The sequence below is a fragment of the Anopheles funestus genome, chromosome 2RL (genome assembly GCF_943734845.2).
Source record: "Anopheles funestus chromosome 2RL, idAnoFuneDA-416_04, whole genome shotgun sequence".
Classification (NCBI taxonomy): domain Eukaryota; kingdom Metazoa; phylum Arthropoda; class Insecta; order Diptera; family Culicidae; genus Anopheles; species Anopheles funestus.
The window spans coordinates 31,713,514-31,822,408 of NC_064598.1; the positions used below are offsets into that span (position 1 = coordinate 31,713,514).

General features: G+C 41.8%; 1 protein-coding gene across 4 annotated transcripts; it reads right to left on the minus strand.

Annotated features, from left to right (window-relative positions):
- Positions 1–13,888: 13,888 nt before the first annotated feature.
- LOC125764288 (dendritic arbor reduction protein 1) lies at positions 13,889–95,021 on the minus strand. Of its 4 annotated transcripts, none has more exons than XM_049428386.1 (6): positions 93,654–95,021; positions 86,844–87,873; positions 86,367–86,750; positions 77,674–77,790; positions 26,311–27,042; positions 13,889–22,473 (listed from the first exon to the last, which is right to left on the minus strand). In XM_049428386.1, the coding sequence occupies exons 2-6, from the start codon at positions 87,322–87,324 to the stop codon at positions 20,768–20,770; spliced, it is 3,420 nt and encodes a 1,139-aa protein (XP_049284343.1). In that variant the 5' UTR covers positions 87,325–87,873; positions 93,654–95,021; the 3' UTR covers positions 13,889–20,767. The 4 variants fall into 4 exon arrangements, with proteins under 4 accessions (XP_049284343.1, XP_049284344.1, XP_049284342.1 ...); XM_049428387.1 differs by lacking the exon at positions 93,654–95,021 and adding an exon at positions 90,803–91,380; XM_049428385.1 differs by lacking the exon at positions 93,654–95,021 and adding an exon at positions 88,006–88,926.
- Between the last annotated feature and the right edge of the window lie 13,874 nt (positions 95,022–108,895).

The window sequence follows — 108,895 nt, forward strand, 5'->3', positions numbered from 1 at the left end:
GGCAACAACCCCTCCAGAAAAAAAACGTCAAGTGGTAGCCGCCGTGAAGGCATGAAGCTACCACCAAGAAACGGAGCAATAGGAAAATAAATAAAGCACCGAACACGTGCACCGATGTTCGTGGAGCTCTCTTGCAATGCGGCCAGGATCCGATTATTGTTGTTTTTTTTCCACCCTTCGATACACAATGAACTTCTTTCACGTTTTGGATGAATAAATCGGCGTTGTGTTGTTGGGTTGTTTTTCAAATGAAGCAGCAGCAAAAAAAATAATAAGCAACAACAGAAGCTGCGATGGTGTTGCGAGATGTGAGGATCTCGTCGTTGTTGGGTGTTCCGCCTGTCAGTTTGTGCGATCGGTCGAAACCACACACGATCATATTGGAAACGATTCCACCGCTTCCACGGCGTGAGAGTGTTTAGAAGAAGCCTTTTTTTTGGAGTGGTGCGGATCTCCCGCATGTTATAAAGCGTGTGCCGATCGATACCCTCCTGAGTACGATCGGTATCGATCGATCGATCGGTATCGATTGCTGCTGCTGTTGCTGCTTCCGAAATAACAGACGTACACATTAATCGCGATCCGATCCGATTTCGATCGGATTTCGATGAAGATCTGCTGATAATGCTAACGACGAATGCTTAACGTAGCAGAAACACCGTGGTGAATCAATCCTTCCGAACGAAGCGAGAGAGAGAGAGAATTGATAGCATCCGGCAAAGTTTTCCAACAATTTCGGGATGACAAATGCATTGGTTTGTTTGTTTCGACCGCTAACCAGCTTTAGGTGATCGAGCTTATCAAGTTTTTACGATCAAGGGTCGGGGATGTTTCATGCAAAATCACGAGCGAGAGAATTGGTTAAACGTCGATGTAAATAGCCGCAGATATGTATCGGTTGATTAAGCAGAGTTCAAATGTGCCGCCGAACCGGGATGGGAAGGATGCTGGAAGGATTAGCAAATCTTGAGTAATTTTTAATTGTTGTTAGAATGTATGGATTTTATGAAATGGATCTGGTTATTTTTAATTCGTGGTTTGAACAAAGATTGTGTCAGCTTGCGATGGAGTTGACATCTTCAACATTTTTCTCTTGGTTCATTAAAATAATGGATACCATAAATGGATACCATAAAACAAGGATACCATAAATGTATAAGAAACAATGCACAGTACAAGAATTAATACAGAGTTTTGCGATCGAAGTGGAATTCTTATTTCGCGAATCCGTATCAAAAATCTGTCACAATTTGTTCTTTCCACTCGTTTCGTTTTTTTCATTGGCCGTCATTTCAAACCTCAAAACCGTAAAACTCCCGCAGCGTTGGACCGGTAATAATCAATTAAAGAAATGCTTGAAAATGAAACGAAAGGTGTAAAAGATAAAGCGTTGCTCATTTTTTGTCGTCCGTTCGCACTTCTCCAATCCTTCCCTGTTTGATTCCAACTTCGTGTTTTCTTCTTCCCTTCCCTTTGATTAATATTAAAGATAACTTGCCTGATGTCTTCTGTATCACGCATAGTACGAGAGCTAGAGGTTTCTGAGAGTAGGCGAAACCCTTTCTAAGGTTTTCGAATTGAGTTTGCCGAGCTGTATGTCCTTGAGGGAGGTAAATGGTTTTGTTTCATTTCTTTCGATTCTTCATTTACACTTTGCTGGGCAGCAAAGTCGTCAGTATCGAAGAGCATAACGATGGGAGAGGCCTTCTGAAGGCTGATCCATTTGTGTAAGGTTCGGTAGCCAGCATTGTCCAATGTGGAAATGGAACCGAAAGCTACCCAACACCACAGATAGCTGATAACTTTACCCAACGAGGTGCTTTCCATGGAAGTTTTTGTTGTTGTTGAGGTTTAATTTTTCCTGCAACTCTGTGTCTTCGATCACTCTTTCTTTACCACCATTCTTGATCTTCGTTTGCCGACTGGTTCATTCATTAATTCGCTCATTGATGGTTGTGTTTTATAATTTATTCAAGTGAACGCTTTCGCGCCCTCCCTTTCCGTCCGTTGGATAATCTTCTACGGGGACGGGGTTTGGATCTTTGGATCTGATCATGCCAAAAAGGAAGTGTCTACGGTCGACGAGATGAGGGATCGTGATCGTGACAGCCTCGCGGTTGCTTGCCTGTTGCCCAGCAATATCAACCCGAAATCAACCTTCTTAGGATAGTTCTTCTTTCAACGCTCGCGAAACAAAATCGGGGGTGTGTGTGTGTGTGCGCATGTTGGAAGCGAAGGAGAAGTGGCTTAAAATGTGACATTTCCTGTCGTAGAAGTGATGGCAATTAATTATAACCACGTTCCCTATGTAACAGCGAGTGTAGCGTTCGATGATATGAAGTCCGTGATGTTTTAAAGAACGGTTCATATTAAATATGTATATTCTTCAAAACTTACTTTCCCTCCGAAGGAGTTCGTTCTTTTGAATTTGAATTTGAGCATAAGAATTAATTGTGCCTGTTATGCTTTGTTTGATTACACCATAAGGGCAAAAAATTCCCAAAATATTACAATTACTTGCAAAGTCAATGTCAATGTCAATAGTCAATGTTCCATGATTTAATTACTCATTTAGTTGTCTGGAGTAACATACAGAAATTATTTAAACTGTTCACTGTTAAATGCTGTCGTTTGCCAATCTATCGACTATTTTGGAAGATGTGATGTGATAAACGGCGCCGGTTTTACCCGACAGGGCCGGGTATCAAATCCCATCCAGAGCGTTCACCGTTACAAGGACTGACTATCAAGCTACGTCTAACTAGCCAGAAATGGCCGACAAGACCTCGTTAAAGTTGTTAAGCCAAGAATAGAGCATCACTGTAATGACACAAGAAGACCAAAGGAGCCAGGCGAATTTAACTCTCGCATTAGTGAAACAACAGTAAAGCTCATAATGATCATCATTGTAGTAGCTTTTCTATGGCCATTGTAGACATACGGGATGAAACATACTTCCACAGCAATGTCTTTTGCTCAAAATAAGTAAATCGTTGAATGACTTAAAAGTTAAATTACTAAGGAAGTATTATTCCTGTATTAATTAAAATATGTTATCAATAATGTGAATATTACCATTGTATACCTGGATCTAGATTAATATAAATGCTTGAAGAGAATTTTCACGAGATCTCATCTTCATAGTGCAAATCCTTGATAGCAGTTGAGGGTCCTAAAAGTATGCTATCCACCATTACCTGTTGAATTTATTTACTTTAGACATGTTATCTTGTACTGAAGAGATGATGCTTCTGTGCAATCCTCTTCATAGTCTTCTCTCTGTGACATTTACCAACAAAAGTAAAACTAATTTCTTCTACACACTCGTCACTTTATTAAAACACTGAACATTAGATACTTTATTAAAATGAATTAAATGAAAAAAAAAACTTTTATATATAAGGCCATTAAAGCAATTTTTCTGAGGTGTTTTTTTTGTCAGTAATTAAAACAAATAATTCAAAAAGTAGAAAACTAACCATTTTTTTTATTTTATTTACAGTAACATCCTAGCATAATTCTGTTCGACAAAGATTGGTTAAGCTAATCATTTGTCATTGAGAAGACAGTTTGTCGCTATGATGATTTTTTCCCTCGGTTTTGTCAAAAGCACTAATTATCCTTCAAACACGTTGGTGAATCACTAATAGATCGCTACCAAGCTAACGAAACATTATGAACGAAAAAAAAGCCAAACATGTAAATCACTACATCTTCGATCACAAATTGGGATAGTTATAGCTAAAGTTCCCTCCGCTAGCCGGTCTTATCATCGCCGCCCCACGCTGGCTAATGATCGAACGAAATAGCAAATTGGGACCATTTTTCTCGCAACAGCCGCTGACTTCTGTTCGCCATGCGGATAGCCACGTATCATTCCAGTTCGGCTTCCAGTTCCACCACCACTTAATTATGCTTTCGGTTTTCGATTGTTTTTTTTTGGATTTTTTGTGTTTCGGTGTTTTTTTTTAATTTTATACACAAATATTGAAAGCCAACGAGAGGAAAGCCAAACCCACCATAGAGTGTGTCGATCGTTTAAATTTCCCTCTAAAAATCGCACGAATGTCAAAGCAATATTAAAATGAGCAGCCAAGGAGAACGACACAACACTTACAAAGCAAAACAAAAAACTAAAACACAATAAATGCGCGTTACGGCGCAGGATAAACTGGATTTTAATTTGTGAAATATTTTCCAAATGAACAAAAACAGCAAAGAACAAAATGAACAAAGCGAGAGACTGTTAACGTGCAGCAGTTGAAAAAAGAAAAACCGGCCGTCCTTTCTGCTTCGTCCCGTCTCGGTTTGCTAATGACACAATTTTAATCGGATGTCACACGCTAATGATCGAAATCAATCCGGGCTAGGTTCGGTGTAGGGCGCTGAAATTGGGGAAGTTGGAAATGGTTTAGGAAGGAAAGGAATGTTATGCATTTATGCGAACTGCATCGTCAATTTCTGGATTCGGTTTTATCGCCTCAATCCAGAAACGATCCCGATCCTCGACAGCAATGAATAGTGTATCGAATGTTTTGTTGAGTTTTACAATGAATAAATATGTGATCAATGCATAGTGTTTTTATCACCCAGGATGTGAATAAACTAACTACTAGTTGGCCAGTTTTTGACGAAAAATAAAACTTCCCTCGGATTCTATCTTTAATGTTCGAATCCTCAGCAAAATGCATAACAGAAGCTACGGGTCACGGCACGTATTCCTTACTATCATCGTTAATTAATTGCTCGTGTCTTATGGAGCTGGACATTTGTTTCTGTTGTGCTTGAATGTATTTAAGAAGGTTTTATTTTATTCTGTTCAACGGGTCATACTGCGCGAAGCTACATTTCGGAAGCTACATTTTTGGCGCCTTCATGTGCTATTGGCTGAGGTTCGTTATCCACACTGCTTGCCGATCGTACAATCGGTTTTGGGTGATTTGCATTTTACACCATTTAAGTTTAATGAAAGATGAAATTAACAAGATGCTTTAACGATTGGAATGAAGTGGGAATACAACAACCAATAAATGGTAGTATGTTGATTGCTGACAACAAAAGCGAAGAAAGCTTATGTCCGGTAATTTTGTTGTACCTGAACACGATCACAGGCGCCACAGATGAACAAGTGGTTCTAGAATGTAACGTGCGCTGTGATTTCCCGATGTACGAAGTGGATCGAGATTAAGCGTGAAAGTTGGTCGATTCTACCGAATAGCCTTCAAAGCTCAAAATGCTTCTTCGCTTCTTCGCCATCGGGACACGGGAAGCAGATAACGAAACATTGTATTGCCTTTTGCCACTACTGCCACCAATCGAAATCGTCGTCCCATTGCTGTTGCAGTTGTCTTTTGAGATTCGTTTTTTTTTTCGTTCTTGTTGTCCGTACACACCGGTGTGCCCCTCAATGTGAAGATTAATCGGTGGCGATATCTCATCAGGGATAATTAATTTTCCTTCCAACCCGATCTTCCACCCTTCTGTCCGGTTTCTACTACTACTACTGTGCACCACGGAAGGATGGCCCACCGTAGCATCTTGGGCCCTGCAAAAACGGATGCATCACTCACCGAAGGAGATGCACATTCTGCACCGCATGTCATTTGTGGATGCGGTGAAGTTTTGTTAAAGGGTTTCTGTTCTGGCTACCGGTGCCAGCTACAGCTGAACTCCACAGAGTTCCACAGTGGGGGGTCGCACACTGGTAAGGGAAGGCAGCTTAGCTGAAGGTTAAGGTTAGCCACATTGCTCCGTGTGCAAGGGGGTATGTTCTGCAATGTTTTTTGTTGGTGTGGATGGTTTTGATCCAGCGTAAATAGGTGTTAGCTCAGGATCGGCGGAGTGAACGCAACCCCTTTTAATACTCGTCTGGATGGTAGGTAAAGCCCTTTGGTGCGGTGATGAAAATGAAAAGAAGTGCTTGAAAATTATGGCAAGATAGGTACGGCTACTCGTATGCAAATGAACACATTGAAATCTATTTTTCTTATGTATTTTAGTCATTTATATCACCTGTTTACGGTAGCCTGATAAGTAACAACAATATTTTGTTGTTATGTTGTTAGAAAATGCATATTTGCAGTGTAAGAAGAATTTTCATGAAAAGAAAATTAGTTTTTTGAAACACCAGCAATAGATATTAAACCTCACTGACAATACATTGTTACATGAGATGAACAATTTTTATGACGGGATAAGTATGACCAACTTTACATAATACGTCGAACAACTTGGTTCTAACTCTTATCTTCCTACAAAGTATCGGTTTTAGACTACATAAATCGCACGGTAGTAGTAATTATTTCTGGTAGCCTTGTGTGTTAGACATATTTACCTTAACTCAAGACTATTAAAAAGATTATTTTTACGAAGCCATTTGATAAGGTATAGAACTGTTTATTAATTGAGTATTACAACTTTGGGAAAAAAATTCTTTATAAATAACCCTGATATTGCAATTTTAATTATGATAATCTAAACTTGTTCTAATGTTCTGTTGTCAGTGTATGTAGCCATACCGCACTGATATGGGTATGGATCCGAAGCCTCTCGAAGGATAATATAAGCACTCCATACCCTACTCCGACTCAATACGTCCCCGTCGTACAGAATGGTAACATATCTCTCCAAATATCTGAGCTTGGGTATACGGGGAAACCCAACCCCTTGGGAAGATGGGGTATATGGCTAAATTGAGCGGAGGGGGACAGCCAGCGTCTGTTCTCCATGTTAGGGGCGGCTGGATGTCCCTTCTGTCCTGGCACCCTACGGGACTTTAAACAGCTAGGATGCGTAGGCCCTCCGACGAGACAGGGGGTTGGGGGAGAGGCCTTGCAAGCCACCCCCAATACAAATGCAACGAAAGGAAACCAAGAATTTTCGAATCGGATTAACGGATACCGACCCACGCAACTGAACAAGGACTACGATTGGAAACTCGGGACATGGAACTGCAGATCCCTCACAGCACCCGGAAGTACCCGCATTCTTTCGGACGAGGTGAGGGCCCGCGGCTTCGGCATAGTAGCACTTCAGGAGGTGCGCTGGAAAGGAGTTATGGAGCGCCCCTACCGCAGTGATTGCATGATCTACCAGAGCGGTGGTGAAAAGCATGAACTCGGTACAGCGTTCCTGGTCATAGGTGCGATGCGAAAGAGGATAATCGGTTGGTGGCCGATCAACGAACGGATGTGCAGGTTGAGGGTTCGTGGAAGGTTCTTCAACCTGAGCATTATTAACGTGCATAGTCCGCACCTTGGAAGCACCGATGACGATAAGGAGTTATTTTATACGTAGCTGGAGAGGGAGTACGACCGTTGCCCACAACACGACGTCAAGATCGTCATCGGAGACTTTAACGCTCAGGTCGGACGGGAGGAGGCATACAAACCCATGATAGGTAGTTTCAGCGCCCACCAGCTGATAAACGACAATGGGCTTCGCCTAATAAACTTCGCCTCCTCCAAGCACATGACCATTCGCAGCACCTTCTTCCAGCACGCACCACGCTTCAGCTACACCTGGAGATCACCACAGCAGACATATTCCCAGATTGACCACGTTCTCATCGATGGAAGGCACTTCTCGGATATTATCGACGTACGTACGTACAGGGGAGCAAACGTCGACTCAGACCATTTCCTGGTTATGGTTAAGTTACGCCAGAAACTGTGCGCAGCCAATAAGCTCCGCTATCAGCCCACCCCAAGGCTCGACATAGATCGGTTGCGGCAAGCTGATGTGGCGAGGGACTTCGCGACCACGCTAGGGGAAGCGTTGCCGGAGCACACCACTTTCGAAGCGATGTCCCTCAATGACCATTGGCGTATGATGGAACAAGCCATCAGCAGCACGGCCGATCGAACTATTGGCCGCGTAACACGTAACCGGAGGAAGGAATGGTTTGATGATGAGTGCAGGCGAGCACTATCCGAGAAGAACGCAGCGCGTACTCGCATGCTCCAGCGCGAGACCAGGCAGAACGTGGAAGACTACAGACGACTGAGAAGGCAGCAGACCCGACTCTTCCAGGACAAGAAGCGCAGCTTCGAAGAGTCGGATGAGCAACTTATGCAGCAGCTATCCCAGTCGGGGGAAACTCGTAAGTTCTACAGGATGCTGAATGCGGCACGAGGCGGTTTTACTCCCATAACCGCTATGTGCCGCAACGAGGAGGGAGATATCCTGTCGGACGAGCGAGAGGTGATCGACAGGTGGAAGTGCTACTTCGACAGGCACCTGAACGGAGCAGATGCAGGGGAGACCTCTGCAGGAAGCAGAGGAGAGCAGTATTGCGACAGCCAGCAGGATGACGAAGTGCCCCCGCCATCCTTGGACGAAGTCATCAGTGCCATCAAACAGCTGAAACGTAACAAGTCAGCTGGCAGCGATGGGCTGGTGGCAGAGTTGTTCAAGATGGGCCCGGAGAGGCTTGCCGCACTTATGCATCGGCTGATCGTAAGGATTTGGGACCAGGAAGAACTACCGGACGAGTGGAAGCTGGGTGTCATACACCCAGTGTACAAAAAGGGCGACAGACTGGACTGTGCTAACTTCCGAGCCATCACAGTCCTGAATGCTGCCTACAAGATCCTGTCCCGAATACTCTTCTGCAGACTTGCGCCCCTTGCCACAGATTTCGTCGGAAGCTACCAAGCTGGATTTGTTGGAGGCAAATCGACCACCGACCAAATCTTTACTCTACGGCAGATCCTCCAGAAATGCCGAGAGCATCAGATCCCCACGCACCACCTGTTCATTGACTTTAAGGCGGCCTACGATACCATAGATCGGACCGAACTATGGAACACCATGCAGCAGTACGGATTCCCTGGGAAGCTGGTACGGCTGTTGAAGGCCACGATGGATGGGGTGCAGTGCAAGGTGAGAGTATCGAACATGCTGTCGGAATCGTTCGAATCTCACCGGGGTTTGAGGCAAGGGGACGGACTCTCCTGTTTGCTGTTTAACATCGCTCTGGAAGGTGTCATGCGAAGCGCGGGCTTCGACATCGGGGCACGATTTTCACCCGTTCTCTCCAATTTCTCGGCTTCGCGGATGACATCGACATCATTGGACGGACATCTGCGGCGGTGTGCGACGCGTACACCCGACTGAAACGCGAGGCCGACAGAATTGGATTGAGGATCAATGCGACGAAGACAAAGTACCTGCTTGCCGGAGGCTCTGACCGTGATAGAGTCCGACTCGGAAGCAGAGTATCAGTTGACGGCGACGATCTCGAGGTGGTAGAGGAGTTCTGCTACCTTGGTACGATCGTAACTTCGGACAACAACATGAGCAGCGAAATCCGAAGGCGCATTGTTCAGGGAAATCGTGCCTACTACGGGCTCCACAAACTCCTGCGATCCAGAAGGCTCCAGCAACACACGAAATGCACGATATATCGCACACTGATACGTCCGGTAGTCCTCTGCGGGTACGAGTCCTGGACCCTGCTAACGGAGGATGCCAATGCACTCGCTATTTTCGAACGGCGGGTGCTAAGGACTATCTTTGGCGGTGTGTGCGAGCAGGGCGTGTGGAGAAGGAGAATGAACCACGAGCTAGCTGAGCTGTTTGGCGGTGCAGATATCCTGACGGTGGTCAAAGCCGGAAGGATACGATGGCTGGGGCACGTGATGAGGATGCCGGACTCATGCCCCACCAGGAAGGTGCTCGTCAGCGATCCGTTCGGCACGAGGCGGAGAGGAGCACAGCGAGCTCGTTGGCTGGATCAGGTGGAGTCAAACCTGTCGGAGAACGGATGCAGCCGGGGGTGGAGGACTGCAGCACTGGACCGAGTTTCCTGGAAACGGATTGGCGACCAGGCCATGTCTACGCGACGTGCTCGACCATGAGCAGGCCAGAAAAGAAGAAGAAGAATCTAAACTTATTCTATCCTATAAATATAACTAACAAAGTACACTAAATCTATCTTTTGCAACTAAAGCATTACCCTTAAGGACACAATTAAGGACAAGAAACGAAAGTTTGTTTTGGGGAACAAATGAAAAACAAAATAATAATAGTTCAAGTATTATTCGCAGTTTCGCCTTGGAGAGTTATTAATACTTCTTAAATTATACATAAATTTGTTGCTTGCAGATAAATTCAACAATGCTTGGTAAATTATAAACTCTATGAATATCTGCTGTACTATGCCACGTGGGTAAGTTGAGAATTCGTTTAATACATTTGTTTTACAATATTTGCATATTTACATGCTATCTTTATGTGTGAAAACGCACAGTTTCCCCATGTCTAAACATACTACTAGCTATTGCAGCTAATAATTACATGAGCAGCTAATTGCAAAATTGTCCGCAAAAGCAAAACCTTTCACAGATTTTATTTTAGGAATATCTGTAGTAAATATATTCAACAGTAATGGAGATAAAACACTACCTTGCGGTAGGCCTGCTGAGGGTTCAAGAGGGCCAGAAAGCAAAAATTTGACCTGGACTTTGCAATTGCCACAGTGCGACAGAGTATCGCACGCTTTTTCGTTCGGTCAAGGAGCACTAATCCAGTTGATTTTGTAAGGCAACGTTACTTAATGGTGATTAAGTAATCCGTAGTTGACAAGTCTTTTTGGAATCAAAATCAATATATTGTTGCTGCTACACAGACTGTGGTAAAATCTGCATTTGAGAGAAAATATACTTGAAAATATGAAATTAATTGTTAGCAGGCAATACAATGGTGGACAGGAAAGTTTGCAACAGAAAAGTTCCCGACATTGACATTTGAAGGTATCAGTAGCACACGGGGTAACAGAAAACATAAAAATTATATGCCATAGCATAAATCAATCCACGTAATGGTAATGTTTTTGTGCATTCCCTAAACTGTGTAGTTTGTACGCTGTTTGTAGTGAAGGTAAGTTTCGTATTACCAATGTGTGAAGGCTGCGGATTAGTTACGGATGTTAATGTTAATTTAAAATTATCAACTAACAAGCCATCCGTTTGGCATTCAAAATGTTCGTCCATCAAAGTTTTTAGACGAGCTTAAGAAATGAAGTTTGCAGATAAATGTTTTACTAAGCGAACGAAATAGATTGATTTAGCAAACTTAAAAATAAATAAAATAATGATAATACTAACTTAATAATATATTGAATAATCAAATATTCTTTTTAAAATATTATCAATGCAAGCAGTCGACTAAGTCATTCAATGATTATCCACTTCGTTCTCAGCTGTGTTCTTAAAAATAAACCTCAAATTTCAAACAAATGCAAAAACCAAGCAAGATTATATTTAGAATCAGATAGCTTAACCGGCAAATTTTAAGAACGCACAACCCATCACGGGTTCCCACCAAGCAAACCAGGCCGGATTAACTTGTCCATCAGTGATCGCGAACGATGGAACCGTGCGTAAAATTTAAACTCTCCAAAATAAAGCACTCCGACCATTTCGGCGATAACCCGCTCGTAGATGTCCCCCAGGAACCCTTTCGAACCGGTGTATCCCTGCATGTTCGTGTGCTTCAGCGTGCAAAAGGTGTTCACAAGCAAAGTTCGTGTCGATATCGCCGTGCGTTAAGTGCTTTCGTGGCCACCGGCCGAGTGTGATGAGCATGAGTAAGTTGTCGAGCACTTTTATGCTGGCGCCGTATGATTGTGTTGTCGCTTGCGCTTATCAGATGGTGATTTGGCTGTTGCGATCTTTGGGGTTTTATTTTTTTTTGGGATTGTGCGGATGCGATTCGCATCATTACGTGGATACCGCTTAAAGGCGTTATGTTTACCGGTAGCCACGGCGGTTGGTAATTCAATCCGGATTAACACAACCTCTGGTCTGGTCACGTTTCTGACCGGTAGGTGACCTGCATCTGATCAGTGAAGATAGGATTTGGTGAGGAAGTGTTTCGTTTTTCTTTGCTTACGCCAAACACAGTGAACTTCTTAGAAATGGTAGAAAATGAGCGTTTGCTGCACTCGTACTCGTATTCGTACAGGGTACGACGACAAAAAGCAAGAACAGGAAACAAGCTCAATTTTGTTGTGAGCTTTTCAGCAAATATGGCGCATGAATATCGCCGTAATGCGCAGATAACGAACATGACAGAATGTAATGAATAATACGAAATATTGACGCATTATTCTTCACACGCGAACGTTCACGCATGTAACGTTCGCGATCGTTACGTGCCAAAAGGTACACCGTCCAGGTCGGTTTCAATTATGAGCGCATAAATTATCATTACCAACAATCGAACGTTATCGAACTGAGTGCCGGTCGGCACCGGGAATGCGCGATCGCACTGCAGCTCTGGGCGGTTTTTGAAGAGAAAATTGTACCATCTTTTAGGTTGCCGCCCTAGCTAGCTGATCGTAACGTAACCAATTGTGATTTTTACTTCATCGAGTAAGAAAGAGTTTATCCACCGTTTATGGCTTATAAGACCGTTCAGCGTTCAGGCAAACTATATCCTTTCTGAAGCAACTCCAATTAGATGTCGTTAAAATCAACATTATCATCCACTGTTTGCAACCGGATTTAAATAGTAATATTAAATAGTCGATATAATTTGCAATTTATTTTATATCATTTAGATGCGTAAATTAACATTCTTTTTATTGGGTGTGCTAGAAAGTTTCAACTATTTCACAAAAGTAGACGTTTCCGGTACATTACGTGCAGGTATGGAAGATCTCGTTTGTCATATTTTGACGTATGTTGGGCATATGTTCATAATAATACAGCATTATATCGGTGTTAAAAATCACAGTACATGCCAAGCTCAAACGACACCTAAATCATGTTCATGAATATGGTGGGATCAGAAGGAAGTCATATATTATAAACTGTTTGCCAATAGTACCGAAGCAATTCTTGGCTCTACCAGAAGTATTTTTCATAATAAAATCCGGAAAAAATGGGAGTAAAAATGTTGAAAACTTATTAAGACTCCCAATATCAAATACCGGGGAATATGTGCCTATGTTAGTATTTCATTTGAATTAACATGACAATTTTAAAACATTTACACTTTGTTTTTTTTTTTGCTCGGTTAGAACGGCCTGGCCGTATCAAGACTTATTTTATCACGTAGCAGGATAGTCAGTCCATGCTACGGGGAGACGGTCCGGATGGGATTTGAACCCGGTCCTGCCGTGTGGACGGGCGCCGTTTTTCACATGCACCACCGGTGCCGCCCAATTTATACTTTTTATTCACAAAACATTCACAAAACATTATATGCTTCATATGCCACATTCAACGTGCTAATAAAGCAAAAATAATTAATTGTTTCGAAGAAGCTTAGAGTTGGATTGCTTATCGCTTAAGCAGTGGATATATTGCAAAGTATCCATAGTTTAACCTTTCCAAATGACATTGGTTGTGCAATATAACTGGTTGTATGCTGTCCAACAGGAATATATTTTAGCTTAGCAAAAAAAAAACACCCTTCCTTGTAATGCCTTTAGCGAGGTTTGGAAACCCTTCATTTGACCTCTCTGTTAACCTTTTGTTTTTGTTTTAGCAAGTTTACGACGGAATGACGTGTTTAGGGCTGTTCTATTCCAAAAACACCCCCTCGGGGATGTGGGGGTTTGTTGCCCCATTTGTTTTATGGTGTGAACTGCAGCGAAGAAGCTCGTAAAAGCGAATGCACCGCTTGGCATGGTGCATGTTTGGTACGCCACAAGTATGGCGGCGTATCAACACAAATGCCGATTTCCGCGTTGCTATGTTGTGCAAAGGTGTCAATTGACCCTTTTTCTTACCAAATTGTTTTTGGTTGTGATATTAGTTGTTGAACATAATTCACATAGCAGAAGCTGTAAATAATTAAATCAACTTACGACGTGATCAAACTTTCGGATATGTTTACAGCTGATCAGAGTGTCTGCCACAAAACAATCAAGGGGAAATATTTTCTCTTGGAGTGATTTATTATTAATACAGTTTCATTTTAAGAGCAAGAGCTTACAACCACGATACAATGAACTTTGTTCCATTCACCGATAATTTCTCACTGTCTATCAACGTTAGTTCCGTTTAAGAACTGTTCTGAATCGTATTCGTCGATCAGCTTGGATCGGCGTTAGATGTCATCAGTAGAATATAGTTTAGATTGATTCCTTACCCTAATCCTGCACATTAGTGTGGGGCGAAAGAGCGCATGCCGATAAAATTTAAGAAAAATAAGAGTGTTTTTTTTCTGTTGTCCTATCTCTATTGAATGTAGATTATAGTAAAGACACGGATTCCACTGCTTGGCCGCGATACGGTTAGCAAACTTGAGAAGGAATTTCTTTGCAACCTATTTGCCATTTGCTTTGGTTGCTAGTCCGTATTTAAATGTTTTTGTTTTTTCGTTAACACTTCCGAAAATAACATCGATTTATGATTTTTTTTTAAACGTACAGAGTTCCTTAACTGGTAATCGTTTTGCTCTGCATTAGTGGTTGATACAATGATGTGCGTGTATATTGATAATTTTTAATGATCGTTCAACAATGTTGATGTAGTAAATAAGTATTACGCTAAAGAAATGATTTTTGTTTTGCGTTTTTTGATGCTCACTTGTTTGTACTGTTTTCAAATGTTTTTTCTTTTGTTTTGTTTGCTACCAGTCTGACGTTTACATGTGTTTCTGTGTTTTTTTTTTTCTTTTTTGTTCTTTCATACATCAAAATGCATTTTTTGTTTTCATTCATTTACGACACTAAACCCCAGTACCCAGCTGCTGTAGCAGAGCAGAGAAAAAATTCGAAAACTTTCTCACACACTTTTGTTTAGCGTTTGTTTGCCTTATTGTTGTCTGTATTTTGTTTGTTTTTTGAAACCATCCAATGTATGCTCGATTTTTTTTTATTTTGAAATTTTGTTTCATCTTCGAACTGCTTCTTTTGCTGCACTAGCTACCAGCAGCGGTCTGGGGTAACTCACCGCTTTCAGCATTACTTAGATTGACTCACAAAAAAACGAGCAAGTAATGGTGATGAAATGTTTTGTCAACTATGTTTGAACTTGTTTTTGCAGTCCCGTCCCGTGTAAGTTCTATCTAAAAAGGGGAAAAATATGCTTTAGCCTAAAGGCAATCCTTCGTTTTCTTCTCTTTGCGAACTACAAATTGTCCACCCCTTCCGTCCATTTACCTCCTTACCTCCGTTGAAGAGTTTGCGCTACCTAAATTTTTTGGTGGTTAATAAAAATTGTCCAACAGTATCGCATCGCTTTCCCGTTAATATGCTACGTTCCGAATGCCGGCACGATATTTACTGATCTCGTGACAGGTGACTCCGGTTTGATCGATCTATCTAGAATAATTTGTTGATCTCACAAATAACACTTACACTTACAATGGTAAAGAGGCTTTGCTTAGAAAAAGAGGCGAACATCTGTGTGTGTGGGTTTCTAATGGAAAACTTAGCGCTTAGTTACTTTTATGCTCTAGTATGTAGCTCTTTCTCTCTCTCTCAATCTCTTCTCTGTGTAGTTTATCATATGCCGACGAGCAATGTCGATCGTTCACTACCTTAGAGTTTAGGAAGAAGAAGTGTTAGCAAAGTTTTTTTTGTTACTGATGAAAAAGATTACCTTGTATGTAAACATCTAATACTTTATAGAGTATCTTATACACTGTGTTTCTGTTTTTTTCTTTGTAGCTAAATTTCTTTTTTTGCACAATTAATGCTCCATTAGTTCGTTTGCGCTTCCCATGATGCATTTACGTATTACGCAGAATGCGAACTCGATTGGAAGTATCGGCATTGAAAATAAACATCTGACAATTGACAATTGTTTTGGGCTTCTTTTAAAGTTACTGTTTTGCTAATACTTTCATTTAACTTCGCTAACAAAAAATAGGTTACATTTTTTCTGCCTTTCTACTTTATTCTCTCAGATGCACCTAAACCCAGCCACAAGGGTTAGGCCGATTTCTTTTTTTTTAAAAGATTAAGTTTGTTTCTGCACTTTTGTGTTGTTTTTTTCTGTGCAATCATATCAAGATGGAGACATAAATTTGTAAATTTTGAATAGTTTCCTTTTTTGTTTTTCTTTGGCAAAACAGATCGTATGAAATCAACAAGGGAACCTTTCTTTTTGATAAATGTGTTTTTCTCCGCAAAACATCAGTCCACTACAAATATGTCAGGAATGAATTTTATATAATTTAAGGCCATTTTCACCTGTAAATTTGCTGTTTCGAGACACTTTATGCGCGAATGCTGCAAGCCACTCGTTTATGTTTGATCTTTTTTTTGTTTTGTTTTTCGATTTCGCGTACAATGGTCGAAAACTGATATCATATGTGATTTGGCAACTGCTTCGTACGTACTACAATGTAATCGATGGTCGAGCTTCAAAATGATGTCGTAAGGACAACTAATAAAGAAAAGAAAAAAAAATATATAAAAAACATACAAACCTTTTAAATAAAAACTGAAAACAACGTAAGAAAACAATAGTGAAGAAATCAGGAGAAAAAAAACAACAACAACTAAAAGAGGAAAATAAACTCAAATTGTGGAATGTATTCTTATTTTTATTTTTATTTATTAGAAGTATGTGTTTTGCTTTTTTCATTACTTTTTTGCGCCATTTTTGCTGTTTGTTTTGTTTTGCTTTCTTATATGCAAATACCTCCACTGAGGTTAGTACCATAAAATTATACACAATACTACTAGATAAATGAGTTTCACACATACACTTTCTTGCAAACTTCTACACAACAATCCGATGGGATCAGGGCAATCAGTAAAACTGATATTTTCGGGGCACAAAAAAAAACATTAAAAAAAAGGAAAAACGTCATTACAACAATGATGGACAAATGTACTGACAGAGACACAGATAAATTATGTGAAACTAAAAAAAAACTGTGAACTTTTCCCTATTTGCTTAGAGCCTGCAGAATACAATAAAAAGTATCGCTTTCCTTCGTCATTTCTCGTTTACGCTCGTTAGGATGGTTTAGTGATGGTTAGAAAATCCACACTAAATGAGTTTCAATAGTCTACATGGTATGATTAATTTATTAAAGCCTTTAATTTAGTCATTTTCAAAGCAATTTTTATTAATATAATTACGTTAAACTATACCTGTCCTATGTTGTGTGCGCTTATGTGTGTGTGTGTGTGTGTGCTTTTGCTTATGTTACCACAAATTAGTAATCTTGATGCGATACACAACAACGACACTGAAACGTTCAACAGGAAACTTAGGCTTGCTCTACTGAGTCTCAACGTTGCTTCTAGTGGTAAGTGTACAAGTATTGTAAATGCAAAAAAAAAATTCTAAACTAAAACAAGCATTACGACTAGCTCCATATGGCCCGTAAAGAAGGCAAAGAAAAACATTTTTCGCGTACAAAACGGTATTACTGATAGTCGATTTGCAAAAAAAAACACGCTATAATGACTTAATGGCAAAGCAACAGTGCGATGATAACGTGAACCATTCACCATCTAAACGGAGGGTTAGCTTCATCCAATGCTTTTGCACATTAATTTGCATTGATGGCACGGTTAGAAAAACAGGGTGCAACATAAGTTGGGCAGCATGAACTATGAACAAAGTGTTATATACAAAACATACAGAAAAAAACAATAAAACACACAAACACATTCAAATGATATTAACAAAAAAGCACACACACAAATATGTACATTTTGTTTATGGAAAAGTATTAACACTCTTGGAAAATGTAGACAAGAAAAAAGAAAAACAGAGTACAATCATTGAATTGTAAGAAGAAAAGAAAAACATTAGTAAAAACAAGAGAAACAGAAAAAAAAACATATGTAAAAGGAACAGAAAAAAGATTGGAAAATTCCTTTACTGGTGTGTGTGTGTGTTTTTCGTTTGCCGTTGAAAACGATATCTTAATATGGCAGCACATTTGCACGGTATATGGGGGCTTTACACAGTAATTCTTTGTTTTACATCAGCAACCTGACAATCAAGTTTTGCTGATACTTGATGCACCCCAAATGTGTCCCCCGTGGGGGCATGAAATGTTGCTATGATGAAACGGTTAGTAAATTACGCACATTTAGCGGCACGATCAAATGCGATGAGCAGGTTAAACTATAAGTTAAAGACGTACACTAAGCTAAATCTAAGCAAAATAACGAAAAGGAACGACCACACCATGTACGGTGACATCCACTAGATTTCCACTGAACAATGTTCAACAAATCAATGGGTTACGTATAAAACGAACGAAACAATACCGAAAACTATTCCCCTTACCACAAAAGTGTCTGTCTCGAGGTTCGTGCACTCATGCGTGAATTAAATCTCCTCTAATGCCAGTACTCTGTTCGTCAATCGACAATCGTTCGTTTCTTTACCGTTTCAGTTGTTTTTGGGGCTGGGATGTTAAATACTATGCGCTAGAATTATTTGCCCTTTCTTTTTTCGTTTTTTTTCTATATATGAGAATCTTATTCCTTTCATACGAGACAACGAAAACAAATGCGCATCCTAACAACGATCTCGTTCGGGTTTCTGTTTTGCTCCACATTAGCATCCCTTTGTTTACTTTCTTCCTTCTATTACATCTAAAATATGTTTTCCCTATGCTTAAGATCATGTAATTCTTATTACTTTCTAAGTTGTTTTTTTTCTTCTTCTTTTACTGGTATCGGTTTTGTGTGTGATTTTCCCACCTTACTGCGCAACATTGTGCTTGCTCTCATTGTATCTTATAGCTAAACGTTACTGGAAGTAAAGAGAGACAGAGTGATGGAGAACGCACTGCATGTTGTACATGCGTAACGTACGCCTTTCGGCCACTGGATTTGATGGTACAGCAATTCAAAACATTTAAAAATGTTTAAGTTTTTGATAGAAAATAGCTCAAAACACTCAAGCAGGGCTGTGTGGGGAGATCTGCACATAGCCCTACAAACACACACACACACACACACACACACATCTAGTGGGAAGGGTGCCGACATTGTTTTTAAGTGCGTTTTTGGCGAAGATTACCCTTTGGACATGCGCCTGTGTGTGGAAGAAGAAGGTAGTGTTGGGGAAATGTTAAACGTGTGGATACACTGATAGAGGTTTAATGATTTTCCTCACCACATATGTATGAAAAAGTAGCTTGTAAGAAAAACCATAAATGGTTTTTTTAGTGTCTGTCTCTAACTTTTCCCTTTTTGTCAATCTCAAACCCAGATCCAACGAGCGCACAACAGTTCCCCACAGGTTTTATGCTTAGATCGTGTAAATTTTAATCAATTTGTTAGATTACCTACTGCAAAGGCAATACTTAAAGTATGCAGCTTAGCTCGATTTTGTCGCTCCAATCTGTTTGTTCCTCTTCTCCAATCTGTTCTGAGGCCGCTCAGTGTTTTAAATTGTAAATGTATATATTTTGTTCTTTTTTTTTGTTGTATTTTTATCATTTTCTTATTTTGCTTCCCGCTTGTTCGTTTTTTTGAGTTTCCGTTTATGTTTTTCGTTGTTGCTCCTATACGAAAAATGAGATCACAGTAATTCTAAGAGATATAGAGATTATAAGAGAAACAAAAACAAAAAAAAAGCTTGGTGGCGATATCGATGGTAGCTTGGCACCACATTTTCACCCTTCGCAGCCCGTCAAAAATATGATATTATTTCCCTAGGTGAGCAGCAGTAACGCTTGGTTTGCAAACGGCCAACGAATTACCAAACACGCGGGGAACACTTCCGAGTACGTTTGTGGAACAGTGAAACTGTTGAAAGTAAGTTACATTTAACGAGCGGTAAGATGATGAGTTTTAAACATTCAACACGCCACGAATACAACAAATTCAAGGTGCTACAAGTTGATCGTTGATCGTGCGGAAGATCCGATTACGAGGGCCATCAAAAATTCGTACCGGAGAAGGTGTGTAAACATTTTTTTTTTGCGTTTCAACATGATCACTTACTGATGGTGCAGATTGAGAGACTTTGAAGGTGCTAGAATTTTGACATGAAAAATACTGTTTTGTTGCAAAGTTTCCGAATTGTAAAGGTTCAGGAACGGTTAAGATCTCCTGCGCCTAGCATCCTTAATGTAGAGGTGTATAAAAAGTGAGCTTTTGTGTTCGTGTTCATGTCATTTACCCTATGTACGTTTTATCCATTTATCTGCTATTGCATTTGCATATGGGGTGAAATTCCGGTATTACTATTTCGTCAAACGGTATTGTGCGGATTGGAAATGGTCTCACTTGTTTTCTTGATGTTGCTGTGCTGTGCTGTCTGTTGGCTGATCCCAGCTGCGAAGTTGCTCGGTTTGATGCATTCATATGGTTGACACGACCGGTGTATGGCACGGCAATCAAAGCGAAGTTTGTTACACCGTAAACGTCGTTTCCGGCACGTCGGTTGCTATATTTTCATCGTATACGAGGTTGGCTACAGAGATCATGCCACCTTTACTCCATCAGCAAAACAATCACAAACGGTTGTCGGTCGAACGCGGTGCTACCGGCGGCTGACTGTTGTTCCACCGGCCGATACATTGAAGTGCTGGAGGTGGGCGATTTTTGGACATTAGAAATAGCCTCCGTACGACTGTTTTCACCCACGTCCAGTTCTTCCTCCGAATTCTCGATGTCCAGCACGGGTTGCGTTACTGGAACTGCATCTTCACCTGTGGACACTTCTGGTGGCGAGGCTGGTTCGGTAACTCCACTTCGCTCCGGTTCGGTTGTGTCTTCGACGGTGGTATCTTCGTTAATGTAGCCCATGAACGGATCGTCGTGGACTAGCTCGATCTGGGGATCATTCAATCGCATAATATCGATCGACGAAAGCTCGGTCTACAAGCTGCTGTTTGCCGGGTTTGAGGAGGACGACACGATCGGTATACCGGTGAGATCGTCATGCGTTAGCAGATGATGCGGATGAAGGCCTGGGTGTCCCTGGTGATGGCCCAGCTGCTGCTGCTGCTGATGGTGTTGCTGTTGATGGTGGTGTTGTTGTTGCTGCTGTTGCTGCTGTTGCTGTTGTTGCTGCTGCTGCTGAGCGTGGTGGGTATGATGAGCACTGGAGGCACTGTTGTTGGCACTGCTACCTCCGCTGCCGGAGTTTTTCTCCTTCTTGATGCGCTGCTTCAGGTGTACCTTGGCGTGACGCTTTTTCTCATCCGAGCGTGCAAACTTGCGACCACAAATGTCACACGAGAACGGTTTCTCGCCCGTGTGCGTACGGATGTGCGTCGTCAGGTGATCGGATCGGCTAAACGAACGCATGCAGATCCGACACTGGAACGGTTTCTGTCCGGTGTGGATCCTGATATGTCGTGTTAGTTCGTCGGAGCGCGAGAACCGTCGGTCACAGTTTTCTACCGGGCAGGCATACGGACGCTCATGTACGGGTGTCTTGCTCGGTCGGTTCGGGTACTTCCTCGGCTTGACTGGCACCAGCTTCAGCGGCATCGTGCTCTGCTGGTAGACCTGCGACAGGATCTCGTGGCCTTTGCTGGTGGCTTGATTATACTCAGCCAGCTGGACGGCGTATTGCGCCTGTTGGGCGGCTTGGGCCGGTGTCAACCCACCGAGCTGACTCGAATCGGACGTGCAGGCATTTGGTGTGGAATATGGTTCCTGCTTCGGAATGATTGGCCCGACGGAGATGGGTGTGGACGACGGTCCGGGCAGGACGACCGATCCGTGCTGCGGGCTGCCAACGTACGGGTCGACCGGTGAGTCCAACCACTGGTACTTTTGGCTCATGCCCAACCCAGCCTGGCTCTGCCGACCGTACGAATGCATGTCCTGACTTTGCTGCATATCGAGCGTTCCGACGCAGCTGTTATAGCTTGGTGGCTGCTTCAGGATGATGCTCGCACAGTCCATGTTCAGTCCGAGCAGCTCAGTACCGGCACCGTGTCCATGGCTGTGACCTCGCTCATCTCCACCACTACCGTAATGGTGCTGATGATGCTGACCGATCGATGGTGAGGTAGCCGAAACACCCTGTGACGCGCTAGTCGCTTGCGGTCCGAGCAGACCGAACATGGGTGCCTGGAACAGGCTTTTGTCCGGGCTTGGCAAACCCCAGCTTGCCGGACCCAAACCGGCTGTCGGTGACATCTGACCCGATCCCGGCATTACGTTGCCCGCCTGCAGCCCCATGCTGGGGCTAGCATTCGACGTGAAAATGCCACGGTAAGAGATCTTGTTCTCGATCGCATCGGACGATTGGACACCATCGTTGCTGCCGTGATGCATGTCGGCGCCACCCGTGACGCTGGCCAAACCGGCAACGCGTATCTGTCCGTGAAGTGAATGTTGTTGCTGCTGTTGCTGTTGTTGTTGTTGTTGCTGTTGCTGTTGTTGTTGTTGCTGATGTTGGGAGCCGGACGATGGGTACATCGTGTTGGTACTGCTGGTATTGCTAGCCTCTTCCTCGTTGGCGATCGATTGCGGTGTGCTGCGCTCCTGCTTGGTGGGACTGCAAAGGCTGACGCACGGGCTGGACACCGTTTGTGGCTCCAGCGAGAGATCGTCCGATTCGATTGATCCTGCCAAAACCCAACAACAAGACGGAGGAAAAAAAGAAGAGAAAAAGAAATGGTGTTATGAATGGATCGTTTCGCATTAGCTGCCCGATGCAGTGGAGACGAACAAGAAGGTCAGGCTTGTTAAATGATTATTCAAGGTGGTCCAGTAAATAGGTTTGTGTGAGTCATATGCAACGATACGATATTTGCAAATGTCGATTCGAAAGAAATTGTTTTTTTTTAACAGAAAAAAATACTGCAAACAAACTGAATTCTATCATATCGAATTTTCAATAGAAACCTGTAGCTGCAGTAGTACAACTAGCGAACCATATGGTTTTTGGGGTGTTTTATGTTCACATAGAAAATGGAACGAAAGATCAAAAACAACGAACCCCATTCGCTTCGATCACATGTTTCTGTTTTGTGGCTCAATCGATTGTTCTTTAGGCTCCACTCGGCTCTCTTACTCACTCTGGCGCTCCGATAGTTTAGGTGAGCTCGTTTCTTTTATGCTATCATGGTTTGCATAAATTAACCATAAATTTTAATCGCACCCGCAATCATTATTGGTGTTTTCTGTTTTTCTTTTTTTTCTCTATAGCTTTGTGTTTGGCTGGTTCCCCTATGGAACTGGTTGCCTGTTGGTTGAAAAGTTTCGAGGGTTATGTTTTGCACAGGTACGTTTGTTTTTCGCTCAACAGATAAGATCAGCGTTACAGCATAAGCAGTTGAACCGGAAATATTTTGCATACTTTATTCTATCCAGGTGCGAAAAATTCATACAGGTTATTTGTAAAAATCCTTTAAGCCATTTAATAAATCATTGTATATTGGCAAACAACACACATTGTACCAACTCTTGATCACTTTGAATCATGCTGAAGAAAGCAAAGCTTTTGAAAAGTGAATTTTATTACCACTTCAAGCCATCTCGTGCCAGAAAAAGTTTTTGTTATTTTTTTGTTCCATTTCGGTTTAATTCTTCCTCTACCGTTGGCAGCCAATTTCTGGGCGAAGAAAAAAACCCGTCAGTTAAACATTTCTGGTTTTGTTCGGAAGGGTTGTTTCAAGGATAATTTTACGATCATACACGAATGGATTTCATTTTGTGTGCGTGTGTTTTTTTCTTCTTGTTTTCGCGGTAGCATATTTTGCACATACACAAGAGCGACGTGCCAAACGATCAAACAGACGCCAGAATGAGCTCGGGCTTAGTGAGTGCCTGTTACGGCTACCGTATTAACATAAATCAGCAGAAATTGCTAATTAACGCTGGAAAGGTTCTAATTAATATTTGTTGCCGTGTTTGTGAGACGCGTTTTTGAAATTGGTTTCGCTCCAGCTGTTTTTGCCGATGCTCCATCGTTACCGGGTAGGCGGTTCGTACCTTTTGTTAATACGAATTCTTCCAATAAAGAACGGATAAGTCTGTCTCAATATTCCAGCGGGTTTCGTCCCGATTTTTGCATGTTATATACCAACCATACTTCGAACATGGTTAAATAAAAAGGAGAGCATAGTATGAAGCGTTTTCGATGAAAAGCTTGTGTATACAAGCTCGATTTCGTTCCCGAAATCCATACGGATGATCCAGTTGCTCGAGCCACACTCTTGTAAAGCCTGTTTTGATCTACAGCCAGTTGGGATAGCACCGTAGATAGCCGTAGCCCGTAGTCCGTGAATGCAATCATCCACATCGTCATGGTGGTGGTTAATTTATGCTGATAGTGTAATTTATGTTTTCGGTACTTTCGCCTCGATCGATGAACGATCGATCGTTGAAGGTGTAGAGAGGGAGAGAGCGAGAGAAAATATTTTCATTTTCACTCGGCTCAGCGCACAATCTCAAGAGGATGGTCGGGTCTGATCTCCCCCACCCCGGGGTGGTTGATATCCCGCGGATCGTTCCGATCACGAGGACGAACAACAGCGCATACGATCGTACGGGGTCGCAATAAGAGGGTGCATAAGTCAATATTGTGATGATGATGTCGATTTAACGCACGCACGCACGCGTCGGGTCCAACAAATGTTGGCCGTATTCTCGCCTAACCACGACCGGAAATAGTGATTAGCGTGGTGATTTGGGCTTTTTTTGTTGGTCTGTGTTTTTCCACTCTTCTCCTTTATCCGTCCATCCGCCTGATCACCTTTGAACTGGTTCCGCAGGGTTTTTGATTATGTTTGGCAGGTTTTTTTGGTGCGTGGCTGTTGCGAGAGAATTCTTGGGAGGGCAGGAATTATTCCACGCCGGTGCGCGAGTCACCCTTGTCAAGGGGCGTGGAGTTAAGGTGTGAGCCTTACCCTCGAGCGACACGCACCATTGGGGCGCAGGCTTGTTAGATAGCATTAGTGTCAAATCGAGGTAATGCTTAGCATCACTGACATGCTCATCGTTTGCCCTGTCAAGGCATGTATCGTACCGCGCGAGGATTGGATCTGTCGACGTGTATTTCTGTTCCTTTTCGCTATGGAACCATAAGGTGTACCGGGCCGGAATGGTACAGCATTCTTGGCAAAGGGTATAACACCTTCAAGATTGACGCGGGACATTGGGGATCTCATTCGAATGTCAATGTCATAGCCGTTGCTTTCGGTTTGATGGACGATATGGAACAAACATTAATTCTAACTGCTGTCAACGATTCTTTATGTTGGTGATTCTTATTCTTGAAAAGTTTTTATTTATTTATTTTTTTGGCTATAGGTGGCAAAAGCGATAGGAAAATAAGAAAATGGTGCTACTAACGCCAATCTTCGGAAAGTGGAGGGATATACTGTATACAATACAAATCTTTTTTTGCATTTAATTGTCATCCAATATCCTATCACCTAGGAAGGTTATATTTCTGCACCACAAGCAATCGTATGGCATGTGGTTATGGTTTTCCAACGGTACGCGATCCGTTATTCTACCATCTTTACTAGCAGCACATACTGCCAGCGGGAGCATAGTGATCCGACATAATGCTGATTTATGCTACCATCTTCGAATGTCGCACAGCTCAACGAGTGAAGCGCTCGAAGGACTAGCGCTCGCCTGTTCCAGACACTCCCCGGTTGACTTCGTTTCGTTTCCGGCGGATTATTATTTATCGACTGGACGGTTCATCCCCGTCGTCATACTTCACCCTGACCGTGCGTTGCGCCGTTGCGTATCGTACAGCTTCGTGATTGCCGGATTACCTGGTGGTTTGGCAGCGGTGTGGCCAAGCCTTTCACGATTCGTTCGGACCGATCGATCTACTAAAACCGGTGAGCTTCACTCCGATAGTTTCCATTAATTCTACTCCGGCATATGATCAACCAAAGCAGCAGCAGGCAGTGCTGATGAGGATGATGCGGGCGGAAGGATAGAAGCGACACAACAAATGAATCTGATTTGGAGAATCGGTGCGGAATTGGTCACTACCGTTTTCGGTAGTTGGGACATTTATATAAACGTCCGCTGATTAATCTTGGGCTGTTAATGAGCCTCGTCGCCTGATCGACGGACCACACAGCACGGCTGTGTTCGAGGGCCGGCTGTGCCGGGTGTGATGCCGACGAAATGAATGGGATTTTTCTTGTGTGGTTTAGAGTTCTTATTTTATAAGTGTGAAACCACGCTCCACGCAAGAGAATGTGCCGGTCGCGAACAGGTTTTGTCATTCGAAGGAATGAACGGGAGAGTCTTAGGCTTAATGATTTTCGAGGTCAGTTCTAGGAACGTTAGATATGTTTAACATCTTGTCTTATAGTAGTGAAATAAGTGCTCTAGATATGCTTTATACAGCAAAGAAGGACAAAAAGCGACTTTAAAGCGTTCGTTCCATTGGAAACGGAAAGTCTGGGAAAGATGATCATGAAACTTACCGGTAATCGGCGGTGGCTCTACGACCGTCGATGGACCAAAGAACGACGGGATGTCACCGGAGGTGGTTACGGGTGTATTGAGATCGCCGGTCTGTGCGTCCGTTTGCGATTGCGAATGATCGTCGCCGGTACCAGAGTGCAGGGTCGAACTATCGTTCGAGTGATGGCCGGCGCCACCGGTAGCACCGCTGCCACTCCCACCGGTACTCAGCAGACTCAGATGCGGATGATGGTGGCTATGGCCGTGGGATGTGTGTGATGCAGTTACGCTCGTCGTCGCTGTCGTGTGCGTAGTGATCGCCGTCGAGCTGGCAGCACTGGCTATCGCCGATGACACAGCCGACGATGAAACAATCGTACTGGCGGATGTATTGTGCTGATGTTGTTGCTGCTGCTGCTGCTGTTGCTGCGATGCCGAATGATGATGATGATGATGATGGGGCTGATGATGGGCAAGGGCAGTCGCAGTACTGACAGCCGTTTGATGATGGTACGGATGGTACAGGTGATGGTGATGATTGTTGTTCGGTGTCGTCGTGCTGTTGTTGTTCAGCCCGAGCGACGTGGTCGTGGTGCCCGTCTTAAACAGGCCGCACGTATCGAAGCTCAGCACGTTAAAGTGTGCTGCGGCCGCCGACTCGGTCAGCAGGAATGTGTGATGCGATGGCGCAACCAACGTTTCTAGCCCTTCCATGATCATGGCAGCTGCTGGTGGTCCAGGGGCAACGCCACCTAAAAGGGAAGAGAATAGGAAAAAGGAAAAGAGAAAGGTGAGAACTCATATTACGTCTGCCACAATTTCATCCTTCAATCGATCTCAATAGCTGGCGATTGTTTTGCAAATATCAGTCACAGCAAACCATATGATCCTCGAGTGACCTCACGGAACAACCATCACTTCGAATAGAATGTAGATCAATTCTCCGTACGTTCGGTACTCAAACTAGAACTCAAACAATGCTCCCTTTCTCCATCCCGACCCGCGTTCGCTGACTAAAGGAAAATTAATTAATTAAATGTCATTAAACAATTGACACCGTGACACGACGAGCAACTAATTCAGCCGCGGCCGCGCTGTCTACTGTCTACGGCTCTCGCTGCAATTGTGGCCTTTTACGCACAAGTGTGTGCTTGCGAGCGCACCACAACACATCGGTAAGCATTATGATTCCGCAACGCAGCCAAAACCATAAATGGATGGCCATTATAGCAGTGTTGCCGGTGCTTTCGGGGTAAATCCGATACGAACGCAACATTTGTTTTGTTCATCTAAAGTTGAACTGCACCCTTCACGGTGTGTTGCCTTTTCCCCCGAACCTGGAGGTTGAGGAGCAAAATATTGTCCCACAAAGACGCCATTAATGTTGCGCCCAGCTATGTTGGAATGGGGTGAATTGTTCAACGCTGTCAAAAAGGATGACACTCGTGATCTTGACGAATTGGTAGAGGAAGTGGTCTACTAATCCGTGTGATCCGCAGCATTTCGGAATGAGGTTGCCTTTTCTAAATCACCATTACAGATGTTGGCCGTGCGGGGTGGAGAAAGATCGTTGGTTCATTAGGGTTGACGTAGTGATAATCGACATGATTTGGTTTTTTTCTTTGGATTACTGGTGGCATTTTGGTACCATTACGCGGGAATTGATAAAACAGACGATTTCCATTTAACAGTTTAGAAGCTGTAGCGGTTTCCAAATGTTTAAATTGTACTACTAGGTGTATCAGACGAAGCGTATCTAAGCGACACCGGCAGATATTTTATAATGAGCAGTCGAATTTATAGAACATAAAGGAAGTGTTTATACAATAAAAATAAAACATCAATAGCAACGATTGAGCCTGATCGTGGTAATGGACAACCTCGACAAGAAGTTCGTGGAGATGAAAGGGAAACGTAGAATCAAACCCATCAGAAGAAGAAACTGAACGTAGAAAACGGTTGATAGTCCAAAACGGACGCAACAACGTGTTTGGTAAAAAATGGTTTTCGAATCGTAACCAGCAAAAAAGAATGGATAAGAGACATGACAAGAGCGTTGCTGCCGAAACGAGCACAGTAAAGCGGGATGGTGGTCTGGATGGCTGTGGCTAGAAAACAAGAACAACAGCGAGAGAACCAGACCGCAGGCGAACGCGCGCGCGCGCCTTCGCGCCATAGAAGTGTCAAAATAAACGTATTAAATTTATAGATTTTATTCCACCCTCTAGGAGGACAACTCGTTGATGATGGCGTTGATGATGGAGGGTACGGCATTCCTGCCCGCTTACGAGGGTGGTGCAGTGTGTATGTGTTTGAGTGCCTTTTCGATTCGTTATTATCGGTCACCTCGGGTCGGCGTGTTGCTGTAGGAACCTTGCCTAGGTTCCTTACCGAGCGAGTTAGTGCTGTTCTTGGACCCCTGGCTTTCAAGTGTGTTCTCCTTCCACTGGGTGTTCTTGTTTTGGGCTTTTACACCTCTTCTCTAGACGTGTGTTTTTTTTGTTCTTCTTTCTTTCCCCGGTGGAGGCTGGAGATTATAAGCATATTACGAAGAACGCGAACGAGCGAAACCGTCGGCCACGATCGACCGGCAAATGAAATCATCAACATGTCTTGTCGGTGTTGTGCATTCTTCCGACTCTTGCGACTTGGGTTCTTCCTGTATTGTATTGTTTAATAATATGTGACAGACCGTGATCGGGCGAATGCTGGCAGGCACGAAGACAGAGGCGAGTACTTTAAGCCGACGGCATTCCCTGGCTTTGCAAGATTGTCGTCCCCCGGAGGGGTTATGGATGAGATTTTCGACCCGAGATTAAGATAAGATTTAAGTGAAACAGATTGATTCACTTTTTTTGTTCGTATGCCGTTGGGCTTGTTATTCTTGGTGTCGGTACGGTGGTCCCTTGAGAAAAGAAAAAAAAAAGGGATGAAATGCGTGAAGGGGAGGACATGTTTAGCCACAGGTTACGATCAATATTCACACATCGGGTGGTACCGCTGGAGAGTGAGAATTTGTTGCCTTTCTATAGCGTAGAGCTAAAGGTGATAAGCTTATCTGATCGTACAAACTGGTTGGATCGACCGGTTCTCATTGTCGGGAAATAGGATGATTTTGCTGATAATTTTGATTTATCTCAACTGCTGATTTTACGATCATATTCGTATAATTAAATAAATATAATGTAAAGATTAAAATAGCTTCTATCTCAACCAAAAAGTTTTAGATACCTACTATATACTTTTTATCTAAACTTTTCTCTTTATAAAGTGAACTAAAAATCTTGTCGACACTTTATTTTTCAAAGCTCTTACAATGTAATCATTCTGTAAGCAATATCCTTTGGCGAAGAGAAATAAAATAATAGTCAACAGATACCTAGGATGTAAGCAATTTCCAGGTCTTTTGGGTGAACATGCGCAAATGCAACTGTGTAAAAGAGAGAAGGGCAGGACTGTGAGATGATAAGTGAGATGTTGAGTCCTTTCGTGATAGGGAGTGTTGATGAGCATATTAAAAATTATCTATCTCTGCAGGACATTGCCACAATAATTTCATATTAAATTTTAAATTGCCACCAAAACAAAAACCTGTTGCTCCGGAAGGAAGTTTAAACAAACTCTCACAAACACTCACCTTTGCCCATAAACTACGTTTAATATTAAAAGCGTACAGCAACAAAAAAAAAACGAGAAACAAGAACAAAGACAAGAAGCAAATTCAAATAAACAAAAGGAAAAAGAAAAACAAAACACATAAACGATAAATCATGCCGCCTCATAAATCCTAGGAGTGGCCTATCAATTCTTTCCATTCTCCTTAACCAGTGATTACTTGGCTGGTGGAAATTGAAAGTACAAACATGAGTGTGGTTCAAGTGAAAAAGCCGAGAAGTGGCCTTTTGCTACCGGCCGGCAAATGTTGCCTATCGTTTGGCTCGGAACGTTTGTTGTATAGTCGGAACGCCGCAATCGCACGATGAGTTCCGGTCCTGTCGTTATAGTGTTTGTTAATTATCATTAACACATTCGGCAGGTCCATGCGGCTAGACCGAGACGATTTTCTTCGCTTCTTCCGTCCCAATTGATGGTTGATGACCGTCAACTCGGGGTAGGCGTGAGAAAACGACACAACCAGAGAAAAACATATCATCGATCAGCTAAGACAAAAAATGGCACAAAACCGTTGTGTTCCGGGACACTTTTTACTGATAGTATGTTTGCGAAAAATATGTTTTTTCATAAGTTTTTGAATAGTTCTATTTTCCAATAAATTGTGTAATATTCCGTTAAGTCTTCTTGAAACAAATAGTTTACTCCTAGTTTTTTCACAAACTAATCAAAATACATAAAAAAACTGAAATAAAAAAAAACTTCCCAACTTAATTGCAATCGCACCATGTTACTAAATTTCGATAATAGCACCCAAAGGGACACCGATTCCATTCGCAACTCTGCAGTTTAAAAAAACGAAAGAAAATAAATCCACAAAAATCCCGCCGGCACGAAACAACAGCGTGAGCGTGGAAACTGACCACATGATTATCACAAATCGCGTGTATTTTGCAGTTTAATCGGCACATGATTCATTGCATGACACGATCCGAGCATCGTCAGGCCCATCGTCGGTGGGGGAGGGTGGACACATGTGCGGTGGCAGCGTTATTTTGTTTGTGATTTATTTAGCGTCGTTTTGTGGTTGTGCGCTGATTCGGTGCTGTTGCGTTTCTGAAATTTTCCAACAAACATCCCGACCGGAGAGCGAAACACGCCAGAGAACGATGTGTGTGCGTGTGTGCTGAAACGGTGGAAAAGCTGGTGGTTGGTACCGACCGGAGATCATTCTATTCTGGGACACAGATCGCTAAATGATGACGTTTTGCTTGCGGACGTTCGGCAAAGCAAAGGTTCCGGAAGGACGTTTTTGGGGTTAGATGCGCGCGGGAAAACTTAATCTTTCTCTGACGCTTCGTTTTGGGCCGTATCGTAAAAACCGTGCCCAAGCGTACACATTTCATTACCGTGTTGGTATGTGACTTGCGTTCCCTTTTCCCAAAAAGGGGGGAAGTCTTTCTTTCTGGATAGCAATTTTCTTACGACCAAAAGGCAATCTCGAAGAAGTATGCATAGATCGGCATAAGCGTACAAGCAGTTTGAGGCATTAAAACAACCATCTAATGAGCTGCCAAAATGACATATTCAACGTTCTCGCAGCTGAAGAAACATTCCATTCTTATGTCTGAAGCCCCGGGCAGGTGTGGAAAAAAATGTTAAAAGTTTCCACTGTGTCTGCAGCAGGTTGTGGTTCGGTTGGTGGAATATTTTAACTCAAAGCGTTCTAATACGTTCGGGTGAAATTGGGACCGGCTGTTAAAATCCATGCCCTTAAGTGGTTTCATTTCTTGATTGACTTTCGATAAAAATAAACACCACGCATGATTTGCAGCAAAACGGCAATAGCAAAGGCTTCTCATATCACATCGATTACATCGTCATCATCAGGGAAGGGAAAAATAACTTCTCTTTCACTTTTCCCTTGGGTTCAGTCTGTGACGTCAGGCGTAACGAAACCACGCAAGGATATGAACGAACAGGTCCGACGTGCTTTTATGAATGAAAATGTCCGGCCTTTTTTTCTCTCCGAACTGCAAACGCTTCACTTTAGTCTGATCTAGCAAAACAAGCAAACAAGCGATTGAAAAAGGGGATAAAAGAAAGGATTTTTGTTAAAGGCACAAAAAAGGTTTGGAGGAGCAAAAGGAGCAAATAAAAAATTATCCGGAAAATGGTACGGATTGCGCAATTTCATCAAAATTTCACAAACTGTAACGGATTGTATGAAAGAGAATGAAAAAAAAACCAACAAAACCAGACAGACTTTTGAGGAAAATGAAAAGCCTTTTTTCCCTTTCTCTGAATTTAACAACTTTATATTGTTTCTTTATCACAGACATATTTGAGTAGAAGATAAAATTTCCGTTTTCTACGGTGTGAGAAATATGTTTCAGATAAGCAGATGAGAAGGATAAAACCGAGAAGAAAGCAACCCCATTCAAAAAGGAAATAAACTCCAGCAATTGAGAGAAATTTCCGGGCGCCATTCTGCGCGCGTGTGTGTGTGTGTTTGTGTCAGTGCGAAAAATCGCGTGAATGCGCAGAACGGTCGACCTTGAGGGTTATGTCACGCTTGTCATGCCGTTTTCTGCAAAATTGTTATCCAGTTCTAGCCACCACCGCCCTCCGGTCACATTGGAAACCTCACTTCCCTTTCCATTCTCCACCGCACACTTCGCTTTCTGCTTCACTCTTTTTAACTGCGACTGCGTGCATTTTCCCGGATGGATGATGATAAGGGGGAAAAAAGGGATGAGGGTGCCGCTTCATGTCATCGGGGTCGGATGGGCGTCTTTGCGGTTCGCCAACTCGGTTCAATTTCATTCATAAGTTCAGTTTCATTCATCGTCCCTTTTTCCTACCTGCCCCTAACAAGAAAACCTCTGTACCGGGTGTAGCTTACACTTGTGATGGTAAGGTTGGTTGCTAAGGGCAACCATGTCCTTATGATCACAACCAGCAACCATTACTGGCAACACCGCGCAAACGTTCTCCTTCATCCTAGCAACAGCAGGAGCTGTTCAGAACGCTTGCTCCCACGCTTGATGGCCGGGCAAAAGGGTCCCCAATTTTTTGTGTTTTTTTGTTTCGAAGAAAAAGCATCATTCTACTTCCCCAAAAATGGGTGTGGTGGAATGTACACGTTTGGGGTAGAAATAAATCGATTCGACAGTTGATGATGAAATGTTCTGTGTAACGAGCTATGAAACAGTACCAAGGGCTACGATTTAATTTATTACTGTTTTTTTTTAAAAACGTACGACAACTTCTTAAAATGCATGTTCTGCATTAAAAAGGCACCACAACACACCTGTACACACGATTCGATTCACAATGTACTAATTTCACGAAAAAATCAACATTAAAAACCCATTACCTGGAGACGGTTCCGGAACGAGAAGAAAGTTTGAAACGACTACTCGTTTCAGCTTGGAAGCAACGCTGCTTCCGGGTGGATTCTCACTGACTTTTTTTTTAAACTTCTATCACGCTGAACTTTGCCCTTTTTTACGGTTGGGCCCCTCTTTCTTTTCCGTTTGTTCCTTTTTCACCCAACAAACAAACGCGACACAGATACACTAGCGTAAACCGCTCAGTTTAACACTTGTTTAAGATTTATATATTTGCAATGGCACATGGATTAAATTATTTGCACTTGATAAACGTTTCTCTCACGGGTAGAAGAACCATTTTATTATGTCACCTTCACAGCTGGATTGGGTGCAGCAATCACTGCCCTCTTGTACACTCTTTGCTAGGCCAAACGGTCGTTTTTCTGGGGGTTTTGAGCTTGATTTGAGTTATGTTTTTTGAATTTAAATTACTTTTTTTCTTCCAAAGATACCAGGTACATTCAACACGGCAAGGGCGTACACATGCTACACTCATTCATAAATGGCTTAACTATTTTGCGCTTTTGGGGAAATGTTTTCTAAAATTCTCGATAACAAGTTTGTAGTAATAGTTTGCACAACATTTGACACTTTGTACTATTTGTAATTTGTTCGAGGAGTTGCTTAAATTTTTCTGTCCAACACATATCACCAAACCGTTTCAGCTCACTACTAAGTCATGCAGAATGTTTTCCCGTGCTTATACACAGCAGTCGAAATATTCCGACGGGATTTTTCACTCACTCACAAAACCATCCCCCGCACTGGGAGCAGGAGCTGACAACACTGAATGGGACCCGTTCCTGCACGACGTTTATGTTTTATGCTTTCGTTTTCACTTCACTGCACGCACTCTGTGAGTGTGTGGTTTTCACTGTTCACGCGTCTCTCAGCAAAACCAAAAGCTGACTCGCACTGACCGACTGGTTGAAGCGAACTGATCAAGCAAAATCACTCACCACGGAGGCACGACAAACAAACCGTATTGCTGCTTCGGCAGAACGCTTTTCCTCTGCTGCTGCTGCTGCTGCTCGGCCGTTTTTCCAAAACCAGAAAAACCTCCGGCTCGGTGCGTGTGCGTGTCGGGCGCGAGAAGAAGATTCGTATGTAAAACCGTCGACCGTCGTCTGGTGGTTCGTTTTTTTTTGGTGTGTGCCGTAGCCTACCGCTCGTCGTGTCTGAACGCGCGGAACGATCGCAATGTATTGAAGCGCGCTTGGTCGTAGCGGTTCAGTTTTATGAATGAAATGCATCTCGCGCGACTCGCCAACACGCACACAGCGATGGAGGCGCGTTTGCGGCTGTATGTGACGTTGGGTGTAGGGGTGACTATGGGGTTGAAACTGTATGTGTGTGTGGGGGGAGGGAGGGTGAGATCGTAACGCACCAATCGATGGCGAGCTTTTGGGGCGCTTGCTACTGCGCCGGCTCGCAATTGGTCGACACGGTATGAATGAACTTGACAGTTTGTGGATGAAGTGCGTAGCAGGGCAGGCGGTCGGGTTGCTGCGATACGTGCGTTCCGACCGATACCTTTTTTTTTGAGAGGGGAAAAATTATGTACGAAGCCACACAAACACACACAAATGGCAGAAGAAAATATACGGAGCATCGCAGTGGAGACTTTTGTGGAGACTTCGTTTGGCACCCCCTGCGATTGCATTTAATAATGTGCGTGCAGTTTCGATGTGTTTGTTTTGGGGGATGAAAATTCCACCACTCACACTTTCATTGCTCTCCTCCACAGCTTCTGAGGTTGTATAGGTATCCCCACCCCCCTCCAACCCCTATTCTGAAACTCTTCCCCTACCTCCCCTTTTCCGCAGGATCACCCTTCGCACTGTTGGGGATCCACTGCTCGTAGAAGACATTTCTTTCCTTGAGGTGTTCTCTTCATCTCTCTTGCTGCGTTTTTTTTTGTTGGTTTCGTTTCTTGCTTTTAGTTCAGTATCGGTCTCCTCTGCTCGTATCCAAACCGCTCTCATACACGTTTGAGGTCATCATCGTCAACACAGCAATGACACTCGGCACGCGTCTCCTTTTTGTGTGTGCTGTGTTGTGTTTTGTTGATTATTTCCTTTTTTTTCGCTCTTTCCTCTCTCTCTCTCTCTTTCTCTCTCTGTTTGCTTCTTCGATCCACTCGGTGCAGAGGTTTTTCGCTCCTTCGCAAAGTTTCTATCCTTCTGGTGTGCGCATCGTCTTTGCGGTGCGAGAAAAAAGCATCAAGGAAAAAGAAAAACGAAGCATCGGTAGTTTTGCTGGGAGTTTCCACTGTTACAGCAGCCTGTTGCTTTTAGGGTGAATTGGTCAGGAAAAACGATTTATGAATTGCTCTTTCTTATGTGCTAATTGTATCAAATGAGCTGTTTCATATTACTTAAAATGTGAAAAACATGTTTCACTTGAATTTGTAACATGAAATTCCGTCCAACAGGTTAAATTTATCTTTTTCCCTCAAAAGATATGGAAAAAACATTTAACAATTCTGGTAGTAATAATATTGTGCAAATTTACCCACCAAACATTGTATCGAAGGTACATACATACATATAAACACAACAAACATCGACATGAATGAAGTAAGAACAACCGTCGGAATGAACGTCCTTTAAGGAGAGTGATCAAAAGAAAATTGCCGACGGGTTTTGCTGTGGCCAAGAAAAAACAAGCCCAAACAATCATCCTTTAAGACATAATCGAAACCAAACCATGGAGAGTACTTGCATTCGTAGGGAAGAATTGTGTAAAAGATAACTTATATGCTAAATTTAGTACTGCAACAAGAATCAACAACAAGTGCAACAACTTTTAATTGGATAGCGATCAACAACAAAGAAACACATAAACACTTACCCAACGTTAGGAGTCATTAAAAACTTGACAGATTAAAATAACATAATTCCTGCAGCTTAATTTATAGCTTACGTTCTTTTAAACTATTGTTTAAGGGTTTGAAAATAGAAGGATATCTATTAAAAAAATTGATAAAGAGAGTGAAAGTGAAAAAACTTTTCCCTTTTACGTTCCTTTTAATACGATGGATTTTTTTAAAAAGAATTGCCTGTGTTGTAAAAAAGTTAAACGATTTATGTAATTATTTCAACATTTTTCATACATTTGTTCGAAGAAAAAAAACAAGAACGAAGCTTCTCGGTGGCATCTAACAGTTTAAGTGTCACATGAGCGATGTAAGTAAGCGAAACTGTCCGTCAGAAATGATGCGTGTACGGGAGAGCGAAAGGCCACACTGTTCGATGGTCGCCCATCGTAACCACCGAGAGTGACCGAAACGGCGACCATCTTGCGACCGGCTTAGTAATCACCTCCGCGAGTTCCCCGCCAGCATTCGCTCAAATGCGTATCTTTTGCGCGCTCTCTCTCTCTGTCTCTCTTTCACGCTAGTGTTCTTGCTGGCGTAATGCGCTGGAACGGTTTTGGCGCGCGCGTTACTGGTATACCAGATGGTACCAAAAAGTGGCAAATTGGATCCTTCCCGTGGGTTTCCGTACGGGCTGATCGGCCCAGTTGACGGTACGCCCGGTAAACAATGGATCCTGCGCCGGTCAATGATGGTCCCAGTGACCGACCACGGCCAAAAGGACATCGAAAGAGTGGCGAACACTTTCATCCATCGGTCGGATCGGTTCGGTGCGGCCGGATGCTGTCAACCCCCTCGGTGAGTCGAACTTGAGGGTGAGAGGTAGATCTGGCGAGGGGGAGGTGTGGAACGAGTGTGGATTTATGCCACGGTGAGGAGAAAAATGGTTCGCTGTTATGTAGATTGGCTTTCGGTTTCCCGCGGGTACCACCATGCACACGCTTCCGCATCGCCGAGGCCACGTTCGTCCCCGCAAAGAGACGATTGCTTGTTTTATCATATGCATGGAAAACGATCAACCCCACCGAAGAGGGGTGGGGGAAGGGGGGGCTGAGAAAGTGGACGCGGTGGTTGCAGCAGCATGCATATGAGCGTGGCTCGGAGCGAAACATATGGTCGGTCCGGCCACGATGGGACTATATTTTTTTTCCAACAGAACGAAGCGAATGGCAAATGTGATTGGATTACGCGTAGCCGGCGTTGGAGTGTTTGGAGTTTTCTATTTCGAGGTTGCTTTATCAGTGTGGCTCTAGGGAGATTAATAAGCACTCGAATACCACGGGCATGCAAGAGAAGATAATTTTTCTTCTTTTCAAGGATTTTCGAGAGGATTTAACAGGGAACATAACATAATGCCGTGTCTCGAAAACAGTCCTTTTTACTATTTTTCTAGCTTCATTACTAGCAAGAAAGTAAGATTATTTTTAACACATTTTTTATTTGCTTCTCTAAACATCACTAATTAAGAAGCAATTCAAAATAATCGACCATAAATTGCTTTTCATGCAATGTTAGTGCGCGAAACCATTCCGTTGTTTTGGGGGAGGGAGGATTGTTTCTAAAGTAAGTAAATGTTCATCTAAGTGGACAGTTTGCACCCATAACCGTTACCATCCATAAGCGTGACAACTTTTGCTGCAACCCATGCCACGATTAACTGCTGATTTTTATCCCGCCACATATCTCGTTATGGGGCAACAGCAAAAATATACCAACCATCCACCCTCCCATTGGGGGTGTACATTGGCACACATACACACACAATCTCACATACACACGTACATGTTTCGTTCTTCGGCATGGGTATCGCAGCTCACACCGCAATTGATGCACAATGCGCCTTTACGCCAGCGTCTCAGTAACGATCGGCGATGGGCCCGACATAATGTATAAATTGCACCGCATATAGTGTAAGATAGCGGCAGAAGAAAACCATACAGACCACGGTGCCACGCGCTTATCCGTGCGTATGTGTCGGTGCGGGTCCGATGCCGATCTTGGGGACTCCACCCTGGACCGGTCTGTGGCTGCCGAGAAGAGCCGGCATTGGTGAGATATGGTAGTGGAGTTCGATATTTATTGAAGATAGTAATATCATTATCGTAATTGTTGGTGCTTTAAAATATTTGAGCGATAATAGATTTAATGATTTTACCCTGGCAGGGAATGATGCTCGGGGCGAATGGTAGGGGTGTAACGATGCGATGCGGAGCGTATGATACCAAACGTGTCTTCCCGGTTTTCCGGCCACAGTTTCCCATCTCCCACCGGCTGTGTTTGTCGCTTGTTTCACACTGCGTTCGACCGGACGGGCATTGGCCGACAGGATTATGAGGTGATAAAATTGGTTGTTTGTTTTCTTCGTTTTGTTTCATACCCTGCGTTGCTGCCGCTCTTCGACCGCTCCTACCATCTGCCACTTATTGATCGTTTCCTTCCTCGTATGACAGCGATTGATAAATCTTTTAACACATTTGCGCCACAGTGTTGCGCCAGCCCGGGGTTTCATCTTGCGCGATCGCAGGATCCAGCGTTGATGGGCGGCGGGTGCCTTGGTGCGTGATGATCACGACCCCACCCTACCTCCCACTAACACACCCTACTGGTCTGCTAAACTGCCAGCGAGCAAGTTTTTGTTTTTGAAAACAGAAAACGGTATTGTTTTGGGAGTTCCACATTGGGAGTATCGTTCATTTCATAGGGAACCCGCGATAGCCAAAATTTTTTAACAGCTTAAGGCCACAGAACGGGGCCACAAACGTGTGGATGAATAATTTGGTGTTTTGAGATATCGTTACCGGTTCCGAGATTGGCAACGGTGTTTCCCGCCCAATAGGGGTACTCTCTCTCTCCCTCTTTCTCTTTCTCTTCCTTTCGTTCCAGCGGGGTTGTAAATAAATATGTTTACTTTTGACACAATGCATTAATTATGCTGGATAGTTTCGAGGGCGACAGTAGGATCGATATTTTAATGTGTGCCGTTTCTCGCCTCGCGTTTCCATCCAATTTGGCCGAAATTGTCACTATTTCAAAACGCACAGTGTGTCGTGTGTCTGGCGCCGTCCGTCACTCGGCCGGTTTTTTGTTATCATAATTTAAACGATTTCTCACTTTTCTATCAACCGCGGTTCAAGATGGGCAGATATTTTTGGTATCTGCTAATGGAAGGATCACATGATCGGTTTGGTAGTTTTTGGCGGTAAAAAAATAATATCTAAATCGAACAGATCCATTCTGGTTAGGGGTTTAGCATCAATTACATAGGGAAGAGTGTTGTGAAGCGTTAACAAAACGTTAAATCTTTAGTATTAGGTCTACCAGTGGGGTTGGTTTTATTTTAATCAGTTTGTTTCGGATATCCGATTTGTTTGATTAGCAAATTTGTGAAAATAATTGCTAATAAAGTGCTTATGAAATTGCTATTCGGCCAAGAACACACTGAAGGACAACAGGGCTCGGACCAAGAATTCATACCATCCAAAGATGACTGATGCAAAATATTGTTGAGCATATGTTTCATTTCATTTCACTTATTGTTGGCCTCAAAAGTTTACCAATATATAACTTAAGACTATAAAGACAGAAAAAAAATTTAAAATTAAAGTAAACTTAAGCAAAACTAATGACTATGAAATAGGAAGGATCTCGCGAGCAGAAAAAGAAGACAGAGAGTATAGGAAAAGAAAAAAGAAAATGAGAACTATAAAAAAGTGAAGAAGAGAAGAACGAAAAGAAGAAAGCGATAAGTTGAAGTCAAATTAAAAAAAGAAATAAAAAATAAAAAATAAATAAAAAATAAAACAAATTCAAGCTCCTTAGACACTTAAGCCAAGGATCGTTCAGACCACTTAGAGTGCGACGGGTGGCGAGGGCGAGCGGAGGACGAAGACGAAAAGGGCGGGAAGCGTCATAAAGACTTACAAGGGAAAGGAGACTGGGTGAACGTTGTTAGCGATATCAATGAGTTGATAGAGCTCATGAAGACGAAGAACTTCTAGGAAGCTCGAGTTGGTATTTGTTGCACTTGAGCGATGTGTTCATAGTAGATGGAATGAGCAGTGACATTGAATGCATCGCTTGATAAAGCTGAAGCAGACCAGGAGCGTGGCTGGCTGGTTAAAGTCTCCGAACAACAGAAGATGATCGTTAGATATGTTGTAGTAAAAGCCTGCAAACATCTCAGACGAGTGTGTGTAGACCGTGAACTTACCAGTCCTTATCAGAGGGCTACTTTCGAATGACCTATTCTAGTTTCTAGAGTCATCTTGCAACAGTAGCTGATAAAAACTCGATAACTACAACCTCATGACCTCAAAAATGTAAAAAAAACCCGAGCTTAAAATTTAGTAAAAATTTAGTAAAAATTGTTGTTAAATAACAATGCAAGAAACATCATAATACAAAAAAAATCATATCTCATCATAAACAACCACCTTCTTCCTAATTCAATGACACAGTGTCAACGGTAAGTACGTATTATGCAGAAACGGCCATGCGGGAATGTATGCGTCCGGCCACTAAACAAACAATTCTCCTATTCTCACCCACGGTCCCACTGCTTCCACCGGCAACGTATCTGACCAACGATATGCTGTGGAAAGTATGGAATACCGCACGGTGGTGGTAGATGGCTAAAAATAATCCACCGACGTAGTGGATACGTTCCTGTGTTACGCTAAAAATAAAACTCATGTGCAACCGTTTGTGCTTAACGCCGTAGCAGTTGTTTTGGTCCGCAGTTAATCACCGTCATCAACACCAATTGCGATGGCCCTTTTTCGAGTGGGTATGGAAGTTTCACTTCCAGCACTAACTTACACCGACTAAGAGCAGGCACAATAGGCCCTGCTACCATCACCACCACCGTCATGGATGTTCCAAAATTAAAAGAGCACTGACCCACCGTCAACAACCAAGACAGTGCGATCCTTTTTGCGTTTTTCTCCAGCATGCCCGGGGACCATGTTGAACGACCCAAAAAACAAAAGCAGTAATTTTCCACAATTAGCCACTTCCTACTTAACGGCGTCACTCGGCACAAACGAGGCACACGCTGTGACGCGCGGTTGCGAAAAGCATGTTGCGTGTTTTCCGGACCGCTCCGGTTTGGTCGTGTGCCAAAAAAAAAAAACAGAGACAAGTGATAAAAAAACACGAAACCGAATAGCTTAACAGATCATCCTTCGATGAACCCTAGGTTAATCTCCAACAGACTCGTGATCGTGGAATGTTAAACTGGGAAAACTACACCACAAAAATCGTCAGCTGCCAAATCGGGTCATTCTCACAAAACGGTACCGTACAGAGATGAAAGATCATCAATGGAATGGGGATTGTATACGACGTGAATCATGGCTACGTTTTGGCAAAAAACTGTATTTTTCTTTTGTTGATTAAACCACGCGTTTTTTGGGGTATGTTTGCGGCAGTTTTGTATACCTCCAACGAAATAACAATTACGTCGACGGTTACGTTGTCGGCTAAAAATAGACCGTGTTGTATGGAGGCGCCAAAAAGCGGAACCTTTCTTTCTGCTTATAATATCCTTTAATGTGCTTTAGTCACGCTTCCGAATTGTACCGGCGTCCTATTATGGACGGTCGTAGCGTACGGAACGGGTGGAATGCCTGGGTGCCGTAGGTAACCGTACCCGGGCGTGCAGTAGACGGAATAGAGGTTTGATTTCGCATCTGACGCTTGTCTGTGACGTACATGATCTAGGTGGGAAATCGTGTAATTTAGAAGGTGGAGGAAGAAAAACATACACATAGAGTAGAGAGGTGGTTAGGCTGTTTGTTTTAATCGGCCAGTGTGTGGCGTACGTTTGTTTTATTTTTACCGAAGACTGATGTGATGTTATTGTGTTTTGTTGCCAAATTTGGTAAAATGCTCGTTTACTCGTTTGATAGTGGGCTATCGATGGAGTACGTATAACTCATCTAATGATTCGTTGGTAATAGTGGATTATAATTGTGTTGAGTGGAATGTTTCGAACCACAATGTTAAAGAATTATTTAAAAACCTTTGATAAAACCTGATAAAACCCTTTGATCAGGAAAACTGGTTCAGTTTTTGGCAGTGCATCTGATGCATCGGTGATTCATGGAGTCATTTGTGAGTGTTCAATAGAAGCCTTTTTGCACAAAAATCTTTTTTTGGACGTATTTATTCTTCAAATACCAATTTTCACATCAAGAATTGATCATCGATATTCGTGCAATTCGAACTTTTTCCGTCTAATTTGATGTCCCTCGATAACTCGGAAGCGATCAGAAATAAAAGCTCAGCGCGTAGCACTTTTCTGGTTGTATTTTTTTTCTCACAAATTTTTTTTCCAGATATATAAGGTAGAACAAGTCTAGTCAGCCAGAAATGGCCGACATGATCTGTAAGTTGAGACATGATCTTAAGTGTTGAGTCGACTTGGTACAAAAGTCTTTTTTTAGGACGTAAAAACCAAAATTTACTCTTCAAATGCCAAGTTTCACATTGAGTGTTTACATTGATATTCGTCCAATTCTAACTTTTACGACCAATTTACTGTCAGTCGATCATCGCATCAGAAAACACCAGAAATAACAGCCCAGCTCACGTAGAAATTAGCACTTTTCTGATAGAATATTTTTCTTCTAGAAACGAAACAAATATCTTCTCTGTGTATAAAACTGAAAACGAAATAAATCGAATCTTTGCTTCATAGCAGCTGGTTTGCATTTTAAGATTCTTGCTCTTGCTTCTTGTTTGGTGAACAAAAAAAAACCAGTTCATGAATCTGTCCCATGCTGGCACTGGGTTTGAAACGAATTAATCTAAATTGATCAGCTGTTGTTTCAATCTTAACGCAGCCAAACACCATAACAAATGAACTACGGTACGATGTGCTCAGACTGTTAAGTAGTGAGAAGGTTGCTTCGAAACTGGGAAGCCAGAGCCTGGAGTCAAAGGGGGGAACAAAATAACAACGTACCGGCTCGGATGCAGAGCTGTCGTGCGTGACGACATGTTCATCCACCCCTCCCCAATGCGAGAATGAAAACTGCATTTGCATGCACCCGCGGTGATGACACCATCCACCCACCGTCTCCCATTCCGGGTGGTTTATTTTGCTTCGCATTAAGAATTCTCTGCACCTTTTCGAATAAAAAAAAACATACACACACACGGAGAGCAAGAAACAAATGTTGTAACGGACGATGTAACGATGATTTGTTTACTCGGTTCGTGTGTTTTTTTTTCTTCACGATCGTATGCAGTTAGGTGACACCACGGGATGCAAGTGAAAGCGAAAAGGACACTTTCCTGCGGCGGCCGAATGGGTGTTTAGTTCTATTGCACAGTTTGTTGTTTTGTTGTTTTCAATTTGCTTTAGCTCTAACATCAATGAAAACATAGCACCGATGCGGGGATTGTGACGTCGGTGCGTTCCGATAATCCATTTACGTGCCATTTTTGTTACGGCACGAGGGAGTTTTTTTTGTGTTTTGTCTGCTTAAACAACACGATAATGCGTTTGTTGTAAGCGCGAAAACAAAAACCAACGACCGCTCCGGGATAGCTTAACGTTCTACAGAAAGGGAACGGGAATTGGGAAAGAATTACAAATTCCTTCGAACGAAACGGTCTTTTATCTGTTTGCTCCGCCGTGTGACAGGGACTTTTCTTTCACCGCGGTACGATAGAACGTAGCTTAGCTTCGGGGAACACCGAGTAGAAGCGGGGAGCATTTGACTGTGATGAAAAATGGCGCCAAGCTATCCCCCAGTTTAGACGTGGACAGTTTGCTGATGGATTCAGCGGGTCGTGTTAAGCCCGAAGTACTATTAATTGATGATGTGTTGGCGAGTGAAATCGACTGTGAAGGACTCGGGTTTGGTGTTACAGTTGAAATGTAAACGGAAGGAGAAGAATAATAGTTTTCTTACTAAAGCAAAACATTCCTATATAAAAAATAAATAATTTACAAATATTCTTAAAACATTTAAATAGAAATATAAAGGAGTCATTTAACCGATGAAACATGTTGTTATAAAACTGCTCTCACATTTCCATCTCTCGTGCCCGTGCAAGCAGTGAAACATTCTGGTCGGCCATATTCTAACCGATCCCTCCATTACGCTCATACCCATCGTAAATGAAGGACACAAAAGTGTACTTAAAAAAATGTCACAACACTCCCGTTCATTTTTCACCTCGCACCAACCGACAGCATGGTCGTTTCACGAAACGGTTTTCCCATCGCGCCAACCACACCGTACCACTGCACTTACGCTTGCGGTTGGTGTGTGCTTGGTCTGTTAAAAATTATTAATGTGGTGAATAAAGATTTTAATGTTTCATGTAATTGCTTCGGGTATGGAGCAAAAACCGGCAAACCACAGCGAGACAGCGAAACGGTGCTAACGTTCTCGTGAAGGTTTTACCTTATTTTCACGACCCGTCAAGCCAAAACGGTAGTCTCTTCGCTGCTTAAATGCTGTCACACACCACCTCAAAAGACCGAACACGGGGAAATGGGGGAGCACTGTACAGTGCGAGCTATACGTACAATGGTAGGGTTCCTGTGTCTTGATCATACGCAACAAGCTTCCACAGTCCATCACAATCCGACTGCGCAAGGGTGTGAATTAAATTCAAACCACTTTACGATGAAGATCCTGACAGTGTTTTGCGATTTCTCAAACACGGCTTGAAAAATGCACTTGGGTGAAAAAAAAGAAACACAAACAGACACATTTTACATTTCTGCTTGATCTGTCTTTGTGGACGCTGTGATCGTTCCATTTCGGTAGTAACCTTTTCGTACGCTGGCCGTCTCGTTATCGGATGAATTGTGGAGGATTCTCTGTATTCGCTAGGTTTGTTTGTTGTTTCGCTAGCATATGTTTTATTGCTTGAACATGAAACCCCAAATGCAGTGTATTTTAAATTCGTTCCGACACAGTCGCGAGCATGCATGGTTGGATGCAGCACCGAGAGTGGTTGCAAGTGCAGTCTATCAAATGTGCAGCTATTCGTTCATCAGCTAGATGAATGTATCGTTTGGTTGCGGTTACGAAAACCTTGAGTGGAAAGTAATAATTCGGTAGCAACTTTACCGTCTACTGGAACAGATCAAAGGAAAATAAAAAGGGAAGATATGAAAATTTATGTTAAAAATTCAACCATCAAGAGAAATAATTAATAAAGATAATACAGTAATACAGAATCGAATTGATAGAAAATTTTCAAAGAAATGTTTGTCCCATTTATTGCCTATTCTTGTATTTTGTACTTTTCTATATTTTTATCTGTTTGTTTGAACTTGTTTTTTTATTTCGATTTGGTCTTTTGCAACACACGGTTATTTTTCTGGGATGGATTTCTTTACAACAACTTGCGTTACTAAGACCCCGAGGTGAACAAAACCTACACAGTTCTTCCATTACCACTGGAGTTTTGTTGCTGAGAATAGGTACGATACTAAATATAAATTTCTGATAATCAACGCTTATCTCATATCATTTGCTGATAATAAGGAGTACGAACATAGGCTCCGTTTGCCAACTCAAGCCTGCATCCGGCATAAAATCCTTCTTCGTCTTGTTACTGACAAATTTCCGTACGCAAAGGTAGCTGTGGACCCACCTACTCTTCTGTTAGCTAGCTCTTAACAAAATTAGCCACTGCCAACTATCATCGGTCCAGAGTTGGACATTATCCTTCGTAATACACCAAAGGATCTCGCACAGGAAGAATAGTATCAGTTGACGGCGACGATCTCGAGATGGTAGAGGAGTTCTGTTACTTTGGTACGATTGTAATTTCTGACAACAACATGAGCATCGAAATCCGAAGGTGTATTGCTCAGGGAAATCGTGCCTACTACGGACTCCACAAACTCCTGCGATCCAGAAGACTCCAGCAAGATGTATCGCACACTGATACGTCTGGTTGACCTCTACGGGTACGAGTCTTGGACTATGCTATCGGAGATCGTTAGGTGGATCAGGTAGAATCGAAGCTGTCGCAGATCGGATGCAGCCATGGATGTAAGACTGCAGTCCTGGACCGAGTTTCCTGGAAACGGATTGTCAACCTGGCCATCTCTTCGCGACGTGCTCTACCATGAGCATGAGACCAAGAAAGAAAGAAGATCTCGCACAATCTGCTAACACAGGAACTGGAACGATCGTCCTCCTCCTACTGATTCTCAGTCTCAAGTGGTGAAACTATAGGAATTGACTATAATTCAAACTAAAGCAACTAACCTTTTACTTGTATTAAGTAATATTAGTAAGAGTAGATAAGAGGAGAATCTCATTCCACGCTTGTGCTGCAGTAACAATGTTTTAGTAATATAAAGTAGTCCTGAATTGTGTTGTGTAGAATTGGATTTTTACTAGACCCTTATCTAGTAACCCTTTAATACTGTCCAATATCTCATTGTAATAATGTCAACTAGACTGTAAATTGATGTTAATAAATAGATTTAATTGGGGCGTCCCGGTGGTGAATGTGAAAAACGGCGCCCGTCCACACGACAGGACCGGGTTCAAATCCCATCCGGACCGTCCCCCCGTAGCATGGACTGACTATCCTGCTACGTGGTAAAATAAGTCTTGATACGGCCAGGCCGTTCTAACCGAGAAAAAAAAAATAGATTTAATCAAATAAATAGTTCAAATGATAGATCAAACTTTAATTGTTTCATGCTCGGATTGCAATCGGATTTCAAATGATATAATATAGGAGTTTCATAAAATATGCTTTAAACTTTGACGAGACGGCCACCAACAGTAACTATACATTGTGTATTCTTGCCCAACGTCATACAGAACACCTGACAAATATAAGCTTTGGCAAATATTGAGGGAAAAATTGGCAAATATTTGAACCCATACGTTCAGGTGCTAATGTTATCAGAAAATCGAACTCTTACGTAACAAGCTGCAAGATTGTAGGTACCTATGCAGACCACAATAAAAACAGACACTTCCGGCCAACCTTTCCGGACAGGATCGTACCTTCATCGTGCTTTCGATTAGATTATACTATCGTGTCCCAGTACTGTCTGACGCAAACGGTTCTGATAGCATCAATAAATGATAAATTACCCTACCAGGAGGTGCTTTTGGACAAAACCGCACAAAAAATGGTTTACATAAAATCACATCAAAACGTAAGGTGGAATGCTCGAAAGAACACTCGATCGATAAGATAATTTGTTCCGGACAGCAGTCCGCCTGGTGCCTGGGTCTCGGAAAAATCGATACCGTAAAGTACAGACATGAACGGTGTATGCAGTCGAAACGTCACTTGATGACCACCCCGGCACATAGGCGGCACCCCGTCACGGCGACAAGCAGAACGAAGCACCATCGAATATACCGGCAAACGTTCAACCTTTCCATTTTCACTGTCAAAGAACGCAACGGAATGGTCAGGTCAGGGATTTTATCGCATGCTAGGCGTTTTTGGGGTGGAAAGATGGAAATGGTTGGAAAGAGGTAAATTATTGATTTTTCCCCTTGTATCGTTGACAAGTGGTCCGGTTTCGTATGGTTCGGCGGAAATGCGCCAGCGCTTTTCCGATTGACGTCATTTCATTCATAAAATTTTTACGCCTAAAGCAACACTCTGTTTGTTTGGTGGTGGGGGCGTTGTGGGGTTAGGAGCAAGGAGATCCCCAGCAGAGGAAGAACCAATCTTCCCGGTAGTGTAGTGACTGTACCGAGTGTAGTCTCGATGATAGTGAAAAGTGCGCATGAGTACGTTATCGGTACAGGGCGAACCCTGCCCCGGGGGGAAGCGGAACGGGCGAGCGTAGAAAGGTACCATGGACAGTGCTGCCAGAGTCGGGGCGTGGCAGATTAAGTGTAATCTACACGCAATTTCTTGCATTATCAAACGGAACAGTTCACCTGTTGGATAAATTATTTAAAAATTCACCTTAAAGATGTTATTAACTGTAATTGACCCTTAAAGCATGTGAAATAGAATCTTTGAGAGGTGTAATTGAAAACAATGGCAACCGAGGCAGCGAGCAACAGCTTGGCAAGGGTTGTATCGATCACAAAAAAAATTCATTCATAATTTCTGGCCACATTCTACGTACAATGGATGATAAGGGGGTTTCTTCTTATTTCCAAACGTAAGCGAAAGCTACCATTGTAGTGGTAGAAACGCTCTACAATGATAAGACCGTTTTCGTCAACAGCCGATACTTAAACGCACACGTATAAAACGTTTGTGGAGAGTACATAACAATTGTATAGTGGCATTTGAATTTTATATGTGTGTTTGGATAACAGAAATTTTCTTGTCATACGAAAAAGATACTAAAAAAAACATTTCTATGGTTGTGTATAGAGCTTCTAGAGCTAGTATGTAAGAAGTTTTTGTTCATTTTATTTCACTGAGAAAAGTGTTTAGTTTTTTTTGTAACTACTATTTGGTATTCCATCAATTGAACATTTCTACTTCAGGTAACTTGTAAAACATTGTTTTCACCATTTTCAATCGATTTTTAAGGCAAAGGGGGCCCAAAAGTGATGGATCATTCTGAAAGTTATTTCATGTTCTACGGCGTGTCCTACGGTTACGCTTTGCTCTTCCTACTATGAGCACCCAAAACATGGGCGTAGGTGGTCTCCCCCAACCTCCCCCCGAAAAATCCATTGCTCTGCCGCTTATTTACGGTACGGTAGAATGGAAAATTCGTAGTCAATGGAAATTTTATACACTCCATCGGAAAGGTTGTTATCGTTGCAAACAAGCGTATCGGGATTGAAAATGTCCAAGAATCCTTCTGCCCGATACGTTATCACGAAGTTGAGTGGGATCAAAACCTCTAGCGGATTTATTGGTGCGTGTTAATGCTACAATATGCGGGAGAAGGCAAATAACACATACTCAAACAGATGGAAATTTTATGCGCACATACAAGACACGTGTATTAAACATGTGCAGAATATTAAACGTTTCTCGTACAAATTATGTTAAACGGAAACTACAACCTACAACAACCAATCATTCTGGAAATCCTATGAAGTTTAATCGACATTCTACTATGCTTGGTTGTGGGAAGATGTTTCAATCCGCACGCGAAAGAAAGTGGTTTAAATTATACAATTGTGCCACATGTTTGTTTTCCCCTATGTCATGTAAGCTGTGATACATTAATTAATTACGGAATTTTTCATAAAAGAAAATTCTATCTACTTATTGAATTCGAACCAGCAACCCACTTCAAAAGCCCGGAACAGTGTTGGTGATCTTGTCTGACAATTTCATGTCCGGTGGTCAGTTTTCCCTTCCGTTGTTGTTTTTCCATTTCCCGATTTGTTCTGTAGGCAGCACTTCAAGTGTTGGAAGTTGTGTTGGATGGAACATTAATGTTCAAAGTTGGCGGAAATTAACCAAACAACGCTTAGATTGCATCCGTTTCGTTTGCGGTAGGTCGCGGGTTATGTCGGTACACTCGACCGACTGTTTGCCGTCTTTGTTTGATGCCAAATTTTTCGTACATGTGGGTTAAGTTTGGCCCTTTGATGGTGTGGGATCACAAGCATATGTATGTTGTCGGTACGCCCCGGTTACAGAAGGAAATTTAAAGTTGCTTTAAATAAATTTTATTCTGGAATGCATTGCGACTCCGGTGGTCGCATGATAAATGCAATGTAAATGTTTTAATTTTATTTCTTAATCAACCTAAGCTACGATTTTTTCATCTTTCATTTTTTTATTAATTTCATTGCATATTAAACCCTGATTGACATATTTTGTCACATTTTGGCATTGGCATTTACTCCCGGGATCATATATATCTCTCTTATTTACGGAACTTTTTATTGCAAAGAATAATTTTTTTTTAAACTTTGTTTATAAATGTTTCCATAAGACAAGATTTTTCGTATTTTTTACTTGTTAATCATATTTTAAAATGAAAAATAGCAAACGTCTCACGTTCTGTTAAATATTTATTTTGTAAAATGGTTCGTTTCGTTAAGTCAAAAATAAATAATTCTTTTTTTTCATTGTGAATTATGTAAAATTTTAATTTTAATAAATACTTGGATGAAACACTTATATTTGAAGGTTTTACTTTTACCGCTTTTAAGTAATATAATTCAGTTTAAAAGTTTGATCCTAATGTTTTGTAAGATATTAATTTAAAAAAACTGTGTCTGGCAAAATCTTGCAACAGTAGGGAAAACAATTCTGTTGAAATTTCATTTCAGCGGCAAGTATTGCTAATTTCGGACCACCAAAAACCCTAGCAAACGGTGGCCGATCGAACGCCGCACTGCCCTTAATCCATCCGGATAATTAATTGGTCCTTTTTATGCGGCCTGTTATGACATGGCTATGAGCGGCTTGGCCGTAACTGGAGACATTGGTGTCTTCAAACATGGACCCACTCATGGCAAGCATCCTCCTCCCCCAATCAGTGCTTACTTCGGTAGAAAGGAATTAAAAAAAATAAATCCTATTATATTTCACACCGCGGCTCAGCAGCTCTCGATTACGGGTTGCGCATCAGTCTCGTGGACGACGCATCATAAATTAGTGTTGTTTTCATTTTGCGCATAGCCAACCGAACGAACGGGGGAGAGGGTGCGGAATTGCTCGGCCGTCGGAAAAAGGCCATCGGAAGATAAAGTACTCGCAGGTTCAACGGGCATCGCGCCCGATCCCAAGATGAAAGGGACCGTGACGCGGGTTGTAAGTGTGTGCGCACATTCACATGGAGTAGTGACAGATGCCTTTATCGCACATAAATTTTCAAGATATTTTCCTTCCCCGTGCAGACAACGGTTCGGTATTGTCTTGCGTACGGTAGCGATGTCACGCATGTCACGAGTTTATTATTGTACGATCAGGGCGACAAAATCAACACCGCGGTGCGATTAGAATTGTGGCCAAAGGCCTTGAAGAAGTCATATTTTAAAGGATTTTGTTTATTGTTTGAAAGCTCTAAATTCTGGAGCTGCTGTACGATGCTGCCCGCCAGACATACCGATGCGTACCGGACCTCGGATCATCTGTATGCGAGGAAGCCGTCGATCAACGGGTCACGACAGCCGGCAGAGATTGTCTATACTTTTTCGAAATTTATTTGCGACATAACCGCAAACTAAAGCCGCCAAACAATCTTAGATTCCCCTGTGAGGTTATTTGTCTCATCTGGACCCCCGTTCATCGTTGCAAGGTGTCACGCCCGGGTCCCGGTTTCCCCGGTCAGGCGCATTGTTTGACGACGCGTGCCTGACATTTGGTCACCCTTGGGCCGTGTTGCGTCCTCACTGATTCTGCCAAAAAAAAAAGCGACAAACAAACACCGTAGTGCCGGTTGGATAAATTATGGGCCGATTATTGGTTTTAATCGTTCCATTTCGCTCGCCACTAATTACACTGACTCACGGACCATTTCCTCAAACTTTCTGTCACTGATTTATGGGGAACGATACGATGCGGAATAGTGTTTTGTGTATTTTCTCCCTGTAATCGGTGGAAAAAAATTTCAACTATCTTTTAGCTGTTACAGAGAGAAAAAAAGAGAAAGTTGAGCATATTTCTGTGGAACATTAAAATATTTCCAGTTTATGAAGAATTTAAACATACGTGTCAAACATATGAAATATAGTGCCAACATTTCATGTACAGATCAAACGCACGAATTTTACTATCTTTCCATATATCATGTAACACTTTCATCTCAAACAACCGTTACCGGGTTCGGCCAAAAAAAATGTTTGGACCCACAGCAAGGTGACAGAATCAGTTTTTACGGGGTACGATACGGGAGCATAAATTGTTGCCTACATGCTTAATCATTTTCTTGATCGGTCCCGGTATTCGTTTGTTAAAAGCGTGCCCAAGTGCTAAGAACGGGGAGCCGATTTTGTGGTTTGTTTATTGCTTTACGCAGACCTGGCTGGTGAAACGTTAATAATCTAACATCGTGTAGTCGTAAATCTTTCCGAGCCCGCATATCAATTAGAGCAATTTTGTATGGGGAAAAATATAGCGAAAAGAAAAACCTTTTTTTTTTGTTGGTTAGATTGGTGAGGAAAAGAGTTTTGTAATGTTATTGGAGATAAAATTTTCGTGTAAAATATTTAATTTTTTAGAAACATTTTAATACATACACCCATGTAATGTATCTTACATTATGTATATCTTGTCTGTTTGCTGATCGCTTACCTGCAACGAAAGAAAAAGAGACGCAAAAAATCGACATTAGTTAATTTTAGTAAACACATTAGAATAAAATATACCCATGATGAATGAAACTAATTATGTTGCATTTATGATGATAGCGATATTTTCACCACACCGAACCAGAAGAGACGCATACGCAACGCATATACATAAAGATCACCTTCCCGGCGAATGTACGAACGGCGAACGTCGTGCGCGTCATCCGTTACAGAAAATTAACAATTTCACACATTAAAATCTCTTAATTAAATAACGCCCCGTGCGATCCATTTTTCGAAACCGGCCGGGGGTTGGGGGGGAAAAGTTGGTGATGATCCTATTTTTATGCTTCACTGCTGCATTCACTGCGCTTTGCTGCAATGTTGTTGCGCCACAAGCAACAACGTACGGTGGATTCGGGAAACAAACCCCCAAAAAATAAAAAATAAAGAAACTAACGAAAACACTTCAGAAGCGTATAGAGATAGTTCATAGCTTCTTCCCATGAGATTATGCTTCTTGAAGAAATTTAGACAAAAATTGAACCACCCAGGAAAAAACAAGTTCTTTGCTTACTCTTCCCTTTCGTTCGGTGATAGACGTGTCAATTACCGATGGTCGAAGTATTTCCCTTACTCACCAAGAGATTGTTTTACCAAAAGGCCAGGTGGTAAGGAATTTATGTGTAGTAGAAGCACATATTGTAACACACTTTCATCGACCGTACAGCTGGTGGTGGTGGTTGTGTAAAATGTAATTTTTCGTTTTTCCATCACTTCGCTATCACGGTTTTAAGTTTGATGTTTCACATTTTCACGAGTCGTCCCATAGCTACGCTTCACGCACGGTGTGAGTGTTTGGCGCGTGCCTATTTCCTTGCGTGCGATCAATGCAACGGAACCCAAAACCTGACGCACTGACAGCAACCTGTCAGACGGTTGACATACGAGCGGGAAAGAAATCATCACTGACACCCGGCCGGTACCGACGAGCACCAGGCCACGCGTGGTTCCGACCATCCCCCGGGGGACGGGAGTTGAAACTGAACTCATAAATGTCAATCACTGCTAAACCATCTACTTTTACTTGTCTTCTGTTCGAATGTTTGCTACGCGTGCTGCATTCGGGAGCGATCGATAAAAAATGTGATCATACGATCATAATTCTGGATTGGAAGTCTATTGGGAATATATCATTCTCAATTAATTATATTGTTTAGGAATCTTTTTGAAAAAAAAGTACTTTTTTAGTAAAAAAGTAACAACACAATGGCGACAAACATTTGACGGTTGTTCCTTCACATGAAAGTGCTTCACCGTGTCACTAATTTTTGCTTCTTCCCTCATCTCAATCCATCCTAGGGGAAGCGTATTACCCTTCACAACCTTCGGGTCATCATCACTCCACCACGGCACCGTTGGATGCGGTGTAGCGTTTCTCAGCTGGCCGTGTAATAAATTTCTAAAATTAAATGATTTTCTAATTTTAGTCATCACTGAACGAAACCGTTCCGTGGTGGTGGTGCTGGTGGTGTAAGTCGCGTGTGTGTTCCCGCTGCATTCATTAAGAGCGTTTACGGCATGAAATCCGTGGTTTGCGACGGATGTAAACGACCGGACAAAAGTATGTCGCTTTAGTATAGAAATTATTGCAAGTAGTTAATTTGTATTTTTGGAACAATTTTCAACAACATTACATAAATTGGTCTCTGTTTTGCAAACAAAAAGGTTTACGGTTAATTGACGAATCAGTATGAGATTAATCGCACAGAGCAATCATAAACATAAGAAGAGTGTTTCCTTAGCATGTCCCACCAGTATGTACATCAGCATTACGAGCTGTTTGCTTATTATCTTTCACTTCTTCCTAAGTGTGTGGCATCTCCCGGTGGTTGCTTTATTACACTTCACTTGTTGATCGGTATATACTGGCAAGATTAATGTTTCGCAACACTTGTTGATTTTTATTGAGTGCAGAAGGACGTGCCATAAAAGTGAGCATCATCGTGTCCACAGACAAGATCACCCTAACGGATTCATATTTCAACCATGAAGGTCTACAACATTGTTAGCTATTTTTATGATATACACATAACTGTTTTGTTACACTGCACCAGCAGAAATGATACGAGCTGGTATCGTTTGTCCGTTCTATTGGTCACGTTTACGGGACGAGATGTACTAATCCCGTTAATTGTTTCCTCTTGCAGAGCTGGCAGACAGATAGAATGTAAAAAAAGGAGGTAAAATGCAACCGTTGGATAGAAAGCTAATTAATTTAACTGTAAGGGATTAGATTTAAAAGCTTCTTAAAAAACGTACGGCTAGATTTCAGCACCACAAAAACTCACTTCATCAGGATTGATTCTGTCAACATAATTCACCGCACGATAAGAAGGTTACATTTCACATTCTTATATGATCCTTTCTTTCTGTCTTCTAAACACCTAACTGCCGGACCGGTGAATCATTCTTCGCTTTTGAATTGCTTAAAGAAGAATGAAATCGTTGTGACGTGTGTATGAAAAATTAAGACGCTAAATTCCACAACTCATCAACGGCAGTTTGAAACAGCGGCCGGTTTGGTTATTTCTTGCCAGATCTCCAAACTGCTCAACCACCATACCAGACGAGCAAAAAAAAAAGGTGAGCGATACATTGACGAGGGATAGTATTTTTATCGTTCGAAAATTAAACCCGTCAAACTTCACTTCTATTTTCGTGCAATATTTATAAACAACAGCTCAGGCAAATGGTCGTTGGCGGTTGGCGTGCACGTGCGGTGTAATGTTTCCCATCGACGTCACTTTAGGTTGTATCATCCGGTTTGTTTATGTTTTTTTTTTGGAAATTTTGCAAAAAAAAATTACTAAAGGAAAACCCTTTACTATACAGAAGAAAAGCCAACCTGTTGCATGACATTTTTGTACTCAAACAAACTTTTTCGTTGCACTTTTAGCTCCCTTTAGCGATCCGCTTTCATGGATGATTAATTCGAAAATAATAGACTCCGGCGATGAGCTACACTACCGCTCGATCGCTAGCAAAGTGTATTTTAGAAACATCGTAAACATTACCCGCCTCCATTCCTCCACCAATTCTGGAAGCATACGATCTTGTGCCACTGCATGACTTCGTAGCGTCACGGTCACGGTGACGAAAGATGGCTGACATTTTCCGATTGCGAGTTTTGGCATCGATGGATTGCTTGCTGTCACTTGCCTAATTATAGCACGATGATGTTCACGGAGAGCTGCCGGGAACGGTTCCGAGACTGGCATGCAGACCGCACCTAACCGGCCCGGATTCGCGCTCGTTATCGTGACGCTACGGTGAATAAATAAACTAATCCACTTCCGTGACGTGACGCCTCCTTCCCAAAAAACCCGGGGGGAGCATCAGTCCCGAAACCTGGTCGGAAGGTGGCAAACCCGTTAAGCAATTGCGTAATAGTTTATTAACAACGGGCACGGCGCGTGTATGTTTACAGTTCCTGGTGGGGGTGGGGATCATCCACATTCACCAACCTGCTTCCACGAGAGATCCAAATCGGTCGACCGGATTCCGGTGTCCATTTTTGGGTGCCGTTTTTTGGCGTATGGAAGACGCGCGCCAAAGTATTTTCGGATCCAACCCGGCAGACGTACAAACGTCGAATGGATGCGCGTGTATATGTGTAATTAGCATGCTCCATTCTAGGCTGGCTGGTTGGAAACCGGGAGTTAGTTTTGTGGACGCAAAACAACGGGAAGGTAAACCGGCCCCGAGGGCGAGAGGGTACTGTTTGTGTTTTGCGAATCTATATTTTCAGGGTTAAAAATAAGCCGCTTCCATCATATGATCGACATCTGTAAACAGTAAACGGTAACGTGACGTTGGAATGGATTCGAGGCCGTAGTTTTTTTTTTTGTTGTTGCGGGAGGTATGTCCTGTACTTGAGCGCAACAGGGTGAGTCATGCGGTACCGGGCTTTGCAACGGTCGGTTGGAAAACACCTCTGTTGTTGCGTTTTTGTTCACTGTAGCAAAAATAGCGCCTCAGTACATTCGACGCACCCGCGTACAACAGGTGAGTCGCTGGTTGGTTTGTAGTTTTACGCGCTAGAACCTCACTGCGAGTGGACACGAGTGAAGTAACACAAACTGACCACATCCGCATCGGTTAATGGGATCGTTACAGCATGCGGTGAAACTGGTACGATCGTACCGATGATGCGCCACACGGAATAACAGTGTCGCGAGAGCAAGTGCGTTGACTGATGACATCAAAACAACTGTCAAATGGTGATAAATTAGTGGTTCGGTTTCGGACGGTTGTCGGGTTTTCGGTAGTAGTTGGTAGTAGATGGTACAGGAAAACTCCAATACGTTAAGCTATCCGACGGTGGCCATCAACACTGTCGATTGATGTACCGATAGGATAGGTCGGAATGATTGTTTTTTAAAACCCTCCGGTAATAGAGAAGGATGGGTGACACATCCTCGACTACGATCGAGCATCCCCAAACAGCGAATGCTTAATATTCCTATATTTGACATACCTAATTATACCCGGTCGACCCCGTTCCGAGGCGAGAGTTTTGGAGCGAACCTTCGCGAAATAATGCGATCTGGTAGCAAGTTTCAGCTTGCAGCCAACCCGTTATGGGTCTGTCATGCGCGGGAGGTGCAATATTTCAGCAATTAGTCGAATCACATCCATCTCGCTTCGATCCGAACGACTTTATGAAGTGTCAAACTATCGAATATCCATAAAGACTTCATTAGGATCTGCTTAGGAAGCGATCACGCTGGAGAAAGAAATGTGGGAGTGTTCACAATGGTGCACAAAAGCAGTTCTACACTGTTCGCAGTTCGCAAATGAGGTCACAAAAGCCTGCAGTTGCTAGGCGTGTGTGGATAGATGCTGCTTGGAATGAGTTGTTTTTTTGTTTGTTTTGGTAATATTTATTTTAGTAAAAGATAAAGCTTTAGATATAGTTGATCGTAAATGTTTCTTGAATGACAGTAAGTTGGTTTTTTGTCCATTATTGAAGAATTGATGGCGAAAAGTTCCACTGATGGCGAAAAGTAAAATTCTCAATGTGACGTGACTAATTTAGAATTTGTATTATGATGTGTCTAACTACCAAAAAAACATCAAACTACGATCCTCAATACATCAAAATATGGATAAAAGTAGCTGATGAAGTTAGCTCAGAATAACCATCAAGATTTTGGCGGTGTTCCGAAATATAACAACCAGTACATGACATTCTTGACGTTTTCTGCAGTATCTTACCGTCAGAGGGTTTTTGCACAGTCTTTTGAACAACCTTAGCCCCAGTATCAAACATTTGGTGCGTGGAGCGCTATTGCATGCGTGGCAATCATCATAAATTTCGATCCAGGCCCGATTTGTCAACGAACGGCTTACGAACGGCTGTGTTGCCCTGTCCGTAACGATGGATGGTTGAACGTTACTTTAATAGCTTTCTCGGGGCTTAGAAACATCCTACCCGCTTCAAACGGTACAAGACGATAAGCGTATGGGCCAAACTTTCCTGCATTGTGGAAGGTTCGTAGTCAGTTACGGCAACAGGCAAACAAAAAAAAACCAGCGTTAAAGAAGGATTTTACTCGATGGTCATGTTTCTTCGCACTGTACCCGATGTCACCGACAGTATACCACCGCATGGGTGACAGAATGAGCAGCTTGTCGGTGTCATTAACGGGTGGTCATTTGTGCTTATGTCTCTTGTGTGCGCAAGACTTCTTGCCGTTTTCGGGGTTTTGAGCCAAAGGGGAACTGTGTGTTTTTTTTTAATGTTGCCCATTTTCCTTACGATTAGCTGGAACGGGAGCTGGTCGCTGAAGTATGGTCTATAATTTGCGCTACAGCCAGCAGAGATGCATCTTGTTTAAAAATTGTCAGCTAAAGCAAACAGCGGACACAAAAGCATTAAACCAGATTCGCTACGAATGGGCGTCTCATGCAGTGAACCCCATTACACAATTTCAGGTAATGGCGGCAGGACGGAACATCGCTTTTGCACCGGAAAGCCAGTGTCGAACGAACCGTAAACCATCTTTACGCCATCCCATGCGTACCCATCCGTTTGGGGCTTCGTGATTTATGGATGTGCTCAACTGCATTGGAGACTTCTGTTTATGGGCCGGCAGCATGTACACTCTCCATCATAAGTTCCGCGACTGCGGGTGTTCTTGAGGTAAAGTACTTTCGAAATATTGTCCTCATTTCCTTCGCCAACATTGCGGCATGCTGCCGGGCGTTATAGCGTGCGGCTTAGCTTGGATACGATCCCTGTTTTTGTTTTGGATGGATGTCACGACCGATTCGGTACCTAGTGGATGACTAATTAATGCAGCGCCAGTTAGAACAACAAACGCAATGCAGGAAAACTCAACGAAATAGGACAGAATTAGGGCCATCTTGTCTTTTCCTGCACAAGAAAATGTTTTCAAATTTGAAATAAAAAAAAATTCAAAATCATCTGCCGGAAGCATACCCGGTCGAGAATATGCTCAATAATATGAATGCAAACTAGCGACAAACCGGAGTTGCACCTTCATTTCTGACGCCAGCTCAATTCCAGCTGGGATCGTAAAAAATCAACTTCGTACGATCTTTCTGCGCGCGTTAATTAACGCACCGACCAGAGACTAGTGGAGTGGCGAGAAAAAATGATCGACGGTTTTCATGTCGGTGGAGCAGCGACAGGAGCGCATCCGAGTGAGCATAGGCAAACGTTCTGACGGATTGGTGGTGAAATGATTCAGTAAAAAAAAAATCAAGCTACAAGACGCCAAGTAACGGGCATGATTCTATCGCACGCTCTACTGAACCTTGAGCCCAACAACCCCGTTCACCAGCCAATCCATTAATCATAATTAATTGTCATTCGAAGATCAAACGATCGGAGCTAACGAAATAAGCAATGGGACAGTGAGTTGCAGAACGATTAGAACCGGACAGCTAGAGAAGGTGTCTAAAGTATTATGGTCAGACATATCTAGCCGTTCAGGAATCATGCTCAGACGATCGCAGATATGTCACACTTCTGTAGATGGTTTTATTTAAGTTATTCAAAAGATTGATTGAATTGGTTTGATATATGGGTTCTCCCTTGTCTGACATTCATACTACCGGATAAGTCATTTTGATTGTTTCGGATTCTTAAAAACATTTTTTTTATCACAAAATTCTTCCATAGTTAATGCTTTACTTTGAAACAACTTTTTGTATGAAGTAAACTCAAAAAAAACATGGAACTGTAATCTTCGTTGAATAATTTAACGAAAACAATATAAGCACAGAACATTGCTTATGGTTCTGGTGTCAACTATATTTTTTGTACAAAAAGAATTCAGTTTTCATTTGAAAATATCAATATAAATTTCAGTCTTTTCTCTTATAACGAATTTTTACTGTTCCTGATTTTTATTGCAGTGTCCTTATACAGAAAACTCGTCACAATTTCTATTATAATTTGAAAAGTCAAATGTTTTCTTCCGATTTATAGCATTTGACCAGTGAGAACAGCTCAGTTTTGAGCAACTTCTGTAAGTTCAATATCAGACTAAAGGATATTCAATTGTTTCAGGAACCTAATTGCTCGTTATGTGAGGTTTTGCTCGTCGAAAGGAGTATATCAGTAGCATTTAGATTAGCTCGTTATGCGGAAAAACTCATTAAAAAGGGGATGCTCGTTATGATAAAATTGCTGGAAGGCTTAGAGTTTAAACTTCTCAACAACACGACCGTTACAAAACTCTATTTCGCCAACCACAATTAAGTGGCTCAAGGAATACCAAAAATACCAAAAGATCCAGAACACCTGATAGAAAAAAAATATTTAGAATATATAGAATCTTCCGAATTTAATTAAGCTGTCCATTACTAACCATTCAGCTTTCAATAATTAATATTTCTTTTCCTTTAACCTCATTTCAAATCAGCCCTAGAGCTAAGCGTCAACCGGTGGCGAACATTAGTCCGTATGATTTAAAAGCTCAATGATTTATACTGTTCCTATCGTTCCTATCACAGCCTAAGCCGAAGATATCGAATACGGACAGATGCAGCTGTACCGCTAAAGACCTTACCAAGCCGATGCTCTGAGCAATCGCTTTTAAGCTTTCGCTTTCATTTCACGAGCTATTTTTCGGTCAAGTTGCGAGCCTCAAATCGATCGGCGGCACTTCGAAACAGTCACCCGAAAGTGCCATCGGAGTGTTCCCATTAGTCGTGCTGTTGTTATCAAGCGCGTGTACACGCGAGGATTGGAATTAAGAAGTTTGCCACACTAGTGGTCTGGAGTGATGGATTTTTTTTCAAATATATTTTCATTATTAAGACCAGACGGACGAATCTGTGCACGGTTCTCCAGGCACATTGGATGGCTCCCCGTAAAGATTCACCACGCTTGAGTATGCATTAAAATGCCAACTAAGGGTCGGTTTAGTCCGTTTGATACGTTGCCCAAAATGATCGTGGAGCAGTGCTTACCGATAAAACCATTTGGAATGGCAGCGTGTGCTGCTTTTCTCAACGGTATTTGTCATATCTGGCTTGTGTGTTCCCCGGGCACATGTCGCTTCCTTTCGCATTCACTTGTGGTACGTGTAAAAACGCTTTAGCTAACCGGTAACCGATGGTGACGGTGGTGTTTTAATTATTCAAATGTGTTTGCACATGTGCGCGCAGACGTCCTTTCTCTACGCTGCTCGTGATGCAGCCGCTTAAGATAATGTGCCGCGTTAGTGCACCGGACGCTAAGCAATGGACACATCGAACTGGTTTCGAATGATGCCGTTTCAGGTGTTTCGTTTTTTTTTACAAACGATAAAGAATACAGCCAGACGGGGAGATCAGGCGAGAAAGTGTGTGCTGAAATCTGTAACAAAAATTAGTTCTCACTTAGACGACCTGCAAATGCACGAAACCACGATGTAATCGACTTGCCGGCCGTGCCATTAGTGTCAAGTATCACTTCGGCTTGTGATATGAGCTCTCAAAAAGCATCTGATGTAAGAAACTCTGGACAGGAATGCAATGAAGGTTCGGGAAGATAAAGAAAAAAAATCGTTTGGAATGAAATCGAAAGGAGAAGTAAAGAAAATAGGTACCGATTGAAAAGAACCTGCAAATGTGTTACAGTAAACTAATTTATCAACAACGTGAGGAATGTGGAAAAACAGAGTAACAAAACTAAACTCTTGTTTGTACTTTAAATATAACAGACAAGTTTGTTAAAAATTTTAATTTTTACTGCAACATTCGAAATCTTATCTGTAAAGATAATTTATTCAATGAAATGCGAGAAATAATCTGTTTCCGTTATTTCTTACTTATTCATAAATGTCATAGTACAAAGTCACAACTCGATATCAATGTCGGAATGCGAAAGGTAACCTTAGTAAATGCATCGTTTACACTTAGTCAGTTGTGACTGGTGATGCTTTGCTTTCCAAGGTATTGGAGATCGTAAAACTAAGACCTTAGGGATGATTCAACTATCACGTAACGCAAAAATTGTGAATATTTAAAAAAACTTTCGGTACATGTTGTGGAAAACCATATCTTTTGGGTGCTTTGTTTGGCCTACACGTATTCTTACAAAATGAGTTTTTTTTCTATACGGGTTAGATGCTCTCTTGATGTCGAATTATTGTTTCTGGAGGTTTTTACCGGACGATCATTTTTCCCGTAATTTTCCAAAGGAAAGAGTCGAACCATACGCTACTTTTGCTTACTTACTACGAAACACCCAATACGTTAGAGAATCACTCAAAATTGAATCGCGTGCCATTGATATGGAATGTCAAATGAGGAGTTTATTTACATATGATAGGATTGAAGAGCTGAGATTTACTGAAAACTGCAAATGATAGGGTGTGTAGAGCCTACTATCCCTTCTGTGTAACAAATCGTAACGCTGGCAGCGTTATCTTACCAGTGTTACGTATTAGTTAAATGATCCCTTATTTACGGTCTTTGTAATAAACTTATAAAAAAAATAGAAACAGCAAAATGGTACTTGCAGTTTCATGGTTATGTTTACGATCGTTTCATGCAATACGGTTTTTTAGCCACAACGCAGCAGTTTAATAGCAAATGTGTTGCACTGTACCGTGGTTTGAAAGTATACCATATGTTCTGTCCAAAATGCAAAAACATAATTTTATAAAAACATTAAATAACTACCAATAGATAGCTTTTTTCAAGGCAAAAACGTTTAAACTGCTTTCGCTTTAAAATTCAGTCTTGGCTAATGCTCATTAAAGCAGCAAAGCCACGAATTGCTTCGGGGAGCTTGTTTTTACCATAGAAGCATCGAGTTTCAGACTGGCGTTACACACTCATTGGGAAACATTTAATTCCATTCTAGTTGGATTTGTTCGCCAATATTGTTGAAGAAATAAATTGTGCTGTACAAATTATGTTGTTTGAGATAAACCACATATGACAGCCTAAGCTTTTGTACGATAGAATTTTTATGTTTTTTTCCAGTACAACGGCTCGCTGCCGTATGGTACGATGGAAAATTACTTGCATTAATATTCTAGCAACTTTCGGCAATCCAAATCCATACCGGATTGAATGATTGCTAGTAGGTGGCAAAGTCCGGAAATGAGCTTTACTAAAATGGCAGATGAGCGAGAAAACGCCCATCGGTTGAAGTTCATTTCCCATGCTATTTTGCATGCTGGCTTATCCTACATCTGGGCTGGGTATGTCCCAATCACCCACCACCGGCAACTTTTCAGCAGCTTTTGGGAGGCTTGGTTCAGTGCGGCGTAAGAAGACCTTCATTTGATCGTCCCACGCAGCTACCTGTTATGTATCAGTTCGGTTCGATGTGGAAGCCTCGCATGATGAAATTTGAAACGCTTCATCTCCTCGTTTATATGCTGTGCCTAGTAGTAGAGGCAGCCTTGATGGAGTGTGATTAGCAAAAAGTTGTGAATGAATTTAAATATCGTGTAGGCTCGTTCTTGTGATGAAAACGTGCACAACAGTCGGCAAACAACTGAACGGGCAAAGCGTTTACGCCAAAAGTAGGTGTACGGTTTTTGTGGATCACGTTGGCTGTAATTCTTATCCCCAAAGTTTTCCCTTTGAACCAAGCTGTGTGAGAACAATAAAAAAAAAAACAAAAACTGAGCTCCATTCTTGGAAATGAGCAAAATTGAAATATATGTTGAAGTAAAATATGATGACTATGGGGATTGTGTGCTGCTGCCCGAAGTATAATGGATAATTCCTTCGAGAATAACAATTTTGTTTCAGTAAGGTACATACGGCCCCATCCAAGGGTTAACCCGTGTGGGTGTTACATTTGGTTTTTGATTTTTTTTTTTGCCCTGTCAAAGGAAAACAGCCAGCAAAACATGCACATGAATGGCCTACCGGTATCCCTTGCGGAGCGTAAACTCTACCGCAAGCAATATGGTGCGGCCGTCAGGATCCCTGCCGAGCCACCGCTAGACATCCGGAAAATGACGATAAATTACAATCCCAACATCATCTTCAATCTTATGGTGCGTTTCCCGTTTCCCAGCCATCCCAAAAAACCAACCAACTCCTGTCACGGAAAGGTCAAAGTACGGGAAGCTTTTGCCTTGGCACAGTTTTCCACGAAATCATTTTCCTAAACCGACAACAGCGCAGTGCTGTCAGTAAAAATGTGAAGGGAAAAAACAAAAATTTCCATTGAATCGTGGTAAAGTTGAACGTTACATCAAAGCTGCCAAACGATACCGCAGGACCTGTTGGTTTCGCCCCTGTCGAGTATCCTTGCACGTTAAACCTTAAAGCTGCTGTTACTGGCAGCTGGCTACTCGGCAATAACGTTAAGTAACCTTGGTTTGGGTTTATTTGGTCGGCATTTAACACACTATAAAGACGATGCTGGCAAACTTTGAAAAATTTCCAATGTTTTCGATGGCTAGCGATGCGGCTTCCTACGCCTTCGCCTCTAATGTTTGCTTGTGTTCGTTCGACCCAGGTCCATTTAAACGGTTCGGAAGCCTCGCATCACTTGCTTTTGCCGGGCTGCTAGCGTAGAGACGCCACCGTGATTGTTTCTCGTTAATTTAATAAACTTCCTCATATATCCTGCTTCTTAACCATCCTACCGCTACTTTCGTTCCGTTGCGCTTAGATCCGGTCAACCCACGCAACGATTCGCTCTTTTTGGTGTTTTTCGCCTGTTTTCCTTCGGTGTGTCGACGGGCCAAGATATACAGCATCTACCAACACCAACGAACCATGGGCTGCTAGAGCATTAGGGTAGTCACGACCGGGCTGCTGGCCCGTTAGCTGCGAAAGCCACCATCCTTCGTGGAGATATCCACGCGTGTGGGTTTCATTCATAAACCCTCGACTGTACCGTTCTCGCTTGCTCCAAGGCGCCCGATGTAATGCTGCTTCTAACTCACACCCCTAGACGGACATTAGTACAACTTCATCTCGCCATAGCCGATTACCTCCAGTGAAACGCAACCCGCCCGCCCCCCTGCTCCAAACCTGGCGTTCGTTTGTTCCGTTTTGTGTGTGGGTGGTATAGGCCACGAACCGTTCCAGCGACGAAAGCGACTGTAGTGCGGTACGGTGCCGTAGGAGGTGAAGAACGACGTAAGGGTGAATTTGTGAATGAAACCAAACCCTCTACACGGGCTCTCTCTGCCTCCCGTCTTTCAACCCGTCTTATCCATCAGTCGTCGTCGTCAATGGTGTAGTAAACAGGTCGCTCTGACAAAAAAAAGCTCTCCAGCTCACAACACAGCTCCTAGGCACACGTGTACACCTACACGCGCGTTGTCAAGTTACAATCACACACAGAGGTATAGTCCGTAACGCGGTATAAGCTTTTTCGTAACGCAGGCGCACGCGTCCGCACCAAGCGCGACACAAATACAAACACATCCATCATGAGTGGCTCCCTGAGTTCCGCAAAAGCGCGAGGACTATCGCGGCTACCGCCAGCCCGTGGAATGGAAACCATTTCCCGCGGTACAGGGTACAGGGTGGTACGCGCCCGGTAAGTGATGCGTAGGAGCAACAGTAGATGGCGCTTGGATTGAATTGGTATATCGGTGTCTATTGAATGGTTTTTTTTGTCGTAAGTTGTTCTTTTTTTTGTTGTTTTGGTGACTTAATCCTTTCGTGTGTTAAAGCAGTGGCAAATTGTTGTGCCTGTCTTTTAATGGTGGGTAGTAATTAAAACATTAGCAAAAAAAATACTATGCTTTGGAACAGGATTGCACTATTTCGCGGATTAAGATTTTTATGCAGATTGTGCGATGCGAATATTTAAAAGCTTTAACAAACTCCCTTCCATTGCCAATTCTGATGATATTTTATTGGGTTTTTTTATTTTGACGAATAGTTTACCAAAAAAGTGTCAGTTCTTTAAAAAAATTCTTTGTGCTAAACTATTAATACTATGTTTTCTTACTTCTTGAAAAACTTGAGTCATTTTTTGCAAGTATTTAAAATCAAACTTCTAAAATGTAATACTTAACTAACAATGAAATGACAATTTGAATTTTTATTATCTCTCTCTCTCTCTCTCTCTCTCTGCCGATCCACAGCTAGCGGGGATTGCCGTTAGACGATGGGTGAGATGACGACATCCATTTCCGGAGCTTGGTTAAATCAGGTTATGGGGAAATCATCATCACCATCATCATCACAGCGAGCTCAACCGTACGAAATGGGAAACCGATGATCGTGATCGATACATTGCGGAGGTGTTTCGGTTTTCAATACTTGGCGGATGGATTTGACAAACGATCGGCCCATTTAGGGCAACCATAAGATGGTGGCTTAGCGGTGTGTGCTTAGTTTGTCGCATCTAGCTCCCCTAGAGCTGGTGCGATCACAGCCTTTTGCCATTTGTTGTTGAATGTTTGATTTAAATCTGAATAATAACGCTAATTTCGTAGCTTTTCTATTGTCGGGTGAAATGATTGGATTAACTATTGAAGGAATTATAAATAATATAAAAAAAACTTTTTTTTATATTTAACGGGAAATGAAGTGTGTTTAGTTAACGAAATCGTATGCACATTACTTGAAAAATTTAAATAAATATAAATTGTAATCTGAACAATCATTATAAAGTGTCGTTTGTTTAACGAAAATGAAGATTTAGATTGATGATGCTAAAGTTTACAATCTTTCTTAAAATCTACCATTAGATAAGAACACCATCACGTAACTTTCCACGCTAGATTGTAGTTAAAATGATGGGCCAAAACGAACTAAACTTCAATCAGGTTGTTTTCAAACAGTTAACTGTTGAGCCAGCGAACGCGCTACGTTCCTTTATCTATCTCTTTCGATTTCTATCTCAGCAAAGCGTGTGTTTTATGGGCGTGAAAGCCAAAAGTCTAGGTAACGTGAAACCGTGGTCGTCTCACGTTGAATTTAAATATTTCATTCACTAGTAACGACCAGCGAGTAATAAAAGCCGGTGCAGCGCGCAAAACCCGCAACAAGCCCATACCGTACAGGACAGGCCATTTGTCGCTAGCCGCATCTTATTTCCGTCGCCCTACTCCAAACGATCGAAGATTTGAAACTGATGAATGAATATTTTTCATGAATGAAAATCAACCAGCTTGTCCGGGTTCGCTGTGTCTAAGGAGGGTTTCGTAGGGTACGTAGGTGGTCTAACGATGCACTCGCGTGGAAGTGTCCGGAAACGGTTGCGAAGGGAAGGGTAACGGTGTGTCGAGGAGGAGTTGGAGGTGATTTAATAAATTATACAACGGTACCCTAGCAATTGAAAGAGGCAGGAGGAAAGGGAACCCCCGCTCCAATGCTTTTGCTCAACGGCATTAGCACCGAATGTCTGAGGACCTCCGATTGGTATGGAGGGAGCTTTTTAAAAGGTGACACGATTCAGTTTGTAGGGCCTGTTGCAAAGACCTTCAGCCGAAGCTGCACAACGTGGGTGGAAAAGTTCAGCTAAAGGGTTTTGCGACAAAACAACACGGGCCTTAACTTTCTGGCACGGTTAGCTAACTGTAGCTTGCTTTAGTGCCCTGAATTTCCTGCTTGCTTAAAATGGCGAAGAGCTGAGTTTCCCCCCCGTCCGCGGGGCAAGGAGGACGAAAGGCGGTGCCTGTGGTGGAGTGGTGCACGATTCTGAAGGTAAACATGGTTGTTTGGCACCCTCGCGGGTGTGTTGCACATACGCGTATGCAGATTCGACCGATCGAGTGGTACACTTTCGTCGCAAGAATACCTGATGTTGTTGGCAGCGAAAATGCTCTTGAACGTGCGCGGTATCACGAGCGGCTGACGTTGAACGACTTCTGGTGGACAGTGTGGTGCGTTTGACTTTTTTCTTAATCCTTGGACATTTTGACAGCCTTTCGGAATGGTTCCATGCTTCATTCATAGAGTGAAACCAAAAGATGCAAATGAGGCTCCAAGGCTCGTGGCGTTCGATTTCATTGACTACGACTACGAGACTACGATGACCACCGATTTGATGGGTGACTGATAGGGTGAGGTTAAGCGTGTCCCTTTGCCTATTAACGGACAGCGGGGTTACGCAAGCTTACGCAGCGTGTGATGTTGCGTATGGTGGTTTCATTCATAAAAACCGTGGCGTGGCTCTGACACTGCGCGTTGATGGTCCGCTGTGTGGGCGATGCGTAAAGGGTTACCAGCATACGGAGACCTTAATGTAACGCCCACGGGATAGCGTAACGGATAAACACACCGAGGCGCAATGAAGGGCTTGTTTTTAGGCGACGGATGGACCCACCTGACGCTCTGTGCAATGTCTTGACGCGACTTGATCAATGAGCGTGGTGTATATTTACCTTTTCCTAAACATTCCTCCCCTCTAAATCCACCAAATAACCCCACCTCACCCTGCTCCAAATCACCGTCGAGCGGGTGTCCTTGACATCTGTGCTGCCTACACAGCCAATTTTCCAAAACCATAAACTGTCACTGACTGCAAGTCAGCTTGCAGCTTTAATAAAATGGTGGCAATTTATTAATGAACAGCTTAAGCACGAAATTAGATGGACGAACAAAACCAACGTGCACAAAATGGAAACACATTGCACTCATTTGCAATGGAATAGTGTTCGGGTGCGAAGAACTGGTTCAGTCAACCATTGGTGCATGGTTGCACCTCCGGTCGGATTTGTTAGCAATGGAATAATAAATCTTCGCCTATAAGCGTTCGCAAACATTAATGAAGGAAGTAAGTGTGCTTGGTAGTTACTTTTAGCGATCGATCCGTACAGTGCATTTCATTGCTCAATCATTCTTGAAGGTGTCCGTTTATGGGCTTACAGGTCAGATCGTTAAGGTAATGAATATGCTAAAATAATTGATTGAATTACTGCTTCGATTATATTGATAAAAATAAGATATGCAATTTGTCGTGATATCTTTATCTCTATAAGCTAATTGATGGGTCGTATGATTGTGCTCTTTAGAAGATTAAACAAAGACACAATATGGTTTGGTTGATGTTGCCTATTAAAAAAATCTAGATTAAATGTTTATTTTTTGTTGTGAAAATGTGATGTTTATGTAGTTCTAATTTGTATATTTTTCATTTGATAAGTACTGTTGAGTATTATGCAGATGTGTGCTTGTGAAAATATACTGAAAGGATTGTATTATTGATATTATTTTTTAATAAAAACATTTTATTTTCCATTTAAAAAAATGAATATATTTCTAATAAAAATTCTTTTGAATAACATTAATTAAAAGAACTGAGATGAAATAAATAAAGACATTTCATTTGCAAACAGCATCACATTCGTCGTGTTTTTCATTGCCACCGTTCCTTTTGAAGGATTTAAAATTGTTTTTCGAAATTTAATCGAATTATTTTTAACCAAAAATGCACGAAACACTAATTAGGCACGTCAATTTATACCTTAGAAAACATCATTTTGACTAAAAAATATCCAACATATTTCGAGGCAGCTCAATTATATCCCTGCTTGGCAACAAATTGCTTCGGAATAAAATGTGATGAAAGCAAGAAATTCAGTTTCACGTGCCAGTTTCGCATGAAAGCAGCTTATTTGGTTTCATTCGCTTGGCATCTTTTTCCTGCCTTAATGGAGAAACACGTTGCCTCACAACACATGTTGGGGTCGCGTTTTTTGAAGCATTTTCGCGGCCGCGTTTCAAGCCAAGCCATTTTGTCCGGGCTTGAGATCAGTCCGCTCATAATGCGTTTGGTAATTTAGGAAAGAAGTTCAACCTCTGCCGAAAATGGTCCGGATGATCCGGGCGATCGCTGTTTTTGGACGGAACCACTTTCGGACCACAAAGTTGACAAAGTTTGCGCGGGCGGATGATGCTGTTCGGCGTACGAAGTATCGCAGTCGCTGGCGTCGTACAGACGCGTGCCCGTTTGCACAACCGCTTTGTTTTGTTGAGTTTTACTTTTGGTGTGGCGGCCATTTGCTTTTTTGGTAGGACCCCAGTAGAAATGGCAGAAATCAATGGCGGTGTTGTGGGAAAAAAAGGGAAAAACGCAACCGATCGACCCGATGAATGTGACCTCCTGTTCCGTGCGTTTAATACTCAGCCCTGGGGTAGTAGCTTTAAATAGTGTATGTCGCGTGGTGCAACAATAGCGGCGTCCCTTTAAACAATCGAAGTCCCGTCCTACGCATCGTATGGTTTTTTCCCCATTTTTCTACGATCGACCTTCGAACGAACTAGGAACGGTTCACATCTTGGCAGGGTCGGAAGCTTTTAGCTGGTCCGACGACGGCTTTTGGTGCAGTAAAAGCGAGAGCTACCACTTCAGGTTAGGTGACGTTTAATGACAAATCCCACACATTTCCGGTCACAACAGAATCAATCGAATTCCATTTAGCTGGATGAATAGTAGATTTATGTACAAATGTCTGCAACTTATGTAATATTGCAAAGATACACGGTAAGGAGAATCTTTGTAGTTTCTGTGCTTTAGCTTTATTTTTAGCATGAAACGTTTATATATTTAGTTAATTTTGAAACAAGTCACTTCGTGCTTTCGATTATTATAGGTACAAAATAGTGTTTGCAACATAAAACCTGACTACTGAAATCACCAATATGTCAATGAACAATTTCCAACATTTATAGAACTGATTCCCGGTATCAAGTAATGCCAATAGCCGTAGTGCCTTCGCCTTCTATGCAAGCATTCCACGAACGACGATGACTTTGGACGTGCTTTTCATCATGTTGCACTAATAGGAATCTTAAATGGGTCACGCTTCCAACCATTTAACTTCAGCACTTTCCTGTTTTGCATTCGATGCACGGTGTACCCCTGACGGTGCGGTACGGTAGAAATGCAACACTCTTAAGGAGCGGTGCAAAATTTAATGAGATTTGTAATACGAATAAAGTTAATCCCTTAACGTACGTATCAGATTGCACGATCGAAGAGTCGCACCGACACCGGTACGATTGAATTTGTGTTTCGATTGAGCTCGATGCCAGCGTTTTTTGCAAAAGGTGACTATAAATGTACATTGGAGCAAAAAAAAAGCAACAAGACATGTGGATGGACGACACATAGAAAGTAGTGAACATGTGTTCTTACAAGACCGCCAACAGTCATGGTCAGCTGAACCGATCCGACTGATCGGAAATTAATATCCTTTACCAGATAACCTTACGCTCTGTGCAGCATCTGTACCAGCCGATGGGAGAGTCGCATGCCGTACGGCGACGAATGCACGTTGTTTATATTGAAATTAATTGAATCAAAATTAAAATGTTTCCCCGATAGCACCGGTTGACCCGACCGTGCACTACACTGAAACTCAATATAATGTAAGATTTGCAGCGTATTTAAATAAATCGGTCCCGGTCGCGCGTACGGACCGACGGTGCACAAGTTTGTAGGGGGAATATTTTCCTGGTTTTACTTCAACAAGACGGTCGCCGTGTGCAGGACATTCGTCGAGCGCAAAAGGTGTGATTTAATTGCATCTCAGTTTATGGATGCTTATTAAAACGTTACTGTAGTCGAGCGTAGGTTTTAAATTGATTCTAGATTATTGAATCCTTTCGAAAGCTTTATTATGCCATCTTTTATTCAGCTAGGCTATGGAATTAATTTTTTTATGTAAAAAAAAATCAAATTGTTAGATTTGTAAAATAAACAACAATATTTAAATTTAAATTTCAACGTTAATGCATGACTACTAGAACAGTATGTGAATATAAAATATATTGTGTTGCCTTTCAATATGCAATTACTAATATCATAAATTTTCAACTTGATCACAAGGAATAAAATTATAAAAAAAATAAAACTGGTTATACTGTATATACAACATTTAAAATGAAAAAAAACCTCCAAAACAATAGCTTTGGATTGCTTTATCGCATGATGTCACTAGCTTGTACGATCGTATGTTGTAAAATAATCTTCCGATTTTTTCCATAACTTCATTCAAATGAATCCTCTTGAAAACAGTGGTCTACGATTTTCGACAACCATTCGGTGATGTGGAGATGGGAGGAACAGCGAAGCATCACTTTACAAAAGATCATCATCTTCATTAGCCAAGTGTAGGCTCGTATGTGGCACTACGCACCTTGGTTATGGGCTGGCAAGTGTATGGGCATAGCAAGTGTTGAAAGTACGCGTCCGTATACGCGGCACGTTTCAGGTATCATAAAACCGATTGTGCCTCAGAATGTGAGTCTGATCGCATGCGCTGACGTGGATAATTAATCTATAAAAACAATTCTTCTCAGTTTTGTTTATTTTTCCAATACAGCCATAAACATAATGTATCATTAGCATAATCTAGAAGACTTTATCGTTTTTATAATGCGATTAATACGTAGTTTCCTGTTTTACGGCCCCCGTCGGCGACTGTGACGTACGGTTTGGCCCGACGGCCCGACAGATTTACGCATCATGAACAACAACATGGGTACGATTGTTTTATGTTTTGCTAGCTGCTTTGCGCATTGTCTATGAAGATGTTTTATAAAATATTGAATTAGTTCATTTTACGGATGAATTCCGTTCTAGCCAGACGTCGCAAGCTTTTTAGATTCTATTTTATACGTTTGTGCTTCGGTTATTAACATACGAATTCGTCCATCTTTTACGATTCGTCATAAAAATGTTGATCGCATGAATTTTTGACACTTTAGGAACACTTCGTCTTTAGCGTTAAGTTCACCATAGTGCAGGAACGGTATTTCATCGGTACGGTTGGTACCATTCGGAAAAGCGAAAAAACACACTCACACGTGAGACCTAATGTTAGTGCAATAAAAGTTGAATTGATAATTTTTTTTTGGGCCCGACAACATGTATAAGCGAGATGAGTGGAAAATAAAACCCGTGAAGCAGATTGTTACACTGTTTCCATATTTGGAGAGCGATGAATAATATGATCCACTTAAGCGGAATGGTCGGATTTGTGACTTATACGTCGAGTTTGTAAAAATCCTTGTAATGATGAAACATTGGACACATTTATAGAGACTAAGCCTACGCACAACGGAGCCCAGCTAGATCTGCTCAAATTTGGTTTCAATGTTTGTTGTTTCGGGATATATATAAATTTTGGACCTCGAAAGAAACATGCCTGAATATGTAATGCAAATTCCCAAAAACGCACTGTACAAAGAGCACGTAAGCAGAGCAGAGAGTCTAAAATACCTCGTTCGTTATTAATAACGTATAAAACAAAGAGGGAAGAAAAGATCTTAGCGCGGGTTCATCTTTATTGAAGCGAGATCGCTTGGCATGTGACAATCTGTGTCGTTTCCTTTCTTCTCCAAGACGGATCACGGTCTCTTACATCTGTTCGTTTGAGGCAGTTTTTTTGACAGACAAATTAATCATATTCCTGTAATGTGGGCTCATCTTGTGCGGAGAAACTGAAAGCATTCAGATTACCTGAAACTGAAACGATCCAATGCTGAGAACTAACGATAATAGGTACTTTTGTTTCATGCGAACCGCATATACATGCTAGACATCTAGCTTTCAGGCAAGGTTTTTGCTGTACGGACTGAGCTGTAGTGCAACGCACAATCCAACGAAACCACTGGATCTTCGTGCGAATGGAAATGGGGCGGGTGGATAGATTCGGTCGCTTGGCAGGGCGATGTGCGATGGAGGAGAAAATTTATTCCCATTTTAATTTATGGTCGTTGACATTTGCCTTCAAATCTGTTCGATGTCAGCTTCGGAATCGGAATAGATAATCCGCTCGATACGTTTCGCTATGTTCGCGTTCGGAACCTAATCTTTACTGAGTTGATCTTACTTCATTCATCTCTCAGTTTGGCTAGGCAGTTACTTTCGATTAAATATGATGATGTCCATGTCACACAAAAAAAACGATCGACCGATCGATAGAAGTTAGGTAAAGCAAAACATTCATGATTGTTCGTATATTAAGTGAGGGTGGAAAAGTTTTTGGTAAACTAGTTTGTTTGAAAATAATTTACACCATTTCTAGCCAAACAATGAAATACTTCTAAAAAAATATATCATTTTACAATTCTGTGTAGCTGCATATTCCATATTGTGGGAAAAAATGCTCGCACCAAACTGATGGTGCCGCACCTTCACTGTTAGTATTATGTGCATAAATCAATGCGTCTAAGATTACATCAATTTGCTTCATTTTGATTGTTTTAGACGAAAGGCTCAACCCCTGATGATGATGTGCTAAACTTGGGCGAAGGAATTATTCATGTTTTACATGCGTCCCGGCCCGGTGCCGAATGAAACCGTTGAATTTTTAATAAGCTATGATCATTATCACTCACTCGGCACCGGGCAATAAAGCCAGTATTGGTTTATTATTTCATTCATAAATGAGGCATCAATTTTCATCCGATCGAACAGCATATCGGAGAAATGATTTTGTTTTATTGAATTTGGTTTTGGTTGCAAATGAATCTTGGTACAATTTTGATGAATTTTAGGAGAAAGCTGTAAGTATTCTCTCTCAGAAAGATTAAGGTAAATAAGTTATAATTTAATTTAAAAAAATGGTTGGAAGAAATGGTTGGTGTGACCTTAACGAGGTCGATAAGCCAAGAAAAGAGAGAGAGAAAGAGAACCTAAAACAAAACAAGTATAAAAGAGCAAGGATTGTCAAATAAGTTCAGATACTGAAGTTCAAATTTAAGTTAAATGTAGCACACGATTTTGACACAATCTGATCATCTTTTGGTGCCATTCGAGAAGTATTAAGTTGATTTAATTCTTGGCACGATTTTCATCCGTTCTCTCCAATTTCTCGGCTTCGCGGATGACATCGACATCATCGGACAGACATGGATTGAGGATCAATGTGACGAAGATAAAGTACCTGCTTGCCGGATGCTCTGATCGTGGCAGAGCCTCACTTGGAAACAGGTACACGGAACTCGGAGTTTGCGGCCACGATCTTGAGATGGTAGAGGAGTTCTGCTACCTTGGAACGATCGTAACTTCGGACAACAACAAGAGGTGCGAAATCCCAAGGCGGATTGTTCAGATAAGTCGTGTCTACTACGGGTTCCACAAACTCTTGCGATCCGTAAGACTCCAGCATGATATAGCGCACACTGATACGTCCGGGAGTCCTCTACATGTAGGAGTTCTGAACTATGCTAACGGAGGACGCCAATGCACTCGCTATTTTCGAATGGCGTGTGCTAAGGACTATCTTTGCCGGTTTGTGCGACCAGGGCGTGTGGAGAAGGAGAATGAACCACGAGCTAGCTGAGCTGTTTGGTGGTGCAGATATCCTGACAGTCGTCAAAGCTGGAAGGATACGATGGTTGGGGCACGTTTTGAGGATGCCGGACCCACGAAGGTGCTCGTCAGCGACCCGTTCGGCACGAGACTTAAAGGAGCAAAGCGAGATCGTTGGATGGATCAGGTGGAATCGAACCTGTCGGAGCCCGGATGCAGCCGGATGGAGGACTTCAGCCTGGACCGAGTTTCCTGGAAACGGATTGGCGACCAGGCCATGTCTTCACGACGTGCTCGACCATGAGCAGGCCAACAAAGAAAGAAGAAATTGATTGGATTGCTTTATCACCTTTGCAACACAAAAATCACTTCACAAAAACTGTCTTCTTTCCATTTTGCCCACGTGGCAGCAAAAGCACCTTAAGATGCTAACCATCGTAAGCCACAAAGCAACAAAAAGGTTTTATGTTTCAGTGTTGTGAATCTTACTAGTTCACAGTGCACTTCCCAGGCGGGGTTTCAATTCTGCATCCGACGACGAACAAGAGAACGTAAATAACACTGAAACATTGCAACAACAAAAAACCCAAACAGACCCACAAAGATGCGTTGATGCAGCCGGACGCTATGGACGCTACTGTTTGGGCGCGAAATTAGAACCATCTCACGGTAGTCATGGCACGAACGTGGCCCTGACGCCAACGCCAATTTAACGTTAGCAGAAACTTACGCTTGGGGCATTGCTGCTGGGAAGCATGGTTGCTATTTTGCAACACAAAACCCCCCGAGAACCCACCGGAGCTCATTATGGGACGACGACTTTTCGTGTTATCATTTCGCGCCATTCGTCGTCGCCTGGCAGGAATAGTCTGGACGTGTGTGTGTGTGTTTGTGTATTTGCGTATGTGTTACATGTCCTTAGCTTGGGATGCAATCAAGAAAACTTTCCAGCCCGTGGACACGGTTACCTTTTTGGGTGGTAGCAGATGTACGGGGCGTTTGTTAACGAGCTGTAACATAACACGCGCCATTATAGCCGGATCGACTTGTGGGCCACGCTTGATCCGTCTGGAGCACCGACCGGAAGTAATGCAGCAAGAAAAGATTCGGCACCGCATAAAGAACCAGTGCTGAAACGTCAACAACGCAAGCAACGGCGTCAACGCCGTTCTCGGTTACGCTCCCGGTGCATGCAACGGTGTCGGAATTTGTTTGCCATTTTTCCCGCGTCATTTGCGCTTGTTGACGACAACGTACGTCGGTGGCATAAGATTTATCCATTCATAAATCTCCTCTTTCCAGGACTGCCGTTCTAATGCCGCCCCGATCAAATGAAGCCCGTGCATTGGTGCACGCGGTGGCGGTTTTGAGTAAAATATAGCGAATGCAGCGATGCACCATCACGTAATTGGAACTGGGATTGTTTTGGCATCCGGTTTCGCGCCTTTCTTTTCCAAGCACAGAACATTAGAGCCACGGTTGGCGCGAACATGGTTTCGGACAGCATAAAACAGGATACCGAAAGTGCGCACCCATGTCGGTTCCGGCGGGAAACGAGTGCATTCAGTTTTGCGCAGGTTACTATGAGTAGCCACACGATGCTACACTACGTGTTTACGTGTCGTTTTGTGGGAAACGGCGGGAACATACAGATAGGATGTGTCAACATGGATACCTCGGATAGAACGGTTTTGGTCCGGCTTCAGCTTACTGCTCCCGCCAGAATCGAAAACCAGCCAGAAAGGTTCACGCTCGTCTAGCAGGATGCGCTCGAAGTATCGGGTGTTAGACGATGGCGTTTAATTAGCATATCAAATGAAAATTCATCATTCCTGGGGGCAAGGTGTACAATTTTTATGACCCCATCAGGGCGGTCATAGCGTGCCAGATATTTACGATCGGTTTGACGATGTGGTGTCTAGTTGTACATGCTGTGGGAAACTGAGAAGACATTTCTAATATGTACGCTTCGCATGCCATTTACACAAACGTTCGTTTGCTTTTAAATGCGCAATTCCCTCGTTTGTGGTTGAGTGGAAGGCGAAATGGTTGAATAAAATGACAAAACTCTTCAAACGTTTGTAGAATTGATGAGAATTGATTCAAAAACCGATAAGCAAAATTAGTGATCAATGAGTTTTTTTTTTGTCAATGAGTCGACAAGGGACGAACCCTAATAATTTATTGATCTTTAAAATTTTGATTTTTCACAAAATAAGCGGTACAACTTAGACATTTTTCCCCTAAATTTAAGACATAAAAAGCACACGTTTCCAACTGTCAGATTAAAAATTAGTACAAAAATAAACTTCCCAATGCAATGGAGGCGCATTATGCTTTACTTTAAACAATTGTTAACTTAATCATTTCGAAGAATTCATTATGAATTCAATTGCAAATACCAAGAAATATAGGAACACATCGTTTGGAAGGTATGTTTTTTTTCTGTCAATATATTTTTATCCCTGGCTCATTTCAATGCTCGGCGTCACGTTGTGTCAGTAACGAAGCAAGCAAACAGCATCGGTTATTATATAGCCAGCAGTTCCAAACAAAATGGCACCCACGGGATGTAATGGATTCGCACTAACCTGTTCCGTTACTTCCAAACCATAAAGCGACCAGATCGTCACTCGGCGACGGATGATAATTACCATACAAATATGGGCTCGGGTAATCAAAGAGCAGTCTTTTGGAGGGCGAATCGCCTGGAAGTAAAGAGAGAGATAGAGAGAGAGAAAGAAAGAAAGAGAAAGGAAAGGAGATTGGAGTGATGATCTGGTCTGATTTGATTTCAGGGGGGTAAAGTGTGGATAGGATACCTAGGTGGAACAGTCCGTAATACCTCAGGACGGATTTTATTCTTCTCTCGTGTGAATGTGATTGAACCAGAAAGCAAAACCCCGAATCTGACGGTATAAGCTCGAGCAAAATATACTGCTTAAAATGGCGTCCTTTCAACATTTCTTCCATTTTGTTTTGATTTGCGCAAGAAGGTACGATTATTTGTAGAGAAGAATTTTCAAGAAGCAGTACATCATTTGGAAACCTGGGTACATTCAACTCCTGGGTACTCTTCCAGATTATATGCGCCAGGAAAAATTCAATCAATTTTTTTTCTTCACCGACAAGGTTACTAACCCGATCGAGAACAGTATTCCCAACGAAGCTGGTTTTTGAATAGCTTTTCTTTAGCAATACAAGTCATTAGGAGCTGTGTCCGGGTTTTGAATTGTCATTGGCGTCGTCCGGCTGCTGTAAAGCAGGATCCCAAATTCGGTGCTGATGGTCAAGACAACTTTAGGACCATTCGAAACAGGTAAAGATTCCCCAATCCGCACCAAAGCAGGGACGGCTGGCAGCAAAAAAAAAACAAGGAGTAAATTTCAAGGTAATACTCGTCTTGCCTAAAACAGCAGCCTGCCTGAGAGCGTGGGTTTTCCGTGATGTTTTCAGTTGTTTTCGATTCGGTTTCTGTTGCTGTATTTTCTAAAGGAGGTACCATTTCTTCCTCACTACTACTGACAGCTCAAGAAGTGAAGTTCAAATCTTACAGCACTATTGTACCTTTCCTACTTCCCATCTGCTCGGTTGTGCGGGTACGAGGCCCCAATTTGGCCGGAGTTCCGTTTTAGGAAGTGGTCGCTAATAATGCGCTACACTAATTCTATTTAGTGCTATTTCCAGCTTGTTTGCTGCGTATGGGATCGCTGCTAAGCTTGCTGGATGATGGATTTATTTTGTTTGCCCGGCTGAATGGCGTCGCACTTAAGCGAAAAGATTTTAAGACTCTCAAGTGATTTCTATACCATGCATGTTTTGCAAACAAATTGCCTTCTTGGGTACTCTTAATCGTTGTACGAGCATGGATACTTATGGTCATGCACTTACAAAGCGTACGAAAGTAAGCATAACGTTGAAGAATTTATGTTATATCACGGGGTTTAATATTGTATTATTTTATGATATTATGAGTCGTAGTTTCTCTACAGTTTAAGTGTTTTTAAATTTTTTTCTTATTTATTGAATAAAAATGAGCACAAAATACTTCCCAAACATTGATAGATTCTTTTATTAAAATCATCATATCGCATTGTATTTTAAGAATTGTACATTACAAGATTTAGGTGAAAAGATAAAATATGAGAATCTTTAGATCTTCTAACTAAATTCAAAGATCATTTCAATCCTTTTTTCTCATTTTTTCTGCCTTGGTTAAAACCGAAACCATTTCTTTGAACGAATTTTGACTAAAGATGTGTATTGGGTATAGTAAGGTAATATATTGTGCAAAAATGATAGTGAGCAATGCGCGGTGAAATAGCTCAAGCGGTCGTCAACCGTCGGACCGTTTTAAGTTAATGATTGGCCAGAAATGACCAGAATTTGCGAATAGAGAAGATATAACGTTCCATCAGAACAACGTTAGGCAACACACGTCGGTAGTCAGAAACTAAAGGATCTTGGTTGGAAATGCATCTACAATAAAATTCGAACCAGCCACCAAGTTATTGCCAACATTTATTCGCATTCTAAAACTTCCTAAATGATAAGAAATTGAGCAAGAAAGGGTAGTTAAAATCGATTATTAGAGTCTTGTGCCATTGCTTCTATGACAGAGGCATTCTCAAGCTTAAAGGTATCAAATTATATAACAAAATGATGCGCATTTCATCGAAATAGGACAATCCAAGATATCTTAAGTAAAGCCATAATTTAACGCTAAAATACAGGATTTTTTCTATATCCTACTATTCGGTTTATTCGATGTTTTGCTACGAATATCAAATCCCATCTGGATCGTCGCTCTGTAGCAAGGAGTGGCTATCCGATTACGTGGTAAAAAAAGTCTAGTAAGCTAGAAATGGCTGGCATGACCTTAGAAATCGTTAAGCCAAGAAGAGAGAAGAGAGAGAAAGAGAGCTTGAAAATAAAATACTCTTACCTAGTACTTGATTTCTTATATCAATATTTAATAATCATGTCAATTTCGTTAACTATTTAACATGATATCTACAAATGGCTGTTTCTTTAAAACAACAATATTTGTCTTTAAATGAAACTGCTGAAAAGAATCTTGTTTTACTTTCATTTGGTGTACAATAAATTACTTTTACTCTGTAATGATCACTTTACAATATTCATAGTTTAAATCGAATCGTTAAAATATAGTACCAGTAGAAAGAGGCAGATGATAGCCTTAAAAGCTTCTAAATTAACTCATTTCAACAAAACTCACCCGCAACTCCCTGGTCTTATAACCCTCGCCCGGTTGTGATCCACCGTACTGTGATATTCACGCTTCGAGGCGGCAAGGTCAGCCCTCGGCGCACCGATAATTCGTAATAAATAAATTAAAACACACTTAAGCAATCGGCACGGGCTTTCCACAGGTCGGTGATTATCCTAATTAATACACTTGTTCGCTGTATTAATTTATTAGTGCCATCGTGCTGATTGCCGTCAGCTTAATGGTGCTTTAGTTTGGTGCCTGTTTTGCGATGCCCGGCGTGTGTCTGTGTGTGTGTGTTTGTTCTTGTTCCGTCCCTTCTGCAGGCGGTTTTGATTCGCTGGTCGAATCTGTATTCCCTTTCGATTCCGCTCGTGGTCTGACGTGGTCGCGGTCAATGCATTCGCGATATGATGGAAATCCCATTTCCACTATCAGCGCAGCATTTTCGACGACCGTTCGCCGTTTCGAATCAACGACAAACGCGACATCATCATCCACGTCAGCCAGCCCGTTGTCGTCCATCCGCTAGCAAGAAGGTTGACACCTTGCACCGCGAATCGACACGACGCGAGGGATAACAGATTGACCACACACTTGTCGCCATCTTATGGCGACGAGAAACCCACGAACTGTGTCTGATTTCTGTGTTTCAGAGCGCTGCAGTGTCTACGTAACGTAACATACTTTGTTTGTTTTATTTTTCTTCTCTTTTTTCGTTTTTCCATGTCCCAAGATGCTGATCGAATTTCGTTTCAAATATTCATTTACTTATGTCCAGCAGAAATCGCACCTTCGCCAGAACCTGGCGTTCACCATTATCGCGTTTGCGTCGCGCGCATCAAGTGGTTCGTTGCGTGGCGTGGTAAAAACCCCCGACGGGCGCAAACAGTTCCGAGACGAGTTACGAGTCAACCACCAAACGTCAGCATGGTGCCCCGCGCTGCATTAAGTGGTGCGGTTGTAATGATGGCGAAACCCATCGCCAACCGTTGCAGTCGCAAACGCCAGACGACAGGCAATCAAAATCGGAGCAAAAATCCTCCGCACACCCGCGATCCTCGTTCCATGTCTCGTAGTGTCGATGATTCCGAGCAGAGAACAGGGAAAAGCAACAAAAAAAACGAAAGCAGACGCTTGACCAACGGGCTGTTGCTTCATCTTCATACGGTCGTTTAACACGGCCAGGATCGATCAGGATCGCAACGGCAAATGGAGAATGGAGAAAAGTTCCGCTCGAAATCACGAGACGCTCGAGAGCTGATCCGCTCAAATCGGTACGCCGGTAGGCAGGCGAGAACTGTCGCGGCAAGAAGATGGCATGCAGAACGAACCGGCACATGCCAGCGGCACGCCAAGTTATTTGTGTTTAAAATTTATTAACATTTATTTGTCACTTTTCTTGTCGTCGCGCGAGTCAATGCCGTTGTCGTGCGTTGTCGCCAATAATTTAAAATCACGAGACTGGAAGAAGCATACCCGTTGCTTCCCGTTGCCTATTCCCGGGGATATTCGCTTAAGTTACCCTTTTGGTAAAAGGGCGAAAACGCAAGCGCTTGCATTTATTGTGCATGGCCGGGGAAAAAAAGGTTGACACGCAATGTGGGGAGAAACTCTTTTACATATACGTTTCGCTTCCGTTTCGTTGCATTTCGCTTCTGTTTCATGGCGTAGATCTATGCTTGGGGAAGTTTTATTTTTCACGATCAAACTATTGTAATTTGGTTTGCCTTTTGAAATAATAATTGCTGCTGGCATTCGTGAGCATTAGCATACACAAACAACATCAAGGGGAGTAATACAATCAGCTTATTAAAAGAATAGTACTTTTTGTTTTCAACCAAGTATGCCCGAGATAAACGAAATACAAGGGTAAAATACCTAGTGAAAATTGTATTCGCTTCAGCCATAATGAAACAATACGGCGAAAAGCTGACATTTTTTATTATAAATATACAAGAGAGTGCATTTTTATTGTTACTTTTCATTGAAATTAAAGTTTTAAATGAAATAAATCATAATATCAAATAAAGATAATTAATGTTCAAAAGCGCTTTTCTCGCATTAATGTCTTGCAAATAGGTACTTAGAACACCTCCAAAAACATGATAATTAATGAAATAGTCATTTTGAGATTTTTTTTATAAGAAGATATTTTTTATAAGATGATAAGAATTCAGAAAAACCTTTTAAATTGATATATTCTCTCAGTAAATTTTTCCATGTTTGAATTTCAACAGTAATTACGTACTCCATTTTTTTACCAGGTTTTCTCAAGAAAGGACTTTTAAAACTAACATGTAAAACATATTCTGTTTTGTAAATGTTAATATTTAATATGTTTTACATTCTTTTGATTGTTCAAAGTAAACAGTCACAAGGATATAATTAAAGCAGTCTCGTTTTGATGAAATAAAACAATAATTTTTTGCTCGAAGTATGGAGTACAGATGGACTCACCACTTACATTGTGTCTTTTAAGAATTCACAGAACAAACAAGGTAGTATTCAGAAATTCTACCTGATTGTAAACGTAGTAGTTATAAATCAAAAATATATAGATATATCAATAGTAAAAAGTAGCACCCTTCTATCAAAAGCCCTTAGTCAAATCTGACCAGATATATTAAATGTGATTAATAGAATATATACGTTAATCAACTGATCTACTGGTTTTTACTTGGCATAAACTGAATTATGCTTAATTTATACTTTGAAAAGTCTTATTTTAAAAAGAATATAACTTTTTCGATATTTTTAGGCCGTGCAATGCGTTAGCTTCCTCTTATATTATTTATTTATTTATTTCTAATTGCTAACAAACTCAGAATGAAGAATTGTCTATACTACAATATGATTGTTTGGTTTTATTTTTCTCCTCCCATTAGGAACCATCGCTTCATTGTATCTGATCGCCTGCACGCGACATTGCATCAATTTATATTTTATAGTCTTTTAAAACTGCTGCTGTTTTACGAGACCAATTGACAAACAAGGAAGACAGTTTAACGTGCGTGAAAATAAATTACTGCGAAATTTTTGGGCACAGCTAGGACTGTATCGTACAACGCCACGGAGGGAATGAAAAGCTATGAAAAAGTGTAGAGGAAACACGTATTTAATGCGTTTTTGTCACACTTTCTGCACGCTCTGAAACACACGGCCTGCAGCGAGCGAATGGATAAATGAAACGCAAAGAAATCGTTTGACTATCGTTCCTCTTGTGCTCTGTGAATCTTTAATTTGTCACTTTTGATTTCATTGCTTTCAGCTCCTTTCGGTGTGCTTATGTTTTGCGTTTTTTTTGTGGTGGCATTCTTAGCCAAAGGATGTATATTTTCGGTGCGTGATTTTTACAACGTGCATAATTTATGGTTGCATCGTACAGATCGGAACGTAAGGAGGGTAATGATATTGCTTGGTGACGCTTGGGTGAAATGATGCACTTTCGATGCATCTGAGCGAAGGGATGCGAAGGGCAAAAAAAAACAACCCTTTAGAGATTTTTTTATTTAATATAATTTTATATAATAAAGTGTATTATCTTTCAACTTGTTTAACAATACTGAAGTCTCGTTAATGACAGTCAGAAATAAACCAGATTTCGAAAAGGTTAAGTGTCTCGTAAACGATGTTACTCGTGTAGTGTCAAGAATGATAGAAACACAAAAGTTAAGTTATTTCGCCTTCTTCTCATTGAATAAAAAAAAATTAACTAAAAAAATAGTTTAAAAACAACTTCAGCATTCCAGTAGTAAACTTTACGTCTTTACATACGGTTTAAAATAATTGTTATAAAAAAAGTTCATCTACAACTCAGTTAAAGCATTCCGGTTATCGGGCAGTGATCCTACACACACTCACGCACACACAAATACATGCGTGAAGCTTGCAAGGTTGTTCGGCTGCCTGGCTGACTGGCTGCCTCTGCGCTAATAAATCAAATGCCATCTATGAGCAATTCTCTTCGATATCGAGAAAGAGCCCTATAGAGCGTATTAAACGGGCCGGAAAATTCGCACAAGCATCATCTTGTGTGCTGAAAAATACTGATAAATCTGTACGCGCGTGTGTGTGTCTGTGTGTGTAGGCTTTGGTCTGACCGTGCTGGAAGGTTTCGATTTGGAGTGTCCCGTGCCAAACGACTCGTGGCTGTCTGCAGATTGCTAATAAATAATAAAAATCGAACACCACTCGGTCGAATCTTGGTGGCTTCGTGTCCGCATGACGATGCACTGCCACCGGTACCGGCATGTAGCATGGCATATGGTAGAGGCAAAGAGAGCAACTGTAGGTTTAACATACCAAACAAAAAAAAATGTGAATACCCAGCAGTTAGGCAAAGGAGAGCGTATTAAGCAAATAATAACAGCAAAAAAATGAAATAACACACACGGTGCAGCGAAGAAATAAAACATTCGACGCGACATGCAATCAGCGCCAAGGATGCCAACGCATTCAACAGGTGACGAGTGTCTGGCGTAGCCGTGTTCTGGCGTGGTGTCTCCGGCACCACCGCTGGTCAGCATAGGTGGTGACTCTGGGACATGGGACACACACACACACACACACGAAAGCAGGAAACAGGCTTGCAGCGCAGGTTACACTGACAGCGCAATGCCAGGACAAATTTTCAACGACCGAGAAGAAGGTGCACCGAAGTCGAAAAACATTAAAATTACATTAAATTATATAGACAAAGTCGTGGGCAGAGATAATGCATTTCTTCAACCTAGCGTTTCGAAACGCTCGGTGCACCCGATACGAGACAGAACGCGCTACGGTGCCGGCAGTATCGGCGAGGAGTCGCTCGGCCTGCCTAGATAATTGTGTCGTAAGTGATCTCAAAAACTGAAAAAGAAGGGTCTGAGATACTCCGGTGAAGGTAGAGTCTGGGGTCATCCGGAGTAGCTCATCGCGTGAATCGGCATCATGATCCAATAGAAAAGATCGATCAAGATTATAGCACTAACTAACAACTATGTTCAACTGAGTTGCAGAGAAATGAACTCGTCGACACGCGATTGGCATTAAAAGCCAGAAGCAATGATAAATCTTTTAGTATCAATTTGATCTTCACTACTTGATCGTGCCCAATAAAAAGTATCGCACGATCGTTACTTAGTCGAACAAACAACAAACTATTCAAGATTCAAACAGAATGCAATGTAAAATTCATTTTTCCTGCTCAATTGCTTGACGAAAAAAAATGTTTTATCGCGTCAAAACTGTCCCACGGCAGCTGTTGCAACATTTTTTTTCCTCCCGCGATCCGTTAGACTTATGTTGCAATCGAACGACAGTGCCTAAAGTCCGGTCAATCCCCATGTACGCTGTCGTGTAGTGTAGTACCCATCAACCAACTGACGATCTACGACCCAGTTTTGTGGTCGCACCAATCCTGCGTGGAACAAATCGGCGAAAAATTGCTCTCTGCGACGCGTCCGATTAAAAGTAAAAGAACATGCAGCAACATACCAAAAAAAAAAAAAGAAATCAACCTAAGTAACAGACATTCGGCATCCGGGGGTTTGTGCGGTAAGGGGAAGGCGTAAAAGGCTACCCCTCGGTGCAAGAACTGTAGCAACAGCTGAAAACTTTGGCCGCCCAAGGCCCGAGTGACCAAGACGACGAGCTTTAATTAAACGATAACGCTAATGGACTTAATGATAAAAGTGTCTAGTTTTATTAATAAATTTAGCACAAATTGACGTGACGATGCGATGGTGAGCGTTTTGCAGCGCTCTACGGTACGTTGGAGAAACGTGGACGCGGACCCTCTTTAGACTTAGAGCGAGGGTCATAAGCTGAAGTTTGTATTTGCTTTGCGTGCGGAAAACAGCATTCAGAGAGATGTACGCGCTAAAGGGAATCCCGCGTATGGAAAACGCGACCTTTTTTGGGGGGGGAAACAGAATGCCTGGCCATTTTGCACACGTGTGTAGTGTGTGTGTGTGAGTGACTTAAGGTAGTATTTTTTTTTTCTGTCACCAGCAAGATTGTGTTTTGCACGCAATGGTACGATTCGGACGAACAAGAGCGATAGACACTTACCTTGAAGCTGGTTGGCGGTTGCTGCTGAAAAGTCGGCCACTTTCTGTAGATTCACTTTTGGACGGTTTTTAGCATTGTGCGCCGAGGAGGACGTGGATGCTGGTGAAAAAAAGGATGCCGTGGACACGGTTGGGATATGGTGGGACACAGGAACGCTAGGTGGGATGGATGCGGAAGAGGAGGAGGTGGTGGTGGTGGTGGCGGTGGTGGAGGTACAGGAAGCCGTTGTTATGCTAGCCACCGTCGAGCTGCTCGCTGATGCGGCTGCCGATGAAGAGTTCTCCAGCAGCAATTGCTGGACCTGCAGTATGTCGACGTACTCGTCAAGACTGGATGCCGACGGATGGGTGGAACGGCCAACCGACAAGGAGCTGCCGTTGGAGGCTGGTGGAAAAAAAAAAACACACACACACACACAAAATAAGACACAGCCGCCCGGGGGGGTCACACGTTACCTTGGCAAAAGAATACACGTACGATTCAGTCCGAAGCTATTGAACCCGGGATACAATCCGTTCGCTGACGTGCCGTTACAGAGTGTTGAGAAGCTAGCGTGTCCGAAGCTGGCTGCCGTTACCGGGGACAACGACGTTCGATGGCTGTTGTGGTGATGATGATGATGATGATGAGGCTGGTGAAGCGGAATCGTTTCCGGATGATCCTGCAACTGTTGCTGTGCAAGACCGTGATACACACCCGGGCCGGTATGATCCGGCCCACCACCTATGGTAGACGTTCCACTCTCCGTGCCGTTTTCGGACGTACGTATCGTCGTTGATGTTTCCGTCGCTGCAACACCGTTCGAAGGATGCGAATGTCCGGTCGGTGAATGCACCTGCTGGCTATGGTGGCTATGGTGATGCGTATGATGATGCGCGTGATGATGCAGTAGATTGAGGTTAGTCGCTGCACTTACACTACCATAGATTGGTTCACTTTCGCGACGCATAGCTAACATTTTCTCTGCCGTCAACGCACTGACACGCACGGCACAATCGGAAGCGATACACAAAAATTACGGCAAAACAAAACGAAACTAAACAAGAACAAACGGTAATAAATAATAAACACTCCATTAGCACAGAACGACAACTAAATATCGGCACACAATGGAACTACACGAATGCATGATGATGCGGAAAGCACTTCGAAACAGTCGAGATAATAATTTTATCGAATAACCACCATTTTAACTTCCGAAACTCACGGTATGGTGTTTCTTGGTTTGATACACCGTATTCGCTATTTCACTATGTTTCACAGATTTCACGCAACAGATTTCACGCTTGCACGGCTCACTTACAAAAAATATTATTCACGCATTTTGGCCGCATTGCATTCGGCGTGAAAAGGAACATTCGACTAAAGCACTATGTAATGGTGTATGATCGTTATATTGGTGCTATTTCATGAGGTAGCCTTACACAGAACACTATTATATGGTCGATATCAAAGCACTTTTTTTTGGTTCATTTCTTCGTTAATACATTCGTCACATAAAATAAGTCTGTAATGAGATGAAGAGAAAAAAAAAGTTTACAATTTTCATTTCATTTCAAACGATAAAGCAGCTTAAACCTAATAATCGCAATACGAAAAATCGAAGAAGCACAAAAGAGTTTCGAAAAGCGAGATTTACCGTCGGTAAAACAAAACTTGAAGCACGAAGCATTCTTTTTCGCATTTAATGTCACAACACAGATGTCTTTGTACACTTTGTATGAGGGCTCCAAAGTTTCATTAATCAATTCGAAATAGAGTTTAAAAACCTCCGTTAGAACGAGTTTCGAATGTAGTTAAACTTTTGTTACAGGTTTTAAACCTTTTCGTGTTCGAAACAATCGATCAAACACTGTCGTCTCGTTTGGGGATTTCGTAATTATTCGTTAGCTATTTTGCACCGAGTTCGGAAGGTGTTCGTTCAATCGCCACGGTACACAATCAACGTTTTCACCCGCACCGAACTGCCACGCACTGAAGACGGCAGACGCGACCGGACCGTCAGGTGTTTCAAATCGGATCGTTTCGCAAACTGAACCACCGATCGAGATCGGTTCGAATGAAAGTGTAGCAACTTCCCGGACACGTTTGCCGCGAAACGCGAAAGCAGCTGCGCACAGTGTGCGCATCAGGCAACGCTGTAGGTTGCCGGACAGGAAATGCGGCACGGATGGAAGGCCCCCGGAGGAACAGGAAGAAAAACACATCACACCAAAGAAAAGTATGAGATCGCCAGCTCATAGGTGGCGGTGACGAATTTTCTTTACCGATGCTCGGTGGCGGCGGAATGTGGGGAAAGGTTAGTAGGTAGTGGGCGGTGACATAGGTGGGTTTATTAGTATCCGACTTAGTATTCCGTTTTTTTTTGTTATTTGTGCGGGTGTGTATTGTGCGGGTTGATCATCATGCATGCACACTAACATCGAGGCTGCCAAACTTAAAATGTCAAACGAAAACCAGCGGACATGTGTGTATGGGTTTGTAAGATCGGTAAAGCAAAACAAGAAAATGGTTCACGTCTCTCATCAGACAGGCGGAGATGGTGTCGATCGTGGAAAGGTGGTCGGCGTTTATTCACGATCATAACTGTGCAAAAATTTACCCACGACGCATACACGACCGCGATCTTCAAAACGTTCACATTCACTAACATATCCGGCCCGGATATGTACACTAAACACTTGTTTTGCGCATTGTTTAGGGAGTGACGTCTTAGAGCATTTTTGACGCTCGCTTGTGCGGTTTCATGCGTTGTGGCGGTGTGTTCGAGTTAATTTCGTCACTAGAGCACATCATAATTGCAATCATGGTTTGTGTTGGTATTCAAGTTCAACTTCCCGTACTGGGTGTGAGTGTTGCCAGATTGGATGTTTGTTGGCTTGCTGGCAACTCTAGGGCAAAAATGTCATTAAAAAAACACTAAGCCACACTTTAATAATTTTCTTTTTATAAATCTTTCGTGTATCAAACAAAATGGAATTATTTTTTGCCCCATTCGTACTAAAAATAATGCGCTTATTTCACTAAGTAACACTTTGTGCTGATAGTCACGCTTTCCACTAGTAACCCATACACTAACCAGGATATCCTTTCACCATAGTTCATTGTACTGCTCACACACATCACAAAACTGCGTCCTGCCGACGGGAACGCAATCGAACGATTAATGAATGAAGTTCGAACTGTTCTCGATTCATGCGGCCAAATCGGCACGCTATCAGCAGATCGTGTGTATTATCGATGCGCAACGATTTGGACGACATGCTTCCGAGGACCAACGCCATGTGATAAAACGTACACGGGCATGAGAGCGACAGCTAGCCGATAAGCAAAAGAGAAGAGCAGTGGGCCCCCGATAAGAGCTGCAGACGGACGAACGTGAGTACACATGCGAAGGGCCGGTGGGTTGGAATATGTTGAGCATTAGATTTTGATGGCAGCGAGAGCCATTGGATGTACGATGTGGTGAGCGAACGAATGGAGCAAGTGAGCAACAGGTGCTCCCAGATTGAATGAAGACACTGCCGAAAGTAACCAGCGGCATACGCACTAGACACTTAAGGTGGAAGCAGGATAACGCGATGTTTTGTACTACGAACGGAGGCGAAGGAATTTGAATGGAATGGAAAACGGTGTAGCAAATAAGAAAACAAAGTAATTGAAAAACACGACCAGCACACTTAAACAAATCAAAAATGATTACCATGAATTTCCTTCGCACTAGCATCTCCACATCATGCTTCGAGGACATTCGATTATGAGAAGAAGTGTTGCCTGGCATGTGGGCGTTACGACGTTACCCATGGCAACAATGGCCACTTGTTGTTGTGAGATACCGCGTTTTTTTATTTTAATGTTGATTTTAGGGTAGGCCCGAAGTTTCTACTCGCGCTGTAACCACATTTCTGTCGATTGGCCGAGAGCCTTCTATGTATATGAGGGACCTGGAGGCGCCTGGTTGCTCGTACATTACTGGCAAATGCAGTTCGAAGAAATTTCAACACAATTTATGAATGAAGCGTATTGGTGTGGGATGGGTGTTTTTGTTTTTGCTTCGTCTATTGAGAAATTACAGCAAGTTAACTTTAAAAGTTATTACTATAAATCAGTATATTTATTGCTGTGCAGAGATAATATTCTTCAAAAGAAAGCAAGTATGCAAGATTAGTACATTAGTACAATATGAGATTTGGAGAGATAATCATGATGAAAATGCGGCTTTTTTAATATAAGTTTTACTTAAAATTTAAAGGTGTTCATTCGATTTTAAATAAGAATAATATTTAATTTTAAAATAAAAAAGAAAAATGAAGTACATTCCTTTTTTGTAAGAAATCACTGTTTCTAAAATAAAAAAAATTGCACAAAAACAGAGCAATAATAAACATGTTGCAAATAAAATAAAATAAACTTTAAAACAACACTCAGCTACATACCGAAAAATGACGGCTCCAGAGATACCGCTTGCATCTAAAACTTAGTTCCACATTACCACGTGTTGATCACTTTCACCAAAATAAAACAAATCTTTTTATCCAACTTCATTACTCACAGAACACTAACACTATTAGCTTCTTGTCTTCGTTGGAAGCTTACAGTAAAACTGTTATTTTAATTACCGCCAATTGGCGGCGGCAGAGTAGAGAACTGATAGGGAGGAAAAATACACTACAACGTTTGGCGCTTTTACTTCAGGAACTGTTTATTCCGGATGCAAAAAGGACAACACAGAGCGAGAGCGTGAACCGAGCGTCGAGCGGATGTACGAAAAAATTGTGAATGAAACAGCGTGCCGGTGGAAAAAATGTGCCACTTTACGCGCTGGATCCATCGGAATCAATTGCGTGAAAGAAGCGTGAGCGGAACTAGCAGAGACGGATGAAAGTTGAAGCTGGGCCAGAGCAAGAGCATTTTGTTGCGGAAAAGGTAAGACAATGTATACTGATAGTGAGTAGGTAGCAAATGTGTACGTGAGAGTGTGTATGTCTCTACGGTGGAAGGAAGATGCCAGGATCCGGAATCAAGACGAATCCCGCCTGAAATGTACTACCGAAAACGCCAAGCGTGTAAGCAAGACCCGTCACTGAATGTACGAGAATTGAGCGTTAGAACGAGAGACGAAAGCACTGCCACTGAGTGGGTAGCAAACATTGGCAAAGGGAAACGCATGGCGTGTGTGGGTGGGCAATAAAAAAACCCGGGGCAACAAGTATGGAGCAGCCGTACGAGAGCAGGCAAACAACTGTGAACAATCGACGACACTTCCCGAGTGCGTGAGCGAAAGGTGCAAATGGAGCATGGAGTCGCAACGGCAGTCAATAAGCAGGAAAGCGAATGCGTATATATATAAAGTAAGGTAAAGAACGGGCGACAAAAGATCCGTCCGTCGTTTTAGGTTTGCTTACACACTGGTGGGTGGCACTGGGAGTGGGAGGCCGTACAGCAAGTGGGACGATATATTAGGTGGGTCGTCACAAACAGGCACACGTACGATCCGGCAAATAGCTGCCCACACATTGTCAGCGTGCTCGTAGTGTCCACATGTATATGATACATGCCTACACACTGAGGTGCAAACACACATACACACATGAACAGATACTAAGGGCTTCTTACTACACGAGGAACTGCATCGGAAAGTGAAAATACCATGATAGGCACTATGCCTGATAACACCTTCGAATTTGAAACAAGAGAAAGAAGCCGAAAGGATAACGTTGTGATGGAGAAACAAGTAAATAAAAAACATGTAAACATGAAAAAGAATAAAGAAAAAAGTTAAAGGACGTTATCAAAAAAGCTTGATAGTGGAATAAAATAAAAAAAGCCTAAAATATAGTAAATCATATTATGTTTCTACTCCGAAAAATGAAACATAAAACAGATAAAAAAAACGAGAAAAAACTTTCTCCCAACTCAACGTACACATTCAGCGAAGAAGAACCATAAGCAAATAAGCATGAAAATCAACCTCCATCGACCGGTCCAAATGACGGGAAGCTCATAAAAAAACAAACAAACATTTTCACGCATCCTTATCGCGTGTCTCAGTACGCCGTAGTGCAATTTCGATATGCCCGCGATGGATGCGATTATTAGGAGGGGGTTATTACAGTATTTATTTTTTGCTTCTCTTTTCGGGACCAGCGATGGATGGGAGTGGGCGAAATTTCGGTACCCGTAGGTGTGCGTGGGCCATGGCAGCCACGCGTGCTATAGGCTGTGTGTAGGAGGAGTTGGGCCATTTATCTGACCGGAGGATCGGTGTCGCATTAGTGCAGTTTGGTTGCAGTTTATACGAAACGTATGGCGCCCTGTCGAAGAGTACGTCGAGTAAAAGCCGATAGGGGTAATAGTGGTGGTGGTGGGAGATCGGCAGTGAAAGAATTATGGCATTAGGTCGCGTAATTAAGTGAGACGGTAGTAAAATCGAACCGTAGCATATATGTATTTTTGCATACAGAGAAGATGGTCAAATTTTATTTCGGTAATTGAGGTGCAAAAAAGGCTGAAGTTGTGACCGGAGGAGAAGATCGTCGTCACCCACACTCACAACGCTTACGGCTGATTGGTTTTGATTTTTGATTTTTTTTTTGTATCAAATTTCGGTGATAATTTTCATACGTTTGTTCTGGAAGGCGTAAGAATTGTGCATTTGTTTATTTACTCCTACTCCGTGCAATCTTAGCAAATCGGGTGAGTAGCTCATAGAAGTGTGTACTAATGGGCAAGGAGGCGTATTTTAAAAATAATATCGTAGGAGTGATAATTATGTACTAATCAGAAGTGCTACACTCTGGTACGATGTAACATTGTAGGTTGTTTGAAGGGTAAACAAGAAAGGTGTCTATTACTGAAAATTATTTACAGCACAACGAAGGTGATCGCTTATGGCTTATGGATGATTGCTTTTTTTCAATATTAAGAAGCATTATTTTTAGCATTTTATTTTTTTTTTGTCTGAGTTTTTTAAGCCAAATAAAATTTTATTTTAGTTTGAGGAATTTTTTGTTTTGTATAAAAATGTAAATGTATTTTTTTTGCGGACCGGTGGAGTATATGATAAATAGCACCAGTCCACACAACAGTACCGAGTATCAAATCACATCCAGACCGCAGCATCCTCCGTAGCAAGGAATGGCTATTCACTTGCGTGGTAAAAAAAGCCCTAATAAAGCCTGGCCGTTCTTAACAAGCAAAAAAAATTGTAATATTTTTTTTTAAATTTATACCAAAATTCATTTGTTCCTTAAACTTTTTTGTTCTTTTTTTAACCATTTGACTTACCGATCGATAATTCACGGATCGTAGAAAAACTTTTTGTTGTTAAGCTTTTATCACCTCTTCAGCATATCATGTTTTCACCAGGTTAATTACTGCTTTGCACACTTCCGGTTGCTTGCTATGGGTGTGATATTTAACGGAAGGCTTCATTTTGTTTACAACTGTCATTTTACTCCTTAAAACACTGAGTGAACGCAACACATATACAATATTTGGTGTGTTATTCGATATTTCAAAATCATAGAACTCTTTTTCACTATCAAAAGCAAGATAAACAAAAACACAAAAAAACTTCGTCACTTGTTGAATCATCATCACTACTGCAAAAGCCACAGATTTAACACAAACACTAGCCGGCATGCAGCTAATTCCAGATCGCTCGAGACAAACGAATCTGTTTAGAATGGACGACGAATAATCGCATCACAGTGAAACCGCACCATAGCGCGCAACGACCGGATGTGCGACTATGATTAACTACTACCGCACGAACCGGACGAAATATGCGACAGCCTGCCGAAACCTACGGACACGAACGGGTCGGTGAGAGGGAACGAGTGAACGAAATAACGAATAAACTCGTGACTTTGCGTACACTTTGGTTGTGTTTTAGGCGTTAACTTCGGTTTGGTGTAGGCACTGTGAGAAAGAAAAGGCAATCACATATGTCTGAATATCTGAAGGATTTTGTTGGAAGAGGTATTTTGCCGATGCTGAGAATTGTAGCATGGTTCTGATGCATCCTTGGTGATCGATGAAACACTCACAAACACACCCGGTGGAATATCTAACAGGTGCACTTCACACTCCCCCCTACAGAATGCTTCACTTGCACAGGTTTTTTAAAATTAAACAAATCAAGAACTGTAGACAAAACTCCTGAAATTGCTGCACTGTGAGTGGAAGAATTGATGGAGTTTTTAAACACGGGGGTTGTCTACACCGAGATGTTTCGATCGTTTTGTACAACGCGGCTGTGCAGTAAACACTTTACCAACTGACTGTGGCTGACTCGCACCGAATTGCTTCACTGGTCTTATCACTGTTCAGCTGTAGCTCACTCGCGACGAAACGAAACACGATTAATTGCACTCGCCGGGAAAATATCGTGACCTCCAGAGCAGCTGACCGGCGCGGGATCGAGCTGTGTGTATGCGTGGCCATACCAATTACGCGCTCTCATGGCTAGCATCAAAACCGGGGAACGCTTCAGCTTCCGAGCGCCATCTGCAAACTTTACGCGGTCGCGGCAGATTGACCGCGTCTACAGGCGCAATTCCGAACCGTACTGAAGCGTCAAACGAAAGTGTGAAGACCGTGCACCGCATATGCATAAGGTGGACGGAAACCGGAGCACGACACAAAATCCTCCACCAACGGACGAACCAAATTTGATCAACCCGTCCACGCGGGCGGAGGATGGAAATACTCTCACCCTGGGCAGCTGGGTGACTATCGCATGGGCATGGTGGCCCCCGGGTTTTTCGGTCATGTAAGCGGCCTACACTGCCACCCAAGTCACCCGGCCTACGGTGGGATGCAAAAGCGTTTGACACTACCACAACCATCAACTGTTTTTTAGTTTTTGTTTCTTTATTTTTTTAAGTTTAGTTTAGCGTTTCGACGAGACATTGTATGTCACCAGTGACTCGCGTAGTCGTGCGCAAATTTGTTACAAACGCGTGACGTCGGCGATATGTGTTCCGGTAAAGTCGGTGGGTGTAAATGGGTCTGATACCCGAGAATAGTTACGGAATGTCAACGGGCAACCGTCATTAGATGGCTCGTTATGATTGTAAGATGCTTTAGTTTACTCGTGACATTACAGCATACCAAAGTTAGGACTAAAAACATCAAAAATAACACATTGAAGTGTCAGAAAAATGAAGTGATTACACAAGATACAATTTTTTTTAAATTTTTATTTGATTATTACAATGTGTGTACAATTTTCACAACACATTTCTTCCTTGTAGTGATGGGCAAAATTAAATTTTTCCGGAGTTGCGAACTCCAGGCTATTCAGAACTCGACTACGGATTAATTCCGAAATATGGGCGCATGTACTAAAACTGTTAAAAGTTATCGATGCATCGAACGATCGATGACAACGTAGCTGTCGAAACATTGGTACTCAATACCAATACCATTTAAAAAACTACGGAAAATACCAATGAAAAGTGTTGAAAATCCAGAAGAAACCTATTTGAAACCTAAAAGAAAAGTGGGGAATAGTACAATTGGAGAAAAACTATTTTAAAGCTTGAAAAAATCTGTTAAAAACATTGCGAAAAGATGTGGAAGAATGCCACAAAATATGAGGAAAATTACAAGAAAACTGGGAAAACAGTCATGTGAAAATTAGTTTGAAAATTCGTATGGTAAAATTCAGCGTTTCTTCCGCTGTCAACGAAATTGGAGTCAATATAGAATTCAACTGCGGCTCTGACTACGGATTAATACCGTAGTTGACCTCGTTTTGACTCCGGATGTTGATGGAGTCGAATTCAGTTTTCCCACTCCGAAGTTGGAGTACTTTCATAATTCCACTCCGGAATTCCCATCACTGCTTTCCACAATTAAACGAGATATTTGTATTTAAAAAATATTTTTATATGTAATATTTTATATCTCAGCGGGTATCTCCAGTATACAGCAGTTCAGAAGGAGGAAAAAAAGCTAAAATGGTAGTTTTGTTTTAAGGTCCATCAGTTTATATTAAATTCTGTTCAATTCAATCTTTAATTTCTTAAACAATAAAAAATTCATGAATACAATTGAAAAACATTCGCATTTCTTGAGTAGTTAATTTTTCCCAAGCAGCGGAATAAACACCAGTTCGCGACACAACCATCGCAACCGACGTTAACTTCAATTCCGGAGTTATGGATTTATTTTTAAACCAATTTCGATCGGAAATAAACTTTTACCGCACATGTCTGGCATCTGCTTGATTGTCTGTTCCGGAAAAAGCAACCACACGTTGTTGGCGAACGGTTCGATGCTCCGTGAACGGCATTTCGTCGTAGTTCACGTCTCCACGCGTGATTTCCGTGATCCATGCGACTAGACAACCTTTTACTTTCTCTAGCACTTCTGGCACCAATCACGCGGATCTCAATCAGGCGAACACCATCGAAAGGGCGCACATGGTTGCACGCACGATGCCCGTGAGTTTTCCTAAGCAATTTCCCGCGGATTTCATCAACGGCACTCGGTACTCTGTGGTGGCACGCGTGGCACGATGTGAGCACCACTTGGATGGATGGACTTGTTTTTATTCCCCTTTTGCGTGACTATCGTTGCGAACGTCATCAGCGTGACGTTTAGGGAATCAAGCTGTCCTTGATGTCGAATGATGTCGACCCGGCAAAGAAGGAGTGTCTGGAAATAGTAATGGTTTTCCAGATCCGGGCCCCGGGCCTAAAACTAGCCTTCATCCCATTTGCTTCCTTGGTTCTGCTGCTCTATTTTTTCCCCACTGGCAACAAGTGGTCGAATCAGCAACACGTGACAGGCAAGGTGGTATCCGAAGGTACATTTCTTTTGCGATTGTCGGTTCGGCGGTGCGTGAGATGAATGTTTCAGCTCATGCTTTCGGTTTGCCGTTCACCGGTCGAGCTTTTCCGGACATGGATGAGCGGTTTTTAATAGCTTGCCGTATAGTTCGGAAGCGTTTTGTAATTGAAATAAAAATTTTCGTTTGACGTCATTACGGTACGGTGTCTGTACGAGCATGTGCTTTGAAACGCATTCGGCAAATAAGGAATTATAAATACGTTCCATAACACATTGCGGGAATATCAGCACGTGAAACGTTACTTGCACTTTGTGTTTTCGGTGTATTGATTGATTTTTTTCTTTGTTATTTATAGTCAAGCTTTGGCTATTCTAAGCATTGTCAGCTAATCATGATGATTGTTTGCTTAAAGACTATTGTTAAAGGTATGTTTTATTTTTTTCTAAGCTATTTTAGAAACATTCGCGATGTTCGCTTTACTAATCAAATTATTTAAATCTACGAAAAATACAACAAATCAATCACGATTACCAATGGAATATCACATAGGTCTTCTAGCTTGACATTTATTCAATATTAGTAACGGAATACATACAAGACATGACAAATAAGATTTTTGAAAATTTGTAAAGAAGTTTTTTTAACGAAAAGAATAAAACATGATACAAAAAATTAAAAAAATTCTATAAGTTTGAAAATCTTCTAAGGCTATTGTAGTCTTAGTTGTTTTGTGAAATTTAGCAAAATTTATAAATTGATGTATTTTAATGCAAAGTTGTTGAAATAAGTTTCTTTACAATAAAATAATGCTTTAAATAAAAAAAATAAAAAAAATCTATAGATTTTCTCCTAAGGCTATTGTAAAAAATCTCCTAAGGCTATTGTAGCCTTAGCTTTTTTTAGGAGAAATTTAGCAAAAATTATAAATTGACGTATTTGAATGAGAATTTGTTGAAATACTTTTCATTTCATTCAAATAATGTATTATAATGCGAATTGGTGCATGTGATAAACGGCGCCAGTCCACACGGCTGGCCCGGGTTCAAATCCCATCCGGACCGTCCCCCCGTAGCAAGGACTGACTATCCGGCTACGTGATAAAAATAATAAGTCTAGTAAGCCAGAAATGGCCGGCGTGACCTGCAAGGTCGTTAAAAGCCAAGAAGAGAGAGAATGCGAATTAGTTGAAATAAGCTTCTTTTTACTCAAATAATGCTTTAAATAAAAAAAAGGATAAAAAAAATGAAATAAAAAAATCTTTAACACACACACACAATATGGTTTTTTAGATTACTTTAGATTACAAGACTTATTTTTACCACGTAAACAGATAGTCAGCCCTTGCTATGGGGGAACCCAGGAAGGATTTGATCTTCAGTCCTGTCTTGTGGAACCGCCGCCGTTTATCACATACACCACCGATACAACTTTGGATTAGTTGAGATTCAAAATTCACAAATCCATGTACCAAAGAGACCAAATAACCTCTACCAAAACATAGACAGGTTTTATGTGCTAAAAGCTTTTCCACCACCAACGCTCGGTATTATTTTAATTGCTTTACTTAGAAAAATTAGCTTAAAAGGCTTTTTGATCATCCGTTGGTCTGTCGGCACAGTGTTTACAGCGAATTAGACTCGTTAAGCTATGAAGGGCTGGACATACGAATATTGTCGCACTATTCAGCCCTTTCCTATTCTAAGTATGTGGTTGAAAATCGTACTCTTAGCAATAAAAAGGGAGGAGTCTGACTACGATACATTTCCACACAATACAATCGATCATTTCATATGTTTGCTTTACACAAAACAAATCAACGATAAAACACGAGCATCAAATCACAGTGTCAGATAGCTTCAGGTTGGCTGCATCCCACAGCATCAATTAGAACCTCCCACCCAACTGCAAATCCAAAGGATCGACGTAATAGAAGAAAAAACACAAATGTTTGCATCGTGTTCGATAAATCGCTTTTATAGGTGGCTGAACCATGATTCGTTGAAAGTGGGGAAAAAAGACATACAAACAAATCTACTACTAAAACTACTAGACCGAACACAACGATTGCTCTGCATCGAGCAAATCCGATTAAATCGGTCTCGATTGCACAAAATCTCAGATACTAAGAATGTGGAGACGTCCTCTGTCGTTGTCTAACTCACGACCAACCATTAGCGTAATCGCTCACACAACAGAATCTAGCAGATCGCAATGTAAACGCCTGGCAACACCTTCGGCGCAGCAAGTTCAGAATACCAACAGCACTCATCCAGCAAATATCCATTTTAGGCAGTACCACCACCCTGACCAACCACATGGCGAGGAACAGGATTTTACCTTTTTTGGATCATCGAACTAATTATCGGCCCCGGATCGATTCCACCCACGAGACGAATGGTATATATGTGTGTGAGTGTATATAGAAGGGGATGAATTAGAAGTGGGTGGTACAAAGATATTTGATCGGGTAGAACCATACGACACGGTACAAATTGTTCACACAATGTTCAGCATTATCGTTTTGTTTTATATTGGTCTGTGTGTGTGTGTGGAAGAGAAGGTCTATAAATCTGTTAACACACCTAGAACTGGTAAAGGCACTCGTTCTAGTAATACAATGTGTGTTTTTCCAATACATTTCAACACATTTAAAAATAGCAAATATTGTTTTACTTGTAACTTGCATATTGCATCAACAAGTGCAAGGTGAAATAAATTTCCCATTCCACAGTTGAAGAGTTTAAAAAATGTAATCCAATAAAGCATGCTTACTGTTGAAATCGTTGCACAATTCATTAATGATATGATTCTTCAACTCGTTCCCAAAAACGGCTTACAGCACTTGGCATTGGCACTGGTGTCAATGGATAAAGCAATAACAAAAAGCCACTTCCCAGACCCACTCGAATCGAAAAATTGAGATCGACAAAAAAAATAAAAAAAAAATACCAAAAAGTGTTTAATGAAACTAAATATTACAAAAGCTTTCTTGCCAATAAATTAATCATTGATTAATAAATCATTATGATTTATGACTTTTTATTCGATCGACCCGTTCTGCTTCCTCTCGATCCTGGCCACCCAGCATAGTAGTCTTTGTAGCCCGGTTCTCTCCATTCCTCCATCAAACCCTTCCCCCACCCTCCCCCAACCGACGACACCCTAGCGAACGGTTTGACAGTCAACGGAACCGCAACAGGGCAGCAGAAGCCGTTTCACTGCTCATAGAAGGGGTTATATTTTTTTTGCTACTTCCATTCGTCCCAAAACGGATTGTGGGACCCCGTGTTCCTTGGTGCAATTGCTGCGAAAAAGATTCCGCTCCGCTATGCGGACCACCATTCGGCCCCCATGTGTACATGGCTTCTTTGCATGGTTGGTTTTCAATAAAACTCGAAATGACAGGTAAATTTATAAATAATTACATAGTTGTTACACGCGTGCATACAACACTTTCGGAGCGGAGATTTCTTGAGATAGTTAGGTTTGCTTCTTTTTTTATTTTTTTAAGCTGCTTCGCTGTCGTTTCTGCTCGCACGTTCAACTCTTCAGGTGCACCATTAGGCTTGAGTGTTTGTCGTGAGCTTCCAGCTGGAAACGATCAAACCCGAAACAACTGGGCGAAGGGTGAGAAAAAAAGGTTTGAGCAAAAATGAAGAATGCATGGTAACAACGATAACCTTCCCGTTGGGTCTCGGTAACATCGACCCGAAGGTGTTAAATGCAGGTCAGACCCTGGACCAGCCCCTGCATTTTGTAAGCGGCATTTCTCTGAAGCCGCAAGGCAGTTGACCAGCTACGGGGGAGGTCGCGTTTGTTCTTAAGGCCAAGGTACACGATGAGTTTTTGTTTTTTTTATGCTCTACAAAGTGATTGCCAGAAATAGCACATGATTGCATGCAGTACTAAAGCTTAATAATGTGTACATTAGGATAGTAATTGGTTGTATGAAAGTTAACTTGTTAATTTTTTAATTAATTTTTCATTTGTGTAACATTGTATAATAAAGAGCTTTTGAGTTTTACATTTTATAGACCTATGGGCTGACATTTTCCTCTTTATTTTAACGTTTATGCGTTGCAAAAATGATTATCGTTACACAATTATATTTGAATTGCTAACGGTAGAGGAATTGATCTACCCAAAACTTTTGGTTAGATCTTTTTTTATTTTTGATCATATAAGTTCTTATTCATTTTTAAGAATCAATTTAAATATAGCTTAAAGTTTTTATATTTGAAAACAATTTAATATTCTATAGGATTTCCTTAATTAGCATGCAATTTTTCGTTCGAAACCATTGTTAAGTTAACCAACTCATACCTTGAAAGAGCAATCAATTTTTAAAATGTTGTAGAAATCAATCTTCTTTCCAAATCATTTTAACTCTATAGGTCCTCCCATATGCTAACCCCGCTACATGTATGTTTTATCGCAGCAATAAGATGCGTTCGACAATGCGCAGCGAATGGATCGCCAGCATGTCCATTACAAGCAATTAAATTCCTCGAAATCAGCCACCGCATGCAAATTGCAATCAACATTGTCGAACCTTCCGCACCGGTCCCGGTTCCACCTCAAGTGCTCAAGTCCATTTTCGCAGCAACACAGACAAGCTTGAAATTGTCGACAATCTTGCAGACAACGCTACTGTACACAATCCCAGCCAAACCCAAGGCCGGTAGCAGCTACATTGGATGCTCAGACTCCGATCGTTACAGCTTTAAACTATTCACCGCGGAAGAGCACTGTGCACTGGTAGGACCGGCAGCATGTAAATAGACCGTCGAGAAGTGTACCGAGCTTAACCTATCACGGTGACCATGTGTGTAGTCCGGTCATCGTCCAGCTACAGCGTGGCCCGATTTCTCTCTCTCCAAAAGAGCCCAAGCACAGGGAACATGTTTACATGCGCGCGCGCGTCTCGTGTCGGAATCCATTTCGGTGGGGGTTAAGTTATTAGACTCAAAATCAGATAACAGTTTTCACCGGTGGTTCGATAGAAGCGGGTTGGTCTGGTAGGTACCGCATCGAAGGGAAAGATCTATCGGACAGATGGAGATGAAGGGCAAGAATGTTGGGAACTTTGGTACGAAAGACACCAGGATGAAGCAGAAAGAGCGTAATAAAATCTTTAATAATTTGCATAATTTCGCCCGAGGGCACTAAATCAATAATGAACGTGTAAGTGCCAGGACGGCTTTTCTAGCCTGACCTGCAGGACGATCCGGTATACACATCGCTTTACCACGATTTGGCGAACCGTGAATGTATTTTACTGTGTTTTATCTTTTATAATTCCCTCCCCACCCGAAGGGCACAGACCCGGTGGAATCTATAGCATGAAACTGGAAGAAAAACAAATGAAAAATGCACCGATGCAGATGGATAGCGTACAGGATAGATGGTGTTTGGCTGGCGAGTAAATTTGCAAACAGACAACAATCGTTTGGCTTGGGGGCAATGTGGTACTGGCCGGTCCCCGAACGGGCCAACGGTTCGTTATGGTCAGCGAAAAAGCGAATCGTTCCTCCCTGGTGTACAAATCTGCGGAATGCCTTTAGCACCTATTCAAGCAAAACTATCATCATTTGGTTGATGATGTTGCGATGGTGAAGGGAAACATTACGAAAGACAAGAATAATTATATGGGGAACACATATAGCACAAAATTAACATGCGTTATGTATGATTGTGGCACATATTTATGCTGCTAGTAACACCCTTTGTAAAGCGTAAGGGTCATCCAATATACATGCTAGTAACACCCTTTGTAAAGCGTAAGGGTCATCGAATATATATGGTATAGGGTTTTTCTAAAATTGATGTGTGAATGTAAGCAAAACAGTCAGCATTTGCTCAGCAATCAGTAATTTTTTCTTAATTTCTTAATTTTCTCTCAATTTTCTTTAATTTCTTAATTAAAATTAAACACCTCGAAAATTAAACAAAGAACAAAGTTAATTTCCAAAGAGTAAATTCGAAGTAGTGCATAATCGCGTATGATGATTGTTTAAACATCCTCAAACTTTTTGAACTCTAAATTTATTAAAAACATATAAACCGATTGACTAATTTTTTTTTATCTGAGAACTTTTTGTTTTAAATTTGATGATTTTAGTTTAATAGAAAAATTAAATTAATTTTCATTACTTTTTTATGCTAACTCTTCTACCATTTGGTCGTCAATGCAGTTTTGAAAATTCTTTCCTTTAAATTCCCACAATAAAGTATCTTTATTCTTTTCTGTGATACCGGAAAATTAAAAATTAACTAAATGTTAGTTTTCCGACGAACTTTGACGTAAAGTCTGTATGTATAAGTATTTCATTGGGTACCGAAGAAAAACTTATGAAACAATTACTTGTTATTAACTTCTTAAAATAAACATAATCTTGCGCAGTCATAAAATTTTCTGTCTGATTAAGTCTTCTATGTCATATTATAACAAGCTGATATGAAAGAAAATGACTAAAACTAAACTAATTTAAATAGAATTAAAATCAACTTCTCTTTTCAGTCTTGCTCAGTATTTAAAATTGTACATGTCATGTAAATATTCTTAATAGTCATAAATACACCATACATGTATCGCCAGCATTCAATTTCCGACGGCATTTGGTCGTGACATTAACGATTTCGCATCGCTTTACTTAGTTATACCGTACCGTGAATGTTTATCTCATCGCGTCGTGTTTTCTATTTCCTTTTTTTGCCGACTATCCCGCCTCCCTAACGAAAGGTATTTGCAAAGTATTCGAAGAATTTTGTAGCCCCATCATTTATCGCGATGCGACAAACCAGTGCCTGACCGTATACCTTAATCGTATACACCACAAGAAAAAAAATGGGCAACATTGATTGAATCAGACACGAAAGAAAAACGGTCCACATAACTACAGCATTATCTTTGATCCTATCAACGAGCAGTAAACATCCATCCGTTACTGTGTCCTAGAAAGGAGTGTAATTGTTGCTAGGACAACACATGGACGCAATAGGTGTGATTAAGATAGTCAAACACACTGATTGGTTCGTCACCATTCGAAGGGCTTGGCACTAAGGATTCACTATTTTTGCTTGCAGAACGAAAAGATACACACCATAAATAACAAGCGTTCGTTGCGGATGAAATGAATAATGCCGGGGAAGTGATTTTCTATAGAATATTTAAGCTGATGGTATTTTAGGCTGTTTAGCTTAAATTTTGCAAACCATTTAATCAATCAAGTCAAGAAAGTCTTATTTTTACATAAAATCCATTTCCAGGAGGACCATTATAATGAATGAGGGAAGGAAATCCAAGAACTGAGCAGGATTTACTAAACAAAAATAATTTTCTTAAATGGAGTCTATCTATAACAATGGAATACTATTTTCTTGGTCGATATCGGTCTATGACCTCGTTTTTCGTAGAATAAGTTTATTTTGTCTTCAAATAAACACTACTTTGAATTTCTCTTTTTTCCTAATTGGACGATATTGCCCTCGGGGTGTTCATTTTTTAGTACCAAACCGTTCTAAACAAGTTTTTGTTTTTCAATGCTGCACAATGTTGTTCAAAATGGCATACAAATGTACGTCAATGTGCATCTATCTGTTCTATGAAACAAATTTGTTCGAAAACAAAAAGAATTGCTTCACCCATCTATTGCTAGTCACAAATGAATTTCTGTTTAATAATTGTGTTCCTTATGCTCGGAGCAATATTTATTGATTAAGTGTTGAGTATCATAAATCAACTCAATTCAATAAACTACAACTCGGGAAAACCGTTTAATTCCAACGATAATTAGAATCATCGATCATGATCACCATTCTATGCGGCAACATTCGTCTCCTGAAGAAACCACTCTTTTACGGTCGATTAAATCATTACTTTTTAAACATTTAATTCCGTTCCGTTTGTGATTGTGACTGTACGGGCAGAAGGTTTAAATCCAGCTGCTGCCTTACCCTCTAGCTGCAAAAAGTTTGATGTCCCGAGGTACGACCCAAGCAATTGCAATTGCGAAGCAATATTTGAATGTTTTTTGTGCAGGTCTCTTGTTACGCATTTGTTAGCTTAACGCTGACCCTGCAGTAAGAAGGAGGCTGTCGAAGGCTGTGCAAAGTGAACGTTAATGTGTTCCCGTTGTCGGTGCTCCCGGTTACTACGATTGGTTCACCCAAGTAGTCGCATTCTGGTCCCATGTGGCTAAGCAATTACTCAAACCCCTAGCAAACCAATTGCACTGCACGGTGTCCCGTGGAGTTTGTCTGTAGGTGCAGTTGCAGTTAAATCGATCGAAAGATTTGTGAAGTGCATTCTGTGATTCGGGAGCCGAGAAGGAATAAGGGATGATTCTACCGTACTGCCGCTGGTAAGCTAATAAGGTCACATTTTTGTAAACAAAATCATATTTAGGGTATAAAGTTATAATACGTTTAACAATTTTAATTTAATAATTGAATATAATTTTTTTTTAGTTTTAAATATATTTTGTTTGTGCTATCATAATTTATTTATTTTTGACTGCAAAAAAATTGCAACAACAAAAGGCAAGATTTTCCACCCTTTCTTAACAAGACTAATTAATTAATAATCAATGCTAAATATATCACGGTAATGTTTTCTCTTCCACCCACAATAGAACGACACCTTTCAACGATCTTACCATAAGAAGGTGCACTTTACTGATGTTTAAAGCAGTGTACGAGACACTCAATACCCGATCGGAACCGTAATTTCCAGTTTCAACAACTAATCAGTGAATCAACTGTAACCGCTGGGTTACACGGGCGGGCCCACAACCGTAAGCTCCATTCCTTTGGCTGCAAAACGATTTGTATGTTTGGACAGGGCACGCGTACCGCCGGTCTTTTAGCGTCGGTGAAATATTTTAATCAAAGATCTTTGAAGTCCGTTCGAAGTCGATGGACGATGTAGTCCATGTAGTGTAGGAAAGGAGCAAAAAAAAAAATAAAAAACACAAATAAAATCCTAAAGAACCCTCCGGCGATGGTTCGCATTTCGCACACACACTCACACACAAAAACCGATCGCGGCTCAATAAATCACATTCATCGCATACTTCCACAACCGATAGCTCCGGTACACCTTCACCGCCTTTAGGATGCAACAGCGCCACGGCGAAATTCCAGTAGCACACCTCGACGGGCGGCCAACATCAGCGTTCCACAGAGCCGCATCACATTAATTGGCCGCAATCGATGCCAAATTGCGAGCGAAAACCCGATGATCGTAAGATGCGAAATTCAACACTCCCCACTGGGCTTTTGGCATCGCGAGAATGGCGCGTACCCCTTTTGGGTATGTAAAGCGCACCCAGTATCATAAAGTTCACCTCGGGCAGCCATCGACGGGAGCACAATCGGAAATTATTCTTCTCTCCGAATGGTTCCACATACTTTTTTTTGTTATTTCACTGACGCACTTTCAGGAAACTTTCCGTGGCTACTGGTTTGTAGGTAAGCTTTGCCCACACAAAAACCATTTCCCAAAATGCACTTTGAAATGTCAAAGAAAAAAGGGGGAAAAATCCAACCACGAATGATACATATACGAACGATCGGTTGAAGTTTGCTGTTTGTGGATGGAATCATTTCCCGTGTTTAAAACGCGCTCCTCAACCGAACAAGGGAAAAAAACTTTTTTTGTTGTCATTTTTGTGTGCATCGCGGAAAACACACGAAATGGAAGATCATTTTTGCATAAATCGTTAACCTGTCAACAGCGTTTGATGTTTGACAGAAATGCAAACAATCCCAGCAAGGAAACAACGGCCATGTGGCCTCCCTCGAACGAAATCCCCGCGTTTGGGCGCTCGCATAAAAGGAACCGCTCATGGAAAGTGATGCCGAAACCGATCGGTTTATGCGCGTGGTACAGCCAGCCCTGGTGCCCTGGCGTGTTGTAGCACAAATCAAACTGACAACGGCATCTTCCCGTTCCTTGGCCCGGGCGATGCACCGATGCACGTGCCTTTGCGTATTGGAATTATGCGTATGGGCACGCTTTTGAACGCTAATCGATAAATGTCTGCCCTTTTGGGTTTGCGCGTTCGGCACGATGGTTGGTGGCGTTGGTGGGACATTAATTCGTCCCAATTAAAATGTTATCGAACCCATAAATAGATATTCGGACTTCGGAGGTTTTTTTTGAAGCGATCGGGTCGGCACGGCGGCCAAGATGAAAGCGTGTTGCTCGAACCAGCGTTCCCCACGCACAAATGCTTCAATGCGCCATGGAGACATCTGGGCTTTGTTTCGAAAAGGCAGCGCTTGATTCGTTTTTCGAATTATGCTCTGCGGTGTGCCGAACACCGATGAGTCGCATTCATTTCCACTGGACAGTGGAGATGATTAAAAACCAGCGTCCAGCTAGCACCGCAAGAACACCTGGCCGGAGATTATTGTGCTAATGTGTTTGCGCACAGTATGATGGTTCACGTTCGCCACATGGAAACAGAATCAACTGGGGCAATACAATTACCAACAATGCACTGGACCATTGGATGGTATATTAACATATGCTCATTAGGTGGGTAATGAGTGATCATTTTCTGCTCTGCACCGCTGGTGTGTATGCGTCTTTGCTGTACAACACTCTGCTGTCGAGCGATGGGAAGATGCAACAAAGTGCAATAAAATGTTCATAATATTCATTAGTCTTTTTGAAATTCTTTCCACGGGCGTACCTGAACGGCACGGTTCGTGTCTCCTTCACTCCATGCTTCATTATCGTTGACTTTATCTTAAATAATAATCTCATTAACAAGATATTAAACGAGAAATTATAAGAAAACGATAACCACATGCCTTCCTGCCCTTCGCTCTTGGACCATAGTACATAAAACAACCCTTCGGTCATGTTTTGCTTTCAATCTGTTGCATGCTTTTGCATGCTATTGATACCTTTTTTATATTGGTTTTTGTTGTCTATTTTATTTAATTATTAATATTTTAACCGCAGAAAGCGTGAACGTTACATGGTTGAAAGTATTAATGCCATTAGGGTTATCAGAAAATGACAATTGTTCGTTCAAAATTGATTTAGATTTACGTTTCTACCATCCAAGATGATCACATAAAAAATCAGCGAATAAATTTATTACTTAGAAGAAAAAAACAAATTTATTCTTAACATTGTTAACAGCCTTACGACCTAAACGTTTTGTATAAATAAAAGAAAAGTTAATTATAAATCATTCAAATAGTTAACAATGAAAAGAAAAATTAAATTTGATAAGAAAATATCAAAAGAGGGCGGGGTGGTGCATGTGATAAACGGCGCCCGTCCACACGACAGGACCGGGATCAAATTCCATCCGGACCGTACCCCCGTAGCATGGACTGACTATCCTGCTACGTGGTAAAATAAGTGTTGATACGGACAGGCCGTTCTAGCCGAGCAAAAAAAAAGGAAATATCAAAACAAAATCCAGAAAGAAAGGAATCTAATATAAACATTGAACGCACAGTGACAATTCACATAATCATGCACCTTGTTAAGAAGCGTCCATAAAACCGCAGTCGAATGACAAGTGAACCATAAATATTAATTTTCTCACTCACTTTCACTCGTTTACTGTTGGTACGATCTGTCCTGCCCTTGGTCTGGCAGTCGGCTTGACAACATCATCCCTCTAGCGTGAAAGTGAGAACAGAAGCTACACAGCGTAAACGATTGCAAGCGAACCGGATCACTCGAGTGCATCGGTAC

What these genes read in the sequence shown, in the direction of transcription:
- LOC125764288 (XM_049428386.1), bottom strand. Translation starts at nt 87,324, where the DNA reads ATGTTAGCTATGCGTCGCGAAAGTGAACCAATCTATGGTAGTGTAAGT. An exon ending in AACCGCCAACCAGCTTCAAG is followed by an intron (nt 77,791 to 86,366) that starts GTAAGTGTCTAT and finishes CTTTACTTCCAG; the next exon opens with GCGATTCGCCCTCCAAAAGA. An exon ending in GTTTGGAAGTAACGGAACAG is followed by an intron (nt 27,043 to 77,673) that starts GTTAGTGCGAAT and finishes CTTCCCTTTTAG; the next exon opens with GTGGCGTTGCCCCTGGACCA.